Here is a 140,502-nt window from a genome sequence, read left to right on the forward strand (position 1 = left end):
CAGTTTGGGTGGGAAATGCAAGACATGCTGCTCCCCATTTTGAGTTTCCTTTATAATCCCAGAGTTGCTTTCACAAGCGGTGTGAGAGAGATACTGAGCCTAAGCTGCTGCTGAGCTAGCTACCTTATGTATGTATGTTTAGTGTGTCACTAGACATGCCTGTGCACATAGACAGCAAGTGGGTGTGTACTGAGGGAGAGGCAGGGCAGGGCAGGGCAGACGAAAGTTCACATTTCTTGAGTAAACCCAAGATAGTATAGTAATCAACTGCATTGGATGGATAGTTTAAGCTGCTGTTTATTACACCTTTACAGGGACAAATGTATTTATTTTATTTAGGGTGAAATATTTCAGTCGCTGAGATGAGAGGTACATGTTGCCTATCTCTCTCTCTCTCTCTCTCTCTCTCTCTCTCTCTCTCTCTCTCTATATATATATATATATATATATATATATATATATATATATATATATATATATATATATATATATATTATTATTATTATTATTATTATTATTATTATATATAATATGTACGTTATATGGAGGTGGCCCTTTTGCAAAAGGATGTTATAAAATATATGTCATAATGGGCCCTTTTCACACTTTTCTGATTCATTAAATCCTTTTTGATTCAGCTTTAACACTGGTGCAATATTTTTTGTATTTACACCCCATCTTTTTAATGTTGACTAATACATCTTAGTTTACTAGCAATAGTGGTGTAGTGTAGTGACAATAAACAGGTTTCAAGCCTAAAGGCAAAAAGCTGTCCTACCCCTGCAGCAATAACTGGCACTGGGGAATGTAAACGAGGCATGCACATTGTGGAATCATTTTGTAAAAAGACACAGTAAAACAAACTGAACTGCCTCCCTTTACAGAAAGAATGAACAAAACAAATGCGATGAATGTCAAGTCAGAGCGGTGCAAATGCGTGGAAGTGGGCACACTTGAAACGCAATGCATTCTTGTCCGTCATTTCCCACAACAAAAAGTGAGTCAACATGTCCACCTGCCAGAGAAGCAGCAGCCTCGAGCAGCCTGATTGCCTGCTCCTAATGACTGATTAAACGTGGGCTTGTGGCAGGCAGTCCCACTCCTTCACACGTGGGCTCTTGGTTGTGCTGCTACATGCTCAATTGGGGGCATTCCTGATTAAACCACATTGGCAGGATTTGAGTTTCGTTCATTTTCTACAAGCCCAGGGGGTGTAGTGAGACGATTGGTAGTGGGTGTTCTATGAGGTGCAACTTGCAGTAGATGTCACTGCTAGTTCTGAACCTACATGTGATTTCCAGATGTCCCTGTCTGTTAGTGCTGAACTACAGAAACCAAATTCAATGGTATGGTTGTCCAGGACATGAATGCTTAAGTGTGTGAAATATCTGGTCTGAAAATATGGAAATGAATCAATGGGACTGTGGATAAAATCTAGTTCAGTTTTGGTTTCTCCATTTACATGTGGGAGCAGGGAAGAGGGGTGTATTTTTCAAACCAATCTAGCCTGAAAGCACAAGACAAACCAGAAAGCTGATTACCGAGCGGAAATTGAAATTCTCGCATCCTGAGGTTTTCATGCAGGTGGGTATATAAAGGAGATAAATGACCAGTGTTGAGGTGTTCACACTACTGTATACTTTTCAGTAACACTTTGCTTTTTTATTAGATTTTTTTTTGGTTTACAAATGGCTTGCAAATGCGCTCTGTTTGGACCGTGTGAATCAATAAAGACTATTTTTTGGCATTTAATAAAATTAGGGAGAGCTGAGTGATTGTACACAATGGGAAGACTCACAGCTTGTCACAGATCGTTTGCTAAATGACCCAAAGCTGGTGAGATTTCCCTGTATACCAATCTTTGTGTACATAATTAGGATGGAGCATCAGTAATAAATAAATAAATAAATAAAACTAGATAACAGTTAATCAGAGTATACTAATAGCACAACAGAAGTATATTAAAAGCTTTAGAAGATTTTGCAACACTTTGTTTAAGGTCTTCCTCAGTCTGCAGCTTCTGTTAACAAGTTAGACAGGTGTGTGTAAGACTGAAGAAGTGTTTACCAGCTCCAAGTCATTTAAATGTCCACTCATTCCTTCCAGTGTGTCAGTTTACTGCATTCTTCCATGGCTTATCATTGCACGCACTCCTCCATATCAGCAAGCAGACTGTGATTGTTTACATTCCTCATTGATCATTCTAGGTGATGGAAGCCATGCCACTTACCCCTTTGAAACATGCTTGCCACAGCATGACAGTCCCGTCTGAAAAAAACCTTATTGCCTGACGGTGCCCTATACAGACAGCTACCTGATCAAATAGTAACTACAGGATCAAGCCAATGTGACAGGTTTAAATAATGTCTTCAGTATTTCTTTACAGGAATTCTCTAATCAGTGCTTTATAAGTCAATTTAATATTTTTTATTAACAGCATTACTGATCCCCCTTTTTTATTTATAAATTGATAAACCTTGTATTGTCACTATTAGAGAAAAATAAATAGACCCTTCCCCCACACTGTGTTTTAAATTGAAAACCTGCATTCTTTTAAGGTAGCTTTCTTATGAGTCATGACTACATTGATAAACAGACATTCCACCACCAATCCCTTTTTCAAGTTAATGATACAGCACGAAGTCTCCTGTAAACCTTTATCTCAACAGAGTACTTGTGGTTTACAAACAATATGTTGCTGTAATTTAGGTTTCTCAAAGAAATTCACCCATAACAAGTTCATACACTGAATCATAAAATCATAAAACCATATTACAATTAAAACTGTGAACAAACATTTCAAAAAGGCATTTATCTATATATCTATTATAGCTATTTAAGAGAGTATTCCAGTAGATTATAGCGATAAAACAAGTTGCCTAACACAGACAGCTGTAAAAACGTATTGAAACCATTGTTAGTTTCAGTTTGGGCATTGTACAGCAGAATGGATATCAGTATACTGTAAGCCAAGGAATGCAGTGTTGAGATATGGAGGAACAATGAGGTCTTGGTTCCGAGTGCCATAGCAACAGTGTTCCTATGATGTGACCCTGCTGTCTGGCCCTCTCCCCTGTGCTTTATCTCAAAGGTATGCTGGCAAAACACAGTTAAGGTTTTTGTGTGGTTTCGGGTTCTTTTGGATAAGCTCATAAATAAATGACATGCTGTACCTTTCTGGATGTGTGAAAGGCTTCCAAATCTGCAACTTTATGCTCTAGCCTTTCCCTTTCAATTTCTTTATTCAATCTGTTTAAAATACATAAATATATATTACACATAATAGCACATAGTGTATGACCCTCAGCTTCTAGACCTATTTAACTTTTATTTAGGATAGTTGCAGTGCAGTTAGTAAGGCAATGATCATCTTTCGGTTGGAATGTGAATCACTTTTGAATAAAACTGATAGACAAAGAGACGGCGATGTGAACCTTTTTATTGGACTAACTAAACAATAAACGAAATAATTAATCACAAGCTTTTAAGACCTCAGAGGTCTCTTCTTCAGGTGAAAGAAGAAGGTCTTTCACCTGAAGAAGAGAGGTCTTGAAAGCTTTGAAAGTTTGTGATCTATTGTTTAGTTAGTCCAATAAAAGGTATCACATCTCCTTCTCTTTGTCTATCATCTCTGGACTAATATGCCTCCATTTCATCTATCAACAACCTACTTATTGTAATTTACATCTTCCGTATTTGCTCACCAATATCTGGAAATATATCAGTGTGATGTTTTTTGGCAAAAATACCCAAAGCAACCTTACTGTACATCAGAGAGGGAACAACTGAGCAGACTTTGTTGATATACTGAAAACAGCCAGTCTGTGTTGATTAGTATTTGTTCCATAGATGTTTAAATAGATTATATTATATCAGAAAACGGCTGTACGCTTTGCCAATCCCTTCTGCTGAATGAACACACCACAAACGCAGCCCTCTACTCTTACAGCTTTCTTGTTCCAGTGCGTACCCAGCATTGCTATGAATTTGCCAGCACAAGAATGCATATTCTATGAATAAATAAAAGAGTATATCTAAACAATATTCCTTTACTAAGGCAAACAAATCTAGTGTTATCGTGTTCTCTAAATTGTATAGAATGCTGATGCGGTCATGTGGAATCCACTGCAGCGGTGGAATTTTGGTGTATTGCTTTTAAAGCGTCGAAACAAATGAAGTGAATTGCAAATGTGTTGTTTGTTTTTTGTTTGTTTACAAAATACATTATGAAGATGTATCGTTCATAAACCTCTACAGGCTTCAATATCCCAGATGTCAGTGTAAAGTAAAATGATGATTTGCTGCGTGTGGGCTGTCTTCATGACTCACGATATGCAATATCAGGTCTATACCCTGAAGCGCATGACAGGGAATGATAACGCACACTGTAGCCTGGGAAAGTTTATAGTGTCATCATTATGATGATCCTGTCTTGAGAAGTGCTTTATGCACGCTAGTCAACTCCCAGTTATTATTCTCTCAGTACTGTCCCAATGCTGAGAAATTCAGCTTGTTGATAAAGCTCATTTATAATTGTCCCATGTACACGAGGTACACAAGAATAGAAAGGGTGTTATTTTGCTTAATTTCTAAAGCAACGGTTCTATTTCCCAGGTTTGTTGGATGTTGTGAGAGGTGTTGTGAACCCTTCTTGTGAATAGAACCCATTCGTGTTGGTACAGCATAAATGTAGAGAAGTAAAGCACACAGTAAAGCATGATAAGGGCGGGGCTGGGAGGACGTCCTGTAGACAAGTGAAAATTGTAAATTGAAACTTGATGAAATTCTGAGTAAATCTGTGGGAGGATGTTTAGCAGAATGGATGTGAAAAAATGCAAATGTTGCTGTTTTACTTTCCAAGGAAAGGAGACACAGATGTCTTGCCACGTGACTTACGACGTAGACTGTTATATACAAAAAAAAGGTCAGCCCTGTATAGTGTAAAGATATAATCAGAATGGAAATCATAACAAACTGCCAAAAAAAGGGCTTTTCTGTGTTGCGACATGACTTTATAAATAGACAGTTAACTGGCAGTGAATGCATCTGCTACACACCAGTGGAAAAGGAGAAAGCAGGTACAGAAACAGCTACTTCATGGACTATGACTAATATTGCACATCATACTGATTGAACTGTGTCCTAGAGAACCTGGGAGCTAGAAATTCAAATCTCTGGACAGCTATCTGCATTACCATTAGGGTATTAGCTCAGTGTCCAGATAAAGGCATCAGATCAATTAGCAAAGTTATATGATGATCACAGTAATACAAGTCTCACGAGATTCGTAGTCTTTCACTATTTTTTAACCTCAGGGATAAATGACCAAGGAATGCAGAGCCCTGTCCTGTTAAGACATGGGTGCAAACGTCCGCTTGCAATGATTTCAGTTACTTGCATTGATGATGCGGTTGTGTTATTGAAGGAAACATGTTTGTTTTTTGTTCGTTTTGTTATAAATGGTGTAAAAATACTGTGAAATGAATCTCAGATTTATTTTGGTGGTAAAACGCCCAACATTCTGTCTACCAGCAGCTATTGAAGGTTTTTTTTAAAAAAGGACTGTCTTTGAGGATATTTGCCAAACTTTGTTAAAACTTTTTGAACTTTATATATATATATATATATATATATATATATATATATATATATATATATATATATATATATATGTGTGTGTGTGTGTGTGTGTGTGTTGCAACTGAGCCTGGATTAACACCCTTACTCTTGTTGAAAATGTAGCCACACATTCAGCAGGAATTATAAATGAGGGGGGAAAGGAATGGTTCGCAATCTGCTTGCTAATCTGTTAGCTAAGTCTTGCTTCAGACTCCGTCGTGGTTGTTAGGCCACTTCAGATCATGGAGGTCAGAGGGTTTCTGGACTATCTCAGAGTGTTTTGCTTTTTTCTTCAGTGTGTTGCGTGTGCACAGGTGGAAGTGAAATCCAACACTGCGGCCGTGGCGCTCGGGTCACTGTCGAGATGGGGTGTAATGAGAGCACACAGCTGTCCCTCTGTGTTATCTGTAATCACGGGCGAGGAAAGCAATAGTGCTTTTGTTTCTTTAACCACCAGTGTTATAACATGTCCTGACAGACAAGCTGCCCTGTGAGCTAATAGTTTTAAAAGTTACTGAGTGCAGAGTTAAGGCATTATAAGTCACATTACCATTTGCACATATTAGTAGCAACTACAAAGGTAGCGTATCGAACACAGAATGCCATTGACAAAAAAGAAGCAACTCGAAAGGTTATTACATCTCTCATCAGAAATAGCCATGGAACACTCACAAACACGTGTTTTGTTGTTTAAACATGGATGACCGTACAAGGGCAGCTGAAGAGTGAATAAGAAATGTATTTGCATATCTTCAGCAGTTTCATTGGAGCCTCAGCACTGAAAAGAAAATAGCTCCGAAACAAACAGGTTAGCAGCATCACAGTCTGGAGTCCAGGACAGAGTAGGCTGGTTTGGCAAGCGTACGTCACGGCATCTGCGTTTTACAGCTCCACACATTTTCCATGTAGCTCCAAGCTATATTCCTCATCACTCACTGGATAATCCCTTTTTCTTAGAACTGTGTGTATGGATATGAATATTTCCACAGCAATTTGTACAAATCATGGTTGTTGTACTTACTGATACACTTAACAGAATCACCACAGGAAGTCTAAGGCAGCCTCCTATGGCAAGCCAAATTATCATTGCATTTTAAGCTATCAGTAAGTTATTTGCAAATTAAATGGAGTTATATGAGATGGACATATGAAATGGAGATACCTGTAATGTCTGTAAAATAATTTCATTTTGGGATATATAAAAATAAAATAGAGATATCTAAAATTGATTTACAGAAATCTTTAAATAACGTTTTGCTAGCATGGTACGCCAAACTGTCATTTAGAGATATCTCGAAAATAACTTCCTGTTCATGCAGAGATATCGCTAAATAACGTCCTGTTCATTTAGAGATATCGCTAAATAACTTCCTGTTTATTTAGATATCGCTAAATAACTTCCTGTTCATGCAGAGATATCGCTGAATAACTTCCTGTTCATTTAGAGATATCGCTAAATAACTTCCTGTTTATTTAGATATCGTAAATAACTTCCTGTTCATGCAGAGATATCGCTGAATAACTTCCTGTTCATTTAGAGATATCGCTAAATAACTTCCTGTTTATTTAGATATCTCTAAATAACTTCCTGTTCATTTAGAGATATCGTTAAATCATTAAGATACTGTATCTCTTAATGATTTCCTATATAAAACACTGTTTTGAATGGACTTCCTGTTCATTTAGAGATATTTCTTATTGAACAGGAAGTTATTTTAATATCTCTAAATGAACTGGAAGTTATTTAGAGATATCTCTCATTCAAAGCTCAATTTAAAGGTATATGGAAATAATTTGCAGATATTTCTAAATGTATTTTAGTATCTTTAAATAGTTAAAGATATCTATAAACAAATCTATAAATAATCATTCGGCTTGCCATATCCTATACTACTGTGGCTTCCAGTAGACTTTTGCAATACCATTTTGTGGTCTCTTTGAATATGTGGTGTTAAATGAAAGATCTAAATGATGTTCATAATTTTTTTTTTTGTCTCAATCCTAAAACTGTTGGCCAGAGCTGTACATTAGTAAGATGTGTCTAAGCATGGAGAGGTATAATAAGAGATTGGAAATGATCTTTAGTTGGAGTTGTTGCAGTTCTGTTTATCAGGTTGTTCAACTCGTATTAACACTACCTAAATAATGCGCGATCATTGTCTTTTGAAAATGTAACTGTGATTCTAATTGGCAAAATCCATAAGGCTTCCAAATACAAATATTCTCCGGTTTATTGTATGGATTTGTATTTTCCCTAGCTAAAAGATCATTGGACAGGTTTGCTTAGTTCTCCCTTTATCTCGTTTCATAGATCATGCAACTCTGTTTAGATTCTTTAACTATTCCTTTCCTTTAAATGCACTCCTTAGATAATTTCCCATTGCGTATACCCAAGGACAACGGCTGCTGTGATTCACATTGTAAATCAAAAATAGTCTTGTTCAAACACACAGGAGTCTCTGCGTAATTAAAGATATGTATGACATAATTCCCCCATTTTCAGGAAGGCTGCTTATTTAGCTGGGAATTCAGTGAGACATCAGTAGTAGATGGAAAACATGTTTTATTTTACACAGCAGAGTATATTGCTTTTCTTAACTGCACTGCAAAAATCATGAAATGATTTCACATAAATATGTTCAACATAACTTACATATAAATAAACATTACAGTTCACATGTAATAACAGGAAACAATATATAACTTAAGAATTCACATTTACATCCACATCAAACAAACCATCTCCTCAACTGTGTTTTTTTTTTTTCTTCCACAAATAAAACAAAAACAAAAGGCCATAGTCTTTTTTCAGTACATTCTCTCAATATGCAATATGAACAATAAAATTGACGGTCCAATTTACAGTGCTCGAAGTTAGCAATATATTTAAAAAAAAATAAAAAAATCATCTAATGCCAGTCCTGGGCAAGTCTGAGCACTTTGTGGCAAATGTTTTCTTCACCTTGCAAGTGGTTGTATAAGGGAAAGAGAAATACTGAAACAAAGCAAAACGCAACTTCTTAGAAGTTTACAGTCCTAATGAATCCGGGTTATATACATTTGAAACATCTGCTCTACACACTGTAAAAAACATGTCATGGTGGATATCTGTTGGTGCCTGGAATGTCTTATCTGAAATAGTGTTTCGAGTCACTCAGCCTTGTACTTTAGTCACATTCATACGGTATAGAGTGGTTCCAGAAACTAAGAAGTGAACACTGTTATTAGGATACGATGATTCATACTCAATTACAGAGGAGAAAGGTGTCAGGACTGTGAAATTCCCACTGTGTTTCTTTCGTTTCTCACCTGCACGATACTTCACATGCTGTGGCCCTTCTGTAGTTTTATAACATTCAAACAAGTGCGTTAACACCCTATTGGTGTTGCTTCATATCATCCCACTGGGAATATTCTCATTTTCAAATTTTTCAAGAGAACACATATATTCATAAACCTGTGCAGAGTGCGTTGTATTCCTGTGCATTAAAACACAGGCAGACAGGGTGTGAACCGAGTCGCTCACAGTGCATACTGTATAAATACCTTGCAGGTCAAAGGGGTCTATATACGCAACGTGCAGTCTGCTGTCATGGCCTCCTTGAAGTATAAAGACAGCAGACCCTGGCAGCTGACCTCCCTTGTGTTGTTTTTATCACCTTAGTTGACCTTGTGGCCCTTTCGCTTTGGTTTTTCTCCTTTTAAAAAGAAGCATGCACCCAGACCTGTTGTTGAGATACTAGAGAGTCTGATTGTTCAAGCCAGGCCTGAGCCTTAATACCCTCAATCGCTTCATTACCCTGAATCCAAGAGGATACCAGACACCAACAGAGACGTGCATTTACAGCATTAAACCACCAGGGGGTGGACTCAGAGCGAAGCTACTGCAGCAAGAGCTTAGAAATCATCTATCAGGAGAAAAAAAACAACTTCCAACAATTACAACAACAACAAAAATACTTTCAGGGATACTGTATCTGTGAAAATGTCAAAATGAACCATTCAAGTTATGGGTATGGATTGGTAACAGGGAGAGATACAAACAAACCTAACATTGTACATCAGTTATCTGACTAAGCCCAGGATTACACTGAAATGTTTCCACCGCTACCCTTATACCAAGAAACAGAACCTGTGATAGAGGTGTGCCATGGTGAGTCAATGAGAGCATGTAAGGAGATGCCTTGATATGAAAATGTAACCCAAGGGTGAAGGGTCACTGTTTAAAATGGACAGCCTTTTCAGTTCTTTCTTTAACTTTTATTTTTCTAAATTAAACTATATATATATATATATATAAAGGCAGTAAATCAGGAGATACTTTCAAAGCTGTAGGTAAGAGGTAAAGAGTATTTTACTTGCGTGCCTGTGTTTCATTCAGTGTTGAAGAGCAACATCCTAAAAGCTGAAGAACACTGGGACCTTTTCAAATGAGCGAATGTAGCTGGATATTATGGGACACTCTCCAGGACAGCATTGACAATGGGGTGGTTTATTAATAAGGGCTTTGTCTCGTTAACACTAAAACGTATGTTAAATAAATACATGAAAATATGTATGTCTCAAATCATCTCCCTTTAAACTACATTTTTTTTTTTTTTTTTTTTTTTAGTGTAACCGTTTAGTGTTTGCTGCTGCACCATATTCCTGGTCTCAGATGTATAAAAATAGATTCATTAAGGGTGCAATTTATAGAGGATCTAATGACCTCCCAGGTCAAAGTGTGCTAGTGTTAAGCAGACAGCCGTGTATTTGGTGTTAGACCTAAATTCAGTTTGTTATATTTAGATTTTTGGTAGACGTTAACGTCTTTTTTAAAGTAGGAACTATGCAGGATCCTGGTTGGGACTATAAAGAAAGAAGTAAAAGAAGTTGTCACGCTTACTTCCTGGTAAATCATTCAATCAATGTGTTACTAACTTTGTCGAACAGCTGAACGGAAGTCTCTGCGGTCCCTTTGCTGCTTGGCGAATGCCTTAACATTCCTAATCGGTGACCGAACTGAGAAAATGTTATCTTTTTTCTGAAACTAGCATTGGCCTGCGTCTGTAAAACCAAGTCTGTTTCACAACAAGTCAACCAGAGTGTGCAATGTCTCCCCCTTACTGGAGCTCAGTAGCACGGCCGCTTACAACTTTGCCAGAAAGACAAAATTACAGTACACATGCACGGCAGAACAACCTGGCACATCCCTAGGTAAACCATTAATTTACTCTTCGACTAAAACTAAGCAATTCAGGACTACAGTACATGTAAGTAGGATACATATGATGACCACAGTCAAGTGGCAGTGTTTGTGTGAGGGAGAGCTTTTTTGTCCCCCCGGTTGCCCACAGAGCATTTCTTGTTGCCGAGACAGCGCTGTGAGTAAACCCGGACAGCAGGCCCTGTCTTCTTCCAGGGTCACACTGAGCAGTTCCTTCTCTTTGACAGACACTGAAGTCCGGCAGAGGTAAGGTGAGACTTCATTCTTTGTCAAAGGCTTGTCGAGGACACCGAGAGGGTGGGAGAGGATGGAGGGGGGAAGTTTAAGAGTTCCAGCACAGCCACCCCGACGCTGCTCCTCCGGGTGAACATGCAGGAGGCGGCGACCCACTTGTTGGTGCGCGGGTTGTACTTCTCGATGGAGTTGAGGCTCGAGCTCCCATCATTGCCACCCACGGCGTAGAGCCACCCGTCCATCGCTACAAGATCGTGGGTGCTTCTAAAAAAAATAAATAAACACACATATTCATGTAGTTTAAAAGTGCTACTCAATCCTGGCACTCGAGATTAAGTCCAGTCCAGGTTTATACTCCAACCAGGTTCTAAAGTAGTTAACTGAACCTGCTGAGAGGCAATTAACTAATTTATGACCTGCTTGGAATAAAGACCAGGACTGGAATATATCTTGAGGGTCAGAATTGATTACCACTAATTACATAATATATATACCATATATATATATATATATATATATATATATATATATATATATATATATATATATATATATATATAATATAGGGCTTAATGTCAAAACTAATCATTAAAGTATTGATTGGTTAATTTAGGGGCATTAGTTAAATCGTAACGCATCTAAGTCAACCATTACAAATTAATCCATGCACATTTATTAATTAATTCCTACTTATATATATATATATATATATATATATATATATATATATATATATATATATATATATATATATATATATATATAGGGATTACAGCATCATAGTAATACTACAAAATTAATAGAATTTAAAAAAAACTAAGCCCAGTGGGAATTTTGTTTTTTTTAAAAGCATTTTTATTACATTTTTATTTTAATAAAAATAACAAGTTTTCACAGAACAACCATTCTTTTGGGCCACTGTCAGTCACATACCTGAAAACACAAAACAGCTGAGCTGCATTTCCACTATCGGTTAATTAATCTACCATTATAGTTGCGTATGCCATCTCGCAGAACCTGAGGCTCCGAAGAGATTAAGCTGTTCTGAATCTTGTTAGAGGTGCCCGAGAATACTGTGGCTATTGACAAGTGGTTGCTTAACATGCTGTTGGAGTCTGAAATCAGAGCAAGTAATTTCACATAATTACCTCTGTTTGAGGAATGGGTGTCAGTTCTTGCTTGCCAAGGTAAACAACAGAATCAATCAAGCGTTAAAGAACCTCGCGATTTTATTATTACTTGCTGATTGTCATGTATTATACCCCTACGCTTCTGCTCATCCAGTTGGACATCAATCCAGGTTTGTCCAAAAGTTTTGGAGTGCAACAGTGACTAGCAAGTGACTTTGAGAACACTCATGTTTTTGTGCTGACTTTGTTAGACATCCTAGATTGCTGTAGCCAGTGCAGTTCCAAATCACCTTTTCCGTATTGAACAAAACACAGTTCCAGCAGTATACTTTTTTTTTTAATTGACAGCTACCGATAAGCCTAGATACCTTTCAGAATTTAAATGTTGTAAGTGGCGAGTAGATTCCTTCCCATCCTGTATCAGTTCAGGTATTTGCGGTGTATAGCTCCATTTTTTCTGATAAAGTTATTCTTGAAAATTGATTTGTAAACAAAATCGACTATGATTTCTCCATTGTCATGACATTTTATTTTTTTATTTGTAAAAAGCAATTTGAAATACTACTTGCAAAGTTCGCAATAACGGTCTCTATAATAAGCAATATTGTGCAAAATTCAGCTATTCTTACACCCTTACCCAAGCAGTTTTATGTCCTGCCTCTGCTCTCTCAAGACTGGACACCTGCATAACAAGGGGCAGATCTTTTGATCTCTCCCATTGGTTAAACCTACTAAGACGTTCAGCTGTTTATGTGCCGCCTCCCCTCACTTATGATTGGACTGCCACGGAGAAAATGCAGATCTTGTACTGGGTGATTTTACTTTATACACAGAAATAAAATTATGCACGATTAAATTGTAAAACATTAATTGGTCCAATTAATCCATTAATCAGAGCAGCCCATATATATATAAATAAAAACTGGTACACTCACATACAGAAGGTGCTTATAAATCTCGGAGTAGATTCGTGGTTTGGCGTGTATAAACATCTGGATAATATTGGACAGTCATTGCCATATTCAGTATAAAGTTTTGATGTCATAGCTGTCATTTTTTGTATAATTTTTGTTCTTCATTTTCTATACAGTACATTATTGGGGCACCCGGGGAAACAAGGTGTGGTTGCATTCCAGTGAACCATCCCAATGTTTAAGTTTCAAAACAAACAGCAATACCAGCTTCACCTGCTGCCAGTCCTAATTCGGGTAAAACAAAAAAGACGTGTTGTTTATCTCACTGCACTTAACTCAAGCACAATCTAGATTTGGGGAGTCAGGTCAAACTACTTTTGAATGGTTACTTCCAGAAATGGATGCCTCTCTGCCCCCAAAGATCCCTTGAATTCCTTGATGAAGCCCAGGGGAAAGGCTCTGTGATTTATCCCAGGATATCTGCATACCTTCTGATATTCATTGGGGCCACGCTCTCCCAGGTGTTTGTTTTGGGGTTGTATCTCTCCACAGAGTTGAGGCAGCTTGTCCCATCATTCCCTCCAGCTACATACAGCATCCCCTCCAGCACTGCAACCCCGGCACTGCTCCTGCGACTCAGCATGTTAGCAATGGAGGTCCATGTGTTTGTCTGAACAAGGAAGGGTTTACTGTTAGAACCTGACAGCAGGGGTCACACCTGTGCACTTCTGCACTTGCCATTGCAAATGGCATGCCGGTAAAACACGAATGCATCTAAATGCTATCAAACTGCTTGGGAACCAATCTGTGCACACATAGGCTTTTAGGCTCAAGACGGGTAGGGTAATTGCTTTTTCATTAAAGGGAAATACAAAAGTATTTTAAAAGGATTCTGCTTTTAACCCCCTTTTATTTGTGTGCCATTAACCTTAGCTAATTTTGCAATGTCCATTTAATCATTCTCATAAATGGCTAATCAGATAGCACTGTGTGCTACCACAGGCACTGTCCAAACTGCACCCACTTCTTGAATAAAAAGAATATAGGAATATAAAATAATCCTCCACTCTTAGGGGATTTATATAAACCTTTTGTTCTGCAGTATACGCTTTAACGAAGATTAGAAACTAATCTTACACGTTTGTCTTTCAGTGCTAAAGTTTGAGTTCCTAGATAAATAGCTTCTGAAAAAGAGGACTGGGTATAAAGGAGTTGACAGTGCCCACTGTACGTCTTATTTAGTCATAAGAATGACGAAATAATGAGAGGCCAGCTAATGCCTGTTTCTTTTTCAGATAGCAGGGTGTGCTTACATTGTTAGCACAGTTGTTTTTGTGAAATACAGAGTAACTAGTTATTACCCGCCAGACTGGAGCAAGTCAGCAGGATACTGCGGCCTGCGTTTGCATTACCTGAGGATCGTATTTTTCTACTGTTGCTAAGTGAGAAGAGCTGTCATATCCACCCACAGCATAGAGAGTCCCATCTGTAAAGCAGCAACACATTGAAAATCACACCTAGTTGTTTCATTGCATTTTTTAAATGCACTCAACAAGAGAGCTCTTATATATTTGAACGCTGTTTAGTCCACAAAGAGCAAACAAGTGTCTACACATTATATTCATTAACATATTAGAACAAGTTAGCAAGTCAGGTCCATATTTAAAGTAGAATCTGAACAAAACAATTGAGTTATATTGGATCTACCACTAATAAAAGTTTACCACATAAAATGTGCACGTTAATTGCAGTTTTTCCATGGTTATACTTTGCATTGCCCGTCCTTTCCATGGTTTCACTATGGTAAACTTTTATAAGGGCATGTCATCCCACCATGGTATTAAAATGGAGCACGGTTAGATTGTACTACCCTGACTTCCACTGTTCAATTACTGCATGCATTACCCACCTAACGTTGCCACCCGGACGTATCTTCTTCTGGTGCTCATAGCAGCAATAGATGTCCAGGTACCAGTGAGAGGGTCGTATCTCTCTGCACTGGACAGAAGCACATTTTACAAGACTGTAAGGAACTGCATTCATTTAGTCAGGTTCACTTCACACTCTCAGTCTCTCAAGGTGTAACGGATTGACGAATGGTGTCGTAACGTGGCGGTGGGGGGTGCTTCTTACTGTTCAGCACTTACAATATATGAAAGATATCCAATTCCACTTCACCTTGACATCGGTGAGGTAAAACTGGTGAAAAAAACTAGATACAAGTATGATTCACACTCGCTTAGCCACTGCTTGCTGTCATCAGTGTTATTTTGAACAGTGTGTCTGGCTTGCTACATGTACTGTGTCGTTCAAAACCAATGCTGGGTGACTTTGGTACCTGTTTAAACATGACGCTCCATCATACCCTCCAGCAGCATACAATAGGCCATGTAGCACAGCTACACCCAGGCAGCTGCGCCTGGTTCCCATGGAAACCTCAGGCTGCCATGAGTTGGTAACAGGGTCATATGACTCCACAGTAGCCAAGTCAGAAGTACCATCGTATCTACAAAATAAAAAGTTAAATAAATAAAAAGCATGATTTTTGTAAAAAAAAAAAAAAAAAAAAAACTCTCTCTCTCTCTCTCTCTCTCTCTCTCTCTCTCTCTCTCTCTCTCTCTCTCTCTCTCTCTATCTAATATATATATATATATATATATATATAATTCTACTGGTTACAATAGTGTAAAAAGAAAATTCCAACGTAGATGCACTGCTGTTTCTAACCACCGGGTGGGGCTGCTGTACTGTTCAAGAGCACAACCTTAAATAGCTGTTAAATTAAATACATATAGGCTTCGGTTTATTTTTATTACACAGACCCCGCTTGTTCTGTAACTCAGTGAACAGGGTGTTTGGCATTGCGGGTATGTTCAACTGCAATGATTCTGTGTCCAAAGTTGTAGCGTTGCACTGACCTGCAGCACTCAACACAGAACTGTGTCAATGTTCTTACCCTCCCACAGCATACAGCTTGTTCCCTATGGCAGCGACACCCACTCTAGCTCTCCTTGTGGACATGGATGCCACCATGTGCCACCTGTCTGTTCTGGTGTCATAGGCCTCGCAGTCGCCGTGAATGGCAAACAGGCTGCCCCCACCTGCAGAGCACAACCCTGTTTGAATCAACACAGTCAGCACCAAAATTCAGAAAAAGAAAAACATGATAATGCCAAAGACAGCCACAAGCCCCTTCCGACTGCTCCTTAAAATATGCCCTTTTAACTGCCAAAAACGGGAACACCAAAATGTGTTTTCTCTATCACCCAGAGTAAATACCTTTGATAACATTTTTTTATTTTGGGTACCTAAATTTAATAAACTAGCAAACCGCTTCACAAAGAAAAGGTCTAGCCTCTCAATGGCTGGAGATTCCTTACCAACAGCGAATAGCACAGGGCTGGCTCCTTCACACCTCCTGGGCCTGGTCCTGCTGTTGCTCAGCACCCCCCTCTGCTCGGGCATCAGGTGGTACTTGAGAGCCTCAATCAGCAGGTCCTTGCACTCGGAGTGATGTCTCACCAGGAGCTCCGTGTCCACGTGGCTCATCAGGAAGTCCCGTGTCAGCAAGGGCAGCCGCACACACTTCATCAGCTGCAGGATTAAACCGCTTACAATTACACAGCAGGCACGATCACTGTGAGCTTTCCTCATCTTTACTATGCACTAACCACACTCTTGAATTTCAAGAGTTATTGTAATTTCCATACTGTAAGTCACGTCCCCATTGGAACTGATCTAGCAGTAACTACTGCTAGAGTGTAAACCTCACACTCAGAATGTCATTGACAAAGAATTAAATACATTAATATTCGTTTTTCGTCTTTTTTAAATTTAGATTTAATGACTTGTAATATGTTTCTAAGTGTTCGGTGACTACCTCTAATCAAGTAGTTTCTATTGTACTGATTTTAAAAAGCAGCATTATTTCGATTACCAGTACCATCATTTTTGTGACAGTGCAGTGTTTCAGTGTCAGTGCAGTGTTTCATTACAAGTAGTTTATATTGTATGATTTTAAAAAGCCGTATTATTTCGAAGCTACCAGTACCATCAGTAGTTTACAAAGTGACAGTGCAGTGTTTCATTATTTGGATTCCTGTCCAGTGTCAGTGCAGTGTTTCATTATTTGGTGTCAGTGCAGTGTTTCATTATTTGGATTCCTGTCCAGTGTCAGTGCAGTGTTTCATTATTTGGATTCCTGTCCAGTGTCAGTGCAGTGTTTCATTATTTGGATTCCTGTCCAGTGTCAGTGCAGTGTTTCATTATTTGGATTCCTGTCCAGTGTCAGTGCAGTGCTTCATTATTTGGATTCCTGTCCAGTGTCAGTGCAGTGCTTCATTATTTGGATTCCTGTCCAGTGTCAGTGCAGTGCTTCATTATTTGGATTCCTGTCCAGTGTCAGTGCAGTGTTTCATTATTTGGATTCCTGTCCAGTGTCAGTGCAGTGCTTCATTATTTGGATTCCTGTCCAGTGTCAGTGCAGTGTTTCATCATTTGGATTCCTGTCCAGTGTCAGTGCGGTGTTTCATCATTTGGATTCCTGTCCAGTGTCAGTGCAGTGTTTCATCATTTGGATTCCTGTCCAGTGTCAGTGCAGTGCTTCATCATTTGGATTCCTGTCCAGTGTCAGTGCAGTGCTTCATTATTTGGATTCCTGTCCAGTGTCAGTGCAGTGCTTCATCATTTGGATTCCTGTCCAGTGTCAGTGCGGTGTTTCATCATTTGGATTCCTGTCCAGTGTCAGTGCGGTGTTTCATCATTTGGATTCCTGTCCAGTGTCAGTGCGGTGTTTCATCATTTGGATTCCTGTCCAGTGTCAGTGCGGTGCTTCATCATTTGGATTCCTGTCCAGTGTCAGTGCGGTGTTTCATCATTTGGATTCCTGTCCAGTGTCAGTGCGGTGTTTCATCATTTGGATTCCTGTCCAGTGTCAGTGCGGTGTTTCATCATTTGGATTCCTGTCCAGTGTCAGTGCGGTGTTTCATTATTTGGATTCCTGTCCAGTGTCAGCGTAGTGTTTCATTATTTCCGCTGTTCTGTGCTGATCCACTCACCCGGGGTACATGCTGTCTTCTGCTGTCGATGTCATGTTTAACCCAGCACAGCACGGCCCGGTACACTTCCTCCTCCGAAGGGACATTCAGGTTGTCACTGGAGATCAGATCAAGTACCTAAACAAGTGTGCAAGTGATTGATAACCATTCGTCAGCTTTTAAACTGTGTTGCACTGAAACCTTTATAAACAAATTACAAGTGGCAAGTGAACAAGCTGGCAGCAGCATAAATATCCATTGCCTATGGCAGGTTCTGCTGACAGCTATGCACAGCTATGGCCACATGTTTTGCATCACCCTACAGCATGATTTTGATGACAGTGTAGTGCACAGCTATGGCCAACTGTTTGCATACTTCATGAACAAATTTTGCTTCATGACACATGAAAACGCTGATTAATGTACATTTTCTAATGAAATACTGTACTACTATTATGGCTTCCGGTAGACTTTTGCAATTATTATTATTTATTTATTTATTTATTTATTTATTTTAATTGTCTCAAACCTAAAATTCTAGGTGATGCAAAACTTCTGGCCAGCGCTGTACATCAAAAGGACCGACGTCGCTGTGCTTATTTTACAGTATAAAGGATTATACACTATTATAGGCGTGTCAGTCGTATAGTAGTTTTATTAATTGCACAACGTTTCTCTTGCACTAAAGTGAATAAAGTCCTTTTCCTACACCAGCTCCTTCACGTTGAATTTAGCTGTCAAGCACAGCTTGCTCCAAGCCAGCCTCAGTGTGATGAGAATATGTATGAAGCAGTAATGAAGTTAACCTTCTGTATAGAACACAGTGCTGTGTGCAGCACTAGCTGAGAGACACTGTAATCTAGAAACGTTGTGATCCCACGTTTCTAGTATGATAAATCTCATCAGTGTCAGAACGCAGAGTAATCAAGGCAGCTACAAGCACAAAGCAATGGCTGAAGCTGATACAGCAGTGACCACAGCAGCAGCTCCATAAAGTGGAATTTAGGGTTACATTTTTGGGAGAAGGTTGCCTTAATTTATTTATTAATTTATTAAAAATAATTTTATAAGTTACCTATACTTTACCATGGTATTTTTGCAATGTAATTTAGCAGTTTTCCCATGGTTACAGTGTGCATTTGCCATACCTCTACCATGGTTTGCCATGTTTTTTTAATATGCTTTATCATACCTCTCTGGGCTTTATGGTGCTTACCTATGCTTTACCCTGCTTTTACTATAAGAAGATTTTATAAGGGTTGTGTGAGACAAAGCTTAACTGATCTGGGAATTCACCTACAAGAAAAACAAGAAATGTCAGCATCTAAAGCAAATGTAAATGAAAACCCTCTAAAACTACAGAATACAAAATCAGAGCTTTACCATAGTAATGGGAAACAAGTTGTTCCATGTGCCAGGAATATGAATGTTTCATTGAAACCGCACATCTATAGTCATAGCATGAATCCATTTATAAAACCAATTGCGTGCTCTTTAGTTTAATACTATGGTAAGCCAACGTGCTGTTAATTATAGAGATGTGTTCCAGAATTCATGTCACTGGTAAAATGTTACACAAGGCTTCCTCGTGTTCACAGTTTGCCACTCGCTTTGAAATACGCATTGAACAGTGCTGCATTTCAGGGCTTCTCTTCTGATGTAAAAGTAAATTGAGCCTGAACTCGGCTTTGTACAGCATCAGAAACAGGAGCCATGCTGTGAATACAAGAAGGTAGCGTTGCAGTGATTGTGTATCATGCAGTGCACGCTTTTACTGTGTATTACTACAGAGAGAGAGAGAGAGAGAGAGCGAGAGAGCACTCAAGACAATAACTCGGTGCCATTTCACGTGAGGTCAGTTGGCTGTGTACATGATGGTTTTATTGTGCTTTCTGTTCCATTTTCCACTGCCATACGGTTTGCTTTAAAACAAATTTAATAAAATAAAATGAAAAGATGATATACAGTAAAGTTGTGAGTTGGACTCCCAAGTTTCAATCTTGCTGCAACAGTGCAGCTCAATCACGTATTCAAAGTGATGTACTGTACAAGCTGTAGCTACCCTCATATAGCTTCTCCCTTCCTGTGCAAGCACAGGGGAAATGACATACCTGGAACAGTATAGAAATAATTCAGAACAACCATTTAAAGCTCCACCCTGTTACTGGAAGCTGTTTATTGCTTATTCTAAATGGTTACATTTGTTTTATGTCTCTCTGGAAATTTGCCATTGCCGCTGCGCTTGTTTCCAAACAGGGGCCCTTTGAGTTTTAGAAGCACACCAGGGACAGCAGCTGAGAATGGTTGGCTGTAGAACTCTAGTCTCCGCAATGTTAGCCCACAAGCCAGCTTCCAAAAAAGGTTTTTCTTCCCATGCTATTTCTTTTTTTCTCCTATATTTTATTTTTACAAAAGGCCAGCAGTACTGTTGAGAGTTTTTTTTTTTTTTTAACCAGGAATTAAAGCAACTGTACCATTTAACGAATGCACTTCACTGGTTCAAACTTAAACCAGCATCCTCTGTGCAAAGCACATATAAAGGCTGCTCTTCAGTGTGTGTTCTAAAGCAGGAGGGGGGGGGGGGGGGGGGGGGGGTTTGTTCCTTCCAAGAGAAAGAGATGGCACATCTGTGAGCGGTTGCTAGGTTACCACCTTCTCCAGTAGCACAGAGGGCTGAGTGATAAAGCTAGTGCAGCTGAAAAAGACTGCCGAGTTCAAGCTGTACCCAAACAAAGCGCGTGCAGCATTGTAAATAGATGCAGATTCCCCACTCAGCCCTGTCTGTCAGAATAAACCAGGTCTTCCCACTCTGTGCCTTCAGCGCTGCATTATAATAAAGGATGCTTTACTTAAACACGCTTCAGTTCATACTGTTATATCACGCTCTCCATATTAAACACTGTCCGGTATAACGTTTGACTGACAGTAGATTGGAGGTGAAACAGAACTGGCTACAGCCAGCCTCCCTCCTGTTGCGAGTGCTGTTCTAAGGCAGCTGCCATTGCCTATTTGTTTTTTTTAATATATAAATCGAAAGTGAGTCGGCTCATAATAAGTCAGTAAGTGGGAATGAGGAGCAAGGAGATGCAGCTCTCTCCCTTCAACTGGGAGAAAGGGCTGGATTGGGACTCGTGTTCATTTTGTGTGCATTTTACTCCAGGATGCAATCTGCAGCCTTTACTATTATTATTATTATTATTATTATTATTATTATATTATTATTACTAAAGGAACGTAAAAGTGTATAAACAAGGTTAGAAACATATATTGTGCTGAATAATATAATAATACAGAATATGTGGATAGTGAAAAAAACACAGAGAATGAGCAGCTATTAGTTTTCCAAAGCTTGGAAAGCTTGGGATGAAGTGTGGACCAAGAAAGCAGCCTGGAGAGATTCTGAGGTGCTTTGCTTTCTTGAATGAGTAAGAACAGGGGCATTCTTTCCATTTATTACTCCCCCCCAGCCCCCAACTCCAGGACATCTTATTCTGATGATTCAGCCTTATTTCCGTACCATCTGCAATTCTGTAAGGGGCTCCCTGAGCTGTGGCTGCTGAATTTAGTTCGAGTCAGCACTATGCCAGGTGTTAGTGGGGGCGTTTGAGATGACAGAATATTTACAGGGGACCAGGATAAAAACAACAGCCAATAGGATTTGGGCAGCTTTTAAATAATTTTCGCACAAGACAGGGGTCCCTAAGTGAAGAGGGACCAATTCACAACTCGTATTCCCGATTTCCCATTTTTATACACGGAATCAGACAATAGCGGAAACGCTCAGACAAGCTCAGTATCTGATACTGCATTACAGAGCAGTTTCATGAGATACCCTCTATATAGCCAGTGCGCCAATAAAGATAATAAAGTGAAGGAAAACTAGTGTTACCAAAGTAATATAACAGCACACAGATTCAGCATCTGCAGCTGGTTTAACTCTGCAAGCATCAAGTAACTGGAGCAGGGGTGTCCAATCAATCACAGTCCAGGAGGACCATTCCACTCCAGGTTCAACAGATACAATGACTACTTTACATTAACTACTTCCTTAAACCATTCAAAGACCAAGAGTGGAACAGCCATTCCTGAACTGGAGTATGCATTACTATGCAGGTACTTTATCAGCACAATAGGTAACAGTTTTATCTTAATTCTGTTTTTTAGAACCCAATACTACAACGGCATCAGAATGTGACGAAGAAAGGAATGAGATAGAACTGCTGGGCAAGGTCGCACTTTTAGAATACGGGTAATAAATCAGGGATATGCACAGTAGCTATTTAGCAATATGGGCATCCCCTTGTGTGTATCAAACAGCTGCTTTAGTCTTAATATGTTGGTTTTGTTTTCAGCTCAAACCTTTCGACACCCTGATTTCTGCAGCCCACCTCTTGAAAGTCTGGTTCATCTCTGCTTTTTCTATTCAAAACTTGAAAGAGAGACATGTAGATTGAGCCAAACCAAACACACTCCTATCCCGCTAAAATGATTAACATCATGTACTGGTAGTCATGTCTGTGGGACATAAAACTAAACTCAGTACTGTGACGTGTGCAGAGCAGGTTCTTTTTGGAACAGTTTAAATATCACCAGTCACTACTAAGTTATACAGGCTTTAAAAGAGCGCCATAGATTAGGTTTGCAATTAGGAGTGTTTGTATGGCATTATAATGTAAGTTCATGTGTGTATACAAGTTGTTACTGGCTTTTGTTGTCTCTCAAAGCAAAGAAGGAAACCAAGAGAGCAGAAGTAAAAGCACCTGGAAGTCTGTTGCATAAAGAGAAAGACACCAGTCAGGGTGGAAGCGTTTTCATTTTAAAAGTGTCCATGCAGGAGCACTGGCTCTCGTTGTGTGGTGGTGATCCATTACAAAGGCCGTGCATTGTCCCCGGGAATGAGAAAGCATTCATCCTTCTCAAAGGATCACACTTTGTTTTTGCTGCATGCTGCAGTTTCTTAATGAGTTTGCCATTTCAGAAGAAGTGTGTCTAACAGCATCTCCATCACAAACGTTCACCCATACACACACAATACTGAATATTTACGTATATGAAAACTATCAACAGTAAAAAAAAATAAAAGTTAAACTGCTTTCTAAAAGGAGACCTTAGGATAATTTCATATTGTATGATTTTTTATTTTATTTTATGCAAACAAATGTACACTTAACATACCATACCTATATTCAGAGAAATATACAGCAACACACGCGCACACACACACAGAAACACACACACACACGCAGGCACCTTAGTTAGCCCCCCGTGTCCCCCTACCTGTTTAAGTGGCAGCAGCATGAACTCCTCTGTCTTGGAGACCTCCACAAAATGCTGAAGGACGTACTTGTGAGCCGACTTGAGCAGGTCACTGCAGGAGTGTGTATCCGCGAAGCTCCGGATGCCAAGGCAGTTCGAAGGGTCCAGTTGGCTGAGGAGGAACTTACAGCAAGCATCCCGGACTCCATTGAGCTGAAGGAGGCTGGCAGCAGGTAGAAGAGTCTGAGAAGAGAGGGGAGCAAGGGTTTCAGTGAGAGGACGTGACGTACTGCAAATACTATCTTTTACTCAGCAAACCGCGTATCATTTAAAGCCATCACTGCTGACCACATTACATGTAAGCCGCATTACATTAAAAAAAATATCAGTGATTTTGATATAGTTGAAATGTGTACAGAAATAGAAATAGGTGTAGATTATCTCAATCCCTGTGAGGGGATGGGGGAGGGCATTTGCAGCTACTTTAAGGGTTTTGTAGTGTCAGCACATTTAAGAAAGTTGTTTGACATGCTTGTGTACGAACCTGTGTTCACCAGGAGGACAGCTGAAATAAATGAATCACACAGACACTGCACAACAGACTCCTGCAGCAGTATTCAAATGAGCCCTGCACGGGCTGTCAACAGCAAGCAAAAGGCCTTGTTAAAGACTGCATGCTGCTCTGCAGGTAGCGAGCACAACACACAGTGTATACAGAGGAGCTGCAGTGGTGCTGGAACAATTTTTATAGTTTGAGTGCTGAAAGCCATTAAACAAAACTGTAACCCCTGTATATGCCAGACAAAGTCATGGGGGTGCTGCCGCACCCCCAGCACCCATAGTTCCAGTGCCCCTGAGGACCTGGTCAAACTATATGGCTTAATTATATTGAACCCACCAGGCGACTCAAATAACCCTGGAACAGCACAAACACGCTAACTGCATACCAAACCCAATGCATTTTCATGGCCTGTTCACCTCTAGGTTCCATCTCTCAGGATGGCGAAATACAGTATTTTAATTTTCCTAATCTAAATTGCAGCAGCTGATCATTTGCACACGTATTTTAAACGGCTTAAATAAACAGAACTACAATGTAATTTAATGGTAAGATGAGCGATAATAAAGTAAAGATACTCGTGTGTGAATGCTTGCAGAACCAGGGTAGGGTGACAGTGAAGACAAGGCTTGGCTTGAACACTCCCACATTACACTTGTAAAGGTTACGTAAAGTGATCTCTGGTATTCTGCTGTGCAAATACTAATGCACAGCCCAGGATCCCAAAACATCTGCATTACTTGAAAACACCAAAAATACTGTACCATATGAACAAAGATTAGTGTAATCAGTGTGTACAATTCTCATTTCTGATGTTCTAGAAACTGTGGAGAAATCATAAATCGTAACTAGCGGCACAGTGTGTTATAAACAGCCTGCTCAGCAAGTTACTCGGGCGCTAAAATCAATGTTAAATAAAAATTCAGAACGCAAAAGGGATTTTAAACAGACCTGTACGTTTCCCTCTCCGACCACGATTTCCGCCGTGTAGGCGTACTGCACCAGCTGCTCCAGGGCCTGCGGGTCGATGTCATGTAAAGTCACATGGGTCTGTCGGCTTTCTGACATCTCGTCTGCGGAGAGAGCATTCGATAAACAGACCAAAGAAAATGTCACTTTAACACGTCACAGTGATAACGCCAAACACAGCCGGTTTGCCTCTTAAGAGGATTACCATCTAGAAAATCTGCAAAAATGAAGAGGAAAAACAACACGGAGTACCTACTTGTAAACATTGCATGGAAATAAGGGCTACAAGACGCTAGCACCACCTTATGTGCCTTGATCTCCTTGGCCCCCACGTGTAGAACGATGTCACACAGCACTCCCCGCTGCCGCATCCTGTTCATGGACACGAAGGAGTCGTGGTAGTGCCGCTTGGAGTTGTGCGCGATGCTGTGACCATCCCTGTTGAGGAGCTGCATGCCACCCTCCATCATAGGAGACCGCTCGGGAACTTTGTCTTTGCCAGATTTCACTCTCAGCGACTGCAAAACCAAAAGGTACAGCGATCAGAAGCAGACAAGCGCTTCGGCAAAGGCCCGCATTGGGGTCTTGAAACTGCAACGCAGCTTGCAAGCGGAGAAAAGAGTTCCTGTATCCAGTATCGAATGGCATTGTGTGTGTGTGCTGCAGCATGTTAAGTCTACTGAAGTAAAAGCATATCTATTTATTATGCAACAGTATTTTGATGTTGTATGGAGGACTATAAAACTGGGTAGGACTTAAGCGCAGTTCAAGTAACTTGCCCAAGACTAAAGTATATCAGAGGCTAAGCAGGGCCTGGAATCCACAACACAGTCTCCTGGCTCACACTCCTTTCTGTCTTACCGCATTCCTTTGAATTTACGATGCACTTTTTAAACCAACTTTTCTTCTCAAAAATGGCCTGCGTCTTAAATTTGAGTACAGTATACTGATGCGAGTATTAAAAAATCGCCAACAAAAGATGCGACAGCCCGAGTACACAAACAGCAACGTGCCTGACTGGCAGTTGAAAGGTTTCGTAGTAGATATCCTGGGGAGCGGATGCTCTCCTCCTCGATGTAAACAAAGCAAGGTTTTGCTCAGTGCCCGTCTGTGTAGCTATGACCGTGGTGCAGTAGCCTCGAACTGACGCTGCTGCGTTCTTAAACAGGCGTAGGCTCCCCGGGCACGCCCCCCCTCCCACAGCCAATCAGGACCTCCCGATCAGCTCAGCTCCGGACAAGCCTTCCTGTTTGCCACAGGAGCAGTGCAGCTGAACCAGCGACAGGGTCCTCCTTGTCACAAAGCTGTATTAGCTTCCTGAGGAATTCGAAGAGAAGCTGTTACAATTTCAGCATTTCGTTATTAGGTTCAGTTCTAATCAGACCACTGTATTTTTCTACTTGCTAAGCAATACTACAGTTCACAAAAAAGGGAGAAAAATGTGTTGAGTAATCACGACTGGAAATGAGAAGCAGCACATAACTGTATGTACTCTGTGTGACAGCAGACGCCTGCAGACTGCCTCCACACGAGTCGATTAAAATGCATCTTTTATTTGATTTTTTTTCCCCTCAAGTTGAGGGTGAGAAATATGGGCTTCGTCTTAAATTCTAGGTCATCTTAAATTCAAAAGAATACGGTAAATACACATCCTAAGTTTTCTTTGCGAACAGTTATGTAACACGGAGCTGTTAGCGTGTTTACATTAAAAAAGAGACTGATCCTTTTGGAACCGATTTTGTTTGAAAAAGCGCACAGTTTATTTACATGCCGAACTAAAAATGGGGTTCAGAGGAATCAATTCTTCTGTGTGCACTCAAACACTATGACAACCCCTATTCCTGCTTCCAGTACGAAACTGCAGATCTTAGAGAGGATTTGGGAATCAATTCCTCAAGCAGGTAACTTGTATCTGATTAGATTGTGCATAAAGCATCTGTATTAAAATTTGTAGTTAAGGCTCTTCTGCTTGCCACGTGCACCCAGGGCTCAAAGCTCTGTCGGAGCTCACACACAAGGTATTATTTGATAGATCCAGATAGGAAGGTCTGTGTGAGGGTTTGCTGGGCAGTATTCAGCCCTTGATATTTCTGTTGTCCAGCCGTGTCAATGGCTGCCAATGTTCCTTATCGTAATCATTATGTGCTCAAAATAGCATACAGAAGACAGGCCTTGACCAAATCACGAAAACAGCAGGTTCATTTACCTTTTAAATCTTGAGAGAATTTGCTTATTAGTATTGGAACACATTTATTTCCCTTTTTTGCTAAAAATAACTCGCAGTCTGCTATTTTCCACCGCCGGGAAGGCCGTGTTCAATCTACACGCCTTCTCAGATGACCCTACACATCTTTCGACACCCACACACTGCAGGTTAATAAAGCACTGTCTACAATAGATTGCTGTGGCAATGATTAGGCTTTTGTAGCTGTATTGCATTCAGACAGGGATTTGTTTAAGGGGAAACCGGTCTTTTCTACTAGTGCATACTGCAGATGCAAGCCTCATTATGTGCAGGACCAATTTATTTGTCTACAATTCATGTTTTCAGGAATCACTGAGGCATCATTACATGTTTAGATGCTTAATTCGACACAAATGCACTGCTTTAAATAAATCGTTCTCTATTATTGAAGTTACCTGTTTAAAGTGTTAAAAATCAACAATTTCAAGAACGGTGGGGCGCAGAGAACTGATGCTTTTTGAAGTATATTCTCTAATATGCTTGGTGCAAATGAAATTTGTTTCCTATGTCTCCATCCAGCACAACTAGCCCTCTTACCTGAAATAAGCAAACATAATGCGACTGGCTTACTTATTAAAGTTAGCATTGTTTCAGAGCAAAATGCCCAATGTGATATATATTTTATTTGTAAAATGTACTGCAATCAGCTGTTGTGGCCGAGTACAGCAGAACATTGTCATTGCAGGGATGCTAACTGCTAAAAGCTGTGAGCTGTTCACTAAATTGCAGGGCACGTCGTGTATTATTTGAACCACGCTTTATATTCCTCACAAGTTAATACATGCAGCCTTGCATGTGAATTAGGTTAGTTCTCTGTGTTCTATGTACATATTACCCTAAGAGGCAGGATAGCTCAGTTCTGACGGGGACAGACAGATGATGTCAGGAGCAATTTTTGTTTGCCACACTGTCTGAAATCTCCCAACAGGGTGCATCCACTTGTTTCAGCTAAATGTAACCACTGACTCACCCATCTGACCTGTGGATGTTGGCCAATTAATTACTGGAAGGACTTGCTCAAATTGTTTTTTTTTTACATGCTAAAGAGGTGGGTTATGTGGAGGCACTGCATCTTAAACAACAGCACTTCTCCACAGAACTGTCTGTACATTATACTACAACGTCAGGCTAGAACCAGCATAGGAAAAAACAAGAAACAGCCACCATAACATTTCATGAGCAGCTCCCACCTTGTTCATTCAATACTCCTACTCGGACATACTCCAGGCATTCATTAACCCTACCTCTGCTCAGTGATGCTGTCTCTCACCTTCTCTCACCTACGCACACTGCTGACTACTAACCACTTAAAATAGCTAACGCTGTGATCGGTCTACCACGCAGGAATAAAGAATGCAAACCTACACAACTGGATAGGGTTGGTTAGAGACAGGCAGAGGGAGAGTGCTCATGCTTTGCAAAGGACCCCATCAGTGCACGAGCAACTTATGGTGCAAACAGATAATCAGTTTATTTTAAGAAGTCGAGGTGCAATGGGAGAGCCCGCGATCGTTAAGGAACAAGCCATAATACAAACTGTGCACGCTGTCTAAAAATGTGCTGTATTAATGCACACTGTTAAATGTATATATTCTATTCTTGAGAAGAAAAAAAAATAAATCAATAAATAATAATTCACCCAGCTCAAGCTCAGTGCTGTTGCTGAATCCACAGGTTCAGACAAGCTTCCACATCCTAGCCATTCATTGTAAAAGATTAACACGAATAGGGTGTGCATCCTGCCGATGCAGCGGCTCGTAGATTAACATGGATCAAGGCTTTCAAATTTGTTCTTAACTGGACTAGACCATGCAAAGAGAAGAACGATTCGCAAAACAACTGTGGAAACATAAGCCTAAGCCTTTAGAAATATGCGACAGCTCTAATAAATAAACTGCTGGTACTTAGCATCGAAAAATACATGCTTCATGTTCTTCAACAGGTAGATCTGGGGGGTGGCTTTACCTCCTGGACACCACAAAGCAGAGTGCAGCCATGCTAGACTTTGAATGGCAGATTAAAAAGATCTGCTGTACGTTTAGCTTTTCCCCCCGCCCACAAACACCTTTCCCCTGATGCAAACTGTCATGTTTTCCAGTGCTCCAGCTCCACAAAGTGAATTTGATCATCTCTTTTTATTAAAGAAAAGAACTAAAGGTTGAGCAGCAAGTTAGTGCCAATTAAATATAAATCCTCCTCCTCCAGATCTGCACGGTAAACAAGATCCAGTTGTCACACAGCACTCCTGCTGGGAAGGTAAAGTAAAACATGCTTTATGTTTTAACCTCTTTTTTTTTTCCTGGAGCACCCAGTGGTTATGGTGGCTGTTCTGTACAGGGCACTACTCGATTTTTTTGGTTGCGAGTACAATATGAATCAATCTACCTAACACAAATAATTAAGACTACAAAAGATACAGTGATAATGGTGATAAGAGGCAAGAAAACTGATTTAAAGCCTTCGGTAATGCTCCTTTTAATGATCGTTTCATTTATTACAGGCCACACAATGAAGATCTTGAGGGCCATCACATTCTGTATGACAGAATATCATGACTTTAGTGTACCATGTTTGTAAATAATTAGAATATTCAAGGTTTGCTTTTCTGCAACTGAGGTTAGTGCAATAGCTGGGGTGCTGTGCTGTGTAGTAACCACAAACACCAGCCCATGAAGCATCAACTGTCCACAGATGTGATGTCATCATTATGTTTCAATAACACTTGCGAGGGTGCTTCTGAACAGAGGCTCCATTTAATACTCTTGCAGTCAGAGGCCTCAAAGAACCCTCAGGATAGGAGCGCCTGTGTGTTGATCGCTTGCACTAATTTGAAAAGGTTAACAGACTGACAGAAACACAGCCTTCGCATATTCTATTTTATTTATCATAACAATTATATATATATATATATATATATATATATATATATATATATATATATAGAGAGAGAGAGAGAGAGAGAGAGAGAGAGAGAGAGAGAGAGATATATATATATATATATATATATATATATATATATTTTTTTTTTTTTTTTCTTTTAGTTCTCTGACTAATACAGCCTACTCTCACGCAGTTTGAGGTCACAAACCAGGTTTTAAATGATCTGCCGTAATGGAATGCCCATCACCTCTTTTCACCTGGCGGATGTTTCCAAGCTACTGAACCTTCGAGACAAGAGTTCCGCTGGCGTCTGACCAGCAGTGGTCGCTGTGGAATGATGAGGCAAACCAACATTCCTCCCTAGCCCACGGGGGAAGAGAGGTCAATGCAGCGGTCCCTGTGGGTCCCAGTCAAGATCAGGAACTGGGATTGGAACCGGCAGGCTCTCGATTGCATAGGTCCCCCTGCACTCTGCGTGCCTGTGCCTTCACTAGGGGAGCCAAGTGATTAGCGAATCTTATCTTCTGATTGAATTGCCTGGTCTTGTTTGGGTGTCACGTGTGGAACAGAGATGAAAGGGAACCAGTGGGTAATAAAAGCCAGTGTTTCTTGACTTGAGCAGTCTGCTTTTCAATTAATTCAAACAGATGCAATCTGGTGATTGGTGAGCAGCAACAGGTGGGGGACCTTGATATCAGCTTTATTTATACTACAAAGGAGCTCATAAAGAAACAAATATTATGTTGCCTTTGCTGCGGATGTATTGTGAACAGTTAAAAATAGTATTCTTTGAAAAAAAAAAAAAACATTTTTACAAATAGGGGAAAAGTAAAATAAAAAAAATCTCACCGATCACTAAGTCTGGCTTTTGTGTTCCACTTATAACCCAAATATAAGGGGGCCATTGCATGCAAATGGTATGGTTTTTTTATTTTATACTGACAGTTTATCAACACAAGACAAATGACAAGCCCCACATTTTTTCTAAAAAAAAAAGTGATTTGTTCCCGCATTTCAAATTGGGTACCAAATCCCAATAAACACTATAAAACTAAACATTCTCCGTTAGGCATTCTCCGTTAGGTGCCAGGTATCACACTATTGCAAGACAGGCTGGTGCACACACATTAGGGAAGTGTCAGGATCCTGGCACAGATTGTGATAGGAGTTTACTGGTTACAACACGGATTGTAGCTAACCATACAAGGTGAACCAGTGGCCAGCTCGAGGTTACACCTGGGAGCCAGCGAAGCAGGGATGATGTTAAACACGTGGTTTCCTAGCAGCTAGGTTGCATGACAGGTGTCAGATGAGGACCCTGGTCCCTTACTGTTTGTTTATTTATTTATTTATTTTAGGTGCTGTTTGTGGAAGTACAGGGACATCGATAAGGACAAAGAAACGGGTTTAGCACCCGCCTGCAGTGTGATTCCTAGATCCTGCATCACACCACGTCTATATCGTGACAAGCCCCACCTGGCACGACATCATACCTCCGTATGCCAGCTTACACACTAAAACCTATGGGCTTGTACCTCATTGTGCAGTGCAAAGCAAAGGGGCACAAATCCATCCTAGTACAAACTAGTACAAGCACTGTGCATCATACAAAACATAAATAAAACATACATTACTAAAAAAAACTGCTTCAGATTAACAGAACGCCTGAGTTTGCGCACATACACACACACACACACGTGAATAACACAGAGACGTTTTAATAATCACATTCCGCATCACTACAGTATTTAAGTTTGTGCAGCTGTCTGCAATCATGTGTCATTGAATCTGTATTATGTGATGCACACATTGTAGGGCAGGCAAACATATATGTTTTATCAATGTTAGAAACTATTGTCTTTTTTTATGAAAAAAATGAAAGAGATGTCTTTAGATTAAAGCAGCTATAAATATTTTATTCCTCGTGAATTATTTTATTCCTCATTGCAGATATTCTACTTATCAGGAAAATACCACTGTAACTCAGTGCAGAAAAATCACTAGCAGGGAATCCAAATACTTACTCACAGACAAACAAAATGATAAATGAGCAAATGTATTGTTATTGTTTTTTTTTTTTTCTGTACTTACATGCATATGTCAGTAGAAGCCAGTCATTGCTTGGATGTGATTCCTATTGTTGAGATCCCTTAGCCCCGTTTCGTTGCTGATATGACTTTACCTTTCTTCACTCAACAAGAATGCAGTATAGCACTGGGCCATCCTATAAAACATTTATGAAAAAAATATATATATTTTTATAACAGCCGGTAATGTAGCCAACAAACACCTTTTCACTAATACTGAATGAAACAAAATGACCAATCGCTCTGAGGTTCATACAGTCCATTCAGTATGCATGCAAAATTAAATTCATAGTCTCGAGCTTGACGCAAATGCAAACCAAGTGCCATTATCTGTTTAAGGAGGCTCGTCAGTATCCAGCGGTTTAGCACAACTGCAGTTACCGTGCAGGAATACCACATAGTCGGATCGCCCAAAAATGCGAGAATACATGTTTAGATACTCAAATTGAATTTATATAAAAAAAGCCTTTCTTGTCATTATTTTGTGTAACCTGGGTGTTGAAGGTCAACTACTGCAGCCTGGCAGAGCGACCTTAAATGGATGTTCATGACGGCACGCCACTTGATTTGTCTGTATACAGAACGAAGGCTGTCATTTCTGACCGAACAGCTTATCCCGTGTCTCTTAGTTACGAGCATGACAACACCGGCACATACAAGTTTTTATATTTTTGTAAACTTGAAAATTATCTTTTTTTTTTTTTTTTTTTTTTTTTTTTTTAATCTGCTGTAAATAAGCGAGTAGATTTGTTAAATGTAAGATGCTGTTTTACCGTTTACTAAACTACAGTCGCACTAATTAAAAATCACAAGATAAATCTGAATATTTGCAAAGTTGTAGCATTTTTTACCAAAAAAAAAATAAAAAAAATACAATAAAATGCAGTACAGGAACTGTTAGCCATTAACGGCACCGCATCACACACATTTAAAACTTGCTCCTATGCTAAAATTACATTTCTAGTTAAGTTTGTTAGGCTACACTGTCATTTTCTGCATTTTTCCTTCCCTATAAGGCACTGGAACAACATTACACGTACAATCCTGTATTAACATATATTTTGCAGTTACTAAAGACGTTTTCCTAAAAGTTTAGCATTAATAATATTTGTGGCGTGTAGTCATTTTCAACTCAAGCCACCTTTATGTACACCGAACAAATCAGTATCGATTGCAAAAAAAAAAAAAACACTCACAGTTTGGCTTTTGTCATAGAGAAAGGACTATTTCTTTCAGCTTTTGCACTAACCAAACCAAAAGGTGCTATACTGTAATATCCACACCCTCTAAAGCTACTTCTTTGTTGCGATCTTCAATGTAGGGACTTCATCATCACATGCCTGCAGACCAAAACACAGCTCGTTCCTCTCAGGAATGAGGCGGACACTACGGAATAATACTTTGTTTATCGTTTCCCACTCGGATTAAATTCTAAAGACCGCCAGTGAGATTGTAAAACCAGTACTGTTACAAATGCAGTACATGTTATTTCTGTGATAACCTGGACGGGGTGGCTTGTTATGTGGTTATGGTTACAGAACTAGAAAAAAATATATATTAAGAATCATGTAGGAGCTCTTAAAAATAAATAAATAATAATAATAATAATAATAATAATAATAATAATAATAATAATAATAATAATACATATTAAAGCTAATGTAACAGTAACATAATAAAGATAGTTGGCCGCTTAAAGCGGGTTGAATCAATGTGTTTTTTTATTTTATTTAATTTGCCCCACCCTCCTTACTTCTGTAGTATATTGTGATGTCAAACAGCAGATCGAAGTCCCTGCGCCGGCCTGCTGCCGCGCCGCATTGTGGGACATGAACAGCGCTCACGTTGCGTTCAGCAAGCATGGCAGCCAGCAGCAAAAGGTGAGTTTTTAAATACTGTTAAACAATACGGTTCTGTGTTGCGTGTAGTTCAGAGCTGTGACTACGACTACGTGAAATGTGTTAGCGCTTGCTATTGGTGGTATAACTACAGGGGTAATTAGCTTTTAAATTGAAAAAAGTGGACGGTAATTCATTGAAAAAAAAAAGTTTCTGTTTTGCAAACACGGTCGAGTAACTTACCGGTGTTGTTACCCACCGTGTATTGGGATGCAATAAAAACACCTGCAAAGGTGGTGAACAAACTTGCAATGTCATGTTTGCCATTTATTTGTTCCAGTTACTCTATAAACTGTACTGTATTAGTTTTACATTGTTGTAGTGGCACGTGGTGACGCTTCTCGCTCAGTGTGCTTTCCCATCACTATGTCTTATTTCACAAGCATTTGTTTGATGGGATAATTAGTAAGCATGACAACTAATGATCTAAGCAAAACTACTATGGATATACAGGATACACATAATAGCATTTTAAAAAGGAAGACATTAAATATTAGAAGACTAGTGTAGCTAGATGCGTTGGAGCCCTGATACCAATCCCCTCACACACTCCCCCTGGTGATTTGTGATGAAGTGTTGAGACTTGTGTTCAGGAGGAAGGACTGCCCATTGAACATATTACTCCACCTAATTCAAAACCAATTATAACACAAATTCAGAAAATACAAAAAAAGCAGCTCACCCTTTCTTGATTCAGCATATCCTGGGCCCCTTAAACCAAGTGGGTGTGGGGTACATGTTTCCTGCTTTCATGTTTCAAGTTTATGTTTTGTGAGGGGGGGTTGCCCTGAACCATAAAACCTGGATTTTGTTGTCTGGTTTTCCGTGGTTTAGTGGTGTTGCTTTGTAGAAAGCATTATATCTTGAACATCTTGCAATTAACAACAATAACCAAACAGTCATCTCCATTATATTAGATTCTGGAGTTTTGTCTGAAATCAGGATTTGTTTTTTTCCCAGGAAACTGGAAGAACTGAGCGTGGACGAGTTTCTTGTCTCTGGTTTTGACTCCGAGGAGGACTGTGAGAACGAAGAGGATGAAGAAACAACAGTCAGCAGAAATGGCAAGGTCAAAAGAAAGGCAAAACCCACAGCTAAAACACAAGCAAAGTAAGTACTGTTTCCTGAAAGCGGTAAGTTTGTTATCTGATAAACCCTCAATCACACTAATGGTAAGTAATGGCAATACACAGAAGTTAGATCATTAAAAGGTTTTGGGCTTGCCAGAAAGATGTTGATCACATGTCATTCAGGGATAGAAATAAAACCCTTATTGCATAGCAGTTTCACCTATTCCACATTTTTGCTACAAGTTTGATTAGCCACAATTTCTAGGTAGCAAGCTCAGGTGTGTCTTTTTAGACTTATACTAAAGACAGAAATGGATCAAACTGCACTGCAGGCGGAGTCTTATTTGCCATCCCTGTCCTTTAACATGGAATGGTCCACTGGTCTTACAGATTTTTTCCCCACAAACCTTCTGTTGGTTCCTCTACCAGTAGTTTTAGAAGGAGACTGGTGTTATAATAAATAACTCTGTTTTTTACAAATTAGCCACAGTCATTTTAAAATACCTTACTTGAGAGAGTTCGACTTTTGCACCTGAAAGGAATTTATTCTTCCTTGAACTGGAACTGCAAGTACTCCTTTTCCTTTCTCTTGTAGAAATTTGAAAAAGGTAGGCAAGGCCTCAGAACACAAAGACCAGCTCTCCAGACTCAAACAGAAGGACCCTGAGTTTTACAAGTTTCTGGAGCACAACGATCGATCATTGCTCAACTTCGATGACTCAGACAGCTCAGACGATGAAGACAGTAAAATCCACAAACTACCGAAGCACTTGGAGGTAAGTTTCTTCAGTGCACAGTGCTGCTCCTGCGGGCTTCCGTGCGCAGTGCTGCTCCTGCGGGCTTCCGTGCGCAGTGCTGCTCCTGCGGGCTTCCGTGCGCAGTGCTGCTCCTGCGGGCTTCCGTGCGCAATGCTGCTCCTGCGGGCTTCCGTGCGCAATGCTGCTGCTGCGGGCTTCCGTGCGCAATGCTGCTGCTGCGGGCTTCCGTGCGCAATGCTGCTGCTGCGGGCTTCCGTGCGCAATGCTGCTGCTGCGGGCTTCCGTGCGCAATGCTGCTCCTGCGGGCTTCAGTGCACAGCAGCGCAATGTTCATTTGTACAGCTGGCTTCACAGACTTTCCAGTGTTACCTTAGGAGCAGGTAAGGTAGTACAAGTTCAGTGCTAACTAGGGCTGCAACAAAGGGTACATTTTGACCTTCCGAGGTTCGGAACACATTACCGAAGGAAGGTTTGAACCTTCGATGGTACTCATTTGCATAATGTATCGATGATGTCACCATACTAATTGTTTATGTTTGATTGGAAATCCTATTATTTTACAGATAATCCATATCAATGGAATAAAACATTCACATGTAGTTTAAAAATACATTATATAGAACAATAATCATGTTTTTATAATTTAAAAAAGCGTGCTAGAGGAGGAGAAGGGGCGTGTCTTGTTTGCTGCATTTACAAAAAAAATAAACGTGTACTGTAATGCATGGGTCAAATTGACCCACGTGGCGGTTCTAGGTAGAATTGTTTATAACTTGATCATTTTTGTGATTTTGGCTATATTTTTTTGTAGTGATACTGGTCTGCTCAACACAGATTAAACCATATCTTTTTTGTTTGTTTGTTATAATGAAACTAGTGTAAACAGTAAATTACATGGTGCATATTTTGCAGCACGTTTACCTGCAATGGCAAAGTTAGTTGTACTAAACTCACAGCTATGAGAAGGCTATACTACAACCCTGACTATTGTATTTATATCCATTGTCTACAGAGGTGTAGTAATACATCCCTGAAATGCTATGCATTTGCAGAATCAGATTCAACATTGAACAGTCTGTCGTTTGTATTTTTATTGCATGTATACATTATAAGAGCTCTTGAAATATGTCACTAACAGGAGGCAAGCGATGATGACGACGACGACGATGAAGTGGAAGCAGCACCAAAATCTAAACAATCAAAAGATGTTATCAAGGTGACGGAGAAGATGGTGGAGCAGTGGAAAGAGGCTGTCCAGGTAAGCTTGGTTTGTATTGATATTAATAATGTTGATTTTAAAATAGTTGTAGAATGGTATCTTACTGAATAGAACTTTAGAATAGAGAATTCTAGAATTTTAGGAGGAGGCGGTTTATTGGTGGTTTTAGACAGCTCTGTAAGCCAATTAGAAAACGGAATGTGTTTCACTGTATAATACAGTATGACATTGGTCTGGTGCTTCAGAATGAAAATAGTCTTGAGTTTTCGTTTTTTTAACAGAAGGAGCTTTCTGCAAAGTTGTTCCGGGAGATCACTCAGGCCTTTAAAGCAGCAGTGGCTACCACTAAAGGAGATGGAGTAGACCTTGGCCGATACAAAGTGGAGGACAGTTCAGGTACTAACCCTTCTGCACCCTCTTAATCAATGCTAGGTAATATTGGCATGCAGCAAAGCATATTAATGCTGTGCTACAAAATGTAAAGGTACTGTGCGCTTGAATCGTACTGCATCATAACATCACATGGCGTCACAGTGTCATTCCTATTGCAGTTCACAATTAAAGGCCCCAATTCTAATGGCCTCTAGTGGAAATCCCAATTACTGCAACTTGTTTTTGGAAGCTGCAGTCTGTCGTTCAGCTGGGATGCTCAGCACGGTATCATTTCTATGATGTCTGCAAGAACTCTGTAGTTAATGGTTTTTGTAAGACATGAAAGTAAATTGAGTAAGACGCATCTGAAGAAAACGTACTCCACTGGAAGACAGTGACTATATAATCCCATCGGAAAACACTGCAAGCTTGTTGCCATTATGAGGATGCCAGATGCCGCGCAGTGATATGCAGCGGATAAAAACTTGGCTTTATTTTCACATGTGGTTCATTTGTAATGCACTGATTTCCTTCAGGAGGCTGTTGTCTGTGCTGTTTTTTTTCTTGACCTCTGCAGCAGCAGTGTGGCTGGCAAGTGTACAGCTGGGATTTTCTTGTCGTTGTTCACTAAGCCCATGTAAACCTTTCCCTTGCAGTGTTTAATGCCCTGGTGTCATTCTGTTTGAGAGACCTTTTTGCAGCTCTTCAGAAGATGCTTCAGCTAAGGCCAAATAAAGACAAGAAAAAGTAAGTCTGAAATTCCATTTAATCAATAAAAGAGCTTTTTTTTTAACTGGAAGTATGATGCATTTAACAGAATTAATACCAGTTTTTAATTATTAATAAAGGACCCTTTGTATGCGTTTTTTATTTTAAAAGGCGTCCTTATTTCAGGCATGGGACGTCCCTTATAAACTAAACAGCAGCCATGTTTAGCTCCACAGACACTTCAAGCTACGAATCAGCTGCAGAAGTCTATTCATTTGTTTTAACTTTCTTTTTATTGTGAAATTGTTTGACTGTTTTAATGATTTATACATTTCACTGAGACCGCCCTCCTAATGAAGTGCACCAAATCGTTTGTGTTGTGACAGTAGCAGATTCAGAGTCCTGCAGACCGCTATATCTTTATTTAAAACTTGCAAATTAATTTAAACAAAAATGTCTCCCTCGTTCCTAGGCTTGTGCTCCCATCTTCTAGTCCTCGGTGGCAAAAGGCTCAAATCGACATTAAAATGTATCTCGCTGGTCTTGTGCAGGTAAATTTTACTTTCTGACTGTAACTCATTTAGATTGAATCCATTAGTGAAAGTACTGTACATGTCATCTTCATTTGTGGCTTGGATGGTTAGAAGAGAATATCAGCTTTATGTGTGAAGGGGTGTCAGCCCTCCCTTTGTACAGTATTTATTGTACCAAGTCAGAAAGTATCAGAGAACTAATCCCTACAGACACGTTTTTTTTCCAGCATAAAAAAAGTATCAAATGCCGTTACCGAAGATGACATCAAGGGATAATTACAGGCCCAGGATGCCATTTTCACTACACCACCAGCAAAATAAAAAAAAAAAAATATATATATATATATATTATATATATATATATATATATATATATATATATATATATATATATATATATACTGTTTAAAAACGGGTAACAGAATACATAATCTATTCAAATTTTTTTTTTTTTCAGCTTTTATCATGTTTGACAGAAGCTTCTGTTGTAAGTGCTGTGCTGAGACATGCCATCCAAATGGTACCGTACTACCTGTGCCTCCCTAAGCAGTGCAGACACTTCCTAAAGGTAAGAGGAGCCTCACAGTTATATGCTGCACATGTATATGATGCATACGCATTTTTGCTTTCTCAAAATATTTAAATCATCCATTTAAATTGTAATATGTGACGATCAGGTGGCGGCTGGCACGAATCAAACATCCTATAACATTAGGGAAGCTGTGCATTTTTGTGGTGTTTCTTTTTTATGTTATCAATGTGCTAAATTTTTTTTATTTCTTTTATAGCAATTGATCACCCAGTGGAGTACAGGCCAAGAGACAGTCCGAGTTCTGGCTTTTCTAGCTCTTAATAAAATCTGCAGACACAAGCAAGATGTGTATCTTAATCCAGTGCTCAAGGTATGTTTTTCAAGGAAAAAAAAATAACAAAAAAACTGTTTTTGTACTGCGGGGTTGATTTGATCAGCCTATGCCTTGCCGGGTTAAGCCACTGCTGGATTGTACTGGAGCATTGCACAGCCCCCTGGATTGAAACGATAAAAGGCAAGACTGACTGTCTTTTTCTTAAAAAATAAATATGGCACATATTATCTCGCGTCCTTTTGCTTGTTCCAACTTTCCATATAAAATATCTATTGCAATTTGTTTTTTTTTATTCTTTAAAAAACAGTCTTACTTTAAATTCCCCCTTCTAACTGTTACAAAACGGACACAACCAAAGATCAGGTCAGTGGCACACTTTCACGTGTGGTTCAAGTTATTTGACATCCTGTATGTGTACAGTAATTTATACGTAGCCTGGTAGAGTCATAATACAATCTGTAAATAACTTTTAAACGAATAGGGTTTTTTACAGTAATTCATTACATTGCAATAATGTAATACACAGTACGCAAATGAAATATAGCTGCGTAACACTAGCTTGTGGTCCTGTGCTCTGCTGTAGCATGAGTAATTCAAGCTTCCAGTTTTTAAACCACACGTGCAAGAAAGCCTTTACTGTCACGCCTCAAGGTAAATTACACTTCATGAAACTAGAAATATTAAGAAAAGAAAAAGTGGTGTGTATGTGTGTATATATATATATATATATAATATATAATTTTTTTTTTTTTTTTTTTTTTTTTTTTTTTTTTTTTTGAGATATAATAAATCTGTAGGACTGGTGCTTAGAGTTCTATAAAATCAGTCAGCCTGTTTGCTTCAGATATGTGGGAGCAGTGCAGTTCAGGTTATAATTAAAGCTATCCTTCTAGTCTGTTATATATTGAAATATACATATGGAAAGTATGGTGTTGGAAATTTTTTATTGTGAGATTAATTTCTTACAAGGTGCCAGCATTACTGAGATTACTGAAGCGCTTATATTTTTAACCAGTGGTTTGTGCATATAGTCGATGTAGGTCGATGTGATTATCTTTTTCATGATGCTGTGATGGCTCCAATTGTACATTTACAGCTGTGGTGGGAGATTGATGTGAAAAAGTTTGCGCCCTAAACTTTGAGTGACATTCTTTGTTTTGTTTTCCAGCAAATGTACATCGCCTACGTGAAGAACTGCAAGTTTACCTCTCCGAGCGTCCTCCCAATGATCAACTTCATGCAAAGGACACTGACAGAAATGTATGCCCTCGACACACAGGTTTCCTACCAGCACGGCTTCATATACATCAGACAGCTGGCCATTCATCTTCGCAATGCAATGACAATGAAGAAAAAGGTATGCTCATTCCGGTCAGTAGGGTTTTCCATTCTCTGCTTATTGGTTCACTCTTGATCGCTGAACTGGCAAATGTTTGTACATTTTTGACTCTGCACTTTCAGTATACAATGCTTCTATGCAAAGGTGTTAGAGTTCTCATAATTGGTGTTGAGGGTGTGCAGAATGCAGAATCGGATTGCCCTGATAGCAATAGATATTTGTAGCTTTAAATAGCTGTGCTCTTTGCTTTGATCATTCCTGAATGTCAGCTTGAGGCGCTGGAAGTGTGCGCTGAAACACTTTTCTGTGCAATGTCGTCTTCAACAGCGCAGCCAGGAAACTGTAAACTTAACAAAACACTGGGAAATCTAACTTGATTGCAAAGTCATGTATCGAATTTAACATAAATCAACACAAAGTATAGTACAGCTGTGGCATTGCCCTGTAGAATGAACTCATTTAGCCGAACGAAACCTGCTGAATAACGTTACGGTAACCTGTTGAATTACATACCGCTTTGTAGTTATCCATATACTTAACGAAAAACTGACACGCATTTGAAAAATGTGACATTTCGAAATCTAACATGAAATACTGAACTACTGTTATGGCTTCCGGTAGACTTTTGCGATATAATTTATGTCTCTGTCATATCATTTATGTCTCAAAACGTTTTGGCTATAGCTGTACATGCATGGTGTAAACACACACAGAAGCCTTTAAACAAAACCAAAGAATGGGGGGAAATATATATATATATATACACACACACACTAGAAAATGGAACTGCCACGATGTGTATTATAATCTGCTTCAACAAATACTTGTGAAAGTGTGTTAATTTAATCGTACGAGTCCCTACACACTTCACACTTGGCACAGGTTGTTAGGTAAGGTGATGCAGGTGCTAATTGAGCTCTGTGACACTGGCTGCTGTTCTGTAAGCAAGGATCCTATTGATTTTGGATGCTGTTTCTTTTGCAGGAAACGTATCAGTCTGTTTATAACTGGCAGTACATCCACTGCCTGTACCTTTGGTGTCGTGTGTTGAGCACGCTGTATCCCAGCGATGTCCTGGATCCACTCGTTTACCCATTAACTCAAGTGATCGTAGGCTGTGTCAAGTAAGTAGATTTGGAAAAGATTGGACTTTGAACGGTCCACTTTGTGACTTGTTTAAATTGTGTTTTGAGTACTAATTGTTCTTGACTGTTTTTGCTTCTCTAACCATAGATAAGTTTAAGCTTTAAGAATAAGACAATCTTGTTTAATTTATCCTATTGAATGTGTGTCTAGCAAGCTTTTAGGTGTGAATCTGCCAATTGTTTGCCACCTTTTCATTTTCTTTTCAGTATCCAGTACAATATGTTAAAATAACAAGTTAATGAACCAGCAGGTGGCAGTATTCTCCACTTTCCTGGTTGTGTTTCTAATTCATGTTTTCTGTGCAGTGTGTGAATATATATATATATATATATATATATATATATATATATATATATAATATATTTAAAATTTTCCCTCTGTAAAATCGTGATGTTTTCACAAGTTTAAAAACTCATCACAAGATCTTGTAACAATAAGCACATCACTATTAACACACGCCTAGTTTAAATTCTTTACCTTGCTGTAGTGTTTTTGAAGGTCTTGAGATAAAGGCAGTTTACACAGACAGTATCACTGCCCTCTTACAGTGACGTGCTGTCTTGTTACACAGACAGTATCACTGCCCTCTTACAGTGACGTGCTGTCTTGCTTGTGTTTTCTTTTTTAACCAGGCTGGTCCCCACAGCTAGGTATTATCCTCTCCGGATGCACTGTGTTCGGGCTCTGACCCTGTTGTCTGACAGCACCAAGACTTTCATCCCTGTTGTCCCCTTTCTTCTGGAGGTAAGATGTTCTCAAGCACGTTGTGTGAAAGGTTTGTTAGTTGTTTGTGTTCCCCTGTCAGGAGCTGTTCTCCCAAAAGCCAGCCGACAGGACTTTAAAAGTTTCTGTATTCAGAATCTGTTTGTGAAAACTGTGGCCATCAAGATCTTTTACAATTATTATTAATTACAGCATAATTATTGTGCATGTCGTCACGATCGGCACCCCCTGGTGGCAGTATAGTGATAACTACACCACACTGTTTTTACTGCAGCATGCAGTGTTTTTTAAGCTAGACACAATTGTATTGATTTCTAGTAATGCCCTTGATTCAGTAACTGTACCTGCCACTAAGGTTACATTAGGTATTAGTGCTATTCACAAGATCTCATAGGACAGTGTAGTGCTGTATAGTAAAACACAGCTGGCTACATAAACATACCTAACGTGTGTTCTAAGCAGCTGAGAATGTCTTTTTTTTTCTGTGTTATTACTTTTTTTTATATATTTATAAAATAAAAAGTTAACCAAAAAAAAAAAAATCCACCAGAGCAAAAAAATGCACTTAAAAAAATATTTATCAGCCCTCTATATTTAACTTGCTTGTGTGAACACATTCATACAGACTGTCAACACCCTCAAAGGGCTGCAGAATGGGTTGTTTTTTTTTTTTTAAATTGAGGTTCAAAAAAAAAAAAAAAGATGCATGCTTCATAAACAGTTTTTGGAGGCTTCAGTGCATAAACAACACCTTTATCAGGTGTGGTGAGGGCTACAAACTGTCAACATTTTCCATGGCTTTAAGAAAGCACTTGCACCTCTGTGCTTCGCAGCGCTGATATCAGATCTGCGGTCACAGCTGTCGTGAGAACAGCAGCTCTGAGACGGCGCTAGCCGAGACCACGGGAAAGCAGCGAGGGTCAGAGACACGGAGCTTTCTGGCACGAGTGGTCAGTGCAGGGGTTGAGAACAGCGCACTGTTTTGACCAGATTGTGATGAAAAATGGGACCTTGTGGTTTGTGCTTGTTGTGAGCGTCCTCTGCAAACCACATCCTCCAGGACTGGAAACCAGCGGAGTGTTCGAGCCCACCCCCCTTCTACAGTACATCTACTCATTTGCTTCTGTCGTTCGCTTATTTCCTTCCATTTTTTTTCTACAAAAGAAAAAAGATTGAGAACGCAAAACTAGAGTGGCAGAAACTGTTTTTATTTTTTTTTCCTCTTTCTCGTCTCTGCATTGGGGTCGGTGATAACGTGCTTCCTTCTGCTTTGATACGCTGCAAGCATATCAGACCCAGTCCAGACATTACCACTTTGCACACCCAACTTCCTCCCGGCTCCCACAGCCCGGGACCACATCCGACGCATGCACAGCTCATACCGAACTAAGCGTGCTCCGTGTTCAAAAATATCCGTATCTCGACTCGTACTGCAGTGCATTTCTTAAAGAGATAAACTGTTGAATACTTCTGATTTTAATCTTTATATATACATATAACAAATTGTACCACACTAAAACTAACCTGGAAAACTAACTTGTATAATGTATATAGATGTATCTCTCCTATATAGATATGCAGTTGTCCCACAGATTGTGTTTGTTTGTTAAATCTATAACTCCCAGCATTTTGGCTTGCTTTTGAATGAGACAATTAATATATACATCCGTGCTTTTGGAGCATAAATCTTTCCCTATTTTCTTTTTTTCTTATTAGTCAGCATCTATATTCAGTAGGCACATGTGGTGTTTTGTTTTTTTTTTTCTATCAGGTTTTGCAGCAAGTTGATTTTAACAAGAAGCCTGGTCGCATGAGCGTGAGACCTATTAACTTTGCTGTGGTCTTAAAGCTGTCTAATGCAAATCTGCAGGAGAAGGCATTCAGGGTAAGTGAAGCACACCTTCAACACCTTGTGACTTGTGATCTAGTGCATAGTTAGTAGGATGAGGAGATTAGAACACGGAAATGTAATGCATTGCCATGTCTTCCTGTGCTCAGGAGATTGGTCAAGGCTATTTAGGTGATTCTCTTTGGGGTTTTCAGTGAATCTTTTTGCTGTTTTTATTGATGAAAAGGTTTTTGCTTGCTTATGCACAGATTGAAATTGGTGTTGGTTTGAAAAAAAAAAACACAATAAAATATTTCTATTGGTAACCTACGACTGTGTAAGGGTGTTCAGACACCAATCAAAGTCTCATTGCATTTCAAGCTTTATTTTAAATCTGTAGAAAGTCGCACCTATACTTTTAACTTCTGAGGCTGGGTGTGTCTAATACAGGAAAATGCAGAATGATTCAAATGCTATGAAGTGTGAGTCTTGTCCTTGTAAATATACATTGTTCTACAGGTTTGACAAATTCAATTGAAACAAAGTTTAAAAAAAAAAAAAAAAGTATATAAAATAATTGAGGGCAGGCCCTTCAATTCAGTGGTCTCTGTTTTGTGGTGCCCTTTGTTAAATTACTGTACTGCGATTTGTTTTTCAAATTGTTTTTTGATGTGTGTTGCTCTCTTATTTCAGGACGGTCTTATCGAGCAGCTCTATGATCTCATACTGGAGTATTTCCACACGCAGGCCTGCAGCATAGGGTTTCCAGAGCTCGCCCTTCCAGCTGTGATTCAGGTACCTTTATGTGTTACACAGTGAACCCACTATCCCAGTCAGCTCTGCACTAAAATACAATTATCTCTGCCTGTGTTAAATAAAAGATCTAAATTATGTTCATATAGTTTTTATTTTTAATTCTGTCTCCATCCTAAAGTTCTAGGTGATGCTAAACTTTTGACCATAGCTGTAGTTGCCTCTGGGACTCCCATTCTGTGCTTTTGGCTCCAAGCTGTAACACATCCTGCTGCAAGGTCTTATATTGTCCCATCATGACACTGCGTCTTGAGTCAGATCCAGATATTTTTCCACGTTGGGTTTCTCAAACAGCCACATCCTTCAGCTGTGTGCCAAAACAAAGTACAAACATGTGTGTTCCTATTGAGCGATATGTGAGGCTTACAGTAAAACTACACAGCTGTGGCTGTGCTGGCTTTCCGTCATTTATTCATGGTTTCTAGGTCATCCGATTTTCAGATTGCAAAAAAAAAAAAAAAAAAAAAAAAAATCTCCAAAGTACTTGTGGAAGTTTTCTTACTATGTTTGTTACTTATTGCGACTCAAACTTCAATTAGAAATTGCCCAGGTGTTATGAGTGCTATTCAGGTTACAGGTGGCTGTCTGGTCTGGGTTTATAGTAGTAATCCTCAAATAATGTTCCCCTGTGTCTGCGTAAGAAATGTTGAATTAATTCAATGTGTTTGCATGTTGTGTCTGACTGCTCTCATACAAACAGTGTGGGTGTCACCTGTGCGGTTGGTTTGTGAGTTACCATGTGAATAAGTGCAGCTTCTAAGGAAGTTTTTAAGCATTTTGATTAAATTGCATACCCACATCAAGAGTCTACATCGTGAGAAATGAATTAGCTCTCCCTCGCTTCACCCTTGGCTGAGGCGGTCTTAACAGGCTGGTTACTTTTAAAAGCATAATGCTGTAATCTGAACATTCTCCCTTTCCAGTGCCATTTGTCTACCAGTCGGAGTGGTTCCTCTTATATTGAGATTCCAGAATGGAAATAAGTCTCCGATTGCATATCAGTTTGATCCATTCCTTGTTTTACTATAAATTTAATAAGACACACCTGAGCTTGTTACCTACCGTATACACGGTGGCTTTTCAAGCTCATATTAAAACCTGGTATGCAATAGGAGTCTTATTCATTTGTTTTTCTGTCTAAAATGTCTTTCTGTTGGGCACTGTCTTTTGGATTTTAAACTTTTCTTGGATTTTTTCAAGGCTCTCGTCGTTTATTGTTAGTAGAATTCTTTCTTTTTTATAGACCAGGGGCTGGTTGCATAAAACACTTTTAAAGTATTAAGTTTAAGGTCAAGGATACATTTTCCCTTAACTAGGGTAGACTTAAATGTGTTAAGCAGCTTTCTGCAACACCCATAAACTGAAGAAACACTTCAGGGGAAGAAAACTAAGGGGAAATGCAACTGGCCAATGTCCGCATCTGTGTTAGTGGTCAGAGCAGTCGCGTTTAGCAGCAGTGGTCTGTTAAAGCCAGAAAATTAAAAAAAAACACAATTCCAAAAACAAACCAAGGGAGCTTAATTCTTTTTTTTTTGTATTTTACATTTTGGCACTACCAAAGAACCATTCGTCTTTGTGTTCTTTTCAAACCCATAAGCAGTTTTCAACAGGATACTACACCTTTTTAAATAAAAAAAACATACACACCTTAGTGAGCCATCAGAATGGGGAGCCCTAATTTTTTTTTAGGTTCTATGGTTTTATGCAAAAGCACCGCTGACTGTAGACCCACAAATAAGCTCTTCAGTTGGTGCTGAGAGGCAAATGAATAGGATATTGACTGTGGTTTGGGACAATGGAAAAGGCCTAGAGTATGACCTCTGCATGCACTGCTATATTTAATGTGGAAGGAACTGGGTTGTGGTAACTAGTTTTTCAGCATTACTTCAAATTTATAAAAGTGCAGTGCTCCTTGCAATGAAATAATTAAGCACCCCAAGGTTAATACTGCTGCTTTCGCATTAAATATACGTTGTTTATATCCAAAATAACAACATTTTAATCAACTACTCCCCGTTCACGTGAATGTCAGAATATGATAACTCCTGTAGTGCAGATTGTGTTAAATGTACGTACATTTCATTAATACCGTAATCCAGTATTTAATGATAATCGCCCAGTACTTTTTATGAATAGCTTCAGTATCAAAAGATAATTCATGAAATAGAAAGGACAATCTCTGGAAGACGATATTTAAGCTAGTGTTGATTTATATATGGATGTTTACTGCATTCTTCCATATTTCAGCAGTCTGTGCTCTCAACTTCTTTAGAATGCGGACTTTGCTTACATTCCAGTTTGTTTATAGCTTCCAAAGGTCGTTTTTAGTGTACTGGCCCCAAAGTTGTGCACATTGCTCAATAGCTTGTGTGATTTAAAGCAGTAGAGAGATATTTAAGTTGAGTGAAAGAATATTTTGCATCAGACTATTTCAGCAATTTTTCTTAACAAATACCAGTTCTTTTTTTCAGCCAGTCTTGTGCTGCAGGGCCCTTGATGCTCCAAAAGGAAAATGTTATTTGTGTTGATCTTGCCTTGCTGTGAGCAGTGCTGAAATAAAGCCCTTTCATTGCACGAGTGAAGTACTTTATCAGACACTATAAGCAGACCTCTACTAGTCTAGCACATGCTTAAACCATGCAAAAATGTGCCAGAATGCACCCCCCTCCCACACTCTCTGCCCTTGCCACTACGCCCCCCTACTGCCACATACTTCAAAACTAATTGAAAACCCTGTCAGGGTCTTTATAGGGGTCTAGTAAAAACCAACCTCTTCACTGCCACAGATTTTTGCCCTCTTGCTGCATTAATGAGACATTTCACTTACTTTGAGATAGTGTTTTCACATCTGGAATACAGTTTTGTTCTGTGATTCTATCAGTGAAGTTCCATTACATATATTTATATGTGGTGCTCTGGGGGGTGGGGTGGGGGGCAGTGCTTTATTCCCATTCGAATCACTCATTAAAGGGAGTGGGGATACTGTTCAGGTGTTGGTTTGATTGGCTCACTCACGGACAAGGCTAATCAGGTATCTGAAGCTATATTCAGAGATGTATTAAATTCCTTTTGGTTTCTCTGTACAGTATATACTGAACAGAAGCCTGGTCATCATGCCGTGCTTCAGCTAGTTGGCTTGTGCCCTTAAAGCTTCAAACCACAGGAGAGTGAAAGAGACTCGTTTGTGGTTTCACAGCCTGGTCTTTACACAGCTCCCTAGCCATTCAGTGGATGCATTCTAGTTTGTTTTTCAAATGAGATGAAAGTGGAAAAAAAAAGTGTGACTCCAGGTCAATAAACAAGGCAGGCCAGTGTTATCTTTGCATGGCAGATGAACACTGTCACAAAATGATTTATATCTTCTGTGTATATGTGTGTGTGTGTGTATATATATATATATATATATATATATATATATATTATATATATATATATATATAGTTGGGGGGCTTGAAAAAAGAAAGCACTAAAAAAATACTATGATGTATGTTCAATTGTTCACATACCCAGGATCATGATGCAGTCTACCAAATTTTGTACATCAAGCGCTTGGTAACTGCTTTTCTTTGCACACTAAAATAGCTTTTGGTTCCCACTTGTTGTGTTTTTTTTTTTTTTTTTTTTTTAATTCAGGATATACATTTTTTTAAAATACAGTACAATTCTTTAAATTAGTGCACCTGGGACCTTGGCTGTAGGTCACATGGTTTGATTGCAGATAGCAAAGAATCACATGGTATATAGCAGAAACGAAGGGGGTGGGGGACACTGATAATATTGCTCATGGTAATAGGAGCAAAGAGTTTAAAACCATGGTTATTACTATCTGAAGTCACATCAGCAATCACAAAGACATCCTACTGCTGTTTACTAGTCTGTATTTAAAATGCAGACGTTCAAGTAATGGCTGATGTGGAGTTGCTTAAACCAGCGCTGTGTGGGAATGATGATTTATTCTCTTTCATATACGTTCCAGTTCATGGTTGTTAACTTGTTTACTGTAAACACAGCTGCTCACACCAGCAAACGCATGCAAATAAAGATGCATTCCCCTGGTTGAATAATGCAATAAGTAAACACAATACATTTTTCTAAGTATCCTGTTATTTAAATCTTCAGAATGCAGGGAACAGGGTTGCAGGGGTGTTGTAACAAAGCTGTATGGGAAATTACATCATCTGGAGACCGCAAGTGTATACATTTATTTGGTGGGGCTGTTTTTTAAATGCTAGGAATACAGTTTTATGGTTGTATTCTGAAATTTAAAAAAAAGGGTTTTTTTTGTTGTGACTTTACAAAATGTAATCAAAATGTCACCCATTAAAAAAAAAAATATAACCTGGATAATTATCTTTTTAGACCTTTTACACACAGTTGTATCAGCAATCAAACAGATTACTAACTTCTCTGGTGATTCCTTGGCATATGAGTGTCAGGAAAGAATGAAGCGAGGCCAGCCTGTTGGAACATTTTTTTGTATTTATTAAGATAGTCAAATCCCTTATTTAACTAAAGAGGATTATATGATATATATATAAAATGTGTGTATGTGTCAAACCAAGGATGGCTGATGCCATTGCTTCACAATGTTATGTACATGAGAGGTAGGTTAATGACTGAGGTAATGGTGAGAGCTTTTATCACCCTCGGTTACAATTCCACAGTAATGCAGCAACAGCTGAAGTGCTTTATTATTTATATTGCAATGAAAATGGGAAGTGAATTAGGTATTTGTTCTAGTAGTTTAATGACTAGTCTTGTTAATTCGAGGCTGTGTGTAATTAAATAGGGTAAATGTGAGTGCAATAGGGGCGTAGGTTGCTGTATGCTGGGTTCACCCCCTTCGTTTTTAATTCTGAAAATATTTTCTGCTCGTTTCTATAACGAGCAGACGCCTAGCCAATCAAATAGAAGTCAGGGGACCATGTGACCACAACTGAACGCGGTGACTTCAGTCATACATGTGGGTGATTTTCTGTAAATCCTAACTTTGTTTAGCAGTGATATGAGTGTAGTGATTAAATATTTGAATTGTTATTAAATGGCGCGGGAGGGGATTATTATTCCCCGTTTTCAGATTTCAAAGTTCATCAGTTTTATTTGGAACATCTTTATGTAGTTATTCTGCGAATACTATTGGCAGACTATGCTAGAGACAGGAATTTTTTGGGTTTATTTTTTAACAGAATTTTTCAAAGACAAAAAAACAAACTGTGCACATGCGGTCTGATTTCGCTCCATCACGCCAGTTGCAAGCGTTAGAGATGGGAAATCAGTTCCTGTAATCACTGCAGGTACCCTTCACAGTATATATGAAAAAAGTGGACGCACGGTCAAAGGTGGCAAGTCAGTTGGGAGGAAACCGTATATGTGTCCTGTACATTAATTATTAAAGGAAAGTAAACCTTTACGCTAACTGCCTTCTTTCTTTCCGTCTCTCCCCTGCTGCAGCTGAAAGCTTTTCTGAAGGAATGCAAAGTGGCCAATTACTGCAAGCAGATCCGGCAGCTGCTGGACAAAATACAGGAAAACTCTGCCCACATCATGAGCAGGCGACAGAAAGCCACGTTCAATGTGGCTGACCGGGTGGCTGTGGTGAGTCTGACATTGTTCTCCTTTCTGGAAAGTCAGACAGTCTGCAGCCGCAGAGGCTCCCTCAGCGGAGGGCATTAGAACATGATTTAACCCTTGCAAAGAAACATCGTGCCTGACATCTGCAAGGCTGACTTTTCAACATTGTGTAGATCTTTCCCCCGTGTTTGTATGTTGTGCTGTCTTCATGTTTGCATTGACCAACAAACCACAAATATATACTTAACGGATCGGTATATTGGGGGGCGGGGGCCAAAAAAAACCTTTGGGTCTCACAGAAAAACAGCATTAATGTTTAACAAGCAGTAGTCAGCAAGCATCCATAACACCTAAGAGTGTGTCACTGTAACAGAGGCGCTGGTCAAAGCGCTTGTTGACTTAGTTAAATAAAAGTTTCACCTTTAGTACAGAGGCTTGTAGTAATAAGTTTTAAGAAGGAAAGAAATTGCAGGGAAAGCCCCCCTGTAATTTAGATGGTTTCCATTGTCCAGTTCATGGTTCTCACAGACAGTCATGGTTTCCTCTACAGATGTCAGGCTGTCCTGACTCCCCCAGACCTCCTCCCACCCCCTGTTGGAAAATGTGTCTGAGACCAGCTGAGCTCGCTGTACTCAGACATCATAGTCAAATGCTGACCACCTGTTTTTACGCATCTGCTTCTGTGGGTTAAAACACTAGCAAAACACTTTGAACTCTCTGCAGCATCCCACTGTGAGTTTCCTATGAAGGGCACACTTATGCATGTTGAAAGCAAGATCAGTCATACTGTGTGTGGACATTATTAAACATAAAGTTAGAGGTTATAGTGTTAGCAGCTGCCATTTGTTTTTACTGCATCTAGCACACTTCAGTCCTCATTTTTGAAAAATAAAATAAAATCAATAAGCTCTGCAGTTAAAAACAGATTTTGAAATTATATACATGTACTGGTATATCAAAATTAAAAATAAAGAATTTGGAGCAAGTCGGCAGTGATCCATGTCCTAGTTCAGACTGACGTGGATTCGTCCTGGTATTTATATCTTTGGCCTGACAGTAATACTGATGTAAAAAGGTTTCGGTGCCCTGCTACATTTAAAGGATTAGAGTGAGCCGCGGCTCCTAGCTGGACTTGAGTTACACTTGCATTTGCAACTACTTTAATGGCAGGTTTCATTGGAGACATTAAACCCCGATCTTATTAGGATTAATGCATTAATAAATATTTAAAAATGGAATTAAAAGGGCTTTTTGCGTGTAATCTAAATCTTCGAAGGTGTGTCATGCGCTGCTCGTAGACAGCTCGGCACCAGGTCATTTTGCGTCTTGCGAGGTTTGCAAATAGGAGGAGGTATCCTTCAGTGTGTTTAGCTGTGTCTTTCTGTTTTTGTTACAGGGTAACCTTGCCGTCACCGACTGTGATCTACACAGTTGTGAGGACACACTTTTTTTTTTTTTTAATATATCAGTCCCCATATGAAGTTGCCATGCATGAAAGGGTTAAAAAATCTAGCTGCTGCTAACAACAATAGCCTAGCTACTCCTGGGTTTAAATTGATTAGTAAAAAAGGAAACCAAACATTTCTTATGTATTCCTAGTATTCTCTCAGTGAAAGTCAGCGTGGTGTGTTTCTCTTTTAAGGATCGACTGGTTCAGAAAACATTTCTTTTTTGTAACCGCGCAGTAAATTGTTATAAATAAGTTTAGATAACTGGCGACTGAAGCGGCAATCTATTACCGTTTATTGGATTTGGAGGTCAGGTAATCTTATTTGACCCGATCAATACCCTCAACGGAAAGCTGTAGGGGAAAGCTGGAAGAGATTTTTCTTCTCTCTCTTTTTTTTCTTCCCCCTGGTCCTGTTCCAGTCAGCTGAGTTCTTCTGATTCAGAGTTGCAGTTGGTAAAATTGCAGACGGTAGTTTAATTGCAATTAGTGCCAGGAAGGTAAGAGCAAATCATGTTAAAGCATTGGGACCACACAAGCGTCAGTTTCATGATCGAGTCAATGCTTATTTAATGCCCAAGTAGCAGTGGTAGCCCTGTAGATCAGTCCAGTATTAGGTGCAGCAGAACAGCCAGTGTACACTTTCACAATTGCTACTTTTTGCTGCATATTGACATTTCATAGTGTTGGTTTAAGTTTTCAAAATGTGAGATGGCTGCATTTCAACATTTAATTAGGCCATTCTGACAGTTCAGAGCTAGTTAGAATTGGTACAGTCGATAGGGATTTTGAAGGTGGCGTTGATGTCTGTAGATAACGGCTTTGACGGTGTTGTGGCAGGAATATTATAAGTGTTGTTTTATGAACAATGACTTCACCAGTGATTTTACTGCAGTAACACACACCCAAAGCCCTGCACGTCAGCATTATATTCGTTGTCGGAAAGAATAATGGTTTCTTTGAAACGTCAACCTGTCTTGTAAATTTCTGCCTCGTTTTTTAAGTGAGGGTAAAGATACTCTTATTTAGTTTTGCAGAGAACACAGACCGATATGCCGCACCATTGATCTCATGTTAAAATGCGTAGCTGATGCATCATCATCTCTAGTGTTGTCGGGTGAAACCTTTATGGCTCATAATTGATGTATTGTCTTTGGTGATGTTTGTTTCGTCTCCCGCTCCATTTGCAAGCAGCAACTGCAACCAAGGGCTCTACAGATTAGACACTAGAATAATACTGTCTTCTTGTACAGACAGGAGCAAGCTTTTGGTGCTACTAGGTGTCCTTTTTAATTTCTTAAAAGTTTAAACTTCAAGAATGAACACGTTAAAACACTTTTCATTTTCACGCAATTCAGTACACCCGTCACAAGAAGCCCTCAGACTGAGTGCTGTTACCAGTTTTAACTGTATCAATTAACACGTGTACAACATTAAGAAAATACTTTTGAATAATATCAAGTCTATTGCGGTTTAAACACTGTGGCTAAAGGTCTGCCCATGCTATCTCGACAAGAAAAGAGGTCTGACTGTTCCACACCATTACTCTGTTTGCACACCCATGTATTTGGAATGCCAGTAGCCTGCTTCTCTGTTTGCAGTATTCAGTTTAATCGCTTGTCTTTAATATTGTGCTTCTGCTTGGTTCTCCAGGAAGCATGGGAGAAACTTACGACAGAGGAAGGTACCCCCTTGACCAAGTACTACAGCCACTGGAAGAAGCTTAGAGAGAAGGAGATTCAGCTGGAGATTTCTGGCAAAGAACGGGTACTTTTCAGATTTGATCTGGGTCTGGGCTTAATTACAATGTTTTGGGGTTGTTTTTAGGAACTTTTGAAGATCAATGTGTCCTCTGTTGTATCTCACAATACTAGGGGTGTGCTGGTAATTTGAACATGATTTTTCCTTTCCCTGCAGCAGTTACAACATTTGGCCAGCAGTGGCACTGTGTGCTATTCCCATTTGTGCAGTGTAAAAAAAAAAAAAAAAAAAAAAAAAAAAAACATTTAGGATTGTTGCACATTTCCTAGTAGATTTGTGACTGCAGCAAAACTACATCACAGAACAGCATGGAATATAAACACTGTTGAAGGGATATTATCCAAATTTTATTTGTGTGCATTAATGTGGGGCCAGGGTATTTTTTTCTTTGAAAATATGATTGGAGTCAGTGAGGGAATAAACAGGCGTCTTTTTGTTTTTTTAAGATGGAAGATCTGGAATTACCAGAGATCAAACGCAAGAAGATGCAGGAAAGCAAAGAAGGAGACAAAAAAGAATTTAAGGAGCTCTTTGAATCAGACAGTGACTCTGAGGATGAAAGCGGGGGAGTCAAACACAAAGGTAAAAGAATAATAACTAACCAAACTTTTAAAAGTAAAAGCCACTTATTTATGCAGTTATTGAGATGCTCGATACCTTGTTCAAAATCCATAGAATTAGTTTCGAAGAGTTTTGTAGCGTGTTCTTTGAAATGACAGCATTTGTATGCAGGGGATACCTGCACAAGGGAAGCAGTAAACATTGAGTTTCCTTCCAGGTCTATTTGATGCACATGTTCTCTGTCTGTCTCATAAGTCAAGGCCAGACTTAGTCTTCGTTGTGTTAGGAGTCTTGCTGTGTTGTAAACACTGTTTTGCTGTTGACCATAGACTTTAAACAGGAGACCATCAGAGTTACAGGAACTTCAGATTCATGTTACAGGTTGTTTTCTTGTGGATGGCCACTAGGGGGCTGTAACTCATACCGCAGATTTACCAGAACTCAAGCAAAAGCTTCAAAGTATGAGATTTAATGCAATTCAAATCTAAACTTTATTGGGAGAGGTAATTATGCAGGGGAAAACCTGTACTTTTGAGAAGGAGATGGTTCCTCTTTTTTAAAAAGATAGCTGCTTGCACTTGCATAAAATGTGTAGAGAACATTTAACCCATTAATTGTATGTTTGGTTTGTGCAAATACAGAGTGTTAACCTGCTAGAATGCATACAAGTCCTATCTGCTTTTGGATATTGTGTAGATAACAGTACAGTTTGCTTAGGTTTTGCTTCACATTCAGTTCACACTAACAACCTGCACTGTGCTGTTGTAAGTCCAGCCAAATTAAAACTATAGGGTTTTTTCGTGTGTGTCATGAAAAGTATTTTAATGCATATATTAAAAAGCTTTTCTTTTTGAATAACACATTAAAATCACATTTTTAAAAGAAAAAAAAAAAAAATTACTGTTTGGTGCGTCTGTCATTTGTGAACGTCGGCATAGTGAGGTTTTCCAGTCTTTAACCCCTGCTCCGGGAGGTCTGTGCTCTGCTAGGTCATGTACAGGGCACAGACCCAGGCCAGTGTTTGTGCCTCCCCCACCTCTTTTGCATCTGGTAACCATTCTCTGAAGTCCCCACTAACGTTCAGGCGCAGCCTGAGAGACACTCGCTCCAGCCCTCGCTTTAACAGGAAGCTCTTTTCTTTGGTAGGCTTGGATTCCTGTGGGGGTTCGTAATTCAACACAGTTGGCTCGGAAAGATGTACGCGCCCCATGCTCCACTCCTGCTGCACGAAATTTAATGGATTTGCTTCCCCCCTCTCTGTGATCCATAGCACCCTCCGTCTTGGCAGCCGCTTGAGCTCCAGTAGGTGGTAGGCTGATCAAATAGTTGTCATAGATACTGCAGGGAGGGAGGGAGGGAGGGAGAGAGAGAGAGCGAGCGAGCGAGCGAGCAGACAGGCAAGGAAAGGAGTTGGAGTTGTTTTTCCATACTCTGTTTACCAGTGAACCCGTCCGTCCTGTTTTCATGCGGGTTTGGGCAGACATTGCTTCTCAACCGCTGTCCAGACCCCTGTCTAACTGAGAACAGCAAACTGTCATTCGGAAATGTTCCAGCGATGCTCTGAAAACAATTAAGGCTTTCATGTAGCCGTCGCTTGATGAGAGCTTACGGAACTTCTGATTTTGGGCTCTCTGGTTTGTGGGGCGGCAGCTAATAATTAGGGACTCTGTGTGGTACGAAGTTAGGGGAGGGAAAGCGAAAAAGATACTCTCTGGTAGAGACACATCTAAAGGGAGTGTTGGGATATTCAGCTGTGTGGAAAGAGGGGGAGCTTTGAAATGTTGTTTCGACATACCAAACCACTGCGCTTGAAATATTGAAAGACCAGAGCATCTGATTCTGCTGCATAGTCTGAAAGCCCTCCTGATAAGTTAAATAAAAACTGCTCTGCAATGGCTTATGGTCTCTGCGAGCTGCGAAACGAACCCAGGGCCTAGAAAACCGAATGCGAATGTCCTTTTAATGTGTTAGATTTGAAACAACATAAAACGTATTTCAAAAGCTGAAATGGTAATAGGAAAGAGAGGTGACTGTAAAGAAAGAAGCGTTTGTACTGCGTGTAGTGGAACGCATTCATCATGAAACAGCAGCCGAGCAGAACAACTTGCCTACGTTTTTATTACTGACATTTGTCTGGAACTGAGTTTCCTGACAGTTGATATAGGTCACATAATTATTTAATCTTAGTGTTCATTGACGTGATTTGCCCAGAACAATTTAACATGTGCTTTTATCATTATTATTATTAGTAAAGAGAATTCTAATGTGTCTTATTAAGGGTGTGCCAAAATATCTAGAATGTTCTGCATGCCCCTCAAACATACCAATAGTTTTCTAATCTTAGTTCAGGGTCATACTTTTTTTATCCCCCAGCACGGATTGTCTTTGTATTGCTTTACTGTTTTCTCCATGAGGATTTACCAGAAATGGGCTAATTAGATTGTATTCACCTATGTGCACTGTATTCTATATCAAAGCTGGCAGTTCACATTCTTATAGTCAAATTGAGGACAATAACATTGAAATGGTTTTTAACTGGAGCAATCATCCCAGAACGCGAGGGTGGTGTTTACGGACCAGTGAAAGATTAGTTTTTTGTTTTGCAATATAAAGAGTATTATTTATTGTATGTAATTAAGAGATAGTGTAGCCCTGGGCTAACTAGATTTAAGGAGATATTTTGTGTGCGTTTCAGCTGACAAAATGTTAGTTTGTGTTCAGATCTGAACTTTGTAAGTTTCAATATCAAAACATAAATCGGACATTGGAGTTTGTAAACCATTATTGTTTCATTTGTATGGAGTGCTTATCCTTTAGAACAGACATCTTAGATTTGAATGTAAAATCCAGTTTAGCATTCTCAAAGGAGACCAGGGGTTTGCCTCTGATATCAAATTTCTTGTAATTTATTTTGGGGTAATTTCATTATTATGCTACAGTACCGCATTAGAACAGATGTTGCATACCTTCTAACTGAACCACACTATTCATAAAGCAGTGGCAGAAATATTTTAAGGAAACGGCATGTTATAGATGGCAAGTCACACTGTGGATAATGTAGTTTCTCATTGAACACATCAGCCATGAGAACACCTTTGCCTTTAAGCCAGTCGGAACATGCTCCTGCCAGATGAACCCCCTTGCAGCTGTTCCATTTTCCTCTTAGATATGTCAGGAACCTGTCAGCAGCATTGCACTAATGTGCTGGAGAGGAGAGCTCTCCGGGCTGTGAGATGCTGCTGATAATGAGTGTCCGATTCTCTTTACTGGGATGAGCGGTAGGGCTGCTGAGAGCCAACACACAGGATGCTACTTCCACATACCTTAGAAAAGCCTCTTTCCTGTAATGTTTACCAAAAGGCAACTCCTCTGGGATCCCAGCCAATCAACAGAGCATGCAGCGCAGGATGCTGACAAAATGTTTTGCGAGATCAAAACGCTGTCAGATGCACAGTTTAACTTTCTTCTGATATTTGAGGGGAGGGGAATTGCATGTTTAGGCATGTCTGTGATAAAGGACAAAAACTAAACACCATAGACTTCTGTTAAAGTGGCTGTACTTCTAGAATTTTTAGATTACCCTAAAAAGAAACTCCTTCATAATTTAGACCTGTTATATTAAGAGATTTCAGGACAATAACTTTGATTTCTTAAGTTTTTTTTTGTAGTTATTTAAAGTCTACATGCACTGTACTTTTACTGTAAAAGACTGATCGTAGAATTAACAAGGGAGCCCTGCACTGTCGAATAAATAAAGGTGTGCTTCATGCTGTTTGTTGTGTGGGAGATTGAGCGTTGGTTCATTTTGAAAACCTGAATGAATAAAAGCATTTCTGCTTACAAGTGTTTTCTATTTATTTTTTTAAATATATAAACAACTTTGAAACAAACTAATTATTGTGCATCTTGACTAGTAGATCGATCTGCATAGCATTATAATTGTATGAAATTCTCGGGAAGAAATCTGTTTTCCATTTTCTGAGTATATGTGTTCCAAGTTCTAGAATCTATTCCATAATGTGCTCCAAAGGGAATATAAAAGGCAGCAAATGTAGTGGATTATCCTTGTTTGATTTACAACAGGCAAGAAGGAGGGAGTGTCCGAGGATGAAGATTTCCTGAAGGATCTGTCGGATATGAGCGATGAGGATGAGGAGGGAGAGAGTGATGAGGACAACTCCATCGTGGAAGATTCAGGTGTGTTATGGGGCAGAGTGGTGCAGGGGGACGAGATAGTGTTTACACTGTGGTGTACCAGCTATACTCACAGATCAGATGCTTCTTAGAGCTCTGTTGAGGATACAGGGGTGCTTTTAAACTCATGAGTTTTACAAAAATCACCAGGATGTGAAGAGTGAAACTGAAACCAACATACAAAGTGGTTCTAAACAACAAGAAGAATCCATTAGTTAAGAGTACTATAATATTTAATAGCCATGCCAAGTTATTCTTTAAAGGTTCCATGACATCAGAGACCCTCCCTCACAAATAGACTCTCAGTAATGTATGGCTGTACAGAACAAACAACACATTTTTTTTTTTTACTTTGCTGTTATGAAACTATGAAGAGCTAGTTATACATTGCTTCATAAGGGTAAACCAATAATGGCAGGTTTTACAGATCTTCAGATAGCACTAAATGTGAACTGTCTGTTGTTACCTTGGGTAAGGTAGACCCAGATTAGTGCTAACCAGGTCAGTGAAACCCCAGCCATAAGAAACGCGTTTTGGATAATGTCTTATCGCATGTTGTGTTTGTCTACTTCATGGGATTGTAAAAGGGTTCTTTTTAAAACAAGATGTTTTCTTCTAAAATGCTTATTTAATAACATATACAAACTTGTAAATCAACAGATGATGCTGGTAAAAGAAAGAAGTCCAAAAAATCAAAGAACAAAACTCCAAAGAAACTGAGCCAGCTGGACCTGAAAGAGCTCACAGAAGGAGATGAAGATCTCGTGGAGGACCTGGAGTTTTCAGATGAGGATTAACAAGGCTTTACTTTACCAAGAAAAAAAAAAAAAAAAGAACTTTACACACCGTGTAAAAGCGGGTGCTAACTACATTCGTTATTTCTAGCTTTTTCAGACAAGAGCTGAAATTAACCAGCCTAACGTTGTAATGCATTTTGGTTGTCTTCAACGAAACGTGTGTAAACTATGGATTTATTCTTTTACTATCTTGCTCAAAAGACTTTTAGTTTTCATTTTAATTTCAATCTGTGAAGATTGTGTACTTCACAGAAGGGACTTGACTTTTCAACTGTAAAATGTACGGATATGAAACTGCAGTTTGCCTTAATAGTAGTGTATTTGTTTTCAACAGAAAGCGCTAAAATGTTCCAGCCAGCACAGCAGGTAATGCATGTCAATTCAGGAGTGGGGGATGTAATTCGCTTTTCCTGGAGGGAAAAGTAAATACAGATGCAGCAGCATTTTCTAAGGCCTAACTGCACTAAATGACACATTTTTATAATTGTGAGAATGTTTCTAATGAACCCAGAATAATCATGTGTTTTTTGGGGGGTTTTTTTGGTAGCTTTTATTTTAATTTTTATTCTTTCACTACATAGATCCCTATCAGGGCTGTCCTTGCCTCAGGACACTGGAAGAAGTGGGTCAAAATAGCTGTAGGCTTCCTTACAGCAATCATCTGCCAATGACAGCTTTGATCTGCAGCCAGCCGTAGAGCAGAGGTGGCAAAGGACCAAAGATGGTTCCATTTTTTTTTTTTTTTTTCCTTCCCCTCATTCCCTCCGGAGGGTAACTGTTTATTTAATAACGAAGGAGATTGACCCCTGCCGCACGCAGCTCTGCTAAAGAAACACACTGTGCTGCTTGGAAGTTTCATATCTCATCCCCTGAATGTTGATGCAGTGTTAGCAGTCTTGGGATACAGAAGGTCGGTGCTCTATAATGCGTTTACTGACCTTGAAGTAAGTAGTACCGTATGCATATGAAATTGCAGTAATATACTGTGCAGTGTTTAGGACCCACTGTAGCATGCAACCATATGTTTGTTTCATGCCGATGTCAAGTAACATTTATTTGAAAAAAGGCTGTGGAATCTTAAATAGGTTTCACATGCATATACTTAGTTAAACATGTTTCACATACTGCACTGTTAAATCTGACTCCTGTATAATACACTTAGTAATAATTTACTGTGCGTGTTGCTTAAGTTCACAGAACGGCTTTTGTAAGGAGTCAAAGGCTTTGTTTATTGAAGGGATTTATTTCACTGAAAGTGAATGACAAAGCGAAAACAGACCAAACAACTGGGTAAATTTACAGACCATTTCATTTCCACTGTTTTTTACACATTTAGGTCAAATTCAAAGATTTGCATAAAGAGCCTTGTGCCGTACATCTCCTGATTAGAGTGAAACAAACATTTTTTAAGGTTCATCTTTGGAATCCTCTTTAGGGAATGAATATTTACTGTATAGTGCCAACCTACAACACAAACAAAAAAAAAGTTAAATATATATTTTTTTGAGTTGCCATAAAGAGCGGCATTTGAGGTGGGATTTTATTACAATAGAAATTAGTACCGACCAAAGCTAGCAATTCATATTTTCTTAAACAAAAAAAAAATTAAAACGTGCAACTACACATAACAAAAAGTACCACTTTGTAACGTTTAGGATTTGTTCTGGACACTGCTGTACAAGAAGGCTATTTTGTTCATTTCCCCACAATAGTAAATGTGTCCAGGTAAAGATATCTATCTTTTATAATCTAGAAATCTTAAGTTGTCATCCATAGTATAGCTGTGTTGTATCAATGACCTCTGTGATGAGGCACTTTCTTCTTTCCTGTGTATAGGCAAGTAAAAAAGCCATGGTTGGTGACTATTGAGTCCGAGGGACACCTGCTGATTTGCTGATCAGTCTTTGAAGAATATTTGTACCTGCTAGCAGTCCCAGGTTACAGCATGGCACCTTATTTGCCCTGCATTGTCCAGAAACAAAAGTGTTCATATAGTCAGCAACAACCACGGAAGTCTGTACCACAATGGTGTAAACTTGGATCATGTCCTTCAATCTTTGGTATAGATCCTTGGAATGCATAGTTGCCAGTATGTTGCGAGTGAGTTCTTTTCCATTTCAGAGGGTTGTGTGTGGGCAAGGAGGGGGAAAAAAAAAAAATCTAATAAATCAAGGCTCTCTTTGTATGCTGAATATTCGGCACAAGTGCAGTTCCCGTCAGCAAAGTTATCCCTTTAGCTTCTGTCTGCCCGACAGAACAGTTTTGAGTTTTTTGGCAAGCTGTTGGAGAGCAGCTGTCTGCTCTCTCTCTCTGGAACGCACTTCCTGTCTGCTTGTTTTCCTCATTCCCATCCCCACTGAATTTTGGATTCTATACCTGTGCTGCTGCCTCAGGGAAAAAAAAAAAAAAAAGTCATGACGAAAGTCATTTTGAAAGGAATTCGGTCAAAACACAAACCTGATTTGATTTGTGTTTAATTTTTCCGAGTGCTGCTCTGCTGCTGTTGGCCGGAGTTTGAAAAGCCGTCTCTTGATTTAAGATGGTGGTTTTGTGGTGTCGCTGATTCCTGCCGAGGAAGAGTTTCCATTTTCCTGCTTTGGCGAGATGCGACTGGCTTGTAGGCTGCTGTAGGGAGAGGACACGCTACCCGTCGAGGAGGGTCTGTTCTCAGGGGGAGGCAGCTCCCGCTCTGGGGGGCGTAGAGCAGATGGTTGGAGTGGGAATGCCAAGGGAAAGCTAGTCATGTAGAGCACTCTGCCAATGCGCTTGGCGACCTGCGGAATACAGAAACAGCAGTGTGTGAGACACACAGATGAATTGGCTTTAGCATAGCTGTGTTGCAGACAGTCACTGTTCATAAGAAGTGGGTGTACAGAAAGTATTTAACAAAAAACGCACCCCTCCTGCAGTGGTAGGTTATTTACTCGTGCACCGGGCCATCAACTAGATATGAAGGCGTTTCTGTGGTAAGACAGTGACCCTGTAACCAGCTATACTGAATACTCACGCTGTCTTGGAGCAACACTACTTTATATTGTGCGCAGCAGCTGCAATCAACACAAAGAACATGCTGTACAATGGAAATGGTGTCTCCTGCATCCAGTCAGTAAAGAGAACAGCACGGTGCAGGCTAGCTCTAAAAGACTTGTATACAACATGTGCTTTGTAGTGCCAGTTCTTTCTAAAACCCTTCCCATGGCATGGCGGGGAAGGGAAGGGTAAATGTTGACTCTCAGTAGTGTGCCTGATACAGTGTGCCCTAGTGCAGGGAGTAGGCTACAGCGCAGAAACCAAATCCTCTCTCGCAGGAAGAGTCCGATGACTCTTTGGTGCCACTATGATGTGTACAAGAGATTAACAGCACCGTGTATGTTTCTCCACATTTTGAAAACACTACTCCACATGCAAAATGGATTTACAAATGTGCAGGACTGCCATACCACATGCATGTACAGCACTGCTTCAAAACAGCATTTTAGCTCTTTAGATAAGAAATTGTACGTTGTGTTTCCAAGTTAGACCCCCTCCACTATGGGACTTTTGCAATAAAACAAAGGCGATGTTAACAAGGTTCCATCTGATTGAGAGCCAAGGCAAAGTATTACTGTGTGAAACACAGAGATTTAACACTCTGAAGCCTTTCTAATAAGGATGGGTATTCTGCATTTCTGTTCTGAATCTTATAAGCCGATTCTACCCTGATTCCCCTTGGTAATAAAGAAAAGATGTTCAGGGTCATTTCATCTCCCTGGCGATTTCATTATGAAACTCATAATGCGGATGGGAAGAGTGCTGCTTTTTTATGTATGCATCCACGTGCTATGAGAGAATTTGTAAATCTCATTTAGTAAAATTACTGAAAGCGTGATGTGTTTTCTAAAATGCATACCTGCGACCTTATTTTTAGTACAGGTCCAAGTTTCAGCCCCATGTTATTCAGCAAGTGCTCTTCTGATAGGAGAGGCAACGTTTCTCCGTCGATAGCTTGTTCTCTGAACACCTGAAGAATAAAACGGAGGTTGCTCAGTCATTCGTTATATATATAGTTCATATTTAAATCACTCAGTTGGTCACACAAAAATGGTTTCCTACCAAATTAAAACAGCTAAATTGTGTCTAATACCAGCATCTGCAACAGTGTAACCACCCTGTATTTAACATGCTAGTCCTTGTCTGTTTACTACATAGTGTATGCTTATGTATTCTACTTTGAAGCAGGTTTAATGCAGTTTGTGTACAATCCCCTATAGTAGTATTGGCTGTGTAGACATATGGGCCTCCCTCCTATGGGCTTACCAAATCTCTCCCTAAATATTTTTCAAAACAGTATGGGGGCACTGCCATCCCTTTAATAGGAATAGCATGCCTGTGCTTCACTCACCTGAGTGTACTCCGCACAGCCAGACAAACCGCTCACAAAATTGCAGACGTCATCAACTGTCCATTTGCTGATGTCCTCCACAATGGAGCTCTCCTCTCCGTCTAAAAAGAGACCTCCCATGGCGCCTGAGCGAAGGGAGAGAGGAAGTGTAAATCATTAGGAGCCCGCATAGACACCAGGCTGAATGCTTTCTATCCAGCACACGGCCACGTTAATGACCCCCTCTATTAGAGGGTTCAGGAAGGGTCAGCTCCCGAGCCTCTTCCTGCGGGAGGTCTCGCTCTGGAAGAATCCTTGTAATGGATTTCATCTGGATAATGTTCCTCAGCTGCAGAGCAAGGGCTGTTCCGGCTCAAAGGCCAAGGAAAAGGCATGTGGGGCCAGGCTGCTTTTTCAAAATGTTTAGATTTTTTTTTTATTTTTATTATGCCGTTTGAAATTGGTTGGCGTTCTGTGAGCGCTCCTGTTTCTTAAAATCATGCCCCCTCATCACAGTGTGCACAAAATGACAAACTGCACTTGAAGACACTTGAATGTTAATGCAAACACGCTGAGGGGCAAACGGCAGGTAAATGAATAAAAAATGCACAGATGTTGTTTTGAGAGATTCAGTTCTTGGCTAAGGCCTGCCTTCCTCTCCTGTTTGAAGCTTCAAGCTTCACTGAAGGGTTAAATGGAGAGGGAGCGCTACGGCTCAGTGAGCGGAGGGAGTGGGATTAAACTCGGCTCCTGTGACTCCCAGCGGAGGCTGAAGTCAGTGTGTGTCTCCGAGGTGATCTGGCTGCAGCTTTCAAAATTAGTTACTTCCTTATTATAATGGGGTGCCAAATATTTTATTCTCTAAGAAGTGTGTCCAAAGACTTTTGAAGAGAGAGAGATTCAGTGTAGTATCTTTCTCAGTAATACACAGAGACTTTTTTTTTTCGTTCCTAACAAGACTGGGTTTGGGTTTCAGTTTCCCTTTCGTGCAAGTCTGACTTCTCGCATGAAAACTGAGTGGGTTTGTCAAAGCTGCAGCCAAGGGGGATTGCCAGGTCCTTTTTGTGGTTAACGAATTTGCAAGAGTTCCCCCTCCCTGATCCACCACCACCATCAAATACTTAGAAGCACAACAGCAGAATAATCTTTTTAAAAAGGCATGAAAAAGAAAAAACAGACCCACGGCCATATCCCCTCGCCAACCCGTTTTCTGAATGACTGACATGCAGACCGATGACCCAAATGATCGTTCGCTGATGTAATTAGCAGGGAGTTGAGTAATACAAGGAAAAGCTGGGAACGGCAGAGCCAATAGCCTTGAAACAGAAAAGCCCCTGTGATCAATCTTCCCTGACCAAGCAATTAATTTACATTACGGACGACTAGATCAATTTTCACATTTGCCAGTCGGCATCCAAAATGCAATTTTTTTAAATATATTGTTAAAGACTGCCCATCTGAACCCTAAAACACACTGTCTGTATGTTCAGTAATTGTAACCAGTTTTCTGTTTCCAGAAATAGTTTCCATTAAGATATGTGTTTTCTAGTCCTGCATCACCGTTCTGGTTTAAAGGAGAGATGTGTATCTTTTGGTTCATACCCAAGATAACAAAATCACAAGCAATTTTCTCTCAGGTTGGTATTAGGACTGTAAAGTTGCCTTACCAGTGTGGAAATACGGGCTGGCAGCATATGGAAACCCAAACGGCAGAGGCAGTGGCGGGGGTGCTGCTCCAGGTGGCAGGTATTTAACTTCGTTTTTGTTGATTCCTGGACCAAAGGGGTGGCTTGGTGACTCTGCCCCCGTGGAACCACAGGGCGCGTTCTGACCAACAGACGTCTCCTTTAACTCTTTCATGCCCTCGCAGGGCTTCACTGTCTCTTTGCCCTCCTTGTGTTCAGAGGCACCACTGTCGGACTTTAGCAAGCCCTCCGTCTTATCGTCGCCGACTTCAGCGTCGCTTTCCGAGTCCTTCATTTCCTCGTCGTTGCAGTCCGTGACGCTGTCTCGAGCCCGGGTGTCCCCCAGCTGGTCCTTGGCCTCGGGGGGGCTCTGCAGTTCGTTCCGGTAGTTCCCCCCCTTTCGGGAGCCCTTTCGAGAGCTGGGCTCCTTGGGCTGGGTGCTCCCCGCCACCCCTTGGTGATTGAGGGAGAGCAGCGGCGTGTTGTTGTGGCGCAGCACGAGCATGGCATTGCGGCGGGAGATTTCCTCGCGCAGCGGGTGTCCCTCGGGGATGTCGTGAAGGTTGCGCAGGGCCGGGTGGTCCGGGGGTATGCCAGGGTGCAGCGACAGGGGGTCCGCCATCAGACGTTGCCGGTGTAAGTTCTCCAGCTCCTTCTGCCGCAGTAGCTCAGCTGACATCTCCAACCTTGGGGGGGAAAGGCAGACAAGCCAGTCTCAGTCAAAATGAAATACTTTACTTCAAACCACAGTATTGGCAGGGGCTTCTGTTGTTGATTAATTAACCATAGCAGACGACTAATACCTGCACAAAAAAACCCAGCACACTGTTCTATAATAAAATTGCCCTCATAAGTAGTTTTTTTTTTGTTTTTTTAAACTATATGTTTATATAGGACAGTTAAGCTGTTTTGCCAACTGAAAAACTAATAAGAGGCAGCACTGACCAGGTATCAACCTCTCTGTTCTGCAATCTACAGTTCCATCATCTAAGACATGTATTACAACTGAAATATACCAAACTGATATTACAAGAGTTTAGACTGCTTGTGTTATAAATGGTACCTAATATTCTACCTGTGTAAAATATCAAGGGCTACTACAGTAGGTTTGGACTCTCTGAAGCAGAAATGTGCAAAGCAGGATCAGGTGGTGCTGCTAGATAAGGCAAGCAAAGCTCGGCTGCAATTTCCAAACTGCGCTGTGATATGCCAGAACATATAAAACCATCCGATGTCTGCCGCTAGATTAGGCAGGAAATCACGCGTTGATAAAATGTTAACGTTTTAATTGCGTTGCTGGAGCACAGACTTCTGAATTCAAATCTTTCAGACTCTTTGACAAGGGAATCTCGTTTCTCATCCTGGCTTTAATGAGAAACCCGCGCTGGCAACGAATGTGCGATGGGGTCTGAGGTTGTGAAGCGCAGGACCTCGCAGAAGGAGACTGGCAGGAGGTGAAGCTGCAGCACGTTTCATGTTGTGTTTTCACCTAAGTGGAAGAAATGGCACTGTGTTTCTTTAAGCCCCTCCCGTCTCTGTGATGCACCCTACCTTGCCAGGTTCTGTTTCCGCAGCATCTCCTGTTGCCGTGCAAACATCTCCGCCTGTGCAGGCTGCAGAAACCCATAACCTGTGCATGGGGGACAGGATTGTGACGCACTTTATCATACAGGCATTGCTTTCATTTCACTGTCAGTGGGTGTAGGGCCACCAAAGCCAATCAGGACAGCACTGATTGGTTTATAATGACAAGCCTGCGTACCGTCTAAACTGTTCTATACGGACTTGCTGTTATTTCTCAGTGATTGCTGCTTCCAGTTCCTACTGGGAAGCTGAGGCTGTAAACATGCAGCAAATTCTGTTCTCTATAATGGGCTTTACTTGTTATCACTATTAGGCTGTTTCTTGTAAAACTTCAGTAACTCACACAACCTTGCATCCACAAGCACCTGCTAACTGAGTCTATCAGAGTTTCAGATATCTGCTCTGTTGCATTCTGTGACTACAGGGAGTTGAAGATTCGTACGTAACCGCAAAATCGCTGGGGTTAGAGCTGCGTAAAAAATTCATCAGGGCTGTGTGTGCACGTATGTGGCAAATGCTTCTAATTTTCCTCCCCAGTACAACTCCCATTTGGCTGCCCCTGGCCATGAAAGGAATCGTTGAGCTATAAACGGTTTCTCGAGTGCTGGTTGAAAGTCAGCCCTTACTAACCTGGTGCCTGGCACAGAGCGGAAGGCATTCCCAGAAACGGAGGCCTCAGATGAGGGCCCAGCGCAATGTGTGGAGCGTTCTGTGGTGAGAGCAAAGGAGGCGGATGTGACATCTCTCTGCGAGGGTTAAAAGAAAAAAAAAAAAAAGGAAAGCGTTAATTCCAGAACAGTGTGAGTTTGGGAGACCACTCTGATTGGTTAGGGTTTGAATAGAAGCAGATAATGCATTACTCCAGAACATGACTTGACACTTGTCCTGGTTTTTGTTAATCAGGATGGCAGAACAGGTTTTGATTTCAGCAGCTTGACGGTGGTTCATTTCTAAAAGGTGCCAGTTACAGCCACATTGTCCCTTGTTAGTAAACATAGTGGAATATCAGTTTGATGCCACCATGGGGAATTGTTCCCGGTACCACAGCTTTTCGTTATTTCAATATGAGAAAAACTGGCTTGTTTACCAAGTATACTTTTTCCCAGTGGAAGGGTTTCAGTGTAAAATAGGAACATGCTGAAAGCAGGGAGTTACAGTACTGCTTTGCGGAGGTGACCATCCAAAAGACATACACATCTGGGTTGAGTTTAGAGAAAATCCTAATAAAAAATGAAATACAATGAATGGAACTGTAATCGTACTGCTGCGGTTAAGTGTGCTGTCTTTCGTAGATCACACTGAGTCAACACTGATCCGACTGCTAGTCTTCTTCCCTCTTATTATCTACTGCTCATTCCAGTAAACGCTAGCCTCAGTCTTCCTGGTCTCAAGGAAACTGGAACCTACAAGCAGTTATCTGGGTGCGTGGTTTACAATTCAAGTGCTGCTTTTGGACAGGTCCTGATTTCAAAAACTGCTAAATACTGTGAAAAGCAAACACAATATAGGCGATCCTCCAGTGTTGATTCAGACTTTCTGTGCTTTCTCAGACTCCGCTTCCATCTCACTGCACTGGAGATTGGTTTTGTCATGTCTTGGCTACGGGTTGTTCATGCACAAAGTTTTCAAACCTATCCAGAAATTAAAAAAAGGAAACCTCTATAAGCCCCCCCCCTTCCCCACCACCACCACCACCACCACCTGTAATGAGCTCTGAATACACAATTAGAGCCTGTCATACTCTGGCAGCAGGAAGAATGCTGCTGCCTTTACCCAAGCTGCAAGCTTAAGGGTTTCTTAATTAACACAACTCTTTCCACCCCCCTGAGTTAAGCCTATAAAAAGGTGGTATCTTGCAGTCCCTTACAGACCAGTAATTACAATCATTTTCCCCAAGACTGGCTCCTCTACTCTTCCACAGCTGCCTCTCTCATGAGAGACCGGGGGCTTGCAGAGGGGGGAGGGGGGGGGGGGGGGGGGGGGGGGGGGGGGGAGTGAAAGAAAGATCAGTTTCTTACAGCTGAAATGGCATATTTAACCCTCTAGGGCCAGTTTATAATTGCGCACCCCAAAGCAACATCCAGTGGATGACGAGTTGCCTGGAACAGCTGTGCGTGTCTCTGAAATCCCATTACCAGCCCTGTTTAAATCCCTTTTTTTTCCCTAAACAAATCAAAAAAACTCATCTTAACACATTAGCACCTTTTAAAAAGTATTTCTCATATCGCTTAAGTGCTTCGCTATTTATTTCTGTTTCAGGAGTCTGGCCACTAGGTTGGGTTAAAAAAATTTAAAATTAAAGAGCGTGAAAAAAATAAATAAGTAAAAAATAAAAATCAGCAGAATCCAAATCGTACCCTAATAATAAATGTTCCTCCTTGCTCACTTCTAAACTGATTGTTGTCTGGGAAAGGGAGGGAGAGAAAATCATCGATCCACTGCTGCTGAAATGTTAATGCTAATCGTATAACCGCTCCGCCAGTGGCTGCACTTCAGTGGCAGCTCCAATTAATCTCGGGGAACGCAGCCCGTGACCTTCGGCTCCGAGCCGGGGCAGCAGCCAAGCGATGCTTATGTAATTACACTGTGAAGTGTGTAATCACCTGGCCTAATCCCTGAGGCCTCACAATTAGCCAAGGCCACGGTCGCCAGGGCTGCCAAGCACTCTGCCGCCCCGGACAGCCTGTAGATGAATAACGGTCAATTAAAGCTGCAGGACGGAGGCGAGGAGGCGTCCGTTCGATCGTAATTAGCTGTAATCATGGGGAGACGTCCCCGCCAGACGTGCTGTTAGTTTTATAGGAAGCATTTTAGGAATCAGGTAGCATTTAACTGTTTCACCGCAGTGACTGTGTTGCTGGTGCACATCTTTTCTTTACTGCTAGTGTTTTAAGAAAGCGTTTTACACAAAAGCACACAAATGCACACATAAAATAGGGGTAGGAAAATAGAAAATTATTTTAATATATATATATATATATATATATATATATATATATATATATATATATATATATTACAACAGAACAGCTCTGTCAAGCCAAGTCTTAAATGGCATTATAGTGATAAGCTTACAGTCCTCAACCAGAAAATCTCCAAGTATAAAGAAATATTTCTGCACAAACACATTTAAAAACATGTCTTCAACAAGAAATCCGACTTGTAAAAATGTCTGAGGTTTTTTTGTTTTGTTTTGGTGGACCAGTATCTGTTTAAACTGCTAGCTCACAGGCTGAATGCATTAGGATTTGCCCGCAGGTTGTTAAATGTGATATGCCATTTAATCCGAGACAAATGGTTTGCATGGCTTTAAAAAGTATTGACTCCTGTAATGATTTGTTTTTAACAATAAGTGCTAATGGCCTTCAGATAATCAATTACGAAAAATCAATGCCAGGTTAGGGCCTGGTGAAGGATAGGAAGAGAGCTTCTTTCTTTAACCATCTAAATACCTTCCACTTCCTTTCAAACACACGTTTCACTGTAAAGCTGCTCAGCTCGGACTCAACACTAACTAGATCTTTACTACCTCATGCAGATGAGTGGCAATATGGTCCACTATAAATGTATCCAATGTAACCACAGTTGAACAAGGTACAACTCATTCTAAAGAGAGAGCATGGCTAGTGTTTTTTATTTAAATTCTGCAGTCCTTATATTTCTAAGAGACTGAAATGTGAATTTTGTTGTCTGCGGAACTGAAAAAAAAACGATTTGCCAACCCCAACGGGTAAACAAAATGTGTACCGAACATATTTCTAAAATCATTTGTAACTTGGAAACTAGGTTCTCTTCACGCTGTTCAACAACAACAACAAAAAAAACAATAAAACAAGCTTTTGGTTTATATAATAAAAAGGTAGACAACGGTTCATTTTTCAAACCCATTTGGACAAAGAGTTCACAAAAGCCAGGCGCTGAAAGGGTAAAAGAAAAAAAAAAAAAAAACGCTCTCACTCCCACCTCCAGTTTTCTAGCACTAGCTAATACAGCAAAGTCCTATGTGGCTAATTATTCTATTCAGCAAACCCGCAGCGGTTCACAGCCCAACCTGATCCCCGCAGAGCTGCCGACAGGAAGCACAAATGGAAATTTAACACCACCACACTGGGCGGCTCACAGCCCCTTGCTTATCCCATTATTGATACTTTCGTTCCCTACACTACATAAATAATCGACGGACAATTACCCAGCCTCTCCCGCTGCATTTACTCTGTTCAGGAGGTGTACAGGAGAGGCAGAGAGAATTCTGAGTGCCTGACACACACTTAATACAGGGGGCTTGTTGTCAGCATATTGCCCCAAGCACTGGTGTGTTAAGAGTCTTATAAATACAGCTGGACAAGATGAAACTGAACAGGAATGCAGAGTGGACAGGCCAACTGGCACATCCTATTAACTAGAGTTTTTTTTTTTATTGTTGTTTGTTTCAGCCATTTATATGTATATAATAATACATTATATTTAACTTCCAGTATGTAACATTGATCATAGGTACAGATTATATGTATAGAATTCCACTTGCACAAGAATACAAATTAAGGATCGCTGCATTGTTTTTTTTGCACAAACATGCTGAAATCAAAACTTTTAAAAGAGCTTTAACGTCTCTCTTTAATTTTTAGTAGATGGTTTATGTCAGGGATGCATTTGGCAGTACTGTGTTAAACAGTCATATTATACAACATGGCATAAGATAAATAAGATATACTGTATATAGAATGCACATCTGAAATGCAAAAGCCAGCTATATTACAGGCTCTCACAATACTGAAGACTGCATCCCAGAATACAAGTCCTAATACATGTAGATGGCGTTAGATCTTAAATGCAATCTGACAAACCTCACACAGAGATCTGGAAAGCTTCGGTCGGGACATGTGGATGACAAATAAGGCAACACCTGGTAAAATAAAAAGTGTGAAGCTCTACCGTTCTGAGAAGTGTGCATCGCGGTGCTGGGGCAGACCCTGCTTTCTCCTCTGGCTGGATGAGTTGGTGCCTGAAGGGAGATGAGCTTCCATGGCATTGGAGTTCCTTACCGCTGCTTCCTGACGGGCCCGCAAGATGTCTAGAAGAGAGAGAAGTGGAATTTCAATTCAGTACTGCCTTGTATGTCAACCACATTACAACTGCACTCAGAACGCATGGATATACCATCAAGGGCAATTTTCATAGCTACCTCCCAAACCACAACCTCACCAAGCTTTTCATTTATATAAGATTCCCAGCCTTCACTCCATGCCAAGCTTGCCCTAAACCCAAATGACATGAACAGTTCTGGTCGCGAACGTATTTACTGTGCAGTCTGGAGCTGTAAACCCAGATTTCACACCTCTGTGTTGATATTATTGGAAGTACTGTGCGTATAACCCACTTCCCCACCTTCATGCAGGGTTGAACAGAACATTTGAGCCTGCATTAAATGTCAATTCTGTTTAATCGAGTCATTTTTGTAAATCAACATTGATTTTTCAAAAGAAGATTACAGGGGTTTTCCACACCTACTGCTTAATGCAGAGGTGCACACTAAGAACACACTGAATGCGTGAAACCCACTTCTTGTTAATTGAAGCATTAAACAGTTGCACGTCAGGCAGGCAACAATCAAACTGCTTTTCCAGAGTATTCTAAATTACTAGTTCTTAGTACTATGAATTCATTTTAATGTGTTATTACAACCTATGGACATTCAGAGCACTGCAAGGACAGCAGAATAATAAAAGCTGTATTTAAATAATATAATAGTAATCCTATCCAAAGCACCACAATAAAGGGCTTAGATTTTCTATCTCTGCAAATTCCCTCTGTGTCGGGTATTATTGTAAATCCCTGCATCAGGGAGCGCAAATGAAAAAAAGATTTCAGAAAATAAAAAGCCAGAGAGGTTAAAAAGAGGAGTTTTAGAAGACGTGCTCTTACGTTTCAATTAAGTTTACAAGCCGAAAAGTCATTTTCCATTTTTTAAGATCTATAAATGGACTTGCTTGTCTACTGGTGAAGAGAAGCCCAGTTATGAAGCACTGTTAGATAATTACCCATTTAGCCTTGCAAAGAAAATAAATTGTGCAGCTAATAAAAAGGGTGTTAAATGGAAAATCCTCCCTGTTCTGTATTATATTTTTTAATTTGGGAAATCTCACAGGCACTCCAGAGTCTCCGCACCATGCATATAAAAACACAAGCGAATTGGCTCCAGCAGCAAACAAATATTAAAAGTACAGAACCCCAGATATTGATCTGTTTATTTCACTAATGGCAGAGGTTGGCTAGTGCACCAATAACCTCTCCAGCACCTTGCACAGCACACACAATCCGCAATATAGAAAATCGAGGAAGAAAAATCAGCCTTATATATTGGATGTCTATATATTATCACTACCCTGCTGATAGATGTATTCTATATCCTACAGAATATACAATGTGTACCCTGTTCACTAATGATGGGAATTGCTATTTTAAAAAGGTGCTCGCTAGCTTCAAAATAAAATTCAATTAAAAAGCCTTGCTCGCCTTGGTTCGTGCCTTGCTGGTGGCAGCTTCAGCGATTTCTATTATTCTCTTTAATCTGTAGCAGTGACTCATTTGCACTACTCAGAGCTATGCCTTGGTCTTAGCCTTGAGCTGCGAAAGCAAAAAGGGCAACCTTAAAAAAGCTGCTCCACCTCCACAGTGAGCAGACTGTACAGTCAGCGCTCCTCTCCAGCTTACTCTCGCATTAACCTGTGCTGTACAGCTTCAGAGTCCAAAAAGCAACACACATCTATAAAGAAATTCCATGGCATAACTATGAAGTTTGTTTCCTGAGTCTGGGTCTTTAAAAATCCAGAAATGAAAACCAAGGTAGAAAATGATATAAACAGTGTGCTGTTTTTGTATCTATGCACAGCAAATATCTGTTGATGGTTCTTGCCTGCAAGAAAGGTAAAACGCAGCGACTTGAAAGAGCCCTCCTTTCCCTTTCTGCATTTCTTTTGACAACTTGAGCTCTTTCTTGCTGCCGTTCCTGCATATGAAAAGCCACGGGACTTACAGCTTCCATTTCTTCACAGCATTGTCCAGGGTTATTGGATTTGGCTCGTGCATTCCAATACCCTCTGCTCATCCTCTTTCTCGTGTCTTTTTCTTCATCCGTTTTAACCAGCATTACTGAGGAATTTATCCCATAATCTCTGGTTTCCCTGAACACGAAAACATACATCTGCATAGCGTTTTCAGCAAGGAAAGTGAACTGTGTGTGCAGCACTGTCGTCACTCGTTCCAGCTACACATGCCAACTTTTATAATACATGAAAATCTGAATAAAATATTTTATATATATATATACACACACCATTATAGAGTAATACCCTCAATAGTGACAACACTAAACTTATTGTTAAGTCCTTAAAAGGACCTGTGATTAGTATACTGTCTTTATTTCTGTATCTTTTAAACAATGGAATAGTTCATAGACTAACCAATGGTAATGTATGTGTTACAGGTGCCCACTTGTTCATGGTAATTTCCAACTTGAATATTGCTTTTGTTGGCTTTAACTTAAGGGAAAGCGCCTTGGTAAGTAACCGACTTACTGGTTTCCCCCTGCCCTCTCTCCCTCCTCTGAGGAAGAGACCCACAAGGCCTGTGCTGCAGGTGCTCTCCTCATTGTAACCACAGAGAGAGATTCCCTCCCCCACTGCGTGCCGCTATTCCTGTAAGCCACAGGTTTTACTTTCTGCCTCGGCGTCTCGCCGGCAGAATCAAGCGCTGGGCTCGTTCTCCCAGGGGATTCAGCTACACTGAACCTGTGGGACCTCCCTGCTTTCACACAAGACTGTTTTTCCCTTTCAACCTGCATCCAGGGGCCCTCAGTACTGGCACCACAGTGGAGCGTACTGCACACTGCAGATCACTATCCATCGCAAGCTTTTCAACTCTGTCTGAGCTTCAAAAGCATGAAAGGATGCTCTGTGGGGATCTGCAATGGAAAACTTGTGCTGCAGAGCCTGCTGTTCTCTGGGAGGCTGGGGTACTGTGGTCAGCCCTTGTAGTCATTCATTATGTCTTGTGCTGCGAGGAATCCTTTAGAATCAGATCCTGTATTTGAGCCATTAATTACATGTATTTTCAGCTACCAACTGCCTGCTTTTCTCAACTCCTGTCCCTTGTCTTTACGTACATGTATGTTTATTCATTCATGACAACTTTAAATAACCCAATCATGCTCTAAACTCACACTATATGTCACTCACTTTTGTACACACTCAAAAGGTATTTTTATGCACAGAATTACAAGGTTATGAGAATGTGCATTTGAACCTGCAACTAGAAGTTAATTTAAAAAATATTTAAAAAAAAAAAAAGAACTGAAGTTGGAAGATTACTCAATTTAAGTGCTGGTCGGGTCAAAAAACATCCAAATCTATATCTATACTGATCTGTCTCTCTTTTTTCCCCCTCTCTTGCCTTACAGTAATATAATACTAAATACAAATTAAAATAATAAATACAGATTTCTCCTTGTGGCTGCTGCCTGTCGTGGAGATCCTCTTGACGTGAGCACTGGAATGAATTTAAATTTCAACATGAGAAAGAAAGAAAGAAAGAAAGAAAGAAAGAAAGGAGAGACAGACAGCCGCCAGATCAAGATTACTCTGACTTAAATCACAAGCCCAGGTGCAGGTACTGTACACGTGAGAGTTGGGACAACATTGCGGCACCCTGCCCAGATCCCTATCTATTTAAATGCTGTCAAGCTCTCCTCCACATGCTGGGACAAGGCGGCAGGAAGTGAAAAGATAAACTGCAGTGTTATCACAAGTGAGGTTGCTAAAACAAAGAGCAAGATACGAAATCGGTAAAGGCAGATACCGGCAAAGTTCTGCTTTGATCCATTCAGAAACACCCTGCGTTTAAAAGCTTAAAACTACACGCAACGTTTTCTGTGTCGGGTGCAAGGGAGACATACCCAACTGTGTATTACGTGCCTGACACTAACAAACAACAAAGCTAATGCCATTCCCTTCACAGAAACACAGCCTGAAGGCAAGGTGGGCTATTTAAAATACAGGGTCAACTGTTCAGCAGACTTGAATGCTCATAAATCTCCTCGTTACTGTGTCTAATATCTTTAAAAATCAATGTGTTTATGATCAGATTGGTCTCATTAAATTTGACAAGTGTATTTGTTTAGTCTTCTGTCAGACAGGGGTGCAATTGATCTCCCCCCCCCCACCACCCCTGAAGTGTCTGCTTCAGCCAAGGCTCAGTGCAGCTCGGAGTGGCACGTCCCTCTCAGCACAGGCGCAGAGTCTGCTCCGCGGGCTCAGCCAGCCGCTCTGAAGTTTCTTTTGCAACATGAATAATCTGCATTCAGCTTCCCTGCGGCAGGGCTGGAGGAGCACCTGCCAAAACAAACCAGCTGAAAGAGTTTGAGCCAGAATGCAGGTGCGCTCTGAAGGGGTTGCATGCAAACACAGCACAGCACAAGGATGCAGAGAGGAAGGGGGGAGGGAGAGAGAGAGAGCAGCTAGACGGGTTCTTTTTACACAAGCAGACTTTGTATCCAGTATTTCAGCGTCATTCAAAAGGTCATGCAATAGTTTCCATATATAATTGCAAATCAAGAGTATGATTTCTGTTAAGCAATTAAGGCTTTTCAAATTAATGTCAAGTGATATCTTAATGGAAGTTGGATTGAGTACAGGGATTGAATGCGCAAAACAATAAAAAGAAGCATCTATATTGTTTTAAAAAAGGGGGAGGCGAAGTTTTCCAGCCCAAATAATGTGGTGCTAACATTTCTGGAATCAGAATTTGTATTTTATTGTAATTTCCTGCCGACCCCCCCCCTTCCGTATTAATAAATTAATTATATGAAACGAGAGGGGGTGCACGGCTCTACTTGGAGTTGCTATGGCATCGGTAACTTAGAAGACTGGCTTGCAGCCAATTAGAGAGGCTACATCGATCCTTCACCAGCACAAACCCCAGATGGGTCTGTTATTTACAACGCTGCACTCTGACAGTAGGAAATCACACTGATTGACATTTTGACATTGGGTAGGATGGCTCCAGGAATAGAAATGGGTAATACATTTTAAAGCACATTTTCACTGGGTGGCTTCTTCAGGACTAATGGACAGAGAGAGCCTCGTCTATTAGCTGCGAGAATGAACAAACAGAAATGCAGTCGCAATCACCTTTCAGCAGTGCACAGTGTTAACCCTTTTAAACAGGACCATCGGCGCACATCAAACACCACCCTGATTGCAGCAATGCGCGCCACACTGAGCCCCCCACGAGGAACCTGGGCACCACAAACAACTCCCAGCAAACCCGCCAACGCAGAGGATTCCTGTTTAGAATGGACAGGTGGTGCTGGCACCTCTCGCTTCAGTCCTTCACATGCTTTAATTAGCTGTTATAAAGCACTGTCATGCCCTTCACTCCCCAACGCATGCATTTTCTTTTCTGCAAACACTTTTTTTATTACTCTATATATTGTGTTGTTTTTTTTTGTCCTCCTATAAAAAAAATTATGTTTCCTTGTAAGAAGCCAGATAGAGTCATTAATCAAGTAGCAAAATACGGTGCGTGTCCACTCTTAGGGCTCTTCCGATAACTGGTAGGAAATGGGTTTTTTTGTTAGTTTGGTTGCTTTTTTTTTTTCCTGTTAATTAAAAAGTCTCATACAGGGGTCAATTATACTTCTAATCAATTACAGCAGAATTGTTTACTGACATTACAATTACAGTGTTCAATTACAATTACAAATATACTCAAAAGTAGCATAAACTACCCACATTAACATATCTATTCTACCCAGCCTAATTCAACTATAATTCATCAATTACATGACAATTACAATTACGCAGGCGTGTCAAGGTCTTCAACTACAATTACACTGTAATTGCATTGAATTAGGAATTGCACCGTTGCGATTGTAAGTGAGCCCAGGCATGGTCTCTTACCTCCATGGCTGGGCACACCCATGCTGTTTGCCAGCTGGTACAAGCGCTGTTGCTGCTCCTCGTACGATCCATGTTCGTTCAACGCAGACATCATCCGCCTGTAGTGTTCCTCAGGGGTCATCTGAAACGCCAGCTCCTCATGCACAGGAGTGTGGGAGATTTCTGTGGGAGTAACGTCAAGTTTAAAAACACCAACAAGTAAACATTTACAGGATTTTTTTTTTTTTTTTTTTTAATTATGAGAATGCAAGACCGTTATTTTTTATGCTCATAGATATATGCATGTGTGTTTTCTGTAAATCCACACTAATTTCTGTTTTCTTGCTTAGGTAAGCTTAAAAGTATCCAGAAAAAGAAAAATCGATCAAAACAAAAAAGAAAAAAACAACCTTGTTTCGTGCGCGTGTTGCAGCACACCATGTGTATGCTGATGAAAGTCAAATTAATAGAGCACGTGGGCAGTCATGTCTCTGAAGGAGATAACAGAACTTTTGTACCTTTAACTTTATATATATATATATATATATATATATATATATATATATATATATATATATATATATATATATATATATATATATATAATTTTTTTATCATGCAAATCAGTGGTATTGCACAGAAGTGACTAGCAGGAGGAGCAGCAGCGGTAAATCTACCAGGGATTTTACCGGCAGGGTTATTTTTAGCATAGTCACTGAAACCCGACACACGTCGCTGGCTGGAAGGGAACAGCGCTCGCCCTCTCCGCTTACTTCTAACCACGTCTAAATCAGGCAGACTGAGCAGGTTTCGGGTGTGTGTGTGTGAGAGAGCCACGGGGCGCCAAAAAAAAAAAAAAAAAAAGGTTGGATTCCACGTTAAAGTTGGAAGATTTTGCTCAGCTCAGCCAGTGATAATTCCAGCTCATTGCAGCTTTTCTGTCTGCTTCTGTCATACCAGGGTCTGATCCTACTAAATCTCTCCGTCAACCAGGTGTGATGCAAGATGCGCTTGATATAGTCTGAACTCAGACAGCAGCATCTGCCTGTCTCCCCTCCTGCCTCCTTTGCACAGACAATGTTTTCTTCAGAACTCTACGACTGATGGGGTGGGGGGAGTTTAAATCATTATAGCTGCTTTATAATCTGCTCTAGTCCTTTAGATAGAGTGCAAACTTATTTCAAAAACACATTGCACAGCTTTAAATGAAACCTAATAATAATAATAATAATAATAATGCTCCCTTGTTTCCATAGTTCTCAAATTCTGTTAATCATGCTGAGTAAATTGTACAGCTAGTATACTTCAGCATGCAAGGACCGCTCACTAATTCACTCAGTATTTCACAATTTATTTAACATGTAAAGCAGATAGAGAAAAATTGAAGGAGCGCACTAATTAACACACGGATCAGAACACACACACACACACACTATGTACCCTTCTTTCTGTCTTTATTAACGCATGTGTACTGCCTAAGAGGATGTGTTTCAAACCTCAGTATAAACCTGTATATTAAAAGGATTGTTAGTTAATCCAATGTGCTTTACATTATCCCTGAACATTTTATTTAAAGCTAAACATTTTTTGTACCTTACCTTTTGTAGTCACTATAAATCACGCCATTGCAAATATACAGGTGTATATGTATTATTTGCAAGCCAGCATCTCATATGCATTGTTTCCAGTCACAGTTCTTACCTACAATGGGATTACTTTATGGTTCTCTAGTACAACGCCACTGACCAGGTGTTCTACTGCAGAACTCTTTTAAAACCCATATACACACTGTGCTCTATCCTAGCAATTCATTTACACATCAGTCTATACATTGTTTTTCCTCATATGTAGCGTAAAATACCAGCCTAAACATTTGATTCATTACCCCACACCCTCCCAGCCTCTCCCACACACTCACACGCACTTTCCAATCAATGCTTTTAAAATTTGTATCATCTATTATTTATAGCGCTAAATAGTAAGAGTCATCATTCATTTATAAGCATCGCTGTTAAAATCATTCTGGGGTTTGAACTTACAGCGCTGCCCTTTTCTGTGCTGTCTTTCAATGAGGTGTGTGAAGGAGATTGGACATTTTTTTTTCAGACAACCAACAAACTGTCCATAACACACTCAGCATCGTAATAACTGTGAAAAGCACTCACCAGTCATTAAGACAACAAAAGGCTTGATTTACAAGATCTGTTGGGCTGGGGTCTTAATCATCTCTAAGCTGCAATCTGGTCGCCAGGTCGTTGGTTCAATTAAATCCGACTCCAACTTCAGATGCTCAGACTTAAATCCCTTGTCAGACAAACTGGTAAATCTTGTGATGGCTTAACATCTTACAAACAAGTGACAATTCCATCTACAAATTAGTAATGGATTCATAGTATTGACCTTCTGTATCCAACATGAATTGAAAAAATAAATAAATAAATCTGACTGGATAGTAACTGTTTCTGTAACTGGTTTTTATCTTCATTCTTTGAGAAAGTTGACTTACTTTAAGTGAAAATTAGCGAAGGAGCAGAAAAGATTTCAGCCAGTTTGTGGTTTCAATTGTGACCCAGGCTAATGTTACAGACAATACCAGTGTAGCAGTGTGACTCTGCACTGCAATAGATGTATTTTACTGTCCATTTCAAGACAAACTAAGAATAATTCCTGGTGAAAATCAATTATTGTAACAGAAGATACAGCAGCACATTCTGAGGCGTGGCAGCCATGTCGATGACCTCACTTCACATGCTGATGACTTCACTTCACATGCCGATGACCTCACTTCTTAATTGAGGGAAGTGGTGCCTGCACACCAACGGCAAACCCCAAAGGGTGTGCTGAAGCAGCTTCCAGACTGACCTAGTGCAGCTTCATTAAAATGAATGGTCAGTTGTGGGACACCACAAAGACATTTATAATCTTGGGACTGGATAGGTCCTTCTTAAAATAAACTGTAAAAATTATATTAAGTGATGAAGTGCTAGATACATTTTTTTCTATAGTATATTTAAAATGTCTAAAATTATTATTATTATTATTATTATTATTATTATTATTATTATTATTATTATTATTATTATTATTAATAACAACAACAACCTGTTCAAAACATTAAACTGTAGTCAAATGAGAGCACACATTAATTATAATGTGTGTTTAAAAGTTTTCATATCAACTAAAAATATATATAAAAACAACATATCAGTGCAATATAATAGTGTCAAAACAGCTAAACAAGTTCCATGCAAACAGCCTCAATAAAACTGGTCTCAACCGCCCAGAAACAACCTCTGTCCTGGTTAGAGCACTGACCAAAACACTAAACCAAAACACGAATATAGATCATGCTACTGCAGATCTCTCCGAGCCACCCCAACACAGACTTGAAATGCTCAAGATTGCACTAACTTGGAGATCGATCTGGAAACAGTCTTGTACCTCCCCCTCTCCCCAGTTCCACGTCAACTCTGTGGCCTTGTGGAACTCAAACACTCACATTTGTTTCCGTTTAATTACTTCCTCCAGCTAGCAAGCCCCACCCATGTGTGAACTCAAGCAGGCTCGGGATGCTTCATCACACAATGAGCAATGCAGGAGGCTGCCTCAGCATCACCGCTCACTAGTCAATCTAGCTTCAAGTGCACCATTAGCAGGCTAAATAGGATCAAAATCTCCTCCCCCCTCTTAAACGAACATCATCCTTTTAAAAAAAACACACAAGCACATCTCGCACAGACACAGACACGCACACACTCACCTTTGGGGGACACACTTCTTGATTTCTTGTTTTCTGAAGGACACTCGCTGCTGCTGTTAGGTGAATATACTCTTCTTTTGCCTAGGATTTCATCTAGAAAAGGAAGGAATTACCATTTGTTTGGATTCAGTTTCAGTGTTTACTAAGAATTTAGACAAGAGCACAGCTGAAACACCACCAAAATGGTAACTGGAAATTAAAATCAGCAAATCATTTTGCTTAGCTCTGTTTTTCAGGTAATCACACAAGTACTGCGGCTTCAAATGGTCTAACAATGAGTTCATAAAAGAAGAATGGAAAGAAAAGAATGCTTTCCTGAATTCTTACACAATCTGAGGCTGCAGTTCACTACTGAGTTTCCTCCTCATATGCTCCACTACCTGTTTTTTGGTTTTTTTTTAGGCTTCTTTGCTTGTGGTTCTCGTTCTAAAGCTAAAGCCCCTTGTGAATCTCTTTTATCAAGTCCTCCCTTTTCTTTCTCTCAAAGCCCTGAGGTCCTCTGCAATTCCCTTCCCATTGGAGTATATGGAAATGCATAAGCCTTGCATTAACACTGCGCTCCACAGCAACACCAAACGCCTAGTGTACAATTACAGCATCCCGCTGAACAGATTTAAAATCAATACCCCCCTAATAACACTGTGGAAACTGAAAGCATGATGCTGCATGAGAGCAGGAAGAGACTGTTTGTCATCGTATTCAACTAACCCCGGGCTTAAAGACACAGAGCCCTCCCATTTTATTATGATGTAGTATCAAAATGTTAAAATTCAAAAGCAGCAACCTTAAAACAAAAGAACACAAAGCCACAGAGATGGATGCACGTACGACTTGCCATTTTCAAAGTGGGTACAGCAGTTGCCGTACATGCATTATCTTTAACTGGCATCTGCATTTTGACTGAGCGTTCGGGAATAAACTGCTGTTTGCGGCAGATACACAAAAGGAGAAGCAGCACAAGAGCAGGAAACCAGCCCCCTTGCGCAGGCTGCTGCCTCGATGAATAGGACATGATTATCTTGAACCTGAAGACAGCCACCTGACATCTCTCTTTTTAACATGTAGAGGCGGGTGACTCAACAAGCACTTTGTCGTGTGCAGCATATAGTTTGCCTTGTATTAAGTACAATATAAAGCCGTTACCTGTGCCAATCTTCTCTGCAGTACGCATGCATGCTGTTCTAATGAAAGGCATGATAGTTTTCCAACACGTAACACCCTGCAAAGTAGTTTCCACCCATCGATGTATTTCAATAGGAAAAGCACATAAAGAAATTCTATAGCAACAGCGCAACACTGTACAGCTGTTGAGCGAGCCAGGCGGCAAGGGGGGCTCGCTAATGACCCCTTTTGATGTAATCACAAGAGGAAACTATTATTCCCATTCAAGGCACAGGCCAGTGTGAAAGCCTTTCTAATGTGGCTAGATTGACTCTTGCCTACGCTCAAGAGCTGGAAAAAAAAAAAGTGACTGATCACTTAGTTCTCCCATTCAATAAGCAATGGAAAATGAGATGGATGGGGAACGGTGCAAAATCACAGCCTTGTGATTCCTTTGTCACATCGCTGTCGCCTCTGTGTTTTAGCGAAGCGCGCGTTGGCTGCTGCTGAACAAGAAAGCAGGAAGGAATTCTGATCAGCCACACATTGATAAGAAGCGAGCTCTGTAGTCTTAAACTTCCCCAAATCGTTTCCTTTCTTATAATTCCGGGGTCGGCAACCAACAGACACAACTCCTAAAATGAACGCTGCCTAATCTACTTTTCCATGCAGCCTCCTCTATTTAATATACCACACCCCATTTTTAAAGGGCTGTTATTACTGCCTACGCTTGTTATAAAATCAGCCTGTTTCCTGTTTCGAACCAAGAGAGATTTGCTGAATCCCTGGAAACTTTGCTAGCTCATCCCACAAGCCCAGACTCGAAATGGCAACGTCCAGGCTATAGGGCGTGTCCTGCACTCACGCAGAGCGCCTTTATGGGATGCGCCACTCAGGAGCCCCCAAAATAAAAATAAAAAAAACTTTCTATACAGTGAAAAGCATAAGAATGACAGCTGATCAATAACACATGCTTTACATGCACATAAACACAGGCAAAAACACAGCTGCAAACCCCTAACCCTTATGCAATGCACCCCAAAACCCGACCCCCAACATGGTCCTCTGAAGACCAAAAGGACACTGAACAATGCTCTCCTAAATAGAAATCCTGCAATTCTCTAATATAGTGCTTTCACCTGGGTCTCAATCTGCAAAAGTATTTTTTGCATGAATCTTAAGCGAGTCGTCTGTTTTTGTATGATTCTGCCAAGATGGCTTTTCCATACTGGCACATTTAGATTGGATTTTGTTTGTTTAAGAAAAATAAGTAAATCATCAAATCCTGATTCTTATGCCAACCCCTGGTAAATTAGAATACCTGAACCAATGCAAACTTCTGCCAGTACTCCTTAAATAAGAGACGCCTCCCAAATCTCCTGGTCCCAGATACTTTGGAGTGGTTCTTTGGTACAGAACCCCAGTAGGACTGAATATTACCCTGACGGCAGTAAAGCCAAGAAATGTAGACAGCGATGCCCAGCATCAAAAGCCTTTAGAGATTCCCCTATCCCCCTCCATGGAATATCTGCCTAAGTGGCAGAGCCTGAAATACTTTAATACCTATTAAATATTGCTTCTTAAAAGTGCAGATGCTTTATTTTACGCAAAACAAGTGCTTGTTAAAAACAGTTTCAACTGGACCACATATATTACACGTGTGCATCAAATACAGCTCAGTTGCTGGGGAAAAGTATAAACGTATTTGTATGGTTGCCAAAAAGGAACCTTGTACTCATGTGGTCCAAATGTATTTTTGTGTAACTAATCCAAACAAAAATCAAACGGTTAACAAGCAAAAGAGCAAATGATGTAAAATCCTGAAATTCTCATATATATATATAGATATAGATAGATAGACAGATAGATAGACACACACACACACACACACACACATATACACCCACTTAAAAAGATCTTGAGTAATACACTGGAACACCCAGATAAGCTCCAGAGGTTTTTGCTGATCTTCCATTAAACCCTATTCAGCTTTTCCTGCTCATTCCACAGTAAAACAATCAGGGGCTCAAGCCTAACTTTGCCCCAGCGGGATCTAACCCTTAAAACCATTTAAAGACTGACTGCACTCATTCTAAACGCCCAGGGTAAAGGGAAAAATAGAATAAATAAATATAAAAAAGCAGCAGTGCTGCTCCTTCTTCTTCTTCTTCTTCCCCAGCCAGTGACAGCTTTGACAGCCAGAGTCCTTAATTCCCTTTTCTTATTCCCTCAATCTGTCATCTTTATCAGGCTGGGGGAGTGCCAGGCAGCGTGCAGGAGCCCCGGCCCCGATCAATCCCCACATTACAGCTGACAGAATGGTGCTAATAACTTATTGATCTCATGTTTGCAGGGCCCTGCTGAGGCTGAGAGGCTCCCATTGATTGGCTGCAGGCACAGAGAGAGAGAGAGAGAGAGACAGAGAGAGAGAGAGACCTCCTCTGGGACAGGGCACAGTCTGGAAACGGTCTCCTCTGAGAAGGGCTTGGAGAGGGCTAAGTAAACACAAGACAGCGGCAGGACTCGTTAAATAGACAATGTCAGGGGCAACAAAAAACACACACAACATACAGTGTACCTGGGCAGCACTAAGGAACTAAGGTAAGGGAGGGATACAGGATTCTACCGTGTGTACCGTACAGTGTATGTATGTTCATACAGTACGCGTGTGGATAAATATGTATTTATAATATTTGCATAAACATATGTATAAAAAGGCGACAAAAAAATAAGCACCACCAAACCCTTATTTTTTAAATTAGTCATGCTCACGCATGTGCCCTGCTAGCAATTGAAAGTGTAACTGCCAAACAGGAGTGAAATTCAGTCAGCTGTAGTTTCACATTCGGACAAGTGACTGATAATATTTCCAAAGAACACTGGAAGAACTCGCCATTAAAAAAAAAAAAAATCACTTAAAAAAATGCCTTTCAAATCTTTAAAAGATATTAAAAAAACAATAACAAATATCTAAAATAACATTTATTTGTGTCTATTACCATGAACCTTAGCTGAATAAATGAATGAATAAATGCATACATAAATGATTAAATAAATAAAATAAGTAACCTCTAACACACTGATAAAGAAAATGAGGTTGCAGTCAACCATTACCATCATCACTTAAGTTTGCTGGCATCCCATGACATCGAGAAGCAATTACCAGTTTGTCGCCTGCGACAGGCCACAGTGAGATAAAGAGAGAGAGAGAGAGAGAGAGAGTGACACACACACACACACACACACACACACACACACACACACACACACACACAGCAGCAGAGCAGACAATATCCCAACTGACCTACAAAGGGGTTAATTGACTAGCCCTCCCCCAGGAAGGCGCTATCCATGCAAAACAACACCTTGCGCAGCCCATGAAAGTCTCCAGCCCTGCCCATAAAGCCGCTGATAAGCCTGCTCTCCAGACAGTATCTGTCAGCTCCCAGCCAATCGAATCCCAAAGACTGCGACTAAGGCCGTTCCAGTCACTTACTGCCGACGCCTGGGTCGTCTCTAATGTCTTTTCTCTCAAACATAATTAACGGATATTTCACCATCAGGCCTCTCCTTCCCTTCCCTACTGCTGTTGGGGCCTCTCCGTCTCCGAGCCTCACATTAACGCTGTCTGCACGGAGGTGCCTGCCTGCTAGACAGGTACTGCTGGCATCCAATTGCTTTTAAAAAGGGCAAAGCTAATCAATGTCAATTTCGTGACTTAACAAGTACGGAAGCCCCTTCATACAGTGCAAACAGGCCACCTCCAATACTTCTGTCTGTGCTAATGGTTTGTTTGAACAAAGTTTAATGCCTACATCGCCGTCAATGTGCAGCCTGGCCTCAATATTGACACAGCGTTTCCTTCGGCAGCCTTGTAATTGCAGTGTGCTGTCACACACTGCACAGGTGCGTTTGCATTTACTATATTATACCCTCACAAGTATGTGTGTCTGAAGCAAAGAAAATACGATGCACATCAATTGCAAAACTAGAAAACTGTATTGCTGTGTGCCAGCATCCGCTACTGCCTCCAGCGAAAGCTCTACGCTTTGACTTGTACCACTAGAAATTTACACAGAAGTCGTTGCAAAAAATCAAAACCGGATTGTCCTTTGAATTACTTTAGGCTTCCCAAAAAAAAAAGCAGCTTATTTTCATTTAAAAAGAAGTCATTTGCTCAGGTTTCTGACTTCTCTTTACACTTCCTTTCAGTCACTGTGAAAGCAGCACACATAAAATGACGCTCAGTTTGTACCTTAGTCATGTCCCTGTCTCCATCAATTCACTGGCAGACAGAATTAGACAGACTGGGTGAGAGGATTGGACCTCTTTACAGATACTTAAATAGGTTCTAAAGCTGTGTAGTGCCCAAACCGTCAGATTTGCTGCCCTACTCCATTGAGAGAGCCCTGCCCGCTCATCCCTTTGTGTTTTTGTTTCTAAATTAAATTAAGATTTTTCCACAATCCCTCCATTCTCACTAGCAACCCAAGAAAAGCCTTGCAACATTTTTAGTTTTATAGATTGACTGAATAATAAGATGGTCTCCGTTTAAACATACATTAGCAATGAAGTTCTGTCTTTTATAGCACATCGCACCATTAAAATCACAATGTCATAACACTCTCATCCCATGCTCAATGCAAAAATATTGCTTTGGTTGTTTTTTTTCTGCATTATCTATAGACCTTCCCCGAGAAGACAGAGTAGATGCGTACAGAGAAAAGGCATCGCTCAACACACACTCAGAGGAATATCTCAATTACCAAGGTTGCGATCACTGGCTCCAAGGCAGATCGATAGAGCAATTAGATTTTATCAACACATGGCCTTCTGCTTATTTTTCTCATTCCATAAGCAGACACTAAACGAAACCAGGGACCCAGAGACATGCAATCTTTCAGATACAAGACGCATACATTATTTTAAAGTGGAAACATTATACTTTCTACAGGGGAACGGACAAATCGGTGCGTCTTGACCATCATGCTTGTGAAATTAACCCCACACTTGACAGTATTACATTGGCTCGTACAACACCAGTAAACTGTTAGCAGAATTTTTAAAACATCCATTCTGTGTTGCAAGTCATAGACCACTATCACCACCCAAATACCTTTAGGGCCCAGACTGAAGGGAAAAGTTTGCCCAATTTGTTTCAGAAAAAAAAAAACTTTGCAGGCAGGACACGGTAAATAGTAGTTCCCTGTACTTTTCTTGCTAGCATTAAAATAGTTTTATGGGGGCAAACTTTACTTACTCTGTACCCTATGGTACAGAGTAAGAAATATACATAATTTCTGTTAATTAATGAGTCATATTAAACTGCACCAAGTTCACTTCAGTTACATTATATATAAGATATTAAGATATTAAAAGCCCTGTGTCCTACCTGCTGATCCTGAGCCAATATCAATGCGATTCCTTTTGATTTCGCTGCGGGATTGGCTCTCTGGCATAACGAAGTGTCGGCTCTGATGCAGGTTGGAGATGATAGTCGAAAGATCACTGTCCCGGCTGCAATGAAACAGAAGCATCCAGGTAAGAAATTCTAATCTGTGACCATATGATCAATAGTAACTCCCCCCCTCCCATAAGCTAGGGTTCCAATAAGCTATCTGTCTTCTTGACAAGTATCAGACACTTCAGGACAAAATTATAATCTTTTCATCTGCCCGTCAACCTAAACTTGCTGCTGTATGATGCACTCCTAGTACCTTGCTTACATCTAAAGGCAGTGTAATTACATCCTCCAGTAACAAGGGGCAAAGCCTTCCATTTTCTTATGGTGTATCAGCAGTTACGGTTTGAGCATTTAAATCATGCTTGTTCACTGAGGGAGACCGGTTTTAAAAAACAGCTCTTCTCCTTATTTTATTGATGTAGAGTAAAAACTTTCATCCAACAAATATTTTAAAAGAATAAGGTTGATTAATACTTCAAAAGCCATTTTTTAAATAATGTATTTTCCATTGGAAATACTCACTTGGACACCTTAAGGTAAATCCTTAGACAGTATAAATCAAACTTGGCACACAAACTCTTACTTACAGTAGCAGTGTGCACTGCTCACGTCTGACCAGAGAACACATGGCAGTGAACCCAAACGATCTATTCAGTGTCAGCTCCTGCCCTATATAAGACCGCTGCGCCTAAACACCATCTTAGTGCAATGTGCTGAAAATATTCCTGACCCATGCCGTTTTAAACACTTCTAAACCCGGCACGGAGTGCCACTAATCTGTTGTTTAGCTCTCTGTTAATCAGATATGTTAGTGACAAAATCTCTAGACAAATCGGTAGATTTAGCTGGTATCTGTCTGCAGACTGTCTTCCATTCGCAGCATCGCGATCCCCCCTCCAACGTCTGAGGCCTCCTGCTTATCGTTTTAAAAAGTGGCTGCTTAAGGAGAACGCATCTCCCAGCACATGCGAAACCATTTTTGCTAACAGACGCCTCCTTTCAAAACCCATAATGTAAGCATAATTTTAATCATATAAATGGACTTAAGGAAAAACACAGACTCCTGCAGACTCTGTGTGTTATCCCGTCCTATCTGCCACCATAAGATGCGTTAATCACACGTGCAGCGTGTATAATAAGTTTAGGAGCTTAAAATGAAATGATTATGGGTTCTTTAATCACCCCAATCAATAACTGGATGTCAAGTGCAGAGGACAAGCTTGGATAAGAGTCATCTTAAAAAGATATTGGCAATAATAAAAAAAAGGATTGCTACTGCAAATCAAGTGTTAAATACTTCAAGCGTATTACTAGAGCTACATATTATAATAAGCCGTATTCAAATCATTTATTTCATACTAAAAAAAACATCTAGGAAAGATATTCTTTAAGAAAAGCAAGAGTTATTATTCCAATTAGAAAAATATTTTTCATTGTGGGCTGCTTTAATACGACTGTCAATGACTCATTCACTGTGCATGCAATACATAACGTAAGCTGCCAATCTTATACAATGACAGGGTTAGGAACCCCTACTGTAGACACAAGGGCTGGTCTGGTCATGCTGGGGAGAACATTATCAACATTATGCCACCTGCACAGGAGTGCACTTCAAACAGCTTTGGGGTCGCTGGAGCACCACAGGGAGGGGCCCACGTAAAATATGCAGGTGCTCCTAGTGAAATAAACTAGAAATCTGGGCTCAACATTTCTCTTGCATTGCTTGGGAAAATTTGCAGCGTAAGAACCCTCAGTCCTGCTAGATACAAATTAAAACATGCAAGCTTCTAAAGGGGAGAGCAACGCTTTACATGCAAAAACAAGCAAAGGATGCAAAATGAACAGTGAAACCTTAGGTTTTGTAGCTGGGGTTATACTGAAGCATAATGGAGAATAAGCAACAGTTAGCCAGGATTGAAACTCTTTATGCTGCCTGTCTGTAGCTCTAACTACTAAGCTGAACTTGGGTTTAAAGATTAAAACTGGGATATTCACAGTGCAAGGCTGCACCGCCATGATGTCCTGTCAAGTACTAAGAAGTGTGTCATAGGGGTATTTGATCAAAATCAGATTATAACGCTGATCCCCTTAACTAGCATAATGTTATAAAATACCGGATTATGGGTTAATATTAGGAAGCATCTCTCACAGGGTAATGAAAAAACAAAACAGCAGATATTAAAGTCTTCTCTGTATGGCAAAAGGAATAAAGTACTAAGCTGCCTTTTTATACAGGATCCCAAGCTGTTCTTTAATACGCCAGCTGCAGCACTTTATTACAACCAGAATTCTTGTTCGCAAAATGCAATTCACAAACCCAACAGGGTAATAGATAGCCATCATGCTTGTATGCTGTAAAAAAGAAAAACATTTCTTCAGACCAAAAAAGAAAAACATTTCTTCAAACCAAGTCTGGTTACCAGGCTCTTGTCGTTTGCAAGACAGCATCCCACAGTATACAGTAATTATAAAGCAGCATGGCCAAAACTACAATTCTACAATTACACAAACACAAAGAACCTTTTTAGAAATAGCGTTATCTGTTGCACGTACTGTTTTATAACAGTATCTGGAATATACAGTGCAATGTAGCAAAAAATTAAAGTACTGTCTCTTTAAATTCTGTCGATGCAAAAAAAAAATGTAATAGATTTATTATTGGACCAGTTAAAGCCCTAAAAGCATCTCCTGGGAACAGCTATTGGCAGCCCCTTTAATTAGTTTCCGAAGCTGCTGCTGCTCCTCTAATGATTGTTGAGTTAATGTCCTGAATCCCTCAAATCAGCAAGCACAAAAAAACATGAGGAAAAAGACTATATTGTAAAATAAATCACTGGGCGAAATAAGTAAAAATGAACAGACATACAGATCCAGATATCTGTGTCTCATTACACCCTGATTTATATTAAAAAAAAATGGTAAACGATTGACTCTTGTAGTCCATGTGCACCGACATCTGTTAAAGAGAAATATTAAAATATTAAAGTCGGACAAGATATTGTAATAAAGTCCTGACTGGCTAGACTGCAGAAAGTTACAACAAAAAAGGCAAATGTTCTCTTGTGCACATATTTTAAATAGCTTTTTCTTTGTAATATTTTTTATTAATAAAAGGGAGATTTTTTTATATATATATATATATATATATATATATATATAAGCCGACTATTTCCTGTTTGATTTAAACATACTTTCACTGTGCTGCCCCAGTTTGTCCCTCCTCCTGCTGTCGGGCTGCTAATGAGAGCGCCCGGACGGTCAGACAAGGTCAAAATCTGCGTCAAAGCAGGTAACACCCGGGTCCCTGACTCAGCAGAGGGGGGAAGGATCTGGATCAAGGCAGTGACAGCTAAGGCCGATCAAGCTGTGTTATCACCATGCACACCATGAGAAAATCTTCATAATCACATCCTAAACTGTCAATACCCTTCATCCCAAATCAACCAGCGCACATAACGACCTCAATATTAACGAACCTAAGCCTGTTCATAAAGGAGGTGCAGGCAGTGCTTGTTTCAGTAACTTGAGCCCATCAGGTGACTGAAAAGATTTCATTCCACTAAATTATGTATAAAGACATTTCCCCAGGATATACGATCCAGACAAATATGTAATACCCGGCACTTATGGACACAACTGTTCTCCTGCTAATGCAACACATATGAAAATGTATAGGATTTCATAGCACTGGCACACTGTGTTGCATCTGTTACTAGTCTGAGCCAGGATTTTCCCTGTATATGACCTTAAAAAAAAAAAAGAAAAATAGCTAACTTAAATATGCATTCTCTTTTTCTATATAGGCAAAGGGATTTGGGTCTTTTTTGTTGTAATTGTTATTTATTTTGAATTTTAAACGTTTGTTGATTTATGTGTAATGCTTGCTAAAAGCATTTGAACTGCAGTGTTGCAAACTGCAGTCCATGTCAAACACTATCATGGTCACATTGCCAAGCCAGCGTACCACAACTGTTAACAGCAACTGGATAAGAGAGTGGTTTTGTACCCCTGCCATATCAACCAGATCCAACGAACAACTGGCATTAAGACGCTCTAAGCATTAGTGCCCAGCCCATGCAGCCCACTAGAAAGTATAATGAAGCCACTAAACTCATTTCACTTAGGACCACAAACAGCCAACATGCACAAAAAAAGAAAATCAATCTCTCAGAGGTATTTTCTGCTAAAGGTAATTGAATGTATTCTAGTTTAGTACAGTGTTGGGTGCTGAGATCATTAGTTCTCTCCCAGTATATCTGGAATGGTTTACTATGGGCATATTCACAGCACAGCTCAATGGAGGCCCTCACTAATAGCAGAAAATTAATTCTTTCCATTTTTCTCTCTTTCTTTTCTAATCCCATCCCTTATCAGTAACTCAGAGCTGGGCCACATACCCAGCTGCTGTTCCTCTCAGTTGTAGTCACAATAACAGACTGTTTCCCTCGTTACCAGAAAGCACGGCAGCCCACTTACAGTCCTCACACTGATGTTTCCAACAGCAGAGCCGATCTCACGGGCAGCCAGGCACCTTTTGTCAGCGATAGCCATAGTGATGCGGCTTTTTGAGTCATCAAGGGGAAAAAGCATTACAAACTGAAAGAAGAACAGACGTACATAAACCTCTTTCCTCAGCAAAAGCAATGGCTTGCTAATGTGAGGCACTCAGGGGTAGATGTACTGAGATGGGCCAGTCGCAGCACAAACAAACCGCAATATGCATTTCTGTTGCAACAATTCGCAAAAGTATACATTTTGTCGTATGTACGAAGAGAAAATATGTTAATAAAGAGAGCCGCACTATACCAATTTAAATATTTGTTGTGTCATCTTAGCGAGGCCTGTTTTTCGAATAAATGACGAGAGGCAGACACGTGAAACGCATTTATAAAGCTCAATGTATTTTAAATGTGTAAATCATTGCATCAAAAAAACACTAATGTGTTTTGGGTAGTCTACACATTACATCATGTAAAAAATATAAACCTGTACAGTACAAATTTGTACCAGTAACACAAAATAAATCATGCTGCTGCATTGTGCACATTGGTGTACACAATTATTTTAGCATGTTTTAATAATTATCATCATCATCATCATCTTTTCCTACTTGGTAGCCTGAACAATTAACACAAAATGGATCATGGTGCCACACTGACAAGTTATGATACTTACAGGAAGAGAGTCAATTCTCGTTAATACAAATTGTAAGGGACCAGCAACACATTTCTATTTCGTCAAGGGTTTTTGCATTAACAGTAATTTGCATGGAGTACGTTGTGTAAAAATTTATAATTTTCAAGGTGATATTTGTGCCATTTACAGGTCGATGTTCGTATGTGTACATGTAAAATAAGATAAAGCAGTTCCACGTCAACTTTAACACGTGTTAATTGCGTGTCATTTCGGTTTTCAAATGTAAGGACACCCTGCTTTCAAACAAATGATTACAGGGATATGTCTACAACCAGGATGTCAAAGTCGACCCCCCAAACGCGCAGCGTACAATCAACGTCAGATTGACAAACGGCTGTTGCAACCCGTTTTGGTGGGTCTACACAGCTTTAATGATGTCATATAATATCGAAAGGTTTCCAACGAACATTGTTATCCCCACCCCCTAAGGGACGAAAATCCTTTTTGTCATAAACCCATATGCACAAACGAATTTGCTTGAAATGCATTGAGCACAACTTTTTTTTTTTTTTTTTTTTTTTTTTTTTTTTTTTTGCAACACATTTTTTTTTTTTTTTTTTAAAATTTTTTTTTTTTTTTTGCGGACTGGGAAATGCCAGCAACAATCGCGACTGTTTAAAACGTGCTTTCAAAAAGTTCTTAAAGTGTCGCAATTGCCGGCAGCTTTAGTGATTTTTTTGTTTTTTTTTTTTTTTTTTTTTTTTTTTTTTTTTTTTTTTTTTTTTTTTTTTTCTTTTTTTTTTTTTTTGTTTATCTCATTATAATATCCGAAATTTTTTTTTTTTTTTTTTTTTTTTTTGAACCCTCATTTGCTCTATCCCCACCCCCTTTTTGTGAATGTCCGCAGGAACACCCAGAATTCCATATTCATCTAAGGCTGAACCGCAAAGAAAAACTGCTGTTGCAAAGCATTTCATAAAAAGTCGCTAACAGCATTGTGCTTGTTTAGTACATTTCACCCTAGACTTCCGACTTGTTTGAGACTATTGCGAGAGGCGCAACACTTTAGTGCATCTGCCCCTCAGTGTTCTACTGATCTGATGACAAAGTAAGAAAAGAACAGGGCAAGAACAGCCAAGCCACTACTCTCGGGCCCTGTTGCAAGTAATAAAAGCCACTCCTCTTCGTTTTTTTTTTCTCCACGCAGAGAAATCTTACAGCTGTTCCACCTGAAGTGTGACTGTTTCAGAATGGTAATAATTAGCTGTCTGATAAAGGTAGGCTACAGGGAATGCAGTGCTGTGCGTGACACACAAACAAGCAGCGTGAAACAGTATGTAAAGAACCTGACAATGGTACTGTAACTGTACAGCTATTGCCCAAAGTTTTGCAAATCACCCTATAGAATTAAGTAATTTTGCTTCAAAGTCGAATGAAACCAGTTGAATAATGTTGTCTAATAAAGTTACTACAGGGAATGCAGTGTAACACGTGATACTAAAAAAAGCAGTTAGGAACAGTATGTAAAGAACCTCTTCAAAAGTTCTGTAACCAACCCACTTTTATTTCTCAACCTCCCTGCGAAACATAAACCAAATTGCTAAAAAAAATGTGGCATGTTGAAAATATTACGTGAAAATATTGAATACCGCTTTGTAATTTTCCAGTTGACTTGCAATATCATTTGGTAGTTTATTTGATTACATAAAAAAGTTGACATGTTTTATAACGCTTCATAAAAAGGTGTGCATATTTTAAAAAGCTTTTTATACCAGTGCACAATTTGCCCCATTTTGTTTTGTTGTGAAAATAACCAAAACACACTGATGCTAATACTAGTAACTAATACTAGTAACACTGATACTAAAAAAACAGTTAGGAGGTGGTCTTCAAAAGTTCTTAACTTTATTTCTCTCTCACTAGATTTGGAAAGTTTTATGTCACTTTTGTAAAACCGGTGAAAACTTGCACAGTGGAGTAAAAAACATAAATAGATTTATCAAGGTCTTTAAATCAAGTTCAATTTGCACCCTTTGGGGTAAATAAACTTTTAGGCAGTTCTAAAATTAGAACCGCTTCAGCGCACATCCAAACCTTTACATGAACCTTTTTAGTGGACTGTTACTTATTCTGCAACATTAAGAGTTTGCACACTGGTGCAAAATTGCACTTCGGAATAAAATACCTCAACAGCATGTTCTACAAAACAGCTTTTAAAATACCAACAAAACACAGTATAATTTCTACCCACCTAACCTCTTTTAGCATCAGAGTTTAAAAAACTTTCCTTAAATCTGAGGGTGGGAGTGGGGGCGGAGGCGGGGGATCCCCACTTGAAAGAAGCAGATTTCTCATCAAAGGGACGGGGGAATCCTTCCTATGAGGCATTCTTCACGTGGGAGTAGTCATGAAACTAGGTCTTTTCCATTTGACAAGACTTCGGTAATTTCCCTGCTTCCATCTAAAAATAAACATGAAAACTCAGAAGATGATCAACAGCAGGGTGGCAGATACCAGATGCTTCAAGGGCTTCCGAAGAAGTAAAACGGGGTAAAGAATCAGATGCATTTCAATGTGTTTGATACAAAGCAGCACGATGTTATCGACTGTGTTTCCCCGTCTACTACAATTACACACTCAAGAGCCCTGAATACCAAGCTGTGTTCAACAAAACCATTTTCAGTAAACCAGTGCTACTCCGGAACGATAGCTCTTTAGTCACTTCAACTCTGTTGGTTATCAAAAGTACAGGATAAGAACTAAGTTAGCTATTTCTGCTTTTGCAATAACGCCTAATCTTTGTATGCATGATTTAAAATTATCGGATCGCCTAGCGGCACCACCATTGTTTATGCAACAACATGCATGGATCTTGACAACCGGCTCAGTTTTTATCAGATGTAAACATAAAATCTTAATAACACCATGAAAATTATCCCTTAATAAAATGTAGAGCAAGGGGAAAAAATGGTTTGCTGGAACTTTAATCACCGCTAGAGCGTTTTTTTGTTCTTTTCTCCCACATATTTTGGCCTTTCAGTTTTTGCAGGGATTTACCACTTCCTGTATCCTAAATCCTTTTTTTATTAGGAATCACTGCCAATTATAAATGCATGCATATGAAAACGGAAGACAGGCTGTCAATTCCAGTTATAACTAGAAAAAAAAACTGAATAAAGGACAAAACACTGAAGCCCACAAAATAACAAGTGCTTTCCCCAGGGTGTCCTCGGCTCACTGCACACCAGCAACCCCCCGTAATCTGACCAGGCGCATGCGGGCTTGCCTGTAAGCTGCCCAGAGCTGCGTTGTCCTCTGACGCTGTAGGAGGCTGCGTGGCGAGTGTGCAGCATGAAAAGCAGCGATCAGCTGACGGTACACGCTTCGGAGGACAGCATGTGTTCGTCTTCGCCGCTCCCAGCGTGGGGATGGTAGCGGTGATTTGAGCCTAAAAACAATTGGATATTCTAAATTGGGAGAAAATAATACAAATAATTGGCGACTGCTAAATAAAAAAATAAAACATTCCTTTAATATGTAAATTTTTTTTTTTTTTTAATTACCGAGAAGGTTATTCACAAACGCAATCTCCTCAAGAGCCCCCGGTTTCACATTCCCTGTGCCAGTAGAGCAGCGTGTGCTAAACAGCTCAAGTATATAAAACCAAAAACTAAATCCAGTTCTGCACAATGCTGGACCTCTGCTGCACAGGCACAGTGCTACATCCTGTAACCAAGGATACAGCCTGGTCTTAGAACACAAGCTGCTTCTCTCCAGGTTCTGCCTTAAACACCATTTAACATCAGCCATTGGGTGCAGGGCAGCGCCAGCGGGCCTCTGCGGTTTGGAGTTCAGCTCTTAACACCCCACAGGCCTGTAAAATGCAGACAGGTTAAACCCTTCTTCCGACACGCAGCTAGATTTATAGCAAGGATTTAAGAGCTGGTGTCCGGGTAGCAGTACAAGCTCAGGGGGATAAGGAAAGAGTGCTCTACACTCGAGCACCCCCACTTCTACAAACACTCATTTTTAAAATTGAACAGAATGGCATTACATATGGTCTGAAGAGAGAACAATAAACATATATATTAATAAAACGGATAAACAGCCTACATAATCTTTTGACATCTTAAGAAACGAAACCTGTGTCCACGGGACGTCCCAGCGTCAGGAAGTAGAAATGATTGAAGCTCAGTTATTGCTCCATAAATAGGACACGTAAAAGATTCTGTCAGCAAATTGTAATTGAAGCTCTGTAATATTATGTGTTCATTGGAACTGTTCAGGCAGGTTTTCCTTCTTCCCCCCCCCCCCCCCCCCTCTGTAAAATAAATGATAAATAACTCTGCAGACAGTTTCAAGCGGAGAACCTTGGCATTTAAAACCATCAGCGCTATATTGTCCTTGATCTTCTTGCTGTACAGAATGCTGTCACCTTACCACTGAAATAAGCTTACATGTTACACACTAATGATCTAGATATGTGTAGACACTTTAGCAGCTGTTAGTTATTATTGTTTTCGGTCAACACAGTCATTTCATTTCTATATTCAAATATATTGTGAAGTATTCTGTATGGTTACCCTTTCACTGTGTGTGTGTGTGTGTGTGTGTGTGTGTGTGTGTGTGTACATGTATATGTATATATATATATATATATATATATATATATAATATATATATATATATATTATATATGTTTATATTATATATATATATAAAATAGATACAAATATATCTAGATACTGTAGCTGTAACCAAATTTATGTTTTTATTTAAAAAAAAAAAAAAAAAAAAAAAAAAAAAAAATTTAGAGTTACTTTATTAATTTTTTTTGCAATCCGACAAACAAATTCAATTTGTACAGACCCCTCTGCATCTCACTTGCTGGTCTAAATTCAATGCAAATCGAATTTCATAGATTGTACATCCTATTATCTTCTCCAGCCAGCCCTTTATTTTCCCCATCGTACGGTCAAAGAACAGCTTCTCAAAATGTGCTGGAGCCTCGGCACCATACAACTCCCGCCGTCTCCTACAGACGAAACCCAACGCGATTAGTGCCAGTAAGTGTTCGGTAAATTCATTAACATCTTTACTTGTGAGCAACAAAGGTGTTTCGAAAATGAGCTTAACAAGGTTAGCCACGGTTTTAATGGAATACTGCTTCCTCTATTATTCGATCACCCTGACATTCAAAATTGTGTGGTTCACAGACGCTGATGGGTTCATGCGTTTCAAAGGAGTGTGTCAAGTGAAACCCCACTGTGTCTTTACTTCATTTAGCTATCTAAAAACTCGCTGCAATTAAGAACAAGTCCCATGCGGAAAAGGCAGTTTATTATTTTTTAATAATATAAACTTCTAAAAACGCCTTAATGACTTGCAGGTACACAGAAAGGACAACAAGATAGATTTTTATTTTTTTTTAAAAAAAACTGCTTGTAAAAAAAAATCAGACAAATAACGGTGATCAAGAAACGCTTTGCGCTGTAAGTCATATATTCTGGCCTACTTTCTGTCTGGTTAACAAACAAATTCAGCAAACAACATAATTCTGGCTTCCGGAGTATGTTCTTTTTTTTTGTGTTCAAGTGTTTTTCATCTCATAGACCCGGCTCTATCCTATTACCCAGCCCCCCCACCCCAACACTGCCTGCCAGTTATTTATTCCGCCAACAGGGAAGCCTGTTGTTTCACGGTCTGTCATTTTAATCTTGGGCTATTGCTAACAAATAAGTAGCCATTTCCTTTTCCTACCGACCTTTAATCCTCATTAGATCAAACGGAGCTTCCTGAAGTCCTGGCCTACTTCCAGCCCATACTCAAAACAGACCATCCCAATCGCTGCTTTCCCCTGCGTTTCGTGTCAAAAGCCTGCATACGGATTTATGTTTATTTATAACACATTAATACTTCTCATCTCAGCCTCTACCTGAATGTAATACAGAGTTTCTTACTAGCACTGCTTGTGTTTCTATTGCGTGAGCGGGGACAGGTCTGGTTGAATATCGTACGCAAACATATGGAGCGACAAAATAAAAGTAAATCTAGGTTCGACATCCCCTTTAAGAGAACCATAATGCAGTGGTGATTTTAGCCATTTTATTAAATGATTGTTTTTTTATTATTTATTATTATTTAGAAATAAATTAAACTGTTAGCTTTCAATTGTCTTTTTATTTGTTGTTTACTAAAAAAGATTAGAGGATATGACTTGACTCATTCATTGCAAGTAAGCATAAAGTTATTCGTTTAGGACGTTGGGAGGCGTACGAGCTTTGGGGAAGTTGGCTCCAGTTCAATAAGTGCAAAACAGCATGTTTTCTAATGACACTTTAGTTACAAGATTACGCATATTTCCAAAGCTCTATGTATGCCTCATAAAAGTAATTCTAGGATGTGTACTAGATTAGTAAGGGCAAGTTTTGAGAAACATAGCATTTGCTTTTGGTAGGACTACGGGAATTGGTATTCAAATGGATTTCTTCTGTAGGCATACCGCTTTATCTCTCTGATTTGTCAAAAGCTGCATAATTAAATCAAGGGCTCAATGTTGATGAGGTGAAGGAAAAAATGTTTAACCTTTCCATCCAGACAGACAGTTCACAAGTTAAAAACCTGGGTTAATTTTGATGCTGCCAGTTACGGCAAAAAATTGGCCGCGTTGCACAATGAGTCAACCCCTAAGCCAGGAATGCTGACCCTGATGTGGGGCAACCGTGACAATTGTGTGGTGTAGCCTGTTTGTACATAGTATACCTCTTCGCAGGCTGAGATGAGTGTGACTAACGTTCAGATGATCCACAAGAGGTCTGTTTGTAGAAGTTCTGGATCACCACGACCAATGCTAGCCATCCTTCCAAGGCAAGCCGGGTACACGGGGCTCCTTTTTTAATAGTTAACACCCAAAACAGAAGACAAAATTTAGTACAATAGCGTGTGAGGGTTAGATACTCTGCAGCGGACACGGAGAGTTAAAATGGAAGAGAAAGTAACTTTTGTATTTAATGTACTCAAGACTGATGCTCGGCTCAAAGTCCACGGGAGTAGTTACTGTAGATGAGTACACAGCTGTTGCTTTTCTGGTCTGGGAAGTAATAGTTTGTGGATTGATTGTACAGGCACGTGGAGTGTAGGTTTAAATGTTAGTGTGGTTGTATTCTGAAATATTGGATGTGTCAAGCAGTTGGAGGTAGTTGTTTGGATACGCATGTGATGCTGAGTGACGTTACTATTCTCCGGAGTGCTGTTTGAGCTGCGTGTGAATGACTCGATCAAGACAGGAACAGGAATATGAAAGATTGAAGAAGGCAAGGTCCCCAGATCTCCTATGCACAGGGATTCGGATGCAGTAAGAAATTTGCAGAGTTATTTCTTGGTAGTTTACTTTTTTTGAGTTGGGATTGTGCTGCTTTGGGAAGTTGGCACAAATAAGAAGTGCAAACAGCACTGTTTATAATGCATTTAGTCTACAAGATTACGAATATTTCCAAAGCGTCTATGTATGCCATCATAAATTAATCTAGGATGTGTACTAGATTAGTAAGCAAGTTTTTGAGAACATAGCATTTGCTGTGGTAGCTAAGGGAATTGGATCAAATGCATTTCTTCTGTAGCATACCTGCTTTCTCTCTCTGATTCTGTCAAAAGCTGTCATTAATTAAATCACGCTCAATGTTGATGAGGTGAAGAAAATGTTCTAAACTTTCCACTCCAGACAGAAGTCTCACAGTAAACCTGGGTTAACCTTTTGATGCTGCCAGTTAACGCAAATTAATTGAAAAACCCAGGAATCGTTTAAAAACTTTTTCAAAAAATTTCAGACAGCAATGCAAAGCAGGGTAAAAGGGCTCCTTTTTTAAAGTCACACCTCGACAAATGTAATAACCGCGATGGAGTAAAGAAAGATTACCTCCTTTTCATTATACTGATGTGGATATCGTCCTCCTGTTTTATTTCAGTGTTGTCACCATTTGCCCTTTCACTCTCTTCACTCTCGTCGCTGCTGAAGATTGAAGACAGCTCTCTCTTAGGGATTCGGGTTGGGGGTAGTGGGATCGTTCTCTTCTCCGCCAAGCGCCCACGATTCTGAAAAGGACATTTTAAAAAGGGGCACAGGGTCTCAGCATGTCATCTTCCACTCAGCCCTCCTACAGATCACACATATACAGCCTGCAGGTTTCATTTGAAAGCCTTGCATTGATGTTGTACAGTATGGTAGGCAGCAGAAAGCAAAGCCTCTGTTGTCATTTTGTTTTATGAAACGTTTACTGGGGTGTGTTCACAGTAGTAGTCTCACTCCAGTTTAGGCTAATCTCTGAAGACAAAAGAATTTTAAAAAGTTACCTGAACTAACTAAAACACTTCAGGTAAACATTTTAAAGAGAAAACGTTACTGTTTATTGGAATGGCCATAACATGCATTATTTCTATTAAGGCCTAGATAAAGGTAACAGCAGCTCAGCAGTTACTCTGTGGCAAATGAATCAATACAAATACAGCACAGTGACTAAACCAATAAAAGAAGTACACTAGAGACAATTCTTATGAAATGCAATGTAAAATGGGCAATGTTGTTCAATTGAGCACCTTGAACTCTCTTGCACCTCTAAAACAGCAGGCTCTACTATTTATTTGCAAAAAAGTACCAAGTAAATACTTTTGAAAACATGAAGATACTACCATATAAAACATTTCTTCCAAAATATTGGGATTTCCACTTCCAATTGACAGAAGGTGGAAACCCCAGCAGACAAGCACACAAATTTGCAGCCTATAATAAAATCACTTTATGGTCATTATTGTACTTTTGAGACAGTTACTTACTCAGAATGACCGACCTGGGACCTATAATACCAGGATTGATTTACTACCATTCATCCACATGCTGACAACGCCTCAGTAACTAGAGCCAGAAGCGATCAGCAGAGTCCTAATGCTAAACAAATAAGCCAAGTACAAAAGTATTATATGCAAATCAATTACAATCTTTAGTCCAACCGTCATCAAACCGCCTTAAAAGCTAAAATCAAAGCAAATAACACAAGCGCTGTAAAGGGACAATTCTACTCTATATGGTGTACACGTCAATAACAAGTTGCTAGGGTGTAACATTGCTCCAATCCAAATAAAAAATAAATAGACATTGTATCACTATTGAGAATGCAATATAGATCAAATTCCATTTCTTACAAACAATAAAAACACACACACACACACAGTATGCTTCTGGTCTCATTTTGACATTTGATTTATTATTCAGCCCTAATTCTATTTTATAACACACAAGAAAGACCCAGAGTGTTTTTCTCTCTAACAGAGGGGAATGTGTCTACTGATCTGCATTGAAAGTCTTCTCATTTACATCACTTCCTCCTACATGATAGAACTTTATTAAACTTTTGCCTTGGAGCGTAGCCTCACCACGTCACCTTAAAAAACCTCACTGCTGCACATCCAGCCCTTAAGCCTGACACAGCCTCCTGCTCTCATGATTTGCAGATGAGGGAGATGCTCTACCTCCTGCAAACTTCAAGATTCAGTGGGTCTTAGTGCCCACTTTAGTTGGGGATATAGGCAGTTTACCCCACCCCCCACCAGCTTCACTTCTTTAAGTAAAGGTGCAAGATTAACATGTTCTTTTCTTTACGTCACGCCCCAGAAAGAAAAAACAAGAGAACTATTCACCCTGGGGCCAAAACAAAAAGAAAAACCCACAGGGACAGGTCGATGCAGCTGAACAGCTTTACAAGCAGGGAGGCCGAGCCACATTTTGGAACAGATTGGCTTGAAGCTCATTCCTGCCGTGTTCTGAGTGGTTCTCTGCGATGCAGAGCTCCCCAGCCTGGCATGTCCTCTAGGCTATTTAATGACAGGAGTGGAAGGGCGAGGGAACAGAAACTCTAGCCAACAGTTAAAACAGGTGCAGCCCCAGCAGATTTTTTTTTGAAAACTAACACACACACACACACACAACACGCCAAGGATGTTCATCTATGCAGACTTTCTACAGCAGGAATACTGCTTAAAAGTAAATTGCTTTACAAAAGTTTCACTAATCTAGGAAGCTACAGACCCTGGGACAGAAAGGATGTAAACATGCCCTTTTTATTTTATTTTGGAAATGCAAAATCTTTTCCACATCTGAAGGAAGTCACTCATTTGTAGCTGTTCATTTCACTGCAAGATTCTGCAATCTCAGGGAGGATTAATTTACACTTCCAGAAGGCAAGACTGTACAGCAGGGCTTTTAAATAGCTCTCTTTAATAGGAGCTCAGTCAATGGGGTTCTGTAAGCAACATCCTCTGTAGTTTTATAAATGGTGAAACCTCAAAAGGCTCACATGGCAGATAATAGCTTCTTGTGGTGTAAGCGTTCTTATTAACAAGGCTTAGCTGCATTTCTTGCTCTAATTAAACCCACATGATAAATGACAAGCATACCAACACAGTCCTGGATGAGGTCTTCAAGAGCGGTAGCTTGTTAAAGTCGAAATAACAAAACTGCTCTGATGCCCCCTTGACCACGGTATGCAATACGCCCTTTCTTTATATTTAAAACCAAAAGAGAACCACCAGTGTGGAGTAAATCAACGGGATTCACTTTTCAGCCATAATGTGATAATTAATCATTGAAAAGAGGGTTACATGTATGTCTCGCATGCTTTTTTCATTTCTGCACCTTTATGTTTCTGTAGCCACGATTCTGACAGAAGAAAAGGTTGTTTTTTTTTTTAATGAAATGTGAGCTATTTCCAGTGTATTAGTAATTTTAAAGTTTTATTTGCATTAACTTAGATAATCTTTATTTTTTTTTTTTTTTTTTTTTTTTTACGTTTAGAAGAGGATTAGCTACTTTTTCATTTATAATAAATAAGCCATTTTGATCTTGATATATTATGTCGCGTTAAAATCTGACATATTTTCAAAGCATTCAACTCCAGTCTTTCACGGACTCTTATTTTTTGATAGAGGCAACACTGACTGTTTATTTTACAAAACTGGAAACAAACAGCTTAACATGATCTAAGTTCAAGCTGTGTGTGTTTTTTTCTCATTTTGCAAAATGAATTTTTCTCCTTTAAAAAAAATAGGAGTTAATTAACGAATAGAGGAAACGCTTCGAAAATACAGCACTGCATGTATCATCACAGCACACTTTAAAAATCAGGGTTTTTCTTCAATTGGTTTCTACAACCAATCACACGCCCTATTAACAATCCAATAAAAACCCTGGACCATGATTCCAGCAGCAGCTCTGGCGACGATCCGAGGAGATGAGCGTCATGTAAGTGGATATTTTATAAGCATGCTGGGCTATGCTGTGATGGGCTGGCCCATAGGTCATAGCTAGGGATATGAGCTCTTGTCTACTACACAATAGCTCTGGTAAAGTCCCAGGGGCTTGAAGCATATTCAGTTATGCACCACTTCAATAAAAAATGGTCCTAACAATCCAACTGTACCCCCAGGAAATAAAGCTCCCTATAGTCTCTTAGGTGAGAAGTAGGATTTGGCAAGATGTGTAAGAATATACCCACACTACTAGTGTTATCAGTGTGGAATAAGTAATTCCCACATCTTACTACTAATTAAAATCTGCTTTGAAAGAAATTAAACACCTAAAGTGCATTTGAACGACACTAATTAAAAAGATGACCAGGCCATTTTCAAAATTCAGCCAAAAAGGCTTTTTACATCTATACGGCCTTAACCACTTCACAAAATTTGTCAAGTGAATAATTTTTTTTTTTTTTTTTTTTTTTTTTTTTTTTAAGAATCTGGAACAATATATTCAATGGTTTTGAACCTTAAATCTAAAGCATTCAGATCAGACAGAAAACACAGTTCTAAACAACTGATGTTGTGTTTCTTCAGTGAGAACGAACGTGTGTGTGTGTGGGGGGGTGCCATATTCCAAAACAAGAGACCTTGTGAAAAGCAACACTGAAGAGGCAGGATGCTCGGTACTCATTCCATCACCGAGAGCCAGTGACTGCTCTAGTGAGGGGGAGCTGCCCGGCCACCGCCCACCTGCCTCTCCTCTCCTCTCCCTACAATGACGCACCGCTGGGGGTGGCTTCACTCTATTTCCGGCAACACTTCCACCACAGAAAGACTCTCTAAAACAGAAAACTAAAACCAGAATTAGCTACCCACACATGGAGACTTTGCATTTATATATTAAAAAAAAAAAAAAAAAAAAAACAACAAACAACGATTACAATCTCAACTTGGTTTTGTAGTGTGTGGTCAAACGATTTGACAGACATGGAAAAAAACACGAAAAAAAAAAAAATTTCCTATAGAGCTACAAATAGGCCCGCTCACATTTTAAGTACATGCAAAAGTTGTCAAGTGGGATGTGAGTGTCTGTGTGTATTTATACACATACACACACACACACCACTCAATAATTAACCAACATAACCACTAACAGACCAGACCCCCTACTTTGCCAAGGCTAATTCAAGCTGCTGTTTTTTTATTTCCATTTTCATACATTTTTGCACTACAATATGTGAAGGTTTATAGGTCGTACATTACCTACCTTCTATAGCGCAATGGTAATTATGCTTATTTTGTCTTTCTATTTACTGGTAAGTGTTATTATATATATATATATATATATATATATATATATATATATATATATATATATATATATATATATATATATATATATATATATATATATACACACATACACACACACACATACATATATATATACTGTATTTTGCATCCTGTCGCCCTGCATTTAAAACTTACAGGAAACGTACAGTTTAAACATCAAAAGGTACTGTTAATAAACATTTGCTTTTACTTTTAAAAATAGGTTACATTAAACTCAATAAAATGATTTACCGTTACATTCGAATATTAGACTGGAAACGTTCACCATTTTCTTTTATTGTGATTCAATAAGACTGTACCATAATATCACAGTTCACCCTTGAATACAAGTTAGTTTGTCCCCCATACCTGCTGAAATTTGGGGTACGTTCTCTTTAATAACCAATTAAAAGTACAATGTGCTAAAAACACAGAACTGCTGTTACACTGCACGCACGCATCAGCCTGTGACACTCTCTGCAGCTGCATAGCTCTTGCACGCGCCCCCCCGGGGGATGAATGCCTTAATGAGTCACGCGCGCCAGTCGGCCTTAACCTCTCTGTGTGGGAGCTCGTGGGCGGAACGGCGGGCAGACTTCGCGCGAGCTCCGGGAGGGGGTTGCCACACAGGGCCGGCTGGTGTACTTCAATTAAATAAATGAGGGCGCACAGAAAGGGCTGGGGTCAGAAAAAATTGCATTACTGCTGTATTATTTTATATTTTTGTATTATCCAATTAGTGGGAACAGTAGGTTGTTCAAAACGGACAATGCAATTCGTTCACATATTTGCAACAGTACGTTATGGTTTCATTACCCAATTTATATTGCAAAAAATTACCTTGTACTACAAGGCTTTTGGGGCAGATTATATATTATACTACTAGCTCGTGTAAAAAATAATAATTAAAATGCCTTCTCTCAATAAACCAAATTACTGTATTAATGCATTTGCCTGGTAAATTTCATTTTTACCGTGAAGCTGACTGCAGTTGAAATGCCTGTTTCGGCTGCAAAGTTTGCAAATCTAAACAGTGCTTAGCGTTTCCAAATACAGTGCTTCATTTATCTGGCTCCTGGGAGGTCAGTAGCTGCTTCGTGGTGCGTGGAAGCGCCTGCCTGCCTGCCTGGATGTTTGTACTGAAGCTCCAAAAGGTCAAAAGCTAAACGGTGTTACGGACAGGTAATGGAAGAACCCAAAACAGTGTCCAACACTCAGAGAGGCGTGTGTGTGTGTGCGTGAGCAGCATTTTAAAAATATTAATTCGTCCATGTTATAATCACTTTGCACCAATAAGAAACGTCTCTAGGATTTGTAAAATGCAGCATAATAAATATGCATTTACAAAAATTACACGCAAATAATGTATATAAAAAAATGATACTAGAAAGTAAAAGTTTACCGATAATTCATGACTTTATAATTATTATTATTATTATTATTATTATTAATTAAATAAGAGGTATAGGAACTAGAATATACGTTCCTTCCTCTGTAGTACTTTACCGTATTATTTTCTAAACAAAGTAAAATTACGTTTTTTCTTCTCTATTAGTCACCTACCGACTTTGTTTACCAACATTAGAGAAAAAAAAACTGTAATAAAAGTGTAACGATTAGTTTACTTTTTGGGTTGCCTGTAAATTTTACCAGTAACCTTTCAATAAATGGACCAGGGAAGTAAGCCTATTTCTCACTGTCGTAACGTTATCATTGTTTAGTACATAGCTATCTTTTGAAGATCGTTCAGGGCAAACAAAGTGTGCAAGTAGATGTATTTGTACAAGGAGGTGCAAGCCTTGACAAAACACACGACAATCAGGAAAATAAATCCCGCCCACATCCGTAACCTGGCAGCCAAGGAGGCGAAGATTTAAGTTTAAGATCTGGCTTTAATAACAGCCAGACGGGGACTGTTGACTCGAACAGGAGCCAGGTGTAGAAAGGAGGCTTGGTTATTATAGCTGGAAACCACAGAAGCATCTGAAGACCAAAGCCTCTGTTCATTAGTCTAAATCCACAAGGCGTAAACACGCTTTGGTGCTGGGCTGCGAGAAGGCGTTCCAGTGGGGCCTCTGCACGGTCCTAAAGGCCCTCCTATTCACTCCCCTCGTCTCTGCGTATGTTCTTCACACCTGCTTTATTTTTATTATTATTTAAAAATAATTTTCTAGTTTCCTGTCCCTATTTTCTGTGTGCGTTTGTGTGCTTTTGTGTTTGTTCGTAACACAATTTCTTAAAACACTAGCAGTAGGAGAAAGGTGGTTAATCACACAGTATGTAAAATATTTCAGGAAAACTGTTTAAAAAAAAAGTGACCATGACTTTAACCATTGCAGTCTTTACAAACTTCTAATATTGAATACATTTTTCTAAATTCACAATGCATATGTGTACAGTACTACTCGGAAGGAGTACAATGATAAAACCACCCATGTACACGATGATTTCAGAGCTGTTTTGCTGTGCTTCTATTTTGGGTATAGGCACATTCAGGTTTACCACTTCTTGTAGCATTGGTCTTCATCATGGTGTACTAACTAAGGAATTGACATGTACTTATTAAATAAAGAGCTGGCGTCAATCTACTGAGAATCCGGATTATCTCATTTAACCTAATTCCATTTAAATCACTGAAACTAACAGGCTGCAGCCTTTCCTGTGTTGGAGTTCTTGTTGCCATGGCAGCACAGCATCAGTACCATGGGACTTCCAGCTCTTGGTACCAACTCCATCGCATGTATCAAACTGGAGGCAGAGAACTCTGTTGGGGGGGACTGCACAGCTCACAGTCAGTGCGTTACCGCAAGCAGAAGTGTCACAACCTGGCACGGAGGAGACTTGGTCAGCTGACCCATCACAGTCAACATTTTGCAGCCAACAAGACTGAACAGACCTTATGCGTCACACGTTCTCAGTTCCAAATTACGTACCTCATTCGCAGATTCAGATTTAGAATTTATTGTGGAGCTGCTGCTGCGGCTGTCTTGTCAAAATATCACAGTATGCAGGAAGAAATACAACGTCGTTCACTGTCAGTATCTCTGGGGTTTCCTTTAAAAGATTTGAACTCGTAAAAAACAGGCAGCATTTGAAAGCTGTTTATATTTTATGAGATGATTTACTAGCTAGCAGCAGCTGACCGTTTTCAGTTGCGATTCAGTGGCTTTCCTCAACTCCCCAGGCTTCATGTGTTGCCAGCTTAGAAACTCGAGTAGACCGTTTTGAAGTTTGGGAGTTTAGCAACAGCCCCCTTTTCCTTTTCCACCCCCAAGATTTTTAAGGGACACCTTTTAGTGAAACCCAATATCAGAAGATATTTATGGTCAGAGGAGAGTGTAATTTCCTATCTGGCTCCACAGGTTCCACTGAAACAACAGAGAAAAGGAAACACATTTCTCCAGAGAGGAGGAGGAGAGCACTGGTCAGGCAAAGAGTATTCTTAAAGAGACAAGATCCCCACCTTTTGTTTGTTTTTTTGCATCATACATTTTAGGTTCAATTTAAAAACTTTTTTTTTTTTTCCATTTCTCACAAAGCAATGAACACAAATCAAAAAGGCATGCATTTTTAAATTTAGACTGATTTTCACAAAATCGACATTCCTCCAAAAGGTAAAAATAAGATCTAAAAACTATATATACCGGGTTATTTAAAGGAACGAACCAGTAACCGAAAAGAAAAGCAATATTTTGCTGTGAAATCAAGGCAGTTGTAGCCGTTGCATTGCACACTGTTTACATGACGCTGGTGAACAAACTACACCAGACTCTGGGACATTTATATAGTGTATGGCTTACCTAGGGCATGGCTAATTCAAACAAACTATTTAGCAAATGACGACTGATGTAAAAAGGTTGTACAAACTGAACGGAAATGAGAATCCTATAGAGCCTGGTAAATTAAGAGGTACTTTGTACAGGATGTAGAGAATTTAGGAACCAGATTTTTCTGTGATACAGATAGCAGATACAGAAGCAGCACAAGGAAAATCCTGTAGGCTATATGTTCTTCCAAACACACACGCCATGTGTTTAGTCTGCAAATTCAATTTTGTTCCCAACTATATCCTCACACAACAGGCGGTTTATTTGTTTCTGTGTTCGTTTTACTGTGTAGTATACTAAGTGAAAAGCATGTCTGTTTAGGCACTGTGTTTCAAGGTTTTGGATTCTGGATAAAGACACTTGTAGAAAAAGTAATAAACATGTATGGATAGCTACAGTATATGAATCCCCCCCCCAAAAAAAAAATAAATAAAAGGCAAACTTAAATATTTAATGCAGTTCTAAAATGTATTAAATGGCTTAGGTTACACACACCCAGTGCTTGAGCACATAGCCAGCCCCCTCCCCTCCCCTCCATAGTCTCTGACCTGTTTATTTATTTATATACATGTTATTGGCTTCTTCTTGTTGCTGGAGAATGGGTGATTCCTTGAAAGGGTTTTCATTTAATTTATTTATTAGGCATAGATTTCAAAATCACTCTCTCAACAATGTTATTTGTTGTAATGTAACTGGGGTAAGGCGTGTTAAACTAGCAGAGCAGCGGGCTGAAGATTATTTACTAAAATACGAATAGCCATTCCTATAACGTTTCATCGACATCCTTTCACAGTTTCAGATCCTGAGTTTAAAAGGGTTTTTTTTTTTTTTTTTTTGCACTTTACCAAACAAACAACGGATTTAATGTTCATGATCAGAAACAGTCTGGTCTTGAACCTCCTTTAAAGCCTGCCTGCTTTGTTGGATCTTAACACCACGTCTGGCTTCATTTTCATGAAGTTCAGATTTTGTGTACCTGTTCCCATTAGCGTACATCTTTCATTGATTTTGCTCGGCCAAGTTTACAAGTCCATTTTTTAACTACACTTAAACTTTATAAGTTTAGATTCCAGTGTCACTGTTTTAAAGATGTCTTGGCTACCTGCCTGCAGGCTGTTGTTATTATGGATGTGATATTGGCAGTGTATGCTTATTTTGCCCCAGGGAAAGAGCATTACATTTAGAAACATGGAGTACACTACATTGGGTGATTATTAGGAGTCAACAACAATTAAGAGCAATTATTCCTCCTGAAAAGAAAAGGGACAGGGGACTAAGTGGAAAGATGATAATCTATAAAAAGCTGTAATATCTTCATAGCTTCATGTAGTTTAGGAAAAGTATGTTTATGATCTCCTGCATCACAGGATTGTGAATTCTAGAGTGGGAGGATTTGCATTGTCAAACTGAATACATGATCACTGCAACAATGCCATTCGGAAGGAGAACTTGACTGTGCGCACTTCTACAGAAACAACAAGAAACAGGAGTTTCAACAGAGCCAACGCTAGGAACTGTTTGAGCGAATTCCCAGACAGCGCCATGAAACAGTCGCCTGCGACCGAGATGGAGAGCTTCCTGTCCCGAGCTCTTCCTCCTGTGTGAGCGTGCGTCTGTGTGTATTTATTATGGATGTGTTATTGACTGTGTGCTGGTATTGCTGGGGGGGGGGGGGGACACCAAGGCAGGCGAGACACAGCCCGCTGCTCCTCTGCCTCTCAGGAAACCAGTGGGAGTGGGAGAGAGAGAGAGAGCGAGCTAGAAGAGAGAACTCACAGGGGCGCCGTCTGCAGCTGCACAGAGAGAGAGAGAGGGAGGGAGGGAGGGATGGGCTGCAGAAGCAGGAGCAAAAAAGATCATAAAACTTCAACCACACTCGACAGCCAAGGGGTGACTCCACTGGGGATCGGAGACAGAACATTGCTTGCTGCGTCCTACTAAAAAACACAAAAAAATGACAAGAACCACCACCACCTCTGACAAACAATAGACCACCAAGTCCAGAAGGCACCCCATTCACCTTCACTGCTCACCAAAAGGGTTGTTCTTAAATGCCCAGTCATTCCTTAACTGAACGGCATTGCTCTGAAGCAATGTTTTTAAAATGATAATGCATATCTACCCAAAAAACTGATGTTACTCAACACGTTTGAGGTGTGTGGGGGGGAATACTAAACTGGTTCACGATATGCTTGTTTATTTATTTCTTTTTAAAAAGTGTTTGTAAACAATTGTTTGTATACAGTGGTAAGGTCATTTCAACAGCGAATAATAATAATAAAAACAAAAGAGTCACCAGAAGCGAGCTCAGTTGCCCCCATATTATATGTTTACAAAACTAACACACCCCCTGGGTCATTGCTCAGAGTTTGTATGGAGGTCTCTGGAGAATTTAAGCAACCTTAAAACTATATTACCAGTCTTTTGCATCATCTCTCTTTACTGTTGCATTGTGTTTTCAGGAACCTGTATAAGCGCTTTTGCTTCATTCATCCTCACCCTGGATCTCTATATGGCTGTTAGGAAACTTAAGTGACCCCTCTTTCACAATGATAAACCTGCTTGATAATCTCTGGTGACACTCCCCCCCCCTTCCTTCCAACGTCTCCGTGACACTGCAAAGCTTTGCCTTCTGCATTTCACACAGCCAGGGACTGAAAACGTTACTTTGGTGAAGACGGACATACATTTTACTAAATCTAAATTTTTTACAGCAGAAGTTTCTAGTTTTTTGCCCTCTTTTTATAAGGAATCAAAACTACAGTTAATTTCAAATTGAGTTGAACAATGTTACAAGTACCAGACCCTTAAAAAATAGTTAAGCCATAATCATTATCTAAAATCCACAAAATTGTACACCAAAAAAGGCTCAAAGCTTAATAAACACATTTTTGTTTACAATTGAACAGATTATTATAACTTTCCCCCCTTGTTTACTTGACAAAATCCCAGTTCATACAAAAATGCTATGAAGTCAAATGTATTAGGTAATCCACTGATATCTGTTGAAACACTTTTTTTTTTTTTTTTAATCAGTGATTTATAAGACACCCAATAGTGCTGAATTTAGAAATACTACATGAAACAGAATAAATGGCATGCCATGTGTTTCAATTTGAAGTCTTTATCAATAACAAACCTTTATTTCACATCACATTTCTGTTACCAGCATTAGAAACGACCAAATACACAACCAGCATAACAAAAATAGATAAATAAAAACAAAACCATCCCAAATAAAAGGCTAATTGTTGAGAGCTTGCTCTCCTAATATGAAACAAAATATCGGAGAAGCAAGTATAGTCCAAGTTATCAATTACCATATCTTAGGGCTTGCTGAAGAATGTAAAACATCTATGGTGCAAACTTATAAGTAGAGTATACTAAACACCTTGCAATTAAAATTATTTCATAGTGTTTTCTTGACTATCATAATAACATCTCTCTTTTCTATAGTTTTATCCAAGTTTCGAAATATTGTAATTTACATTTTTAAGAAGGGGTTATAAGTTACGGCTTCTAAGCTCAAGTTTGTCGGTAATATTGAGTCCAGTTTAAATTACTTTTGGGGAATGCAAACAAACTGGACTGGCAACTATGTCTGTTTTATGATAAACGATATTAGTGTAAAATTGAGCATGATTGCGAGTCGCTGTAGCTAAAAGACTCATAGCATCTACACAGTTGACATGCGTATTACTCAAACCACAGATCGGAGCAAGTGAACGCCTTACTAGTTTTAATACAGGCAACGTTAATTCCTGCAAATAGAAGCTGACTAAATAAGGCCCACCCAAGCACACCAGGATCAATAAAGATGGTTTAGCCTGACCAGCAGAGTGAAAACATGAAACACGGTCCAGTGAGGTCATGGGGTGAAAGTTTACCTTCAAAGCCCTGACCCCGCCACCGATGTCAATTTGTTACTGTCCGTCACACACATGAGACAACATCCGTTCCAGACATTCCCCCAAATCTTTTTGCACACCCCAGCTCACAACAACAATACCGTAAAATCCAACTGACCTCTAGCGCAATACGGAGTGCATTAAGTTGACCGTGCAAGTTTTAAAAAACTTTATTTTGAATTGGAAGCCATATACACAAGCTGCAAGCTCTCATGCTTCTGCTTTATGGGAGATGTGCATGCCATCAGTTCACAAACACCAAGTTCAGCAAAGTTACGGGTCTCTAAAAATCTAAATCCACAAAAGCACCACAAGGCACAAAAAGGGATTCAAACACTCGTTTTAACAATAATCTTACCACTGGAGACGAAATTCGACACCCAGGGCAATCACAGATTGGGGGATGTACCTGTAAGATTCCTTTGGACATAAGAGTCTTCAAACTTTTTCCTGGAAAGAAACAACAACAAAAAAAAGGAAATATATATTAATATAAGTGTGATTGCAATTAGACACACAACATACAATTAGAAGGGCGTTTCTCCTGACAGTTGTGCTGTTGCTGCTATTATTTTTGTATTATTTGCTAATGTCAAAATGAAAAAAAAAACTGCATAAAAGCAATATTTGGGTGTTGTAAATAACAGTATACTAGAGTCTTACTCTTATAATATTATATAATATATATATATATATATATATATATATATATATATATATATATATATATATATATATATATATACACACACACACACACTTATTTTTAATTGGCTACAGTATAAAGTAATAAATAAAACATTTTCCGTGTACTTCGCTTTCATGGAAAATGACCGTTGCATTTCCATCCATCGGTTTGACCATGCCAGTCCGGAACTGGGTTACATTTTTAAAGGCACAACGCTCTTCGACTCTCTGGTGTCTAAGCTACTCGGCCGCCCAGAATACGTAAACATTCTTTTATTAAAGAAAAAAAAAACAACAACAACAGCAGAAAACAGACATACCTCGAGCCGGTATTGATACTTTTTTTTCTGATCGATAAAGAACAGACCGCGCCAATCACTTTCTCAATCTCTCGTTTAGCTGCGCGACCCCGCTAGCACTTTTAAACCATCTCACAGTGACCCGGTCCTCACCACTTCCTGCTTCAATCCTCACTCAAAACAAGTAATTTCAAAACCCGATTTCAAACTGGATCCATTTTCCCAGCCACAGTCTTAACACCAGTTTTTCCAGACAGGGTTGTCTGCAGTGCTCTGTACCCGGGACACATGGGGGTGGGGTATTGTGAATGAACCGCATAAAGTCACGTCTCTCAAGCCTCATCCACTGGGAGTTTTGCTGTCCGTGGTATACAGACCAACAACTCTTGGCTGCCTGCTTAAAACTTGTTTAAATTGTGCTGGAGTCCATGGTCTAATTTTGTATAACAAAATTATATTATATCAATTTACAGTCCTTACCATACCTCCAGCCTGGAACTTTTAATAGTTCATATAATGTCTAAATTAGAACTCCCAGGAGTTCCAGTGTTTGGGTAGCACTACCTTACTGTATACACACAAACGAATGGCAATGCATATAACTTCCCCTGGTTTTTTTTTTCCTTTCTGTTCACTAAAAAGTAACTCCCAGAGAGAAATAAATAACACTATGTATGCGCTTTCCTGTATTCACATTACCGTGCCATTGCTTCTATCCCTTGCGTTTAACTCGTTTGCAAAGTGTTCTATATGCTGCACCTCCCCACAGTAGCCGCTTTCTGGTCGGGTTTCCTTTTCGTTTCACCCCTTAAGTCTGAAATCTGGTTTTCCCAGCCAAGTCGTAAAAAAAAATATCCACGTTTCCAAAATGCGGATTCCTGCAGTCGCATTTCATCATCGCCACATGCACTTCTCCAAAAGGTACAATAACTGGCTGCGCTTTTTTTTTTTTTTTCGTCTCGCTTTTCATTGATAAACTACGTAAGGTACTGTATTTGTAACCCTTTAATTCCAACAGCAGGCCCCTCTGACTCAGTCGTAGAATATCGCTGTTAATTAAAAAGCTATGCGTATTATTACTCTAACACCGCAATTCTTTCAGCTTACCCTTGTGCCTGATACTGCGTTTCCAGTCCTTGGCAGTTTCTCTTCCACTGACAAACTGGAACTCGTTCGGGGTAAGCCACTCTCCCCTGTACCTGATGGATGGCCCTTTACTGCCTTGGCACAGTTTGTTGATATACAGCAAAGCCTTGTTTTCCCCGCATTCCACCTCGATACAGTGCTCCCCGTTGTCGAAAAGAGGTTGGAAATCAGGGACTGACGAAAACCTCTCCAGCATCAGGTCTTCGGGGTGGTGGTGGTGGTGGTGGCGATGGTGCGTCTCATGCAGCCCCAAGTAAGCACGGTGTTGGGCAAAAATCTGATCGTACGGTGGCGGGTGGGGGGTCACCACCGGGATAGCTGCGGCATTTAAAGGAGCCAGGTATTCTGGCAGAGTCTCCATGGGCTGATTAAAAGCAGCCAGAGCCATCTCCTCCCCGTCCAGTCTCTCCTTTTTGATAGCAGGCATGTTAGTCAAAGCCACACGCCTGTAACAAGTAATCAGCAGCTCCTCCGATCCAACTTGCTCGTCTTCTTTTTGGAGTTTGTCAGTTTCTGCTTCCCAGACGCGCCACTTTTTACGCCTGGCTACCGGCTCAGTTTGTAAGAAAGTGTTCAGCAGGAGTTTGTCATTTCTAAGTGCACAGTTTTCTTTAGGTTCGTTTTCCAAAGGATTTAGCGCTCCGATCTCTCCGTGGATTTCGCTGCACTCCTGCCTATTAATGTGGCTCTCAGGACTAATATCTGACATCTCGGAGAGGTCCCTGCTGCCGCAGACATTATGTTTGTTAAAATGCTTATTGATCCCGCATCGACCTACCTCTGGGCAGAAGGATTTTTCAAACTGATAGCCTTCTGATTTCCCTTTCCTTACGAATTGGCCAGTGGTGTTTATATATATAATTCTGTTTGTCAGTGTCCCTTCGTATAACACCACGAGTCAGTCTACTTTATAGGGTTGAGCGTTCTACCTGCAGTGTGCAATATTTCTCATTTACACCAGTCTTATAAAAGTTATTTCCTCCCCCTTTTCTCGCATAACAAGTATCATTACAAATCCATAAATGTCTGGTTTTAAAAATGCTTATCGCAAGTAGCTTTCTGGAACTGTTGGGGGGTTTTATAGGCTTTTTAAATATTATTTTAACCCTGTATTTTTCTCTAAAGTCACGCTTTAGTTCAGAGACCCAGACCAAACAAGATTTGCACTCTCCGCCGCTTCTCTAACTTGGCCCATTTAAACTGCAGAGGGTTTGCGGGCGCGAAAATTGACAAGGGGGTGCGCGACTGACGCCTTCGTTGTTTCACTACAAAGCAAAAAGCATAGTAGCATGATCTGTTTTCTTACTAATAACACCGTATTTGGATATTTTCTTTCAATTTTGCAGTTAAGTGAAAAAGGGTAGTTTTAAAATAGTTTTAAAATAGTTCAACATTGCTGCTTGTTCTAGAGCTGTAACACATATTCAGACACAAGGAGAAATAACGCCATACATAGCAATCTCCTAAAAAACATTGTTTAAAAAGTTAAATACAAACGTATTATATTGTGTTTTACGACTGATAGATACACAATGATTATACAGTAAGTTTACCACAGCAAAGGTCTAATAGTTTCTTTATATCTATATAACTCCAATACGCTACCCAGTGAGTGTCAATGTATTTTAGCAGAGTATCCTTGGAAATATTTACTGGCACTAGGAGTCCAGGATTATTCCAGCAGCTGATAGCTAACTCTTTGGGAAGTTCAACACCAGGTGTTTCCCTCATCATCATTTTTCAAAGCCCTTTCGAGATAACCAGCGTGTGTGGTGCTCTTAGCGGACAGGACGACATGCATTATACAGTGGGTGGCACTTGTTACACTGTGTGTTGCAATAATGCAGCTGGTTACTGCAATGTTTGTCCATACACTTCCCATCCAGATATTAGATATTTGAGGGCTGCTATTATTGCAATACTGTCAACTCTTCCAAAAGGGTATTGCAACAACAAGAGTGAACTAAAATTGAAACAATAGTACCACAGTATTGCACAATATATTTGCTATGCTTACAGGTCGAGAGAGTCTGGAATCAGTTGCAGTGACTAATAAACTTGCAAAACAACCACTTACACTGTATTATAGCAAATCTGCATTGTCCTTTAATACTGCTTTTGGTTACACAGCACCACTCGTGGCCACAAGCTGTATCTGCTAGTACTTTAATTGGGATTTTAGCTTGGCATACAGTGCCTTCAGACAGCCAAAGAAAGTGCAACCATTTTCAACTCCCCCTTCAACAAAATCTGAACCTTGGTCTCGATAGGTTTGTTGTGTTGTTTAGCAGCTCAGTAGATCCACAGAATTCCCAGCTCTAGGCTGCCTGAACCTCATCCCAGTTATCAAGGGACTCCTTTATTCCTCAAGGCGTTGCCCAACTAGCAGCCTGCTTCCCCACTGGGATATAGATATATATTGATATAAAGGAGCTCTGTATATTAAAAGAATGCCTCTATAAGGTCCTCGATGCTCTTTGAAGCCAGCAAAAACCATTAACGTCGATGATAAGAAATTATTATTTGGCATGAAACAAAAAGACGCAGTGTTTCACCCTGCCAGGAGAGGGAATCTTGTGACTAAGTGCAGTCAGTGTGCCTTGATCTTTTGCCCTTTGTCACTTTCCCCAGGTGCTCTAGTGCTGCAGGGTTACGCATGTTTAATTGTCTGCACCTGAGATGAGATGTACTGGTGTGATGGGGCTCCTTGAAGGGTATTCCCCACCCCTACCCAAACCACACACCCACCCCTGGAGCGATAGGGCTTGTGATTAACCTTTTCCATCAACAAGGATGCCGGTAAACCTCTGCCGACAGAGGAGTTCGACTGGGTGCATCAGCGCAGGTTCAAAGGTCACCAGGAAGTGGACGGGACCAGCTGTCAGTGCTGCAGTTTGTTTTGTTTTTTCCACATCCTGTTTGAGTAGGCAAGCCCCCTCTTTAGCACAGAGTAGATTCCCCTATGACACGTGTGAGAAAAAAAAACTCCTGCCAAACACAGCCAGCAGGGCGTCGGCACACCAGGACTGCCAATTGTCAGATTTGCTGTCTTACCCATTGTGACTGAAACTGAATCCCAACAGGCAGAGGCATTTGTTCTGTAGTGCTGTACATCTTTTGTTGTAAAACAGACAAGCTGAACTCTGGTTGTGGTATCCAGGACCCGATTACAGACACACCAGAGATCCGCTGTCTAAAGTTAGAAGATCATAAAACGAAAGAGGTAGCTGCTTAGCAACATACCGAAAACATGTATAACACAACTGATGTCTCTATGAAATCATATTCATATTTTAAAATAAAGTGTTCAGTTTAATTTGGCGATTCTGGTGGATTGTGCTATCAATCAAACATTTAGAAAAATGAAAAAATAAATCAAGAAGATTAGAATCACCATTCATCATATTCCTTACAATAACTCTTAGATGATTTCCAAGTTTATAAGCTATAACTAGTCTGAGCCAGTGACATTATTTCGTCGCTTATCGAGAACCCCCCTAGTGCCTACCCCGCCTCCGCTCAGTCGTTGGCAGCGGCTCCGGAGCCGCAGCGCTGCCGCCGGGGGAGAGAGGTAATAAATAACCCGGGGAGAGAGGAGAGGAGACCGCCGGGCGGTTCAGACTCTGACCTGACAAATACTCACTGGAAAATCATCAGAGAGCGAGCCCACCCCTTGAGCCTGGAGCCAGCGTTTCAGACACGGACTGCAAAATATATATCCATATTGGAAAAAGCAGCGTCTCTCCCCGATTACCACCGCTGACCATTCTTAAAGTGAAAGCGCAGGGCTAATTAACCGTTTAATAAGATATCGTGCATAAATAAATTTTACATAGAGATGCGGGTAAAGCATGCGCGTTAGCAGACTGCACACGAGTCCATATACTGTACATTTTAGCATCGATATCTATTCTATACTTACTTACCTTATAATACATTTAGAATGACTGGAGGAAGAATTCGTAGCGTAACTTAAGTTAGTTAAATATAATGTATAGCATATTATATTCTGCGTTACAAGACAGATGTAGCGTGTATGTGTGTGTGTGTGTGTATATATATAATGGTATGACTAATTGAAATACTGTACGTATGTCTAAGTCAGATATTACAGCTAACTGGTGATTTACAAGCGTCTTATGAATTAATAAAGTATTTCAACTTATATTTAAACTTTGACTAAGCAAAGTAAAACAAAACGGCTATATGCAAAACAGTTTTTAAAGAACCATGATTATTTCACAGGACCGAAGCCCAATAGCCGTTTCATGTTTCCTAAATGGAGCGCTTTCATCACGCATGGTTAATGGGTTTTGTAAGCCTACACTACAGCACCACTGTATTCCCGTATCGCTCGGAGGCGGCGGCGCTCAGGCTCCCTCCCCACCGCATGATCTAACCTGGGGGTAGAGTGCTGGCGGCGCCCGTCTCCGCGCTCGGAGGATCTGAGGGGCCGCACGGCTGCCGACTGGTATCCCCACGGTGACTGTTCCTTACACAGAGCTGGGTTTATCTATTCAACCTGCCCAGTGTATGTTCATTTGAGACCAAAGTCTAGGGCTATGTGAACGCTGAACGGGGGGTCGAACATATAACCAGTGTATAAAATAAACCTTTCAGAAGAGAAATTCACGGTCGGCGTTCTGTAATCATTACAACCCCATACGATTTTTTTTAAATTACTTCTTTATTAAGGATATTTTTAACAAATGAACAGTGTAAGTACTAAAACTATTTTGGCAGTTGGGTAGGGATTCAGTACTTACACTCAGCTACATTGTTAATGTTCTTTAAAAAAACAACCACCTCTGGTATAACCAAGTGTTATAATTCGTGCATTTTTTTTATATCAATACCATCGTGTTATGAAGGGAGCTGCACCCAACGCAGTGGAAGATGTTGCCTGACTAAGTGGTTTGACATTTTGTAATTGGCTTTGCAGGATTCAATATGACCCAGTCAGAGCAACTTCTGCATATGTGTGTATATTCCAGTCGCATTCAGTTATAATGGGTGTACGTTTTTTAAATGGCCCAATACATCTGAAATAAAACCACTTTTTTTTTTATGGTTTTATTTTACACAGCTCTGTTGAACCCTGGTCCACGGGTTATGTAATGCAATACCTCCGCATTGCTTCTTCATTGGATCGCAAATACTATATAGATATTTGCGTGAAAACACTTGATATTTACAAATCACAGCTGTTTTACAGTTCAACGAAAATAATCGCAACATCCATCAACACTTAACTGCACAGAAGATCAAGTGCAACAGTAATATGCTTCCCCACCTCACTTTCTCACTTCAGCCGTGAGGAATGGTTTCAGACGCACGGGCTGCTGGGACAGATTGTAAGCATGACAAACAAACAAAGTGACTCATACAGAAAACAAATTTGACATTTAGCACGCAAGATTTTAAATGTTAGGAATACGCAGGTACTGACCTGCAGCGGCAACAGTTACACGAAGACCACACTGTCTGGAAACAAGCGCTTCTGCAGCACCTTCTCCGCCTTGCTGTCTGTGTTTATTATCATCACTATTTATTGTAATTAAAAATGATAGAGAGGTTGTATGCACACTAAATCCCCAGGTCCCATGCTTAGTATTTAAATGAGTCAAGTACTGATGCACGGAACCCTAAGGCAGAATAACTGCTCCGCACTGTGCAGGACCGCGGTCCCGGGGGAACTGGCGCACTGCACAGATATTCTGTACGCCTCAACCATGAGGGTGAGCAGCTGAGAATTTCATATTTTGTGTTGCATTACCGAAAATAATCAACGTACACGCGTACCGGCAATTCTGTTCAAAACAAACACTATAATGGACTGTCGAGAGAGATTGTTGCAAGGGACGACTTTTATGCAGTGGTGTACATATATGGTGCATTTAACTCGTTTCACCGTCGAATACAAAAAGGTCCTTTCTGCCCCCCTCCCCAAAACACAACAATAGATATATATATATATATATATATATATATATATATATATATATATATATATATATATATTATATATATATATATATATATTAGTATATAATCGTTAGGTGGTTTAACTGCAGTTTTTATTTTATTTTTAATCATGCGTGGCACTGGGCCAAATAAACCCCCTCTCCTTCGTGAGCTTCAGGGGCGGACTAAGTCCGGAATTTATATAAATATGAGCCAGAAATAAAAAAGCGCCGGCAGCCCTGATCAGATTACAGTCTTTTATTTCTTGGTCGTTAATAATTTGTGCACTAAAAGATTGCGTGCCTCTGAGAGTCAGTGGGAGTTACTGGCACAGATTTCCCCCCACAGCGGTGCGAGGCCGTGCATGGAACATCAATTATTGCTTTATCTTCAATTCCACTTTTCATTCGTGGGGTTCACGGTCTGCGCAAGTCCCTCGACGTAGTGCCAAAAGTCACGGCTTTATCCAATTTTGTGAAGAAAAAAATATATATTCGCAAAACGGTGTAAATAAAAATAGGTCCATTGCTAAATTCATTGCACAAACAGAAGCAAGCAGTGCAGGTACATTTGTATACCTTTGCTTTTCGTTTGCAGCTGCACACTTTGAAGAGCCGTGCCTGTCAAGAGAGGCAGGTCTGGGCAGCCCTCAGAGAACTGCCTGCCTCTCCTTAATATCTCAACACTTAAAAGGCATGAAGTGAAGCTTCTTGTTAACCCATGTGGATCAAACCAAGTGTTTGCAGTTAAAAAGCAGCCTTTAGTTTTTTTTTGGGGGGGGGGGGGGTAAACAAAACGGACAGTCAACACTGTCTTCATGTGATACAGTTAATAGAAGTAAGACTCCTGTTGCATAGCAGTTTAAATCCAGTCCTGGTTTTACTACGAGTTTAAGAAGACCCACCAAGCTTCTTACCAATTCACCGTGGCTAAGCCAGCATGTATTAAAACCTGCAGTTGGTGAAATTGCTATGCAATAGGAGTCTTACTTCCATCCCTGCACTGTATAAGTACAATACCAGGTATGGGGTCTAGGGAAGTTGCCAGGTAGAGGAGTTATAGACGGCTGTGTTTGTATTGAAGGCAGTATGTACATTTATACAGTTTTCCTTTCACATTCTCTGCTCTACAGAACAGGAGTCAGACCACAGCTCTGGGACTTCTGGCTGTTCCGCCCAGGCGCTAAATTTAATTATTTTAACTCTTCACTTGAAGTCCGTGCATTTTTTTTTTTTTTTTTTCAACTGTTAAATAATACCTTGAAAAATATTAAAATATGTCAAACGGAACAAATTAGATCAATTACGTTAACTGAGAGCTTAAGATGGTATGCAAATCAGTCCCGCGGCCCTCGAGGACTGGAGTTTGATACCCCTGGATTAGAAATTGCAACCTACACCCATTTTAAAAGCTCAATTTCCCCTCATTTCGTTTGGCAGATTCTGTCCTGTGTCCCTCCCACACCTTCACTGTTCCTCCAGTACACTGTCTCTCAGCATGAGCATTCAAATAAAACAAGCAGCCAGAAAGCAAGTCTGTAGAAGGCAGCAAACACAGAGCAGTGTTTGTATTGTTTGCTACAGTCTTTATCAAGTCATGAAAACTGGTTTTAAAAAGTATAGGTGTACGTTTCAGAGCAGATTATTGTTAGCACTAGTATTACTAAGTTTAGATTGAACAACAAAACAGCAAGAACGGGAAAAAATGAGAAATCTCTTAAATACGGGACCACGTCACCTCTCAATCCAGAAGAGTGTCCAGGAAAGGGTTAACACCACTGTAGAAGTACGAATCCCTGATCTCTCGGCTGCTATTGATTTTTTTTTGTGTGTGTGTGTGTGTGTGATGTGAAACCCAGCAATCAGCTTTGCGGTTTGAAATTGCCCTGAAACCGGAGCCGAGACGTCAATGAGCCGCCGACACGTTTCAATTAGCGAGCCGCCCTGGCCGCTCTCTCCCCCAAGGCGCTGCAGCACAGCAGGGTCGGTCACGCCCTGCAGCCGCCTGCACTCTCAGCGGGACGCGGGGGAGGAAAGGAGAGAGAGGCGAAGAGTAAAGCAGCTGTATGAAACTGGATTACCTGGGAGCTGTGCTGAGTGGGCAGCGAATATCAGTATTCTGTGGGGTACAATAATACAATTGTGTGGCTTAACCAGGCAGCATCGGACCCCTCCCCAGTACAACCAATAGAAAAGGGAGGGTAAACCCAAAAATTAAAAGGAACATCCCTCCACTGCAACTAACTTGAATGGTGAATTTAAACAAATTGGCATAGGCTTGATTAAGACAGATTAAGGTGCAATAACATGGTGGATATTAACATATGCACTTTTAAATGCAGCTGTTTTCATTTTAAATCTACATCATAAGAATGAACAGTATTCAGTATGTAAAAACAGTACAGAAAGGAGTTTAAAGCTAAAACCAAGCAATGATCAAGTGCTTCATCACATTTACCCTTTCGGTCCTAGACCGCACCTTCTCTTGCATAAGCCTCTATTTTGTATTCCCCTTGCCCCTCGTTTTTTAGATACATCTTACAATGTGCATATGAACAAAATGCCCCCTCTCCACCCTCACATCAGAAACATTTGATTTCCTACACTCCTAGTGGCCACAATACACTAGAAATGACATGGATTAACCTCTTGCAAGTTGCACTACACCTACACATCTGACCAGCTCAACATGCAGTCTGACACAACCTCCCTACTGTGATTTTACCATGTTCTGCAACAGGTTTGAAGATAAGACTATCAAACCAAAATCTGCATTACACTAGTGCAAACAGATTCATACAGCACATACAAAAACATATTTCAACCTACGTACACATGCATATCCAACCATTAAACCCATCCATCTATATCTTTATACTGTTAACGGAATAAAGCGTTCTGAAAGGATACTCGACAAATATCCCCACTCTCAATTTAGTGTGTCAAAAACAGCGTTTTGCTACACTATCTAAAAACTGGATTAAAATGTGTTGAGCGAGGTTTACGCAGAACAAATACAGCGGAATGACCCACATACTATTGGTCTACTGGCTTTGTTAAATGGAGCATTTGTAGAAGAATGTGGTCTGCTATGCCTTTAAGCTTCAAGTTTTGGTTGAGTGATTTGGTTTGTCTCTGTCAAGTGTAGGATCTCTCAGTGAAGCCATGCTAGGGGAGACAAGCTGGCGAATGCCCCTGGGGTAACTGCACTGGGACTGGTCACACCACGTTGCCGTGGCAGCTGCCCACACAGCCACTCGAGCAAGGCGTACAGCGTGTCTCTCAAAAAGGTGCCCTGTCCTGTCAGCCTAATGCTGTCAAAGCATCTTTCAGAAGCTATAAAATTCAAAAATGTGAACAGCGCTGGTGTGTTGATTTGGGTTACATGTATCCTGCACTCAAGTACTTGTATTTAAAAAAAAAAAAAAATAATAATAATAATAATAATAATAATAATAATAATAATAAACAAGCACAAAATTATACATTTATATGAAAGTTTTGCATGCAGGTCCTGTATTGTATAATGGATATATAATATTGATATAGAAAATAAAAGACTGCATGCTTAACGGTGATGAGTAAATCAAAATGGATTTATAATGACCTCATTTCACATTGAAAACTTTAACTTTTAAGGCTCCCTAAACACTGACGGCGATGGGGCAGGCTTCACTTTTGCTTCCCCCAAACCATTTAATATTGAACGTAGCTTTAGAGAAGTACCCTAACTTCACACAGACATGCTCTATTCTATAATCCCACAGGATGGAGTCTGGAGAGGTTCCACATCCTGCAATTGCAATGACAACATTTAAATAGTACAACATTCTTTACAAGGAGGATATAACAACTGTGACCCCTCCCCATTTCTTTTCAATTAAAAAAAAAATGTTAATTACACTTAATAATAATCATCAAGATAGAAAATAAACCAACAAGATTATATCGTAGCAAGAAAGCAAAACAAATAGTCTTATCCATCATGTTGTACACAGGCTGAATGTTCAATATTTTATACCTACTGACCAAGAATGTAGAAATACTAGGTGGAATAAGTTTGATTGAGGAATGTCCCATGAAGGTTCAACTGCAGTTCAAGAAGCCTTGTACGATGAGCTCTGAAGCACAGAGCCATGCTTCTTGCTACTCTGTGCCTGAACAGACACACAGAAGACTATGCATGTCAGCAAAGCACAGTGGAATCACAGAAGCCTAAACAAATGAATGTTGTCATTGATCACTGAAGTGCTAAAGCTTCTGTAAACCTTACATTTCTACATCTAGGTTTGTCAAGATGGTCCATTCCGGCTTTTAAAAACATATTCTAACATTTAAGAAACTTTTATCATAGCATTCTTGCCACAACTTACTTCAGGGAAAAAGTAAAAAAGCACAAGTCGCAGGCAACATTTAAAAACTGCTCAAATACTACTTTTGCCTCTTTGTGTTAAAATCAGTTATAATTGCCACGCAGTCTTCCAAAAAAAGGGATATTGCATCTTTAAAGGTCAGCCTTCTCTCTGACCTTGAGCCGCCTTGCTCCGCTCTGACAGTTTTCATCAACAACAGCAGACTGCACATTGTGTGTGTGGGGGGAGGCAGCTCTCTCTCTCCGCCAGCTCCCTTGGCAGCCCCAGACTCCAAACAGAGAGCCGCCTCTCTCCGACAGCTCCACAATGCACACACAGCGAGACTCCCCCGCTGCCAGATCAATACTGCTTGCCTTTCATCTGACCGGCGCTGGGGGAAATCAGCGCTTCCTGGAAAAACCCAATATCAAGTGAACTATTTACTGGCCAAGTACATTTACAAACTCATGGAGACTTTTTGTTTTGGGGGCAGGGGGTGGGGGGTGGGGGGGGGGGGGGGGGGGGGGGGGGGGAATTGTCACAAATTATATATATATATATATATATATATATATATATATATATAAATATATATATATATATATATATATATATATATTATATATATATAATATATATATTTAGCGATATAAGTATATAATTTAGGGTATTAATATATCTGAAAAACATATCATATACTATACAAAGGGGGTATATATATTATATATTATATATATATATATATTACTATATATATATATATATATATATATATATATATATATATATACACAAATTTTGAATAACAAATTTTGAAAGGGAGAGATAGAGCCCAACTGTTTCTTTAGACATTTAAGAGAACTGTAGAATACAGTTTGAAATTGGAATAGATCTGCCTGTATCCAAAAGTGTCTTTTTTTTTGGACAATAACTAAACAACCTCGTACCAAATTTGAATCCTGTACTTCTTGAAAGTAACTGGTCTCCATCATTCAGAAGGCAACAGTGTACTAGATCAGAAGTCAAGCGCAAGGGCACCTGTAATGATGCAACCATAGTAAGAGAGACTGGAACAGAATGCAGAGTCTAGAAACTGCGCTACAAGACATTCAATAAATTAGCTTTTGTGTAACTAACTCGCTCCTGCCTTTCTCCTGGGACACCTTTGTAAACAAGCCTCTTGTAGTTCCTACTGTTTTTCCAATGAATACAATTTTAAAATAAATAAATAAATAAATAAATAAATAAAAGTTATTTAAGCTCCTTCTGATAGATCATATACAGGAAATGATTGCATTAGGTTAGTGGCAGCTGTTTTTTTCTTGGTTCAGTAACTCTCACTGCAGAATAAAGATGCATGCCTATGGAATGCAGTATGTGGTTTGTTCTGCAGAAAATGACATGAAATATTTTACAAAAGTCTTTGCTCCTAACAGAACAAATTTGTTCAAAAGACCCGACTTGGACTTGCTCACTTTCTGGTTGAACAAGCCATGAGCACAACCCAAGATGCCATAAGTCCAGTCTACCTGTTCTTTATTGTACACAGTAAGATACAATGTTCAGTCTACCTCTGCAGCTCTGATCTGGGTTCTGTGATCAGGTGACAGGAAGTGAAAGTTCATGGCACTCTCTCTGGAGGGCTGTTACAATGTCTCAGTGCAGGAAATGGCAGGAGACGGGGTCGTGGAATATACCTTGGACAGTTGACAAGAGGAGACGGAGGAGGCCAGGACAAGCCCCAGAGAAGAACAGATGCTGAGGTCGTGACCTGGTAAACCTCCTTATTTATATTTATTGTGGTTGTAAATCACTAAATCGCCACTAGGGGGCACTACACACAATACTGCTGCCTGGAGCTTCTGGAACAGGGAAAGCAGCTGGAACTCTCCTCAGAGACTGCCTGCCTCCATTCCCAGTCCAGGGTCAGTGAGGAGGGGCGCTGCTCAGCCGTGCAGTCAGCTGGCACAGATTTCTGTTTCAGGCTTCAGCTGCGGTGCATAATACTGGTAACTCTTCACGTTCTAATCTTTCACCACCACCAGCAGGCAGGAGGGGAAAACGTTGTATAAAAACACTAAACTGAGATTTCACCCTATATATAAAAAAAAAAAAAAATAGGGCAAAAAATAGACTTGCATATTTGCAAAGGAGATATCTGTTTTCATCTGATGTTTATTATTATTTTACATATACACAGCTATGGCCAAAAGTTTAACAAATTGTGATTCATGAAGTCGAATGAAACACGCAGAATACTGTTACGTTAACATCCTGAATTACATACCGCTTTGTAGTTTTCCTTGTATGTGACATTTCAAAATCTAGCATGAAATACTGTACTGCTATTATGGCTTCCGGTAAATGCTTGTGATCTTGTTTCGTAGTTTCTTTGACTACACAATGTTAAATAAAAGAGCTAAAACTACGTTCATGTAGTTTACTTTTTTTTAATCGAGTCTCAATCCTAAATTCTAGGTGATGCAGAACTTTTGGCCGTTGCTGTATATAGTAATGCTTGAAATCTCTTTAAAAAACAGGGGAGGGAGGGAGCCAGAGTTTCCAAGAGAAGATACAGCAGCTGCACATGCAGAGCACAGTTCACAAAACCACCTTGAACGCTGGCTGGCTGGCGCAGAGCTCACAGATCCATCAGCCAAGCAGCGGCTATCCTTGGGAGACCTGACCCTTTAATCCCAGCGCCCCTCCCTGAGCTCGGGGGCCTGCGGTGTCTGCCAGTCAGTCTCGTTCATGGGTAGTCCCCTTTCTCCTTGTCACCACTTCTAATCGAAACCTGTGTTTTTTGTTCACAACTGCCCTTCCCTACCTTTGGTGGCTCAGTGGACCTGCGCAGTGCCTCAGCTTAATGCTAAGAATGCATAATCCTCTTCGCCAGCATATCCCTACCTGTGCTGGACCTGTGGAACATTCTCTTTTTGACTTCCAAAGCACAGAACCACCAATCAAACCTAGCACAAATACAACTGGCCTACAGAAAGTTTTGACATGTACCTGAATGCAACTACTAACATGATCTCTCTCTCTCTCTCTCTGATACATCAACATTAAACCTCATGGGTTAGAGCAAAGCTATACCATGTGGATAAAAAAAAGGCACAGATATTGAAGAGGCATGCTATTAAATTTTACGTGTAGTAAAATTAAAAATCAGCAAATGAAACAAGGGTTCACGCACTAACTGACTAACTGCTCGTGCGAAACTAGCATTTATAATTGTGTTTACAATTCTGAGGCACAAAATAAAGGAAACAAAACCAAATCTCATTTTAAAACCATTCCCTTAACATCTGAAAACGGTTGGTTTCTATGTGACGGTAACACGGTATTTGAATAACTCCAACCCCACTGAAATTAGGTAAATGATATTAAACAAAGCCACCAATATATATATATATTTTTTTTTTTACAGTTGCTGAAAACTATTGTATTTTTTTTTAATTGTGAAAAGCTCCAACACTAGCTTGCACGAGATGGAGAACCCTTGCCAAGCCCAGGATTCTTGCCAAGTATGTATAGCTCAAATGAAAAACTGTCAAAAATGACACCAAACAGCACAACACAGAACATATTCTAAAATGAAACAAGTTTGCAAATGTCAGCAAGACGATGCTTGTGTTGGTGGAGGAGTTAAAATTAAATCAAATTAAAGGATTGTGTTGCATTCTCAAACTCTCTCCCCCTTCCCCGTTCTCACGCTGTCTGGAGAACATCGTTGCTCAACAGCACCTGATTAAATTAGGCTTTTAACTACTGATAAGTTATTACATAGAATATGTTTTTTTGCATAGCACAGAGTGCCACGTAGTGGTGGAATGTTGTAACTGACTTTCATACAACTTGATGTTGCAAACCGCGTCAAAAGAATCTTCCAAAGAAAGCGCAGACATACAATCGTTATATTTACCCACAATGCACCAAGCACGGCACAAACTTCAACATCTTTACTGGCTTGACGTTGTCCAGGTATCTTCATTTCTCCTCCCAACAAGATAATAACTGACCTCCCCTTCCTCCACTGCCAAAGACACTTCATTGCTAGGAACTGGCTGTGTTTTCCTCAGGGGTTTTATCTCCCTGCAAGGAACTGACTTGCGTCAGAGGAGCACAGGGGCTCTGGCAGTGAAGCAGGGGTGAGGAAGCGAGAAGGATCATGCATGGCATGTTAAAAATAAAATGAAACATTGCTTACACACGTATGCACAAACAAAATACAACATACAAGAAGCAAAGAACACCCCACTAAACAGACGGCAACACATCCCTGTGAGATTATGGTATTAAACACACTTCCATGTAAATTAAAATCACAATTATAAACACATTTCCTTCCAAGCAGTGGGGTACATTTTTCAAATATTTCAATCTTGAGATTTGCTGAACTAGTTCAGATTTGATTATCAGCAAGGAACAACAAATGCCTTTGTTTTAGTAAGAGGTTAGTATAAAACTGTATTAGCTGTGAAAAACAAAACTCAAATCTTCCTCTCTGACCATGTTGGTCCATAATTTAGTAAATTAGGTGAATGTAAACATGATAAAACAAACAAAAAATAAATAACTATAAAACAAACAATGTTTATATTAGTGAAAACAACAAATACGGAACACCTAAATCAATAATACAGCAGTATTAAAAAAAAAATGAACAAAGGAGGTGCTAAACAAGGCTTAAAAATATAAAATGCAATTTTAACAATTTTTGTAATGTTACTAAACTACTAGCACATTTTATGCTGCGCGTTTAATAAGCACGGGGCGAGTGTACAAGGAGATGAGTCTTCCAAGAGGATCACATTTAAGACAGAATTTTTTTATTTAGGGGAGATGGATCCTCTAGTTTAAATCATTATTGACAGGTTTAATTAAACTCAATTATGGTGACGCTTTCAGACGGATTCTGGCTTCAGCTGCAACAGTCATTCGCCGACAGGCATTCAGTGCTGTGCTATCAAATGACAAGCTTTGTGACGTTTGTTTGTTGAAACAGTACAGTGTCCTGTTATTGCAGCAGAACAATCTCCATGAAAGTGGATAGGAGAAATTTCTTAATAAAGACAGACTTATATATGCATAACAAGTTGCAACCTTACAATTAAAACAATGAAAGGGGGAAAAATAAAGAACGAATGTGATGTACTCCAGTGCCCCATATCAGAAGAGCATCAGGTTCTTACTTTTTGAAATCTATATTTTATAAATCCATGTGCAGCTGCACTGCCCAATTACTAGCAGATAAGAAAGAACAACCCTGGAGCATTTGGAGAGAAATTTAGATGGAAGACAGGAGTGTGTTGCCTGGGCTAAACCCCCTGGGACAATCCCTGAACTAACAAGGTACAGATTTTTAACTATGTACTGCACACACAGTACCGTGTCCACCGAAAATAAAGACCTATTCCTTTTTGAAGGGTTCAGCGGTAGCCAGCCGAATAATTCTGTTCAGCTGTTTCTGTTCCATGTTCCACTTTCACCTCTTGGAAATTCTGTTTCTGCAGCCCTGAACGTTTGATTGACAAGGCATCACCTTAATCTGAACTACAATATACCCTCAAGCAAATCATTGATTTTTTTCCTGCAATATTTAGGCCACTTTTCTCCCTCCCTCGCCCCCACCACCCCACACTAAAATCTACAAAATGTAATTTGGAGACTAAAAAATAAAATTCCAAGCTGTCAGCTTGCAGATCACCCCACGCACCCTGGGTAACATCAAAATAAGTTGTAGGCAGCTACAGGAGGACAGTGGAGGTCACTGGTTCACATAAAAGCTGACTAGCCAGTCTTCTAAATACAGCCTGCTGAACCTGCGCAAGTGTGAACACCACAACTTTACAAACAGGGTTCACTTGACAGTGGATTCCATCAGAAAATACTGCATTGCTTTGTTACCTAGGTGGTTACCCTGCTCTAAAGCCAAATTAACTTCAAAAGATGTGGTGTTACTGAACTCCTGACACGCCTGCGAGGCACCAGTGCTGGCATCTGAGAAGCTTTTCAAAATCACAAAACGTGTGCACAGATCGAAAGGCAGGCCTGATCTCAAGAGAGCGTCGCTCCATGCTTTGCATTGCAGCTTAAGCAGACCAGGGTTTGTTTAAGGGTTATGCTTATGCTAATCTATCTTAATCTCTGGTTAGTGCTGCAAGACTCCTAGTTGAAATGTTTATCACTGAATTGTGTTTCAGCATTTTAGTATTTTCTATACAAAATAGGCAAAACCATCTCAGCCATATATTTACGTGGACAGTAAGCGACAGGATCATTTTATCATGCAGGAATACACCGATGCTAACAGATCGTGGCATTCTTCCTTCAGGAGGCAACAGTACAGCAGGCCAGCATTCCTTTTAAGAGACAGATCTCTTCTGGTCACATGCTTGTAAAGCTCTGAGTGCACCTGCCATAGAACTGCAGCAGTTCTCTTCAGAACCAGATTATATTATAGTAGATTCCAACAGTCACCGCAGATAAAGAGAATTTTTATTTTGTAGACAAGGTTATAAAGTGCACCTCACTCTTTCTGATTTCTAAATCAAATATATGTTTCAAAGCATCCAAATGGAACAGTGGTTAGTACAGCTGCTTTTGCACTGGGAGGTTATGCTTGGGGTCGGCTCACCCTAGATGCGAGACGGAAAGCAATTCTCCTGGACAGGCTGTCCTCCAGTTCTACAGAGCGGACAGGCGCATTCATCATGCTGGAGGGTGGGGGGGGAGCTCCAGCAGCAGTAGAATAGACAACCAGCTTCCAAACCGCCGAGATGTAGAGGAATACAAGAACAGCATTTAATTAATTTATTTTCAAATCTGTATATCAGGATCCATTCTAGAGCATTTATAAGACTATATAACCTGCACACGTCTCTCTGCAGTATGCTCAACTTTAACGTTTATACATTTGGCACCCAACAGACTTGGAAAACGTGCAGTTAAATTGCTTTTTTCAGGAAGAAAAAAATTACTTTAACCACCCTGTAATAACAAAGTCAGTTAAAATACTGAAATGGATTGTGCGACAGGACATCCGAGTTTAGTTTAACCTCTCATTTTACAAGATCCCAAAGTCTACCAAGTTACAATAGATCATTCACGTGAATAGCATCAATAGCACACATCCAGCATCTGAGGAGTTGTACAGATAGAAAGTACTGTAGTTAAGTCCACACAGATCTTAAAATCGGCCATTGTTGCTACTGCCCTCTACAGGAAGCCTCTTTTACTTCATCATAAAGCTTATAATTATAGGGCAATGAGGCATGCTTTGTTTTAGTTGTTTGTCGATTTACTTTAGCATTGCTTAGGTTTTTAATAATGTTCTTTAAATACCCACAAGTTCATTCATTACCTTCTAGCACAATATACTGGTCAAGCACAAGTTGTGGCACGTAGGCACACAACACAACGGGACAGTCTTGCACAGTTATCTTTACACACAGGCATCCATCCTTTGTAAGTGCAATCTGAGTGCAGTGTATCTACACTGCAAACTGAAATCTAATGAATGCCAATCTGCAGTGAAGCATGCTATCCTTACACTTCAGTTTGTCCAGGGCCCATGTTTAGGGTCCTCTGTATGGACTGGTCAGTATCCTGGGAGGGGAGTGTGAGGGAGGAAGCTCTAGCACGCTCCATTAAGAAGGAGGAGAATTCCTATGAATTCCAGCCCTGTGACAGATCTTGTGCTGTTACTGTCTGAGTGAAGAAGCTAGTGGCAGACCTTTGCTCTACTTCACACCCACGGGCCCTGAGCCTCTGTCTGTCTGTCTGCAGGGACTTAAGGGACTAGCCCTGCCTAGCTTAGTCTCAAAATGGAAAAGTTATCCAAACAAAAAAAAAAAAAAGACAGAATTTCACAAACTGAAATATGACTGTTTCTTCATTCAAAGACAACTTGAAGACTTTCATTCGCCTTCCACTTTAGCAAGAGGCAGATCTGCAAATCAACAGCAACCTGGCAGGTGAACGTTCCCTGTGTCATTGGCACCTCCAGCCCTGTTTCTAGGCTACGATTCGTCACTGATCACGTTTTATAAAACAGTACTGCACCCAGACAACCAGCTGGAGTTACAGGCCGCCCCTGTTTAAAATGACTCTGAACCGTCACCTAATTCTCCCCAGGCTTACAAAACAGGCTATTCCCCAGATTCAAGGCAATGCCTTAAGAACTGTGACATGCTCAGACAGACAGTGGAGAACAGTTGTCTGCGCTTTTAAGTCTTGTGACCTTAAAAACAGTGCAGCAAAATACAGGCGTGATCATAAAACTGTGCCTAGTCTTGACCAAATTAAGTTTGGCTACTCAGCACTGTAAGAAATGGCAAAACAGCCAAGGAATAAGGAATAAATAAGGGCAAAGCGTGTTTTTTACGCCACACAATGTGTCCTATCTAGTTGAGCTTTTGCTCTAGTACAAAGCTTTTGTTGATTTCTGGCTTTGCAACGTTAACCGTTTCTTTTGACTTTTAGGAAAAGCAAATGCAGCAAAGGGAAACACAGACTTAGTAAAAATGGTCCTTAGCACTTGTACATAGGCAATGTGAACGGGACTGTAGGCGTGCAATACATTGAAGCATTCTGACACTGCACGCCCTCGCATTAAATTCTTACTGGAACTATTTTCACATACATTCTGGTTTTGGATATAGGGGTTCCCATATTCTGTTTGAAAAGTTGTGCTGTCAGCTTGTGACAGGGAGAGAAGGCAAACTGCTGCAGGGGTTTTTTGTTGTTGTTGTGATCAACTCTTTACAGACTATTGCTGTGAAGGCGAGGCCTTGCTAGAAAACTAGTGATGAACATTCTGTTTAAGGAACTCAATAATGCTTAGGAGGGGCTGGGCTGGGCGTTAACTCAGGTGCCACGGCCCTCCTACTCCAGCGGGGGTCACTGTTAACCACAGAACAGGGAATATTGAAAATGTCAGAGTGGACTGGAGTTGTACAAATTGAATTCTTAACAGCGAAAGACTATTTAATCTTCCTGCAGGCTCAAGTATACAAATAACTCTGATTAAGCCATTAGCCTAATCAACAGTCTATTTGACCAAATCTCCTCTTAATTACTTATGCCATGGAGGAGCCTTGTCAGATAAATCAGAGGATGCAAAATCCAACGTTGCAAGAACAAGAATATCCCTAACAGTATAGGTTTTGTTTTAAACTGGACCCAATTATGTGTGCAAGCGTTTTTAGCTATAATCTGCTGCCCACAGAGAAATCATTGTAGCTCAAAGTCTTGTCTGAGTGCCGTCTCCTGCCTTGTAAGTGCACTGGAAAACAATGCAGATTAAAAAACAAAAAATGCAGTCCCTGGCAGAAACAAAAAAATTTGGACTGCACCCCCCCCCCCAAAACCCAAAAAAGAAAATGGTCAGACAGTCTTGGACAGAGGGCAGATGCAGCGTTGGCAGACGCAGTACCCAAGTTTCCCACACTCTTTGGGAAGGGGGCGGAACGGGGACCACCTTGGGCTGGGTTAAGAGGGCAGTTCATTCCCAGGCTTGTTGAATCCCGAGCCACTGTTCACAAAACCGTGCCAAATTCGGTGCGGAAACCAAACTGCTTTCAATTCTGACCGTAGGCAGATTGGAACTTGGGTCTCCCGAGATATGAGTGTGTGAGAAAGAGATGCTGTAAACACCGCCTCTCCAAAGCTCCCCACGCTGCTCATTACAGCAGCTCTCTCTGAATTACCTGGAACTGCGCGAGCAAAACTGCAGGTTTAAAAAACAAACAATCTTCATTCACACTCCTATTCACAGCCAGAAGGGAAGCAGCAGCAGCTTAGAACATTTGTAAATTAAAAGCAGTAAATAATTAAAAGATACGTTGCTACGTATTCCCTGCCAGAGGACGGCTGTTTTTCCAGTTCTAGTTACCAAGGCAACCTGCCTCCAGCACTTTCTCAGTTTCAGTCAGAACTTAATCGCAGAGGCGAGTCTAAGCCACTGTTGGGCGATCAATCACTAGCAAAACAAGAGATGGCTTTGATAATTCTCTATTTTTTATTTTTTTCCTTTGACGAGCATGTTCCGCTTCGAGAATCCCCACAAACCCCACCAACCCGACATCTGCTTACAGTTATCACCATGACGCATTTCCTGCAAGGGCTCTGCTGCTGCTTAGCTTTATGACAGGGTTTTAAAAAAAAAAACACACACACAACAAGAAACGCTTTTATCCTCCTTTAAATTGCAGCCCCTGTTTGCATGCGTGAAAGTGCAAGGGAGCGTCAGCATTGCAGAACGATGAGGAGAACAGCGAGACACCGGACAGGTAATACTGATCCTGGGTTTCGACAGTGATTATTAATAAAAATGGAAAACAAGGGATGACAAAGTGCATAGTATAACCTTGGGAAAACCACACAGCAAACTTTTAGAAGTGTTGCTATGTTTGAAGAAGGACTTCTAACCGAAATAGAGGGGAAACTGGGTCAGAACGAACTAGAAGCTATGTGACATAAAGCCTTTCAAAGCTGGGCTGGGAAGAGTCTTTCCTCAGCGGGTTGTTTAGCTCCGGTCTTGGCTTGCTAAGAGAGCGGTCAGCAGTTCATTCCCCATACAGTATCTTCCCTTAGTGATTTATTTAAGAAAGTGTCTCTCATGGGATCCCAAAAGTAGGATCTAGAACAGATATGTTGTTTTGGGGGGGGGGGGGGGGGGGGTCGACAGAGAGGGCTGCTACTTTGCAGTGAGGGGGGAGTGAGCTATGGTTTATTTGATCTGTTGCTTAGCTGTAGCCTGTCCCCTCACCTCAAATGTGGTTTCTTGAGAGCAAGGCTTAAATGTAGTAGTGCATTGTTCATCTTACTGTGCTGTGCTGTGCATTACCTGTGTTTCCAGGTTTCCTTGTTATACCTGCTGCATATCCAGATGCAAGGTCCCGTATGTAGTTTGTGGAGTGTGTTCACAGGTCCTCAAGGTATTGCCACTGTGCCAGCTGAACACTAAAGTATGTGATGCAATTAATACACATCGTGTTTGCATAAAAGAGCTCCCCCTGCAACGGAGTGCCCTAAACGTTTGTTCCCACTTCTTGGTGGTAACGCTCTGTTCTGGGTAACACTAAACCCACTCGTGGGAGTCCCACGTTGGGGAATCCTTAAGCATTCTGAAAATGAAACTACCGTGTGTGTCTGGAAAACAGTGAACAGCAACAATGCAGTAACAATCGAAACTACGGAATGGAAAACGAGTCGGTTTAGAGAGAGCGGTGTATTATTCAGTGCCTTTGAAGTCCAGCTGCGTGGGAGCGTGCGGGGAAGCCTGCTCTCGACTGCCTACACTAACCAATCTGGAGATAAACAACGAGTCACTTTTACCATTCATCAGAAAACCAAACCGATCACACTGCATTAACTAGGGAGCTATTTTAACCTGCTCCTGAGAAACAGCTAGTACACCAGAGTGTAACCATTAACCTGTCCCCCTGCAACACTCTGCCCTCAGTGAATGTGGAATTACTTACTGATGTATAAGGAGGGCCAGTGTGTTGCAGGGGTTCCCTGTCTACCAGCTGATCAGTACCTGGAGAGTAGACGTGTTTTAGTGCTGTATTACAGTCACAGGGGCACTTTAAAAGTTCTGAGTTTTAATATTTCATATTCGTACCAAATTGCTCCTTAAGTGCTTTGAAGTGTGTTTAGCACAGCAATGGCTTTCCCCCCCCACTGAGTAATCAAAAAAAAAAAAAGAGAAAATGTATAATGGTAAATGAATCACCACCATTGAACCTCAGCATGTGTGCCTGTGTCATTCCTTCTGCAGGGGAGTTTGTGCAATGATAAAGGCCCTGTATAATTGTGGGTCAGCTAAGAGGAGGCAATACCCAAGTTTGAGGGAGCCTCCCTTTTGTAGCCTGCACCATACCTCCAGACAGAAGGGCTGCAGGGCTAAACCAAGCCTCATCTCGGGTACTGTACAGTATCCGAACCACGGTGGTCCAAACTGAGCTACAGTCAGAACCAATCGATAATGTGACTTGCTAGCTTACAGCAGCTTCAGAACTTCAATATCATAATTGTGTGGTAACTGTTCAAGAGAGTCGAGTCCCAAAAGATTTGTATTAGCGAGAGCTTGCTGTGCCACAATAAAGAACAGAGAACTCCAGTTTTTGGTCATTGTTGTAAATAACACGCTACAAGATGAAAATGCCAATAGAAGTCCATTTTTTGTCCTCTTATTTGTGAACGAACATGCAAGTAGTATTTGCCAAATGCTTTCACGTATAAGAAGGTATTGCTTATTTGTTACTGGATACTTTAGAGTAAATGTTTTATTCTATTTCCTGTTCTTTATGCACTGCATCAAAGAGAAGGCTAACAGCACCGTCCTCAGCTTCCCGACAAAATAATCTGGTTAAACTCTCCAAATGATCTGGTTTCCACCTCAAATGAGGCAGAAAACAGACAAAAGAGCAAGATTAAAATTTAAGGAGTATTGATCCAGGCGGAGGTCACATAAAGGACACTGCAATCTAAACAAGTCGACCAATGAGGAGATGCAAACCCAAATACATGGTTCTACTGTATAAAGAGGCATGTTATATTAAAAAAAAACACAAGGTTCCCATAATGAAGGACGACCCAGGCGCTTTAAAAAAAGATGCTTTCTCTAAGCAGGCAGAGAGCATCGTAAATGCAAGAGTCACGGACAACGTGGCCAGAAAGATAATGCGATTTCTCTAACAATGAGGCATTGTGTATAATAAGATAAAGTGGAATGGTGGTGTTCTTGGCACTCTCTCCGCAGATTAAAACTTCAGGCAGGAAGCAAGTAACGCACCCCTCCCGCTCCCCACCGCCCCCAGCAGTGTTCATATCCTGGGGGTGCCCTGAGGTTCTACCCTGTCAAATATCTAATAGCACCGAGCCACAACCTTCCTTTAACCCCTTCCTAGCACGCTCAGAGACAGCCTTCAGGGATGGGACTAATTGCTCCAGCTATTAACATTTGCCTCATCCTTTATTTCTGAACCCAAGCAAGTGAGGTCAGTGAGAAAAGGCTTATGTGAATACAATTTTTTCAGTGCTGAAACAGATTTGTATTCTGCCATTTTTTTTAAATGTAACATTGTTATATCGTATGCTTTAAAAAAAAAAAAAAAAAAAAAAAAAAAAAACTTCCAAGCCTTAAAACTGTTTTAAATAAAGCACCATATTAACATGCTTATAGCATTTTAATGAATTCATTAATTTTCCAATGATTCAGATTAATGCATAAATGTGTGTTTTTTTTTTAAAAAAAAAGCATGGAATTAGTGTCATCCATTTCATTGGGCTATGAAATGGAGACATTCAATTTTATCTTAATTATTGCGTTTCTGAATCTCATTGATTCTCATTAATTACACAGGGGGTTGCACTTCTTCACACTCTATGAAAGCTCATGTTTGAAATGATTACTTGCCAATTCAAGTTCTGAACGCGTCGTGCCTCATGCAGGTTTATTTTTACTTTGGTGAACATATGCAAGGTCTGCTGATGAAGCACTGAGAGATATCATACTATGTCTGTTCCACAGTATTTATGTTTTTGTTTATTTAGTGCCTAGCAAAGCCAGATGGCTGAATACAAATGTCTCAGTATACAAGTTAAAGTAGGCATCCCTAAATCCTCCTCAGGGAGGAAGCCCATGCAGTAAACTTACCAGGAAGCTTAGCTGTGTTGGCTCAGAATATAATGTCTGCTTTCCTCATCTTAGCCCAGGCCACCAGTAAACACTTACAAGGGAAACTAGTTCCAAGGTCATACCTGAAGAGACCAATCATACATGTGGATCAAAGAGCAACACGCACATAACAGGGGACCCACTTCCATGCCGCCATCATTTGAAGATGCCTATTCATGACTTCAAGCTAGATTAGAGGTGGGAGGGTAAAAGACATACTCCGAACCTCAATGGCTATAGGAAGGAGGA

At 40.1% G+C, this 140,502-nt stretch overlaps 4 protein-coding genes across 17 annotated transcripts in view; 1 reads left to right on the forward strand and 3 right to left on the reverse strand.

The window, feature by feature from the left end:
- Window positions 1–121, reverse strand: part of LOC121329315 — a 13,639-nt gene extending 13,518 nt beyond the window's left edge. The window contains exon 1 of the mRNA XM_041274865.1: window positions 1–121. This exon is cut by the window's left edge and continues 42 nt beyond it. Within this exon, the coding sequence (XP_041130799.1) occupies window positions 1–38 (38 nt within the window). The 5' untranslated portion in view covers window positions 39–121.
- Window positions 122–9,916: 9,795 nt separating this feature from the next.
- On the reverse strand, window positions 9,917–33,477 carry LOC121329044 (kelch-like protein 17). Of its 5 annotated transcripts, none has more exons than XM_041274311.1 (13): window positions 33,332–33,477; window positions 32,140–32,272; window positions 25,180–25,441; window positions 24,906–25,027; window positions 23,417–23,638; window positions 18,161–18,277; window positions 16,484–16,697; window positions 16,060–16,204; window positions 15,442–15,609; window positions 15,013–15,101; window positions 14,516–14,589; window positions 13,592–13,773; window positions 9,917–11,323 (listed from the first exon to the last, which is right to left on the reverse strand). In XM_041274311.1, exons 2-13 carry the CDS (start codon window positions 32,143–32,145, stop codon window positions 11,095–11,097), a joined length of 1,830 nt encoding a protein of 609 aa, XP_041130245.1. In that variant the 5' UTR covers window positions 32,146–32,272; window positions 33,332–33,477; the 3' UTR covers window positions 9,917–11,094. The 5 variants fall into 5 exon arrangements, with proteins under 5 accessions (XP_041130245.1, XP_041130243.1, XP_041130246.1 ...); XM_041274309.1 differs by having other exon boundaries at window positions 16,060–16,219; XM_041274312.1 differs by lacking the exon at window positions 18,161–18,277 and having other exon boundaries at window positions 16,060–16,219.
- Window positions 33,478–33,946: 469 nt separating this feature from the next.
- Window positions 33,947–62,131, forward strand: LOC121329038 (nucleolar complex protein 2 homolog). Its single transcript, XM_041274294.1, has 19 exons — window positions 33,947–34,015; window positions 34,994–35,143; window positions 35,699–35,879; window positions 37,000–37,119; window positions 37,362–37,476; window positions 38,109–38,199; window positions 38,633–38,711; window positions 39,151–39,261; window positions 39,482–39,595; window positions 40,728–40,916; window positions 41,883–42,022; window positions 42,677–42,788; window positions 44,539–44,652; window positions 45,289–45,390; window positions 50,860–51,003; window positions 54,080–54,193; window positions 54,634–54,769; window positions 58,832–58,945; window positions 59,603–62,131. The coding sequence occupies exons 1-19, from the start codon at window positions 33,996–33,998 to the stop codon at window positions 59,737–59,739; spliced, it is 2,283 nt and encodes a 760-aa protein (XP_041130228.1). The 5' UTR covers window positions 33,947–33,995; the 3' UTR covers window positions 59,740–62,131.
- LOC121329037 (sterile alpha motif domain-containing protein 11-like) lies at window positions 62,101–120,719 on the reverse strand. Of its 10 annotated transcripts, none has more exons than XM_041274288.1 (13): window positions 120,649–120,719; window positions 114,475–114,566; window positions 101,679–101,854; window positions 88,556–88,680; window positions 82,063–82,155; window positions 78,324–78,485; window positions 72,301–72,439; window positions 67,999–68,114; window positions 67,336–67,414; window positions 65,767–66,470; window positions 64,121–64,245; window positions 63,629–63,739; window positions 62,101–62,513 (listed from the first exon to the last, which is right to left on the reverse strand). In XM_041274288.1, the coding sequence occupies exons 2-13, from the start codon at window positions 114,544–114,546 to the stop codon at window positions 62,274–62,276; spliced, it is 2,142 nt and encodes a 713-aa protein (XP_041130222.1). In that variant the 5' UTR covers window positions 114,547–114,566; window positions 120,649–120,719; the 3' UTR covers window positions 62,101–62,273. The 10 variants fall into 10 exon arrangements, with proteins under 10 accessions (XP_041130222.1, XP_041130227.1, XP_041130218.1 ...); XM_041274293.1 differs by having other exon boundaries at window positions 114,526–114,566; window positions 120,649–120,716; XM_041274284.1 differs by lacking the exon at window positions 120,649–120,719 and adding an exon at window positions 116,210–117,663 and having other exon boundaries at window positions 114,526–114,566.
- Between the last annotated feature and the right edge of the window lie 19,783 nt (window positions 120,720–140,502).

The sequence above is a fragment of the Polyodon spathula genome, chromosome 16, assembly GCF_017654505.1.
Source record: "Polyodon spathula isolate WHYD16114869_AA chromosome 16, ASM1765450v1, whole genome shotgun sequence".
NCBI classification, from domain to species: domain Eukaryota; kingdom Metazoa; phylum Chordata; class Actinopteri; order Acipenseriformes; family Polyodontidae; genus Polyodon; species Polyodon spathula.

Coding starts and splice junctions, on each gene's coding strand:
- LOC121329044 (XM_041274309.1), bottom strand. Junction 25,028..25,179: donor TTTCCATGCAATGTTTACAA/GTAGGTACTCCG, acceptor CTCTCTCCGCAG/ACGAGATGTCAGAAAGCCGA. Junction 13,774..14,515: donor TAGAAAAATACGATCCTCAG/GTAATGCAAACG, acceptor TTCCTTGTTCAG/ACAAACACATGGACCTCCAT.
- LOC121329038 (XM_041274294.1), top strand. CDS start 33,996: ATGGCAGCCAGCAGCAAAAG. Junction 38,200..38,632: donor CCAAATAAAGACAAGAAAAA/GTAAGTCTGAAA, acceptor CCTCGTTCCTAG/GCTTGTGCTCCCATCTTCTA. Junction 42,789..44,538: donor TTGTCCCCTTTCTTCTGGAG/GTAAGATGTTCT, acceptor TTTTTCTATCAG/GTTTTGCAGCAAGTTGATTT.
- LOC121329037 (XM_041274283.1), bottom strand. CDS start 116,957: ATGTCAGATATTAGTCCTGAGAGCCACATTAATAGGCAGGAGTGCAGC. Junction 88,681..101,678: donor ATCAGTATAATGAAAAGGAG/GTAATCTTTCTT, acceptor GTTTCATTGCAG/CCGGGACAGTGATCTTTCGA. Junction 72,440..78,323: donor GGGTGTGCCCAGCCATGGAG/GTAAGAGACCAT, acceptor TCTCTCTTCTAG/ACATCTTGCGGGCCCGTCAG.